Here is a 139,634-nt window from a genome sequence, read left to right on the forward strand (position 1 = left end):
CTGAGATGCCACATGTATCACGGGGAGACTGGCATGCTGCTGCCTAGCTCCCACCGAGTGAGCACTGACCCAGCAGCATCTGTCTGCTACTTACAAGCATAGGAGAGGGCAGAGAGTTCTGCATCCCATTACCAAAGGCAGCTTCTCGTTTCCTGTGCATGAACCTGCGCCCTTTATCAAGCCTCGGTCAGGCTGGGAGCAGCACTGCAGTACAGCTGTCCATCTCTTCAGCTTGCCCAGTCAGCTTTTGGAGGAAGATTTCTGTACCCAGTCTGCCAGCTAGTGACTTTTTTGGTTTTAAACTTATGCAAAATTCTTTCAGTTTTTGTGGAGTTCAGTGAAGGAGAAAATCTCTGTTTCCTGTTTAAAAAATAATGATCCAAGGCCTCTTTTAAAGTGGTTTCAAATTCCACTTGGCTCGTTGTTATTGATGCTCTGGGTCCTTGCTGCATTTCCCACAGCTCAGGGGTGACGGTCGCTGCAGTCAGTTCCCCTTTCAGGTCTTTGCCCGGCTGTGTCAGAGCTGCACACACTTTGGGGAAGAACTGGTCATTGGAACTGGAAACAGGAGGATTTATTAAAAGCCTGTTTATCTAGCCTACGTTTTGACCGTCCCCTTAAAGTTGAGCTGCAGTACGAATGCCAGCAATCTGAAATGGGGGACTCAGGTCTCCCTCCACCCCACTCAGTGGGTGTTACATGGCTCCCGCTGGAGCGGGGAATCTGACCCGGTCTCCTCCTGCTGCCCCGCCCTCTCCTTGGGCCTGATCTCCCCAAAGATTTAACAAGCCCACTGAGCAGAGGGCTGAGCTGAGACAGGCAGCGTGGGCAGCTTCCAGCTCCCCTCTGGCTGGAACACTGCACAAGCTAATGGTGCATCTGGCCCCCTTTCTCAAGGGAGGCTTCTGTGGCTGGCTGCAGCAGCTGCCCCAGGAAAGCGCTGGATCTGTGCCCTTCCACAAAGAGCCTGCTGCGCTGGTGTTTCTGCTGCAGGGGAGGGAGGAGATGACAGGCCCATGATTTGCTTCTGCTCCCTGACACCCAACAGGACAGCATGGGCCACCCATCCCCCAGTGTTCTCAGGCTCTTCACACACGCTTCTCTGTGCAGGGTGGCACATACGGAGCGGTGTGTGACAGCCGACAGTCATTAACAGGCAGAGGGTTAGATGCGGACTCATTGGGGGGCGGGGGTTACATTCAGAAAAATACTCTGGCTGCTACTCCTCCAGCTGTGCCAGCCAACACTACAGGTCAGGCATATCCTGTCCTTGCAGCCCACGGTCCCTTCTGGGCTTCACGCAGTGCCTAGAAGCAGTGGGTTCCCCTCTGAGCAGGCGCTTCACACAAGGAGCTGGCTGCAAAAGCAAAACCAGCCAAAACACTGCACAGTCTTTCCAGCCAGCTCCGCTGGGCAGCTGCCTGCATTGTGCTGTAAGTAAATAGGAGGTGCATTGCTCAGGCCCAGTATAGCATCCTGCCGGCTGCCTCAAGGGAGAGGGGTCCTTGTGCTGTGGGGTTCACTTCTTGGATCATTTCTACCATGCTGCATTGTGGAAAAAATACACTTGCTATCCACCCTCCTCCAAAGCATCTCTCCTCCAGCTGCCCACAGGCAGCAGGGTGCTGAGCGCTAGCTCCAAACAGGGCAGGGACCAACCACTTCACATTTCTAGGAATGAGGCTCCTGAAGTGCTCTAACAAGCTCATCTCCAGGAAGACGGGCACCCCTGTTTTAGAAGTGGGCAAGCAGCACAGAACTTTCCCAGGGCCCACAGCTAATCCCGGCTCTGCTCACAAGACCTTGCTGCCGAACTCCAGCCCCGCCGCTTTAACCACTAGCCTCTACTTCTGCCCCAGGCAAAACTCTCACAAAGCGACACCTTTGCTCATTAAAGGTTTATTTTTATTTCTGGTTTAAAATCAAAATTAGCCATTCTCTGTAATTACATTATATATAGATTTATAGAGACTTTATAGAAAAGATTTTTTTGCTTTTGCTTTTCTGCAAAACTCAGTAAATAAAAAATAAAATAAACCAAAAAGGTGACAGGTTCTGTCCATCTGTCCCCTCTGTGTTGCTCCTCTCCCCCACCCTGCTTTAAAAATGATGACTAACATCAGGGGAAGGCTCAGCTGTGGGTCCCTGCGGGCAAGGCAGGGGAGGGGGAGGCCCTTGGAGCTGAAAAGAAGATACGCCAGCAGAATATATTAATATCTATGTCTCCTTTTATTTGAGTCCCGGGGACTCCAGGCGCTGAAGGAGGACGGTGCCCACAGCAAAGGGAGCTCCCGGAAAGGAACAACATCGTCTCAAAGTGCATGTCCATCTGGGGAAGTCGGAGCAGCCTGCGAGCTACTGGAAGGAGTCCCAATGCAGACTTCACGGGCCCACCCAGGCTCCAGCAGGGGCGCACAAGCTCTGGCCCCACCTAGCAAGTTGAAATAGAAAAGCAAGTTGGAGGGGAGGGGAGTGTCCGAAGCCCCACGTCTCCACGGTGGTGGGCCCAGCAGCCCCTCTGGCACAGTGCCGGGGGGAGGGAAAGCTGTGCCCCGTAAGGCAGTGAGTGGGGTGTGTCGGGCTGGCAGGGAGGTACTAATACTGCTGCATGGTCCCAAGGGATGGGAGCTGGGCCCAGGCTGAGAGCCTCCAGCAGCTCCCTGGTGCCTTCACCCCAAAGGGATCACAGGTGTCTCAGAAGGCTGTGCTGGCCATGCTGCCTGGCGCGAAGATCCTCGGGAAGCTGGTCAGAGTCTCCTCCAGCCGCCGGTGAGCTGATTTACCATCTTCCCCTGCAAACACACGCCACGGTCAGTCACCCAGCCACGCAGCAGGCCCCCTTCCCAGGCCCCCTCCACTCAGGCCTTGGCCCAGCTGAGCAGGGGCCCAGGAAGGCAGTCAGGAGAGCAGGGTTCTTGGCTCCCCCCTGCTCAGCCTGCAGCTTACTGAGAGCTTGGGGCTGATGCACACGGCTGGCTTCTACAGGACTCTTCTGCTCAATGTCCATTGTAATAATAGAGAATCCCGGGGAGGGGGCAGATGGAACCCAGGGCACTCAGCTCCGGCACCACTGCCCTCAAACAGTTCTACCAAGGGGAAGGCCCTCAGCTGGCAGAGCCCGTGCAGGCTGCAGCCACTAGGGGGCAGCACGCACGCACGCACACACCAGCAGGGCTGAGGTTTGTACACTACATGCCGACACATTCGGGGAGTGCCACAGAACTGGGGTTCCACACACAGCAAAGACACAGGCTAAAAGGACATGGCCGACAGGGTCCAAAACAAGAGACACTCGTGAGCCAAGCAGCAGGAATGGGGGAGCGGGAACGAATCTGGCCAACACGTCCCGACCTGTGCAGCTGCTGTCACGACCCGGAAGCCTAGTTAGCCAATCAGATGGTTCTCTCAGTGCCATCTAATAAATGATAATAAATAACAGTGACACTTAGCGCTTCGCGTTCTCAGGGCACCTGCTGACATTAGCTAGGGGCTGCTGCTGCTCTCGCCCCGGCCAGGCCCACGGGTGGCACCGGCAGCAGGCGAGGTGGGAGCCTGGCGGTATGGCAAGCCTGAGCTCATGGAGCGGGGCATGGACCCAAGGCCTAGGACATATCCAGCTGGTCCACTGTGCCCTCACCTGCAGCCAGGGTCTAGCATGGACAGGACCGGGGAGCCTCGCTCTAGGATCAGCTCTGGCACCGGGATGGTACCCCCATGTGCCAAGGGGGTGCGAGCAGGGTCTGGCTTTGGTGCCACCCAGAGGAGCCGCTCCAGGCCCAGGTGTGCAGCGGGGCACTCACCGCATAGCATCAGGCTCTGCTTGGCTGCCTCCCGCACGTCCTCCTTGTCCGTTTGGCACAGATACACCAGCTGCTCGATGCTTTCTTTGGCCTGCCGGGAGAGGCCGACACGGCGCTGAGCATGCGCCTGCGATGGCAACGCTGTGCCCATCCTTGCCCTGCCTGCACTCCCAGCACCGGGGGAGGGCAGCATGGGCAGGCCAGGGGCCAGGAAGACAGGTGGAGGGTGGGAACAAGGTCTCTGTGGTCCTGCCTTGGTTCTGGCAGAGCGAGGGACCCAGGGACCAGTCCCAGAGCTCCACGCTCGCCCCCTGCAAGCAGTCGGCCAAGACAGGCCCCCCCATGGGCTGCTCTGGGCCAGCTGTGTCCCTGCCCCCACCCTCCCCGCTGCCCAAGTGGTGGGTGGAGCTGCCTCCTGACTCCTCCCCTGTGCGGACGCATCTCATGGCTTCTCCGGGCTGGGGACAGGCCACCTCCTTCCTGCTGCCTGTGTCTATCCCAGTCTCGCTAGGGCTCCACCACCTCCCTCCCTGTTCCCCTCCCCTCCACAGCCACCCGCACAGGGTGAGCTCCGCCATTGCCCTGGCTCTCCGGACTCCAGCACATGCAGGATGCTGCTGCCATTGTGCCTAGGAGGGGAGGCCACTGAGGTCCCACCGGCAGCAGGGTACAGGGAGGATCTGGGCAATTTCCCCTCCGCTGCACTAGCCCGGGCCCCACGTCATCCCCCATGGACACAATGTCCCAGCGGTGAGAGGGGCAAGGCCTTGGCAGCTGCTCTCTGCCATCGACCCCCATGCAGACGAGATGTGGGGGCTGCACTTACCTTGAGACACCCCAGGGCTGCGCAGCTGGCGATTCGCATCTGCGCCTCTTCATCTTCCAGCTGCTCCAAGTACCACACGAGGGCCTGGGGGACACAGAGATCAGCACCGCAGGGCGTGGGCAGAGCCTCTGAGATAAGCTGGTACCCCCCTGGCCCCCCCGTGCCCCATTCCCAGCCTGGCAGGGGGGCAGGGCCCTGCACTCACCCGTTCCCGGAAGCGAGGGCTCTCGGCGAGGCTGCGCAGCTGGGCGGACACGGCGCTGACGACTTTGCTGTTCCCCTCGATGAGCAGCGAGCTCATGGCCTTCAGCCCGTCCTTCTTGAGCCGGCTCTCGGGCACTCGCTTCAGCGCCTTCAGCACCACATCCTGGTCGTCCGAGTTCAGGCTCTGGGCCAGCAGCACTGCAGAGAGGGGGGGTGAGAACAGCCGCAGCACAGCTGGGGAGCCCCACTTGTGCCCTGGGGGGCCGGCCTGGCTCCCACAAAGACCAGAGGGATGGGAAGGTGGGCGCCCCGCACCGGTGGCAGAGCTGGGCCTGGCAGGGAAGAGCGAGGGGCCGGATCCCAGCCGCGCTGCATGATCCGCAGGCAGAGGGAGAATGAGCCGGGGGAGGCCTGAGCACACAGGCAGGGGCCGGCAGCCCTGAGCACACAAGCAGGGGCCGGCAGCCCTGGGCCAGTTGGCAGGAGCAGCTCCGCCCAGCCCCACGGCACCTTGGGCCATCGTGGCGCACAGCCTGGCTCAGTCTTGGCCTGCCAGCGAGCTGGCACAGGCAGGTGCCAGAGACAGTCTGGTGCTGTCTGCTGCACTGGCACAGTGGGTGCTGGGCCATCTAACGACTCAGAGCAGGGGAACTGCGCCAGCGCCCCGCCTGTGCCAACGGCGGTACCACCCACCCCTCGAACACAGAACCTGCACCAGCGCCCCGCCTGTGCCAACGACGGTACCACCCACCCCTCGAACACAGAACCTGCACCAGCGCCCCGCCTGTGCCAGCGCTGGTACCACCCACCCCTCAAACACAGAACCCACACCAGCGCCCCGCCTGTGCCAGCACCGGTACCACCCACCCCTCCAGCACAGAACCCGCACCAACGTCCCACCTGTGCCAGCACTGGTACCACCCACCCCTCCAGCACAGGAACTGCACCAGCGCCCAGCCTGTGCCAGCACCGGTACCACCCGCCCCTCCAGCACAGGACCCGTGCCAGCGCTCTGCCTGTGCCAGCACTGGTACCACCCCCCCCTCGAACACAGAACCCGCACCAGCGCCCCGCCTGTGCCAGCACCAGTACCACCCACCCCTCCAGCACAGAACCTGCACCAACGTCCCACCTGTGCCAGCGCTGGTACCACCCACCCCTCCAGCACAGAACCTGCACCAACACTCCACCTGTGCCAGCGCCGGTACCACCCACCCCTCCAGCACAGGAACTGCACCAGCGCCCTGACTGTGCCAGCACCGGTACCACCCACCCCTCGAGCATGGGAACCGCACCAGCGCCCCGCCTGTACCAGCACCGGTACCACCCACCCCTCGAACACAGAACCCGCACTAGCGCCCTGCCTGTGCCAGCACCGGTACCACCCACCCCTCGAACACAGAACCCGCACCAGCGCCCTGCCTGTACCAGCACCGGTACCACCCACCCCTCGAGCATGGGAACCACACCAGCGCCCTGCCTGTACCAGCACTGGTACCACCCACCCCTCGAGCATGGGAACCACACCAGCGCCCCGCCTGTGCCAGCGCTGGAGCTATGAGGGGACTGCAGGCTCTTACCTTCTTCAGCCAGCTCCATGATGTAAGCATCCAGTGTAGACACATGGAGTGACTCGAAGTGGCTCCAGTACTGGAAGATGGTGAGCTGCTCACCCTGGCTGCTCCCGGGGCGCTTGGGCAGCCGCCGGTCCAGCACGTCCTCCACGAGCTTCACGCACACTGCAGGGAGAGGGCACCGGGTCAGCACCCCTCGGCCACCCGGGCACCTCGCTGGCACAAAGCCCCAAGGCCGGCTGGGCTGGCACCAAGACAGCCCCCTCCTGCAGGTTGGTACTTTGCCACCACTGGCATTTCCGGAGGGGCGGGACAGGCTAGCCAAAGCAGAGGACTGGGAGGCAGGACTCCTGGCTTCTTTTCTCGGCTCTCAGAGTCGCTCTGGGCCTGGGCGGGGGAGCCAGAGATGGCCAATCGGAGCTGAGCCATTGCCCAGGGCTCTCAGCCCATCCAGGCAGAGCGGGGTGTCCCGAGACTGCACTCACCTGAGTCTGCCAGGCCCGGCTGCCGCTCAGCCACGGGCGCTGCATACTGGGCACTGAGGGTGCGCAGGAACCGCTCCACAGGGCAGGTGTACACATTGGGCTGCTCCACGCAGCGGTCCCAGAGGGCCAGCACCCCCTCCTTCCGGGTGGAGAACTGCACCACTGTGGGCAGAGACACGGTCAGGGCCACCCGCGCCCAGCACGGGGGACCGCGACAGGGAGCCCAGCACAGACCCCAGCCCATGCCCTGGCAGGCAGTGCCCCGGGGTGCCCGTTGGTGGGCCTGGGATGGGCACTGTGCCAGGGCCTTTACCTTCCGCTGCAGCGTTGGCCGCCCCCGATTTCTCCTCCGTCAGCTGGCAGACAATCTCCAGAACCTGCGCTTCCCTCATCAGCTTGTCCAGGGCGTACATCTCCCGGCACCGCAGCGGCCCAAATGTGCCCAGTTTCTGCAAGTCACAGACATGTCAGCGCTTGGGGGCGGGATCAGTGCCTGGGGGTGCCTGCACACTCCCAGCGCGCCCGTTGGGGAGCATGGCACGCCGGGAGCTGCCTTCAGAGCTGGGGGCAGCAGCTCTCACGGTTCATGCCAGGCCGCAGCGTCCCTCGGTGTTGGCCAAGGGGGAGTCTGTGCTTGGGCTGGCTGAGCGCCAGTGCCACCCCACCAGGCATGCCAAAGGTTGCCAGCCTGGCGCCCTGGCACCCCCCGATTCTGCAGGAGCCCTCAGCAAGGCCACAGCCCCGCGTGCCAGCAGATGCCCCCTGCCACACGGCTTCCTGTCCCACACACTCACCAGCAGCAGGTGGTTGCAGTTACTGAGGTGCAGCACCACGGCCCTGTCCAGGAACTCATTGCCAGTGCTCATGGGGTCAGAGCTGCCCTCGGAGCCGCTGCACGTGCCGGTGTCCTCGGCCGTCACCTCGCAGCCTCCCAATGCCCCACCCGCAGCACGGGCCCCGCCAGCCCTCCTGCAGGAACGGGGGGGACACGTAAACACACACCCACAAAGCAAGGGGACCCCCCCCACCTCAGCCACAGGCGCTAACTGTCCGGCCCCGAGGAACAGCCTCCAGCTCGCAGGGCTGGGGCTTAAATCCTTCCAGTTCTGCTGCAGGTGAACTTGCAACAAAGGAATTTAAAAAGAGCCACGGTTTACGTAGGACCTACCCTATTGAGCACCCTGCTGCTGCCGAGCCCGCAGACAACACGCACGCTCATCCCCACCCCCAACGGCCCCAGCACTCAGTGACACGCAGGCACAGCCGTGGGGCAGCAGGCCCCTCTGTGCATGGAGAGGCAGGTGGGGCGCTCCAGGGACTGGGGTCACACCTGGGAAGTGGTCGTGGGAGCCCCTGGCCATGCGGGTGGAAAGCTCTCACCCTGCTCGAGTGGGTTCTGCCCCCAGGCTCCTGGGGCAGCTCCCAGGGCAGCTGAGGCCCCCCAGCGCACCCAGCCCCCAGTGACTGAGCCCTTTGGTCCCCTGGGGTGGGCAGTGCCAGCCACATTACAGAGAGGCCACTCAGTGAGTCAACAGCAAAGCCAGGAACAGAACCCAGGAGTCCTGGGCCTCTGCTCCAACCCCCAGCACCCACTGTCGCCCTGCGAGCCCAGACCCCAGGAGTCCTGGGCCTCTGCTCCAACCCCAGCACCCACTGCCGCCCTGCGAGCCCAGACCCCAGGAGTCCTGGGCCTCTCCTCTAACCCCAGCACCCGCTGCCGCCCTGCGAGCCCAGACCCCAGGAGTCCTGGGCCTCTCCTCTAACCCCAGCACCCGCTGCCGCCCTGCGAGCCCAGAACCCAGGAGTCCTGGGCCTCTGCTCCAACCCCCAGCACCCACTGCCGCCCTGCGAGCCCAGACCCCAGGAGTCCTGGGCCTCTGCTCCAACCCCAGCACCCACTGCCGCCCTGCGAGCCCAGAACCCAGGAGTCCTGGGCCTCTGCTGTAACCCCCAGCACCCACTGCTGCCCTGCGAGCCCAGACCCCAGGAGTCCTGGGCCTCTGCTCCAACCCCAGCACCCACTGCCGCCCTGCGAGCCCAGACCCCAGGAGTCCTGGGCCTCTGCTCCACCCCCAGCACCCACTGCCGCCCTGCGAGCCCAGACCCCAGGAGTCCTGGGCCTCTGCTCCAACCCCCAGCACCCACTGCCGCCCTGCGAGCCCAGACCCCAGGAGTCCTGGGCCTCTGCTCCAACCCCCAGCACCCACTGCCGCCCTGCGAGCCCAGACCCCAGGAGCCCTGGGCCTCTGCTCCAACCCCCAGCACCCACTGCCGCCCTGCGAGCCCAGACCCAGGAGTCCTGGGCCTCTGCTCCAACCCCCAGCACCCACTGCCGCCCTGCGAGCCCAGACCCAGGAGTCCTGGGCCTCTGCTCCAACCCCCAGCACCCACTGCCGCCCTGCGAGCCCAGACCCCAGGAAACCTGGGCCTCTGCTCTAACCCCTGACAGCTGCTGCCACCCTGTGGCAGGAGTCCTGGGCTTCACACCCTCCTCTAACAGTCCCCCGGGCCTCCAAGGAGCGTGTTGTGCAGCAGCACCCAGAGTGGGAGAGAGCCTGGGGCCAGGGGCCGTTGCTAGTCTAACCTCTAGATCCCCGTGGTTCAGAGTGGACAAGGAGTTGGATGGGTTTGAGACCCATTTCTGCTTTCCTCAAGGAGTCAGCCCCCCGCGTCTCGGGGTGTGGGGGAGCAGGGGACAGCAGCTGGGCCACAGGCTCCCCTCTGCACCCCAGCTCTGGAAAGCCGGGGGGGGGGGGGGGGAGGCAGTGAATACGGACCGCACTCTAGGACCCTGACCACTAGGTGGTGCTGCTGCAGCACAGCCTGCCCAAACTCGCTCGCTGGGGACTAGGGGGCCCGCCCTGGCTCTGCAGCGCCCCTGGTGGCAAAGCCGAGGCTGTGCGCGCCACCCCGGCTCCCAGCACCCCCGCAGTACCGGGGTCCCGCTGGCGGAGGAGGCTGCCGCTGAGAGCCAGGCCTGGCCACCAGGGGGCGATAGCCAGCAGGCGCTGGGCTTCCCGGGCACATCGACGGGGACGGCAGCAAAGCCCCGTGTACCGATGGGGGCAACGGGGATCGAACCTGGCGCCTCGGTCTGACTCCCTGAGCTCAGCGACCAGCTCTGCACGTGGCCCACCCCTACCGGGGGGGCCTGGGTCACCCCCATGCAGGGAACTGGCCAGGCCAGGCACCCTGGGTCAGCGCCTGGGACCAGAACCCACCCACAGGGACGTTCTGCTGCCCTGCCCCAGGCCTCCTGAACGGGGGGCGGCCCGGGCCAGTGCCCCAGGGAGAGACCCCCACCCGGCTCACCGCTCGCTCCGGCTGGCCTCCTCCTCCGAGCCCTCCGAGTCGTCCATGTCCGAGGTGTTGAGGAAGCTGAAGCTCTCCAGGGCGTGCTCCACCGTCAGGCTCATGCTGGAGGCGCGGCTCAGGAAGACGCCCTGCTTGTGCTGTGGGGAAGGCAGTACGGAGTGGGGGCTGGGCAGACTGTGTCCCCTGCTGCTGCCCTGCACTTGTGCCAGCCGGGACCCATGCCGTGGCACTGGGCCACACTGCGGCAGCTGGTTCTAGGCACCACAGTCCCTGCCACACTGCATCTGCTGCCCATCCTCCCACGGTCTGCCCAGGGATCCGGCCACGCTCCCTAGCCCTGCTCCCCAAACCCCGCTCGCCACGACGAAACCCCTTCCACCCCCCATCCGACCGGACGCCAGGGGCCCATCAACCAGTGTCCCCAGCCCAAGCACATTCGCTGCCCCATGTGGAAAGGGGAGGAGCTGGGCCCCGACCCGCATGGCTGGCGCCATCCTCGAGGCCCCACCGCTGCCCCCTTACCATGAGGATCTCCTCCAGGCGTTTCAGCTCCCGCTCCAGCGGCTGCAGCTCGGGGAACTGCCCCCGATAGTCGTCCAGGGCCGAGCCCAGCGAGCCAATGGCCTCCTCCAGGCCGCAGTCCACAGGCTTGGGCCTTGGCACCTCTGCTGGGCTGGGGGGCAAGGGCTGGGCTGGGGCCAGCCTCCCCGGCTCCTCTGAGACTGGATGCAGCACCACTGGCCGGCCCAGGGAGACCTCATGCTCCTGCGGCCCCAGAGCTTGGCACACAGTGGCCTCAGCCCGCCCCACCACAGGCTCACAGGCCTCAGCCTGAGGCCCAGCCCCACAGGCCTCAGCCTCCGGGCCCCGGTCCGGCCCTGTCCAGGGCACCAGCGGGTTCGAGGCCTCGGGGAGGGCGTCCGTTTCCAGGGGAGGCAGCTCCCCGGTGCTGGGGTCCTGGGGAACTGGTGAAGGCTCCCTGTGGGCGCTGGGGCCCTCCCTGCAATCCACTGCCGCATCCAGGCTGCTCTCGCTGATGTGGCTCAGAGTCCGGGAGTAGGGCACGTGCCCATTGGCCACCACCTCCTTCCTCGCGCTGCCTGGCTCCTCCTGCCGGCTGGGTGGCTCGGCTGCGGCGCCCGCCTCCTCTTGCTGGGAGAAGGCGATCTCGATGGCGGGGGCGGAGGCCTGCACCTCGGGCTGTACGATGGGCTTGTGGGAGGCGTGGCGGGCGCTGCCCGACAGCTGGGGGCTGGAGGAATCGTCTGATGACTCCGAGGAGATAGACCAGGCCGTGCCGTTCTCCAGCTCCTCCTGCCGCCGCAGCATGTTCTAGAGAGAGACAGCACATCAGCACAGCCCCTCGCCACCGGCCCCGCCGCGCCCCGCTGCCAGCGATCACCCCCACAGCCGCCAGCCACAGCCACCCTGCCAACTCCCCACCCAGCCCTGGCCACGCCCTCCCCTCGCAGCCAGCAGCCACGCCCACCCACCCTGCCAACTCCCTACCCAGCTCCGGCCACGCCCTCCCCACGCAGCCAGCAGCCACACTCACCCACCCTGCCAACTCCCCACCCAGCCCTGGCCACGCCCTCCCCACGCAGCCACCAGCCACACCTACCCAGCCACCAGCCACGCCCACCCACCCTGCCAACTCCCCACCCAGACCTGGCCACGCCCTCCCCTCACAGCCAACAGCCACGTCCACCCACCCTGCCAACTCCCCACCCAGCCCTGGCCACGCCCTCCCCACGCAGCCAGCAGCCACGCCCACCCACCCTGCCAACTCCCCACCCAGCCCTGGCCACGCCCTCCCCTCGCAGCCAGCAGCCACGCCCACCCAGTCCCTGGCCACTCCCCACCCAGCCAGCAGCCACGCCCACCCACCCTGCCAACTCCCCACCCAGCCCCTGGCCACACCCTCCCCACTCACCCAGCAGCCACGCCCACCCACCCTGACAACTCCCCACCCAGCCCCTGGCCACACCCTCCCCTCGCAGCCAGCAGCCACGCCCACCCACCCTGCCAACTCCCCACCCAGCCCTGGCCACACCCTCCCCACGCAGCCAGCAGCCACGCCCACCCTGCCAACTCCTCACCCAGCCCTGGCCACGCCCTCCCCACGCAGCCAGCAGCCACGCCCACCCACCCTGCCAACTCCCCACCCAGCCCTGGCCACGCCCTCCCCACGCAGCCAGCAGCCACGCCCACCCACCCTGCCAACTCCCCACCCAGCCCCTGGCCACGCCCTCCCCACGCAGCCCTGGCCACTCCCACCCAGCCCCTGGCCACGCCCTCCCCACGCAGCCGGCAGCCACACTCACCCAGCCCCTGGCCATGCCCCCCATGCAACCACCAGCCACCAGGGGCGGCTCTAGGCACCAGCAAACCAAGCTGTTGCCTAGGGCGGCCAAATCTAGGGGGCGGCAGGCTGGGCCGGTGGACCTGCCGCAGTCATGCCTGCGGGAGGTCCAGAGCCGCGGACGAGCGGACCTGCCGCAGGCATGACTGCGGAGGGGGCGCTCGTCCCGCGGCTCGGCTGGACCTCCCGCAGGCATGACTGCGGCAGCTCAAGCGGAGCTGCCGGACCCGCGAACCGTCCGCAGCCGTGCCCGCGGGAGGTCCGCTCGTCCCGGGGCTCCGGTGGACCTGCCGCGGGAGCTCAACCGGAGCCGCGGGAAGAGGGGACCCGCCGCGGGACCGAGGAAGGGCGGCGCAGCACACCGCGCTGCTTGGGGCAGCCTATTTTCTAGAGCCGCCCCTGCCAGCCACACCTACCCAGCCACCAGCCACACCCACCCACCCTGCCAACTCCTCCCCCGCAACCCCTGGCCATGCCTCCCCATGCAGCCACCAGCCACACACATCCACCCTGCCAACTCCCTCCCAGCCCTGACCACAGCCACAAGCCACGCCTGCCCCCCCAGCCATGCCATCTTCCCGCCTAGCCCCTGGCCACAGTCTCCCACCATGTCCACCCCCCTCAGCCATGCCAGCTCCCCACCCAGCCTCTGATCCCAAACCCCCCCCCACACACACACACACCACAACCCGCCACCACCAATCACCCCCACAGCCACCTACATTTGCTCGCCAGGGGTTAGGGTGACCAGATGTCCCGATTTTATAGGGACAGTCCTGATATTTGGGGCTTTTTCTTACATAGGCTCCTATTACCCCCCACCCCCGTCCTGATTTTTCACATTTGCTGTCTGGTCGCCCTACCAGGGGTTCACACCAGCCGGCATGGAGCTTTCTCCAGCCCCCCACGCTGCCAGGGTCTCACTGGGGTCCCAGCAGCCTCCTGCTCCCCCCTCAGCAGCTCCCCTACCCCACCGGTGCCCCGGACCCCGTCCAGCCCCAAGCTGCTGAGTCCCAGGGTCTCCCAGCTGCCTGGGGGCAGGGCAGAGTCACTGTGAGGACACCAGCCCAGCCCAACTCCATGTCACCCCCAGCATCCCAGCCAGCTCCCCCCTGGGCAGGGCTGTGGGACCAAACCAAACCCTCCCCGGTGGGGCCACTGGCAGGGGCCCGTCCGCAGACCATTGCTCCAGCCTCCAGGCCAGGGTCCCCGTCATGTCGGCTGGGCCCCGACAGACTGCCTGGGAGGAAGGGGCCGGCCGGGGGCGTAGCCTCCACCTGGCACTGGCCAGCAGAGCCCCACGCCGCGAGCCAGGCTGGTCATCGCAGTGTGTACTCCGGTGCCCAGCCTGCGCCAGCCCCATCCCCCCTCCCCGGAGCAGGACACGAGAGCCTTGTGCAGACCGACACCCCCCACGCACCGTGCGAGTGCCCACATTCCCCCTGCACAGGGCCCAGCTTCAGCCCCCACAGAGGGCGAGGGGGGTGTTGGGAAGGGGACGTCCCATCAAAGCAGGGCTGGGTCCATCTCCAGGGTATTCCCTGCACCATCCCCTGCCCGGGAGTCCAACCCTGCTGTAACTGATCCACCCCACTGAGAGCCGGGAATAGAACCCAGGAGTCCTGGCTGCCAGCCCCTGCTCTGTGCCCTTCCTCCAGCCCCTAACCCCCCCGCAGCGGGCAGCCCCAGAGCCACCCCAGGCGTGAGCAACGGGTCCCCTAACCCCCTCCCCCTGCAGCAGGCAGCCCCAGAGCCACCCCAGGCGTGAGCAACGGGTCCCCTAACCCACCCCCCTCCGCAGCCCCAGAGCCACCCCAGGCGTGAGCAACGGGTCCCCTAACCCCCCCCCCTCCACAGCCCCAGAGCCACCCCATGCGTGAGCAACGGGTCCCCTAACCCCCCCGCAGCGGGCAGCCCCAGAGCCACCCCAGGCGTGAGCAACGGGTCCCCTAACCCCCCCCCCCCCACACACACACACGCAGCCCCAGAGCCACCCCAGGCGTGAGCAACGGGTCCCATCGGCGGGGCTAGCATGAGCAATACGAGATGGGCAAGGAGGCGCGTCTCACTGTGGGCACGGACTGGGCTGGAAAGGGCAAGGGGCAGGCTCTATAGCTATGGCAAGCAGCTACTGCACCACCTTTGGCACGGGGCAGCCTCAGGCGAAGGCTTGTCCGTGCAGGGAGAGGCTGGCAGGGGCCTGACCAGGCCTCTGGGGAATGGGGCGTCCCCTCACACTCGGATCCCAACCCAGCCAGGCCGGGGCTGCCCGGCCTGGCGCCTACGGGCCGCTGCCAGCTCCCTCCCGTCCCAGCCCTCCAGCTCAGAGGCAGCAGACGCCCCAGCTGCTCCGGCCAGGGAGCAGTTCGGGGGCTGGGAATTCCTGTCCGACAGGTTCCCAAGGCCAGGACCTACGGATGTGCTAGCGAGCAGGAGGCAGCCGGGACTAGTGCTATCTGGGGTGACTAGACCACCCAGGCTACGCTACAGGCTGGCCCCAGCCAGCGAACTTACACGGCCCCGCTGCGGGCATCTCCCGAGCTGGACCGAGGAGCCCTGGCTGCAGGAGCAGCTCCGAGACAGTTTCTCAAGTAGCGTCTCGCGGACGATGTCCAGCAAGGCCCCCCCGGGTTTCTTGGAGGCCGCCCACTCTGGGCTCTTGGGCAGAGAGAAGAGGGAGCCGTCAGCAGGGAGCTCAGGGGGCATCCAGCCGGCTGCTGGGGCTGCCTGGCTACTCCATCTGCCATCCTCAGGGTGCAGCGGCTCTGGCACGGGGGGGCCTAGCAGGACGTCTGCAAATCAATGAAGCAGCAGCCCAGAAGGCCACGTCCCTGTGGAGCTGACCTGGGCATGGGCCACAGGCGACCCACGCAGAGCACTGGGGAGCCCTGCGCTCCCACGCGGACACCCCACGGTGCTGGGAGCACGCAGGCCCAGCGGGACCCTCAGAGAAGGCAGGGCCCCTCCCAGAGCGCGCTCGGCCCCCAGCTCCCGTGCAGGCGCACTCACATAGAAGGCCTGCTCCCGCAGGGAGGGCGTGTCGGGCGGGCTCTGGTTGTAGGTGGAGAATCGCTTGTTGACAGTGGATGCTTTGTTGACCGTGCTGGCAGCTGAGGGCTGATCGTCCTTGTCGAAGGGGCTGGGGGCGAGAGCACAGAGGTGAGAGTTGCTGGGAGCTCTGGCACTGCAGGCGGGAGGCCGCTGGGCGCAGGACTGGAGCTGGGCTCCCAATCCTCCTGCCACGCGCAGCGCCGGTGCCATGGGCAGCACAGGGGAGAGCGCTGAGCTCTGACCTGGCGCGGGCACTGAGCGGAGGAAAGCGACAGCAAGCAGGGAAGGGGGGCGGGTGGGAAGCCCAAGAGAGGGCACGGGGGGAGGGAGGCTGGGCAGGCTGCCCGCACCCGGCAGCATTAGCCACGATGCTGGGGAGCACAGGAGGGGATCAGCGCAGCTGATGGAACCACGGCCTGCCAGAGGGGCCATGGGCCAACCGCCCGCCCGATCTGGATCCAGGACCCCACCCTTGGGCAGTGCCATCGGGAAAGCGAGCACCACAGCCCAGCCCCCAGCATCCTTCGGAGCCACCCAGCGCCGGGCCGACAGGGCCCCCCGGACCACTCACTTCCAGTTCACCTCCAGGCTGAGCTTGATGGTGCCCAGGTCGTTGATGTCGACAGCTACCACCTGCGGCAGCGCCGCAAACAGGTCCTTGGTTTCGCACGAGACGTTGCCCACCACCACGTGGTTGGCCAGGCTCTTGAGCTCCGTCACCTGGCGGGGAGAGGGAGGGGCTGAGGCCAGCGCCCGGGAGCGGGGGCACGTCGGGCAGCCGCCTGCGAGCTGGGGTGCAGGGCCCAGACCTGCTGGGTTTACCCCACGGTTACGGCCAGTCACTGGAAGTTCCAGACTCTGCCCTTCGCCCCATCCCTGACCCCCTGGGGGGGGCTGACCCCACTCTCTCTGGGGCGGGCCCAATGGGAAAGGGCACAGCCCCGAGTGAGAGCCCAGACCCTGGTGTGCAGTGGGGCCCCCCAACCACTCTGCTGGGGGTCTCAGCATGAGCAGCCGCATCCCTCCACACAGCACAGCACGTCAGGGGACTCGAACCTGCCACCTCCGGCCCGGCAGAGCCCCGTGCACTGCCCATGGCAAGGCCAGTGTCACAAGCCAGCAGCTCGCCAGCTCTGCCGCCAGCCGGGCGCTGCACGGCAGGATCCCAGGCCAGGAGCCAGCAGGTACCGGGAGCATTGGGTGCTGCTGGCAGCTGTTCTGCCCATGCCCCGAGGGCCCCCATGCCGGCTGCAGAGCCCCGGGCCCCGGCACAGGGCGGGGGGGGAGGTGCCTGTTTGCGGGGATGGTGCGGGCTGCTCAGCCATCCCTGGGGTTAACCCCTCACTGCCCGATGCAGGCGTAGCACTGGGAAAGGGAGTGAGTGGTCGCGACCTTCCCCCACAAGCTGCGCCAGCCAGAGCCAGCAGCACGGCAGCAGCTGGCTCGGAGCCCGGCGAGGGCGGCTCCCTCTGGCACCAGGATGGACGGAGCTGGGGCCGCGGTGGCAGCACGTGCCTGGGTGCAGGGTCGAGTGCTTCCTGCCTGTGGAGCGGATCAGGACGGGGCTGCTTCCCACCCAGCTCCTGGCCCTGCTGTGCTCAGGGAGGGTCGGCACAGGGCCCCAGGCCTGGCCACTCCCCGGGGGCAGCCAGGATCCCCTGTACCTTGATGGAGAGGAACTCTGTGATGAGGGGCAAGAAGACCATCTCCTCGCTGTCCCACACCTGCTTCCCGTTCCCCTCGATGCGCCCCTTCAGCTTCCAGCGCTGGCGCCCGTACTTCATGAAGATCTGAGGGCGAGAGGAGCCAGGCGGGGCTCAGCCGGGACACACCTGGCTCTCGGCCCAGGCCAGCCACACCGAGCCAGTCCCCCAGCCCATCCCCACGCATCTCCCTGCAGCAGGGCAGAGCTCGGCGGCATGTTCACTCTGTCCCCTAGGGAGAGGGGAGCTGCCTGGGGTTCCCCTCTGCCCCCTGGGAGAATTTCAGTGGCTGGTTCTGCCAGTGACCCCATCCCACCCCCTGCTCGCTGACGCCTGCAGGTGCTTTCCCCACATACCTCATACTGGTCCCCAGCACAGAGCCTGGCAAACCCGGCCAGTCCTGCAAGAGAAGCGGGAGGGGAAGCTCAGAACCAGCCGACTCCCCTGGCCCCGGCCCCCGCGGCTGGCACGGGAGCAAGGCCCTGCCCTGAAGAGAAGCCCCTCCACTAAGCCACGTGGCTAGAGGGGGATCAAGGGCCTGGGTGCTGAGTCCCATGTGCAGGGCAGGAGGCGAGTGGGGCAGCCAGCCACCAGTGGAGGGCCAGTGCCGTGCCCTGGGGAGGTGGCTGGCGGCACAGGAAGCCCTGGGGGAGTGGGGGGGGAGCCGGGGGCTAGGAGGGAGTGCAAGGGGAGCGGGGTGTGTGGGGGGAGTGGGCGGCTGGCGGGGAGCAGGGGTGTGGAAGGGAGCAGGGGGCTAAGGGAGAGTGGGGAGGGAGCGGGGCATGGGGAGAGCAGGGGGGAGGGAGCAGGGTGTGGGAGGGGGAGCGGCATTGGGGGAGCAGGGTGCGGGGCGTGGGGTGTGGGAGGCAGAGCAGGGTGGGGGTAGAGGGGAGTGCGGTTGGGGGAGCGGCATTGGGGGGATCAAGGTGGGGGAGCGGGAAGGGAGAGCGGGGTGGGGGGGATCAGGATGTTGGAGGGGGAGTGTGGTTGGAGGAGTGGGGTGTGGGAGGGGGAGCAGGGAGGGGGAGCGGGGTTGGGGGGGGATCAGAGTGTGGGAGGGGGAGCAGGGAGGGGGAACGGGGTTGGGGGGAGCTGTGTTGGGGGGCAGGATGTGGAAGGGGGAGTGAGAAGGGGGCAGGGTGTGAGGGGCAGTGGCGTTGGGGGGAGCGAGAAGGAGAGCGGGAAGGGGGAGCAGGACAAGGGGAGGGGGAGCGGGGTGTGAAGGGGGAGCAGGGTGAACATAAGAACGGCCATACTGGGTCAGACCAAAGGTCCATCTAGCCCAGTATCTGTCTACCGACAGTGGCCAATGCCAGGTGCCCCAGAGGGAGTGAACCTAACAGGTAATGATCAAGTGATCTCTCTCCTGCCATCCATCTCCACCCTCTGACAAACAGAGGCTAGGGACACCATTCCTTACCCATTCTGGCTAATAGCCATTAATGGACTTAACCTCCATGAATTTATCCAGTCCCCTTTTAAACATTGTTATAGTCCTAGCCTTCACAACCTCCTCAGGCAAGGAGTTCCACAAGTTGACTGTGCGCTGCGTGAAGAAGAACTTCCTTGTATTTGTTTTAAACCTGCTGCCTATTAATTTCATTTGGTGGCTCCTAGTTCTTGTATTATGGGAAGAAGTAAATAACTTTTCCTTATCTACTTTTTAACTTATGTACTTTCTCCACATCACTCATGATTTTAGTGTAGGAGGGGGAGCAGGATGTGGGGGGGAGCAGGGAACAGGGAGCAGGAAGGGGGATGTGGGGGGGGAGCAGGGTGTGGGGGGCACCGGGGGGGCAGGTACCTTTCATCTTGACGTGGAACTCCCCCAGCTGGCTCTCCAGCTCGCTCTCCAGCAGACACATGTTCTGGGGACAGGAGGGACGAGAGCGCCCGTTAGCCACAGGCTCCAGCCCCTCCCCACTCGGCCCCCCCGCGCCCCGCCCGGCCCCCCCTACCTCGGTGTACTCTTTGTAGCCCTTGCTGGCCTCGGCCAGGCTGTCCCGTGCCTCGCGGCTGCCCGGGGAGGCGGCGGTGTAGGCCTTGACCATGTTGTGGGCCCCATCGCGGAGCCGCCGCTGGATGCAGTACGACTCGTAGAGCTCGTCGATCTGCAACGAGAGCCGCAGCGCCATGGTGAGGGGCTGGGCGCAGCGCTCGGGGGGCCCTGCAGCGCTCCCCTCATTTCCACCTCAGCGCCTCCAGATGCCGGGGCAGCAGTGGGGGGGCCCGGGGCAGCAGTGGGGGGGGGGCCCGGGGCAGCAGTGTGTGTGTGTGGAGGGGGGAACTGTGCCTCTCAGGGTAATCCCAGCTTGGAGAAGCACTGAAGTATGTAGAGGGAGAAACACGCCCCCCACATGCCTATAAGAGCCACATGACGTGAGGGGCGCCCCCACCCCCCAGGCAGGTCGCCCTTACCTTGCTGGCATGGAACTCCAGCCTGCGCAGGAACCGCTCGATCGACTTGACTTGCTGGAACCGAGCAGGAGGAGAGCGGGTCAGATGCAGTCAGCAAGGGGCAGCTCCAGGGACACACAGCATGGGGGCTTCTCCGCTGCTGCGTCCGGGGGCACGGGGTAGGGCAGGACGGGAAAGCCGAGCTGCCTCCCCGCTGGGGCTGGGGCTGGGGTCCCCAGCGCTCAGCCCCAGGCTGCCCCATCTGTAACCGAGAGCGCCTTTCTCCCACCTGTGCATCAGGCCTTGGCCGCAAGCCAGCCACTAACTCCCTACAAAACCAGCTGGCTCGGCAGCCACCCGGCGACTCGTGACCCGGCTAGCTCTCCAGCCACCCACGGAGACGTGGGCAGACAGGCCCTGAGCGAGCAGGGCACAAACCCAAGAGCCCCCCTCGGCCCCCCCACCGGCACAGTGGGGCACTCGCCTGTCCGAGGCCCTTTAGCCCAGAGTGTCTGTCCATGTGCTCCCCCAAAGCCCCCACCCCAGCGGGCTGGTCCAGGGCAGAGCCCAGTCAGTCGCACGTTGGATGCTGGCGTCCGGATTTCCCAACGCGGCCCTTGGGGCCCTGTGGGCTCCGTACAGAAGAGGCTCCGACTGCAGCACAGACTCTGTGCGGTGGAGCAGGATATAAGGGGGTTAGCGGAGCCTGCCCCACGTTCCCCTGCACCGCAGGCACCGTCCCGCTGGGAGGCCTGCGTGGGAAGGGGAGCTGACCAGGGTGAATGGGTGAGGAGACCCAGGGCTCTGTGAGTGCCCAGTTCGGAGGGGAGGGAGAGGGCCCAAACGCAGCGTCAGGAGCTCAGCGAGGGGCCTGCCCCACTATTCCCCCGGTGGCTCTGTTCAGCACCAGCCCTTACCTTGTCGAGATCATAGAGAAAGCCCTAGAGAGGGGAGGAAAGGAGAGGGTGAGAGCTCGGAGAGGGGCACCGCATGCCCTGCACTGGGATCACGCATGGCACTGCCATCGGACATGCTAGCACCTGGTAGCTTGTCAGCGCAAACATGCAACACCCCAGCAGCGTGCATGTAACATGCAGCATGGGAGGCCCTGGGGTGGGGAGCCCCGTGCTAAGCAGCTCGCTGCCTGTGCGCCAGAACCTCAGCTGGGTTCCCACTGCCGCGCGCGGGCCACGGGGAGGGGCTGCCACAGGGCTCTGCGGCTCACACCCACGCACAAGCACGCTGGACTGTGGGGGAGGCACCGGGGGCCCACCCTGGGGATACCAGCCAGCGCCAGACTCGCCGCTCTCCAGCTCCCTTGTGGAGACACCCTGCCCAGGGACCCAGGACTGGCGGGCAGAGCGCACGGGGAGGAGCCGGAGCAGTGCCCAGGCAGAGCGGTGCCCACAGAGCCGAGCGCGACCCACACTCACCAGGCGGGAATTCCTCTTGGACTCGCGGATCTGGGTGCTGAGCTTCTCCAGTTCCAGCTGGTGCACCTCCAGGTAGGCTCTGCGGGCAAGAGCACCCCCGCATTAGCCCCCAGGCTGGGTGCAGAGACAGGCTGGGGAGCCCAGCCCCAATCAGTACAGAGACAGTGGCTGGCTGCGCCCGGCGCCCGCCCCCACAGCGAAACCGCACACCCAGCGCCCACCTCCCCAGCTCTCCCCCACACCCAGCACCCGCCTCTCCCCCCCAGCTCTCCCTCACACCCGGCGCCCGCCTCTCCCCCCAGCTCTCCCCCACACCCGGCGCCCGCCTCTCCCCCCCAGCTCTCCCTCACACCCGGCGCCCGCCTCTCCCCCCAGCTCTCCCTCACACCCGGCGCCCGCCTCTCCCCCCAGCTCTCCCTCACACCCGGCGCCCGCCTCTCCCCCCAGCTCTCCCCCACACCCGGCGCCCGCCTCTCCCCCCAGCTCTCCCCCACACCCAGCACCCGCCTCTCCCCCCCAGCTCTCCCTCACACCCAGCGCCCACCTCCCCAGCTCTCCCCCACACCCAGCACCCGCCTCTCCCCCCCAGCTCTCCCTCACACCCAGCGCCCACCTCCCCAGCTCTCCCCCACACCCAGCACCCGCCTCTCCCCCCCAGCTCTCCCCCACACCCAGCGCCCACCTCCCCAGCTCTCCCCCACACCCAGCACCCGCCTCTCCCCCTCAGCTCAACCCCACACCCAGCGCCCACCTCCCCAGCTCTCCCTCACTCCCGGCGCCCGCCCCCCTCAGCTCAACCCCACACCCAGCACTCGCCCCCCCAGCTCTCCCCCACACCCAGCACCCGCCTCTCCCCCTCAGCTCTCCCCCACACCCTGCCCCCCCCAGCTCAACCCCACACCCGGCGCCCACCTCCCCAGCTCTCCCCCACACCCGGCGCCCGCCTCTCCCCCCAGCTCTCCACAACACCCAGCACCCGACTCTCCCCCCCAGCTCTCCCTCACACCCAGCGCCCACCTCCCCAGCTCTCCCCCACACCCAGCACCCGCCTCTCCCCCCCAGCTCTCCCTCACACCCAGCGCCCACCTCCCCAGCTCTCCCCCACACCCAGCACCCGCCTCTCCCCCCCAGCTCTCCCCCACACCCAGCGCCCACCTCCCCAGCTCTCCCCCACACCCAGCACCCGCCTCTCCCCCGCAGCTCAACCCCACACCCAGCGCCCACCTCCCCAGCTCTCCCTCACACCCGGCGCCCGCCCCCCTCAGCTCAACCCCACACCCAGCACTCGCCCCCCCAGCTCTCCCCCACACCCAGCACCGCCTCTCCCCCTCAGCTCTCCCCCACACCCTGCCCCCCCCAGCTCAACCCCACACCCGGCGCCCACCTCCCCAGCTCTCCCTCACACCCGGCGCCCACCTCCCCAGCTCTCCCTCACACCCGGCGCCCACCTCCCCAGCTCAACCCCACACCCGGCGCCCACCTCCCCAGCTCTCCCTCACACCTGGCGCCCGCCCCCCTCAGTTCAACCCCACACCCGGCGCCCACCTCCCCAGCTCTCCCCCACACCCGGCGCCCACCTCCCCAGCTCTCCCCCACACCCGGCGCCCACCTCCCCAGCTCTCCCCCACACCCAGCACTCGCCCCCCCAGCTCTCCCCCACACCCAGCACCCGCCTCTCCCCCTCAGCTCTCCCCCACACCCTGCCCCCAACTCACATCCACGTACTGTGCCCAGCCCCTGCTCCCTCAGCCTTCCCCACACCCAGCCCCCGCCCCCACCGAGCACCCCCCCAGCTCATTCTCCCCCACTGGCCACCCCCTCCCACCCCCAGCTCTCACAGACAGTCACTCAGCAGGGAGGAAACAGGCCTCCGAGCGAGGAATCACAGTGCTTTACAATAAGGGCTGGTCGCAAACCACAGCCGTGTGCGCCCTGCCCGGCCCGGCCCGCAGACACCACCAAGCTCCTCGCAGCTGTCTGAGGGGGGGATTGACACAGGGCTGGGCTGGTGCCGGGGCTCGGACTGCCCTGGAGCAGCCACTTGGGCACAGCTCGGCTCTCCCGGGGCCACCGCCTGGCGTGGGGCGGGTAACGCCCAGCCACAGAGAATCGGTCTCATCTGCAGCCCAATGGCACAGCCGCCCAGTCCCCGTGCAGAGCCAGGCACCCCCTGCTCGGCGCCGTCCAGCTGCATGGCTGGCTGCTCCCCTTCCTGTGCAGCCGGGCTGGGCGCCGCGGGGCTGGGCGCCGCGGGGCAGGTCACTTACGTCAGCCCCTTCTTGAGCGCTTCGTACACCTCGTCCAGCCGGTCGGGCTGCGGCACCTTGGGTGGGGGGGACTTGTGGGACATGGAGAACATCCTCCTGACCCGAGAGCCAGTCTTCCTGGACACCGTTGGGGTGCTGAAGGGAGGCAGGTTCCTGAGGGGAGGAAGCACAAGGAGGCCAGGTGAGCTTCCTGCCGGCACGGCCACCTGGTCCCTGCTGCCCCGTGCCAGGAGCCGAGTGCCTGGGGACAAGGCCTCAGTGCAGGGGGAAGCGCCAGGAGCAATGGCAGCCATCGCCCTCTCCCACCTGCCATGGCTCAGTGGGAACCAGCCACCTTGGGCGAGTGCCAGGGTGCGGAGAGCTGCCGGTGGCTAGCCCTGCTCACAGCCGGGCAGTAGCAATGCCAGCAGCGGTGGGCGTCCCGTCTCCTTGACCACTCGCCCAGTCTAGCCAGGGCCATGCAGGGCTGGTGTAGGAAGGTTGAGAGGGCCCACATTCCCGCCCCCGTAGTCAAGAAGCCCAGTCCCAGCCTGGCCTGGACCACAATTCACAGGGCCAGAACCGCAGCCAAAGCCACCGGGCCCATGTCTAATCATCGCCATGTCTGCAGCGGTGAGCCTGCCGGTAACACCAGGTCGATCCGGCCTCTGACACAGGTCCCGGCCATGGAAACGCGCCGCTCTAGGCATGTTAATAACTCATGAAGAAACCCACCCCGCACCAGATCAAACCTCTCAGCGCTGGAGAGAGGAGCCTTGCGGTGCGACCTGATGGGCAACGCACCCTGGGCTCTGAGCGACCAGGGAGCGGGAGCCCATGGCCTGGGCACTCGATTGCCAAGGAAGAACCGGGAGGGGGGGCAGGTTCTCCAGCAACCAGCACCACAACCATCAAAGCCGACTCTGACAAGAGAGCTAGGGAGGCCCAGAGGGAGGCCCAGAGGCAGGAACTGGCTGTAATGGAGTCGAAGAGACAAAACCCTCTACCTGCTGGCTCCACTTCCCCAAAAATCCAGAAATGGGAGCAACTAGGGAGAGCTCAGTGGAGGGGGAGGGATAGCTCAGTGCTTTGAGCATGGGCCTGTGTCACCGAGTCCCCGGGCGCTGCTCTGGAACAGCTCCCCACAAAGCCAGTCAGGACTCTGGGGAGCCTCCTCTCCCTTGGAGCAGACTGTTTTCAGGGCAAGAAGCTCACACGGCTTCACCTCCTGGGTCTCTCCTTGGAGCATTCAGCATCCTCTGCCCCTCCGTGCGCTTCCCCCAGCGAGTCCGCCCAGGCGGGGTCCTGGGGGGGCCACAGGGTCCTGCACCCCCACTTCGCAGTCAGACGTGACTCTCAGCCAGCCAGTATCACAGAGGTTTATTCAATTACATGAACACGGTCTAAAACAGAGCTTGTAAGTACCGCGAACCGGACCCCTCCGCCAGGTCCATTCTGGGGGGCAGTGAGCCAGACCCCCACGTCTGCACTTCACTCCTCGTCCCCAGCCAGCCCCAGACTGAAAACCCCCCCCAGCCCCTCCTCCTCTGCTCAGCCCCTTTCCCGAGCCAGGAGGTCACCTGACCTCTTTGTCTCCAACACCTTCAGTTGGCACCTTTGCAGAGGAGGGGCCCAGCCATCAGTTGCTAGGAGACCGAGTGCCAGGCATTTAGGTGCACTGGCCCTTTGCTCTGTAGCAATCACACACCCTGATCCACCACCTAGATACTTAAGAACTGCATAGGGGACACTGGCACCAACACGGTATTCAGAGAAAACATTAAGAACATTCCCACTTCGTCACAGCCTGCTAAACCCAGAGTTGTGAGTTCAATCCTTGAGGGGGCCACTTAGGGGATCTGGGGCAAAAATCAGTACTTGGTCCTGCTAGTGAAGGCAGGAGGCTGGACTCAATGACCTTTCAAGGTCCCTTCCAGTTCTACGAGATAGGTATAGCTCCAATTATTATTTTTTATTATTATGGTATGATGAATCCAGCGATATTACCAAATATTTCATCACCTTCGAGAGACCGTGCACCCTCTGTGCCATCCCTGAAGATCACAAGATGACCACATTGATAGCAAAATTGATTGGCAGAGCTCTGGACATATTCAATAAGATACCTATTGAGATGCTTCAAACTATGGTAAATTTAAGGAACTGGTTTTGAAACAGTTTCAGGTTACACCTGAAACCTACAGGGTTAAAATCAGGAGTCTTAAGAGGGGTTCTGGATTGAGTAATGTGGCTTATGTAAATGAAATGAGAGATTTGGTAGATAAGTGGGTGAGGAGCAAAGGCATTACAAGCTTGGAAGAAATGTGTGATTTGGTTACTCAGGAACAATTCCTGAATATGTGCAGTGATGATGTAAAACAGTATTTGTGAGACAAAAAGGTGGATGCAGTGGGTGGATTAGCTGGGTTTGCAGACTCTTATGAGCAAGCACAAGCTGCAGCTAAACATAAACCACTGGCAGAGGGGTCCAGGGTTGGGGCAAAGCAGAATCCCCTGGGAAAAAGGAGGCTGGACGTTCACCTCCCCATTCTCCTGTTACTCTCCCCAAATCTCCTGCAGAAGCAGAGGAGCCCAGGAGGTGCTATCACTGTAAGTCCACTGAGCACCTGAGGAGTAAGTGTCCCTTGCTGAGTGGGAGCAGGCAGCAACTAACACATGAAGCTGCTGCTTCTCAGAGCCAGGCTGCGGCCTCTTTCCACATAGGATTTGTAAAACTTGCTTCTACCCAAGCAAGCAGTGAGCAGATGCAAGCCCTTGAAGTGAATGGGAAAGTGCTTCTTGGGTTAAGAGATATGGGAGCTGGAATTTCCCTGGAGGGACCTGATCCAGGAGAAGGATTTGTTGCCAGGGGAAATGGCAGAATGGTCAGGGGTTACAAGGTTCTTGCACCTTTAGCTAAAGTACACCTTTACACATTTGCAGCCTGAACTGACTGTTGCAACGGCGACACACAATTTTGAACCATTTCTACTGGGGACTGATTTCTTTAATGTGGCAGAATCTGGCCCAGGGTTGGTTAGCAGTGAGACGGAATCTTGTGCTGAAGCCCCGGAGGTGGGGGTGAAGTCACAGGGGTTGCTGGGGGAATAGGAGAGTGTCTCTTAGATTCCTCTGTGGCAGTAAAGGATGCAGCTTTGGGGGCAGGGATGGTCATAGCCAGTTCCCGTAGCCCCGGGACTCAAGGCAAGTTCCAGAGGGAGGGGCTGGAGGGGAATGTACCACCTTGTAGCAGGGGCAGGGCCTGCCCTGGGGTGCACAGAGACATGTCCCCCGAAGGTGGACGTTGGGATCCTGGTGACCGCTGGGGTGGGAACAGACCCCAAGGACTCTGTAGCTGGAAGCAAGCCCCACCTGAGTGAAAGGGGGAACTTTGCTGGCCAGTGAAGGTCTGTCATAGCTGGTAGCTGTGAGCCCGCAGCTGGACCAGGGTCACCTTCCCTTTCGGGGGACACAGGAGTGTCTGACCCAGAGGGGAGCCCAGACGGAAGGTGAGGGGGGACCGGAGAGGGGTAGGGAGGATCTTTCCCAGGAGGAGGGTGAAAAGTCTGCATTTAAAATGCCAGACCCCCCTCCTGTGGATCCGGTTTTGAGGGAAAACGGGGGGTCAGATCACCTGGAGGGGAGCACCCTCCCAGCTGACCTGCTGGGAACAGAAAGTGGGGTGTCCAAAGGGGTTTTACCAGTCCAAGGCAACTCATTGAAAGATGTTCCTGCTACTCTTGTAAGAGAGAGAACTGCCTCTTCAAGGCAGGAGGAAAAAATTCTCTGCATGGGTGAAACTTCACTAGGGAGTGGTCCAGCCCAAAGAAACCCCAGAGGGAGGGGCCGAGGGCAGGCATGGGGGCAGTGCACCCTTTCCTTGCCAGAGCCTCAGACACATGCCTGAATTAAAAACCTTCTCCAAAGGGGCAGAAGCCTCTGCATCAGCGTGCCTACCAGGGGGCACAAAGAAATGGGAAAATGCAGTAGACGCTAAACAAGCTAAATCCTGTGAACAAAGCCTGTCCACCGTAGATTTGCTGTTAATCTTGCGTCTTTTACTACTTCATCTATGGGTCAAGACAAAGGCGATAATACTAGTGGTTAACCCTTTAAAGATGTGGGACATACCGGATTGGTGGAAGAAACTGTTGTATGTGCTAGGGATGGTGACAAGACACTCCCCCAAGCATGTTACCCTTCAGCTTATACCTGTAAACAGGCTGGAAGCTTGGCACAGCAGCAAACGCAAAACAGGCCCATGCTGCTGTGTCGAAGGGGAAACTGAGGCACACCGCCTCATGGCATTGGTGGCTAAATGCCAAGACACCTACACTTTGACAGTTATTGCTGTCTGCATTCTGTTAGCATTACTACACCCCAACCTGTTTTCAGGCACCCGGGGACCAGGAACCTCAAAACTTGCTAGCTCACAAGACAGGGTGCTGGAGTCCTAAGCTGGCAGGGAAAGCAGGGGCAGAAGTAGTCTTGGCACATTGCGTGGCAGTTCCCAAGGGAGTCTCTGATCCAACCCATCAGAAGCGGGTCCAGTCCAAGGCCTAGAGCTCCGGGCCAAGGACCATGAGCAAGGACTCCACTCTTCTGGCACAACCGAACGCTCCCCGTCCGGGTAACGCTCGCCAGTCCCAGACCGGGGACCGTCCGCTCGAGGGCCAGGCGCACCGCTCCGACCCGCCTTCTCTCGCACCCCTGAGCGGCAAGGAAACTGCAAAAGCCAACCACTCCAGGGCATGCACAATGCTCCCCTGGGGAGGTGAGAGAGAATGAACCAGCCAGGACAGAGGAGAGTCACACTCCCTAATGCCCTGTTGCCTCCATCTCCCGAGGCCAAGCCACACGGGTGGGCCCAGGACATGTGAGAGAGCTGTACAAGAGGAGCCGTTCCTGAACGTGGGGGAGCCATGGCTCACAGCATCTCTCCAGAGCCTTCTCTGCACTAGGGGCTTTTGCAAAATGGCTCCTGCCATCACTGCCCCTGGTGCCACTCCACAGGCAGGGCCCGGTGGGGTTCAGCAGGTGAAATGCTGATGGTCCCTGGAGCCCCGTCTCCGGGAGCAGCCAGGAGGGAAACATCTTGTAAAAACCCCCATGTAGACACAGCCAAACAGAATTCCCTATCAATGCCCAGGGCACAGCTTGCCACGTTATTCCTGAATGGCTGGGCCTAGCAAACGGCGCGGGCACAAGCAGCGCTTTCAAGTCCCCCAGCTGGCAGGGCTGTCGTGGCAGCAGGGGCAGTGCCAGCTTCTCTCCTGTGTGCTTGGAGGCCATCGCTGCGGGCGGGTCTGCCCGCCTCTGCCTGGTGCTATCTGAGGCAAACAGCTCCAGGGAATACGACGAGGAAGACCATGCTGTCTGACCCTCAGCAATTCCCACTGCTGCTTTCACTGAGACCAGGGCAGCGGCCCCACACAGCACACGCCACAGCTAGGTCAAACCCACACCCCCAGGCCATTCCAACACGTAGCCTCCTTCTCCTTCAAGGAGGTGGCCCCTGCCGCAATGTCTCCCCTCAGCCCTGGCCGCAGGGCAGCTGGCAGCTCTCCACGGTCTGCTGGTGGCTCTCCGGGGTTTGTTGGCCAGGAGAGGCGAGGTCCTGCAGGACCACACTGGCCACTGGCCGTGCAGGGCAGCCCATTAGGGATGAGAGGTGCTGGAGAAGAAAAGCAGAGTCCACCCCCTGGAGGGCAGGAGAAGCCCAGGCCAGGGTTACAGAGCTCAGGCTTAGCCCAAAGGCCAGTCTCCTGTACTGGTGTCCGTTTCCCCAGCCCTCCCCACGGCTCTGTCTGCAGTGCATGGGGCGCAGGCCTCCCTGAAACGCTGGAGGCTTTGGGGTGAGCCAGCCGCAGGAGCAGAGCAAGGCTATGGTGAAGAGAGATCCTGGTCCAGTGAAGTGTCCCTCAGCAACAGAGAACCAGGACGAGGGAGAATGGGGTTCCCAAACTGCTGCCTGGGGCCCTGCAGTGCTGGCTCCTCCTCGTCTCCACCAGCCCAAGGATACTACAGCCAACCCCTCGCTCCCGTGGCACCTCCACCAGCCGGGACTGGCCTGTCACCACCCCTAGGAGTCCCCAGATCAGACCAGGGCGGGGACAGGAACATTTCCCCAATCCTCTCTCCGCGGGGCTGCCCCAAGGGCAGCTCCCCGCTGGCCCTAGCCGGGAGGGAAGCCAGCCTTGGCACTGGGCACTTTCCTCAGTCTGGAGCAGCCTGGGCTCGGCCCCGACCCCCGAACGCCTTTGGGTTTGCGGTGTCATCTCCACCTGGGGGGTCCTGACTGGGAGCACGTCGCACTCGCTGTGCCCAGGGGTGAGCGATGCCTGAGGGACAGAAGGGAGCCATGGCCATTGCTCAGACCGTGCTGCTCTGGGACAGCTCTGCCCTTCCACCATGGGAAGTGGAGACACAGACCCCTGGGCAACCTGTCCTGCCAGGGAGCAGGAGCCGTGTGTACAAAAGCCACCGTCTCCTAGAAACCTGGAGCATGACCCTGGGGCATCCTCCTCTCGGGAAAGCCCCTGGCCATGCCCACAGCCCCACCAGAGCTGGACACCCCCGTTTCTGAAACATCGCCCCATGCTGGCTCCCTGCCCGCAGCCTGGCTCGTCCTGCTTGGGCTGGGGATCTCCAAATGCAACCCCTGGGGACGTCCCTGCCTAATGGGGCACGGGGCCCTCCCTACAGGCCTGGAGAATGGGCACCAGGACTCCTGGGTTCCATGCCAAGCTCTGCGCCACAGGGATGATTCCCTCCTCCCTGCGAGGCTGAGCCGTGGGCCTCTGGGGGCACTGGGAGAGCCAGTGAGTGCTCACACTGCGATGGGTCAGGCGAAGGCATTCAGCCCCATGGCCTGCACTGCTCCCTGCCCCGCCCCCACAACAAGGGACTGCCCCCCGAGTCACTGTGCAAGCGACAGGCCAGAACCCAGCCTCCTCCACGGCCACAAGGCCAAGCAATCCCTGGCACAAGCCTCCCGGACCCGGCCAGGCAGTGGGCAGCAGCACTCTGCCAGGAAGAGGATCCTCCTGCCCGGGCACAGGGCACTGCAGGGCACCTCTGAGCTATGGCACAACAAAGGCCACAGAGGGGTTGTGCCCAAGGGGCATGGCACATGCCTTAGCCACGCTGGGAGCCGCCAGAGCACCACTGCACTGCCTGAAGCCTGTCCTGTAGCTGAGCCGTTTCCAAAGCCACTGGTGGGCTCTCCTGGCATGGTGTGTCGGGTTCCCACTGCCGCCGCCTGGGAGGGCCCTGCCTCCCCTCCCACAGGCCAGCACCCCACTGCGGTCGCTGCCTCGGCCCCACAGCCTCCCGCTGGACCTGTGCAGTGAGGACTTACTGTCCTGTTAACCACACTGCCTCCCTCTGGCCAGTAACCTGCCCTGCACACGCCTCCCCTCCCCCCATGTACTGCCCAGCCACCTAGTGCAGCCGTGGCCTCTGGTGGTGCTGGGCCCGAGGGCAGCTCCTCCAGCAGCAGGGGCCCCAGGCTGGCTCCAGGCTCCAGCTGCCTTTACTGGTGCCCAGGTGCTTTGCGGCCAGGGGGAGTAGCTGGAGCAATGCCGCAGCCAGCAGCGCATCGGGGCCTGCAGCACTCTGGGTAGGAATGGCTCAGCCCAGCCATGACATGACTTGCCAACAGGCTGCATCTCAGGGGAGTGGCAGGTGGCTCCGTGCCTCTCCACGCTGCAAGGGCCTTGGGACAGGCAGCTCCAGGAGCACTGAGCCCTGCAGCCCTCTGGATCCATGGACAACGCCCCAGGGCCGCTTCCCAGTCTCAGCAGCGCGGGGAGCAAAGCCAGCGTCTGGTGAGCTCCCCAAGCTGGAGCCAAGCAGAACATCCCACATTCCTATGAGCCCCCCTCAGGCTCCAGGACCCCACAGCACTGCCAAGCGAGGGACCCCGAGCACCCCTCCACTGCAGTCACCTCTGGGGAGCAGCCGCTTGGCCCACAGCAGCTGGCACAACGGGGAGGGGGAGGATCGCTGTAGGGAAGGGCTGCGGGCAGATGGGGACTCGGAGCCGAACATCTGAGCTGGGGGAGCAGAGCTCGGTCTGAAGAGCTGCTGGATGACCCCATCACCCCCCATCACACTGTAAGCCACTCCCCGGGCTGCAGGGACGCTGCACCCATCTCGCACAGCAGCGGTGGGTGGATCAGGTCCCAAGCCAGAGCATTGCCCGGCTGCTTGGCAACCACCCGATTCTCCCACAGGATGCGCCGGCCGGGCCCTGCCCAGTCAGGCTCCAGGAAGGTCCCCGCCACAGACTCTATGAAGGGAGCCGACGGGGACCAGGAGTCAGCGAAGCGTCGACGGAGCAGGGGCCTGGGAGTCTGGATTCTCTGCCCCTTTCTTGCATCTGTCTGATGCCGTGAGCCCGCTGTGCGAGGTGCCGCGGAGATCCCTGCTGCGCGGGTTCGTGTCAGGGGAGGGGCACCCCGGCACACGCTCGGGCTGCCCGATGCCCTGCCCCCGCCAGCAGGAGCCAGCCCCCGGGCCCTACCTGAAGGCCTTGTCCTGGGTCGAGTTCACGCCGGCGAAGGACTGGCTCCTATTGATCCTGGCCGCAAGGGCGCGCCGCTGGGGACGCACAGAGAGCGACATGGTGGAGTGCGACCTGGAGGGCCTCCCTGCGGGGGAAGGAAACGACATGGTGAGGACGGGGGACAGCTGGGTGTGCTGGGCTGGCACAGGGAGAGTCAGGCTCCTGGGGCGATGGCAGGGAGAGGGGCCACCTCGACTCAAGCTCCAGCATGGAGTCCCGCTCTCCCAACGCCGCTGGCTGGTCCCTGCAGCTCCACGCCCGGTCCTTCCCTGGCACTGCTGCCATGCCAGGCTGGGTGAGAGCCAGGCCTTCCAGAGCGGCATCACATGGCAGGTAGCAGGGCTCCAGCGCCGTCACCCCGAGCAATGGGGCCAGGTGCCGGCCTGAGAACAGGGCCCAGAGCTCCAGCAGGCCGCCTGGGAGCAGAGTGTGTGTGGCACACGGCTCTGGGACCCAGCTCAGCTCCTGGCTGCCCTGGTGCTGCCCCCTGCCCTATCCGCTGAGCCATGGGCCAAGCAACTCCCTGCATCCCGGCCAGCCGCACTCCCTCTGGAGCCAGCCAGGCACCAGCCGAACAGAGCACGTGGCAGGGCAGGAGGCAGGGCCCAAGATGTCAGTGCCGGGAAGGACAGGCATCGGGGGGAGCTGAGCCAAAGGCCCAAGACAGCAGGAAACACTCATTGTCCCAGGCGCACCAAGCCTTCCCGGAGCCCAGCTTCCCGGCCCGAGGCCAGCCCAGCCCAGGAGCCCTGCCCAGCACAGGCCTCAGCCGACCGGCAGGGGCTGCACGCAACCCCCCCCCCCCCCATCATTCCCTGAGACACTGCTCCCGTGCCCCAAAGATCCCTCCCCCAGGGAATCACAGCCCGCCCCTTGGCAAAGCACGCCACACCCTGCAGGGGGCACTGCGTGGCCCCACAGCTCCCACACGCCCTGCAGCTGGGGGCACATGGCATCGTAACCATGGAGAGCCCCATGCCCTCGAGCCTGGGGTGGAAGCTGGCTGCCCCCGCTTGGGCGGGTGGATGCATCACCCCAGGGGCCTGCGCTCAGCCAGGTCTCTGCGGATGCAGCAGGCACCAGGGCAGCGCTGGGCAGACACGGGAGCATTTCGAGGGCGCTCCGCTGGGAGATCGCAGAGCCCAGGCCATCCCGGCGCCAGGTCGGGGCAGCATTGCCAGCTCCCAGCCCCCGCAATCCACTAAGGCCCCCGCCTGCTGCACTAGCCGCCAGGAAGGAAGCCCCAGGACAGCAGAGCCTGCTGGAAAGTCCCCGACCCACCCTGCAGCCGGAGAGCCCCCAGGAGCCGCTCTGGGGAAGGAAAGGGAGTGAGGCAGCTGGCTTCCCGGCCCGAAGGCCGGGCCTGCCTGGGGAACACCGCATAGGGAGGGCCCAGCGTTCTCTGCACGGCTGATCCACCAGGACTGCCCCGCAAGTCCTGCTAGGGTGCTGCATATTCCACAGATAGCCAGTTCCTGGGAAGAGGTATGGACCAGTGGCTGGGAGCCAGGACCTCTTAGGCCTTGAGCCCATCCCTGACCGCACTGTGACTCAGTTTCCCCCTGGGTAAAGAGGGGGAGAGGATATTGACAAAGGACATGTGCTCTGCACTGCTACTGCCCCCCTTCCTGCTCCCCACACTGCTCAGAGCCCCCTCTTGCCCACTGCCTCTCACTCCAGCTACCCCTCCCCGCACCGGGGCAGCCCCACAACTCACAGGCGCATGCACCCTCCTACAGCAGCCTCCCCAGTGCTGCAAAGATGGAGCCACAAGGGCCCATGCCCCTGTCTGGCTCTTAAGTCCCAGGGAACAAGCCCAACCCCCGCCTAGCTCTGCGACGTGGCACCAGCCAGCGGCTCTCCGCCATCCCCTGACAGGGAAGGGAAGGGAACATGTGCCCCCAATCCCTTTGGTGCCCCCCTGCTGCCCCAGGCTGGCCATGGAGCCATATCTACTCCCCATGCAATGATCCATGCCCAGCACCTCACAAGGCGTGTGGGGGGGGATGGTGCCAAATCCAGCCACAGCCCGGTAACCCCCGAGGGGCTGGAGGACGCCCCGAGCCTTAGGTCTGTGTGATCCCCTAAAGAACGGCCACACTGGGTCAGACCAATGGTCTGTCTAGCCCAGGGGTCGGCAGCCTTTCAGCAGTGCTGTGCCGAGTCTTCATTTAGTCACTCTGATTTCAGGTTTCGCGTGCCAGTCACACGTTTTAACATTTTTAGAAGCTCTCTTTCTATAAGTCTATAATATATAACTAAACTAGTGTTGTATGTAAAGTAAATAAGATTTTTTAAATGTTTAAGAAGCTTAATTTAAAATTAAATTAAAATGCAGAGCCTCCCGGACCGGTGGCCAGGACCCGGGCAGTGTGAGTGCCACTGAAAATCAGCCCACGTGCCGCCTTCGGCACACGTGCCATTGCCTACCCCTGATCTAGCCCAATATCCTGTCTTCTGACAGTGGCCAATGCCAGGTGTTTCACTGGGAATGAACAGAACAGGGAATCATCAAGTGACCCATCCCGTCACCCATTCCCAGACGCTGGCAGTCAGAGGCTAGAGACACCCAGAGCACGGGATTGCATCCCTGGCCATTTTGGCTAATAGCCATTGATGGAACTCAGCGTGGCCCAGGCCACCCACTAAGCATCAGGCCAAGGCAGATGTGGCCAGCCCGCAGATTGCAGGAGGGCTGGCCGGCCACACGGCCGTATTCGCAGCAGACACACCGCCACACTGAAGGAGCGGCCCTCTGGGGAGCCATCTGCCTTCCCTGGGGTCTGCGGAGACATGGGCTGGCCACTGGGAGCGGATGCCAGAGGGAAGCTGAAAATACCAGGCCACAGCAGAAGACCCTGGCACAACCTCCTCCTGCCCATCAGCGTGGCTACGCAGGGGCAATGCGCAGAGAGCGCAGTCCACACCCCGGAGAACTGCTCAGGGCCTTGAGTAACTTGGGCACAGCCCCTCCGCCACACCGATGTGCCCGCACTGCCCAGGCGGTCACCGTACCCAGACCCCGTCATGGCTCCAGGAGCTGCCATGGTCCAAGGCACAGTGCGTAGAGTCACACAGACATAGGCCTGGAAGCACCTCGACAGGCCACCTAGGCCAGGCCCCTGCACTGAGGCAGGACCACATGTTACCTAGACCAGCCCTGAGAGGGGTTTGTCCAAACTGTCCTTAAAAACTTCCAGTGATGGGCATTCCACAGCCTCCCTCGGAAATTCCCCCTGTGCTTAACCACCGACAGGTGGGACATTCCTCCTGATGTCCAAGCTAAACCGCCCGCTGCAATTCGAGCCCATTGCTTCTTGTCCTGTCGCCAGTGGCTAAGGAGAACTTATCACCTTCCTCTTTATAACAACCTTGTACCCACATCCCTCTTCAGTCTTCTCTTCTCCAGACTCAACAAACCCAATTGCTTCAATCTCCCCTCACAGGTCATGTTCTCTAGACCTTTGATCAATTTTGTTGCTTTTCTCTGGACTTTCTCCAGTTTGTGCATGTCCTTCCGAGGTGTGGTGCCCAGAACTGGACACAGGGCTCCAGCTGAAGCCTTCTCAGTGTGAGTGGAGTGGAAGAATTACTCCTCGTGCCTTGCTGTACAGCACTCAGAGGGCTAGTCTGCACTACAGCTGGTAGTGAAGACACTCTATGACGACGGGAGAGCTCCACCTCCCGAGCAGTGGTAGCTGTGTTGGTGGGAGCGCTTCTCACCCTGATACAGCGCTGTGCACATGGGCGCTTAGGTAGGCGTAACTTACATCACTTGGGGGGTGGCTTTTTCACAAAGGGGTCTGCACCTCCATTCAACATTTTGTAGGGGTTCGCAAATGAAAAAAGGAGGAAAACTACTGCTCTAGTTCAACCCAGCGAGTGACCCCGTGCCCCATACTGCAGAGGAAGACGAAGAAAACCCCAGGGTCTCTGCCAATCTGATCCGGGGAAAATTCCTTCCCTCCCCCAAATACAGCGATCAGTTAGATGCCGAGCACGTGGGTGAGACCCATCAGGCAGATACCCGGGAAAGAATTCCCTGTAGTAACTCAGAGCCCTCCCCAGCTAGAGTCCCATCACCGGCCATTGGAGATATCGGCTGACAGCAGTTGCGGCTGGGGATCTATCCCAGAATGACATTTGGTTTTTTTGCAATAGTACGTTGGTGATTCCTGTTCAGTTTGTGAACCAGCATAACCCCAGCTCCCTCGCTGCAGTGCTCCTCCTAGGCAGTCATTTCCTACTCTGTATGTGTGCAACCGCTTGGTCCTTCCTCAGTGGAGCACTTTGCATTTGTCCTGTTGATGTCAGACCATTTCTCCAGTTTGTCCAGCTCATTCTGAATTTAATCCTGCCCTCCAAAGGCACCCCCTCCTGCCCGCAGGCGTTATGAGTGTGCTTTCGATGCCCTAATCCAAATCATCTGTGAAGCTACTGAACCGAACCGGAGCCAGGACTCCCACTGGCAGCCACTACCCTGCTGAGGAGTGACTGCGAGAGTCTCCCGTCTGTTACAGCAGCTCAGAGTCTCCTTAGCGAGTCCAAGCAGGAGCCCGCATCTCACAGGCCCCTCAAGCCCACGTTGCAGGAGGCCAGGGGCTGGCTCACCAGCCACGCTCCAGCAGGGTCCCACACGCAGCCCTGCTGCCTCCAGCAGGAGCCCCTGGGCTGCCCTGGGGTTTGGCGGAGGTGGACACTCTGCTCGCCATGTCAGTGCCCAGGAGAGGGGACACTCACTCCTGCCAGAGAACAAGGCCCCGGCTCACCCCATGGCATGGTAGTGCCCAGGTCGTGGTGTCTGCTGGGCAGCCCAGCTCCCCCAAGGCTGTGGGGGAAGGCGCAGGGGACGGCAGCTCACACTCACCTCACCAGATGGCAAAGCAAGGAGCCCCGGAGGGAGCCACAAGGAGGAAGAAAGTCCCAAAGGGCAGCGTGGCTGTGGCCAGAGCCTGGCAGAGCTGGGTCTTGCCATGAGATTCCTGTTCGCTCTGGAAGCTGCTGGCACCGACGGCCCCTTTCACCCCCGAACGACTCCATGCAGGTGGGTGTCCAACCCCACCCCGAACGGCCACACAAAGGGCCGGAGGGGGCACAGCTCCCTCTCCCGGGCGCCCGCCTGCTCACAGAGCTGTGCAGGGAAGGCCAAGGCTCCAGCAGCAGAGGGGCTGAACAGATGGGGCAGGGATAACGCGCTGAGGGGGCGGCGCTCAGGGCCCAGCACAGGACTCCTCGGCTCCCTAACTGGCTTATGCAGCATTTCCTCCTCTCGCCCGGGGGGCAGCCAAGCAGCTGGGCGTGTGGGCACTGTGCCAACTGGGAGGAAGGCATGGGGGGGGTCAGCTACCCATGACACTGCCCCCCGCGCAGCAGCAGGTGCGATATGGCAGTGCCAACCCTCCAGCCACTGACGGGGCCAGCCACTGGGGCCTGCCTGGCATGGGGGCGGGTCCTCGGCACACTGCTGCCAGCGGGGTGCTCTCCCTGGGCTCAGCCTCTCTGACAGCGATACCTGAGCAACAACATCCCAGCGGGGCTGCCTGAACAGGGAGCTGGATTCAGCCCCATCCCTGCCCTGGGATGCCAGCACCACTGTGCTGCGCTGGGCACCCCACTCTGGCTGCAGCGCCCTGTATCCCCCTCAACTGCTCACACAGAACCAGCCCCGCCCCAGCTGCTGGCTCGGCCCGGCGCTCTCCGGGCTAGCCTGCCTGACCCCGCTGCATGGTCGTTTCCCCCGGCCCGGTCCTTAGGGACCCTGGCTGCCTGCCATCGTGGGAGCATCGCCACGCAGCGCTGAAGGGTTAACTGCCAGTGCTCCCACCGGTGAGCAGAGCCAGGCAGGACGGGTCCCCAGTGCCCAGCCCAGGCAGGCTGCTCACACAGCCGAGCTGCCGGGCCCATTCTCCAGCGCAGCGCCAGCCCCCTCCAGTCTCTAGGGCAATGCTGGCCCAATTAAGCTCATTAAGGAGGAGCTGTAATCCCAAGCAGGCTGGCTCACCTGCAGGGCCCCAGATTACCCTCTGGGGGCCGTTTAATCGGCTCACGGCAGAGCGAGCCAGGCTGCTGCCGCCCGCGGTTATTTATGTCCCAAGCTGCAGGGACGGGGGTCTGGGCACGGGGCGGGTCTGGCTCCAGACCCACCTCCTCCACTGGGGGCCATGACAGCAGCATGGCTCCCACCGACAGGGCTGCTGGCAGCCCATTACGCCCACAGCACAGCCAGCTGCACAGTTCTGGGCTGGGGCGGCATGAACCCGCCACCTGCTCCCGCAGAGCACAACGGGGCACAGCCAGTCCCCCCTCTTCTGCACTGCCCAGAGCAATGCCCCCCCGCAGCCATTCCTCTACCCCAGGAGGCTCTGTCTGGCACCTGGAGCCAGTGGACAGAGCCATTCCAGTTCTGCCTGCCCAACGAGGCAGCCACATGCCAGCACTGCAGCAAGGGGCTCTGGGCTGCCCAGGGAGCCAGCAGCCCTTCCCACCGTGCGCTCCTTCCCCAGGCCAGGGCCGGAGCGGGAAGGAAGGCAAGGCCCAAGCCTAGCTACTGGATGCTATGAACAGTGGCGTGAGCCCCAGCCAGGTGCCCACTGCTGGCACATGCCCAGGGCTCTGCCCTGCTGCTGCTAGAGCCCTCTGGGAGCTCTGCCATGCTGCTGCTGCCCCCCCGCAGCCCCTTCACATGGCAGATCCTGCCACTCTCGTATCAGCCCGGACCTCCAGCACCAGGAGAGGGGGGTCCCCTCCCTTCAGCATGCACCCCCAGCTCAGCCAGGGCACCGCAGGCTTGGGCCCCCTCTGCCAGCTGCCTGGGCAATGTCACTAGGATGCCCACAAAAGTCACTCCAGAGGGGACTGCTGCTTATCACGGCAATCAGTGGGCTCCATTCTCTGCCCCCAGCCGCCTGCTGTACCACTTACTGCCCCTTCCCCTCCACTGGCAGTGGCTGCCTCTGCTCCAGGTCTGCCCAGCACCGAGCACAGTGGGGCTGGGGCAGCTAGACGCTCACAATGCAACCAGGAAATCCCCATCATGCAACCCCTGCTGACCCTCTCCTCTCAGCTCTGCCTCACACGCACTGCACCTCCACCCTGCTCCATCCCCTGGCCCTGCCAGCTGGGCCATGTGCTTTCACTCCAGCTGCCCGGACATACCTCTCATGCCCAACGATTATCCAACTGAGCTGAATGCCAGCTCGGTGGGGGTGGGAATAACCCCCAGGATGGGTGATCTCACCTGCTCCCACCGTCCCCCAACCCCTCCATCTAGACCTGGCCCTGGTCCCCGACTTGCCAGAGCTCCAGGCTTGGCAGCCCAAGTGACGTGCCATATGCACACCCTGGCTCCAGCAGGGTGCCGTGTGCACCGGGCCCATGTAAACATGCCCAAGAACGGATCGCTGGCTGCGCTATGTCTGGCTGGGGCTGGAGCGGCCCCTGGAGCACTTGGCACCGAGCAAAGCATGGGCCAGGCATGTTTCTGGAAGGTATCGAGGCCAAAGCTCAGATCAAAGCACCTCCATATCAACACTGCTCACCCTCCCATCTGCCCCTGAGCCAGCGCAGGAGGGACCCAGCACCGGCACAGCCGCTGAGACAGCGCGGAGCCAGTCGGCTCCACTCTCCCCCGGCCGCCCCTGCCACAGGGCACAGCTCACAGCCAGCCAGCACAGGGCTCCCACCAAGCTCTGCCAAGGAGGCAGCGATCCAAGCCACGAGCAGGTGCAGACTGCAGCCAAAGCCTGAGTCAAGAGAACCCAGCAGCCAGCCAAGCCAGCAGCCAGCCAAGCCAGCAGCCAGCCAAGCCAGCAGGCCGCTCAGGGCCTGATGGGCGTCAGCCTGTCCCCATTTGCCACCAGTCAGTGGGACAAACGGGTACAGCTCAAAGCACCTGGAACTCTGACCCTGCTTTCCATGCCTCCTCCCCATGGCAGACACACTCTGCCCTGCTTGGTGCACGCGTGGGGCCAGGTCTAACAGGGAGGGCTGCGGCCCAGACAGGATTCTTCTCCTCCCCCGAGCCTCGGGTCCCCCCAGCTCCGACACGGCTCCCTCTCTCAGCCGCCCACTCCCACCGCACCCTCTGGGGCTGGCGCGCCCCCAAGAATACCGGGCACCGAGTGCCACGCTCCGAGCCGAGAGCGTCCTCAGCTGCCTGGCGGCTCAGCCTCCAAGACAGACCCGTTCCCCTGCCGGGGAGAAGGGCTTCGAACCCCCAGGGGTGGGTAGCACACTTCCCAGGGAGGCCAAGGGGGTGCTGGGAGTTACACGGACACATGCAGGGCTGATGTGGGACTGCATGGACAGGGGCCCTGGCGTGACCGGAAATGCCCCACAAGCAATGGGGGCTTGGAGGGGGCACATTCACAGGGTCACCCAGCCCCATGCTCCTACCTTCCCACGCAGCGCAGCACCCAGGCCGCTCAGCACAGCAGGGCTAAGGGATCCTTTGGTGCCATGTAACACCTGCAGCCAGTGCACCCCGGGCAGGGACTGCACCCCGAGGTCAGGCATTCCCCGTGGGGAGCCCCTCAGAGCGAGCCATGCTGGGGCTGCAATACAGAGGGGAGGCAGGCCGTGAGCCCTGAGTCGCACACACACAGGTGCGCCCAGCCAGGGGATCCCCCTGGCCCTCGGCTCCTCCAGGGCTGGTCGGACACCCCCAGTGTTTGCACATTCCTGACATTGCAGAGAGAGGCAGTGACTGGTACTGCCGGGGGAGGGGCGGACTGGCAGCCCCCGAGGGCCTCACTCAGCTCTTCCCAGGGGCAGGAGGGGGCTGGCAGTCAGACACCCCTGCCCTGCCCCGGGGCACAGATGCACACGCAGGAGAGAGGGCACCACTGGCACCCAGTCACCAGCTCTCCCCCTAGCATTCAGAGCACAGACCCCAGCACCCACCAGCCCAGAGCGCCATTCTGCCCTGCATATGCCCAGCACAGGACTCTTCAGACACCACCTTCCCCAAGCCCCAGCGCCCTGATCGCACTCCCGCCGGCGGCTGCCCTCCCTGTGCCCTGCTCTGGGCGTCCCTCTCCGCCGTGCCCGGGCGCCACAGTGGAGGCGATGGTGCCCAGTCGCAAGCCGTGTTTGCGCTGTTCTCCAAGCCCACTGGCACCGAGGGAAGCAGAGACGCCCGGGGGCCAGAGGCAGGGAGGTGCCGGCACTCCGGAGCCCTTCAGTTCTACACCACCCAGACGTGGCAGTGACAGCTAAAGCCTTATATGGCACCTGGGGCACAGGGTGGGCACTCGTGTCTCAGTCATAAGGGCCGTCTTGGGCAGAGAGCAGGGCAGCGACAGGAAGGTGGTAACCAGGATGCATGGCACAGGCCAGCCTGGCCCCTCACCCTGGGGCCCCAGTGCTCCAAAAAGCTTCACACCCTACGGGGGTAAGTGTCCCTCCTGGGAGCTACAGTCAGTTACTGGGGAGGCGGGGGTGCCTAGTGGGCACAGCACTGGACTGGACTTGGAAGACCTGGGCTCTAGCTCTTGCTCTGCAATGGACTGCGGGGCAAGTCACTTCACTGCTCAGTGCCTCAGTTTCCCCATCTGTGAAGTGGGGATAATGGTCCCACCCTCCACTGTTGAGTGCCTGGAGATCAGCAGCTGGAACATGCTGTGTCCCAGTGGGGGCTGTTATTACTGAGCCTCGGGTTTCTAATGATCAGACACTCTGGTGTCCAAGCCGGATTCCTGCCGGCACTGCAGATAGGCTGCAGTTTGATGGGCACACCCCAGCTTAGGCCATACCCAGCATTGTCAGTGCTAACAAACCCTTGTCCTTTCTCTCATGCCCGCCAAGCCCTGATTAGCCTGCAACGCACCTCACAGGCACATGCTGGCGATGGGGATCAATATGAAAATTGAAAGGTGGATAAGGAACTGGTTAAAGGGGAGACTACAATGAGTCGTACTGAAGGGTGAACTGTCAGGCTGGAAGGAGGTTACTAGTGGAGTTCCTCAGGGATCAGTTTTGGGACCAATCTTATTTAACCTTTTCATTACTGACCTTGGCACAAAAAGCGGGAATGTGCTAATAAAGTTTGCAGATGACACAAAGCTGGGAGGTATTGCTAACACAGAGAAGGACCAGGATATCATACAGGAAGATCTGGATGACCTTGTAAAGTGGAGTAATAGTAATAGGATGAAATTTAATAGTGAAAAGTTCAAGGTCATGCATTTAGGGATTAACAACAAGAATTTTAGTTATAAATTGGGGACGCATCAGTTGGAAGTAACGGAGGAGGAAAAGGACCTCGGTGTATTGGTTGATCACAGGATGACTATGAGCCACCAATGTGATATGGCCATTAAAAAAGCTAATGCGGTTTTAGGATGCATCAGGCGAGGTATTTCCAGCAAAGATAAGGAGGTGTTAGTACCGTTATACAAGGCACTGGTGAGATCTCATCTGGAATACTGTGTGCAGTTCTGGTCTCCCATGTTCAAGAAGGATGAATTCAAACTGGAACGGGTACAGAGACGGGCTACTAGGATGATCCAAGGAATGGAAAACCTGTCTTATGAAAGGAGACTCAAAGAGCTTGGCTTGTTTAGCCTAACCAAAAGAAGGTTGAGGAGGGATATGCTTGCTCTTTATAAATATATCAGAGGGATTAATATTAGGGAGGGAGAAGAATTATTTAAGCTTAGTACCAATGTGGACACAAGAACAAATGGATATAAACTGGACACTAGGAAGTTTAGACTTGAAATTAGACGAAGGTTTCTAACCATTAGAGGAGTGAAGTTCTGGAACAGCCTTCCAAGGGGAGTAGTGGGGGCAAAAGACACATCTGGCTTCAAGACTAAGCTTGGTAAGTTTATGGAGGGGATGGTATGATGGGATAGCCTAATTTTGGCAATTGTTCTTTGATTATCAGCAGGTAAGTATGCCCAGTGGTCTGTGATGGGATGTTAGATGGGTTGGGATCTGAGTTACTACAGAGAATTCTTTCCTGGGTGCTGGCGGGTGAGTCTTGCCCACATGCTCAGGGTTTAGCTGATTGCCATATTTGGGGTCGGGAAGGAATTTTCCTCCAGGGCAGATTGGCAGAGGCCCTGGAGGTTTTTCGCCTTCCTCTGCAGCATGGGGCACGGGTCACTGGCTGGAGGATTCTCTGCAGCTTGAGGTCTTCAAACCGCAATTTGGGGACTTCAATAACTCAGACATAGGTTAGGGGTTTGTTACAGGAATGGGTGGGTGAGATTCTGTGGCCTGCATTGTGCAGGAGGTCAGACTAGACGATCATAATGGTCCCTTCTGACCTTAAAGTCTATGAGTCAAGATAGGGAAACCGAGGAACAGCTTTTCTGAACACACCACTGATTTGGGTGCCCACCACGAGACATCTTCGGCCTAAATCGTGGGAGCTGCGAGAGCTCAGCACGGCTTAGCAGCGGCTGCCCTGAGCCAGGCGCTCTCACAGGGGCATCAGAATCAGTGACCACGTCTGACAAACTGCGTGGGACTCCTCCCAGGGCAGGGTGTGAGGAACAGAACCCAGGAGTCCCACGTCAGTCCTCCCTCCACGCCAGTCAACGCTCCCCAGATCGGGAGCCAATAGGGCAGAGGTGGCAGATGTTACCAGCTGTTTGCACGGCCCAAAGGGAGGAACTGAACAATTCCCCAATTATTTCTTCCAGTGACCTGCCTGGAACAAATGCTCCTCGTTTACAACCTCCCCGAGCTCCATGAGCTCTCCCCCAGCACGGGGGCATGGTTAAAAGCCAGTTTTCTCCCCCTACAGTGTCAAGAGGAGACACCGTTCTGATGCCTGGTGCGTCATGGAGATGACTGGGTCAGGAAGAATGCTGAATCCAATGTACTTCCCAGCTCTCAGGGCGGGTAGCAAAACCAGCTGGGTCAGTCCCAGCTGGTTTCTGTTTCCGACTCCCAGGCACTAACCCAGGCCTGCTGCAGTCGGATTTATCAACAGCGCCAGGAAAGGGCCTGAAGTTTGTAATCCCTTCTTGACATGAAGGATTTTTCCACTCCCATGAGGATGTTCTGACAGGTTGGGGGGTGGGGAGCCTCAGATCAGTCCCCGCCCCCCCCCGCCCAACTTCCCCTCTGCACACATGCCGCCTGCCTCTTCAGTTTCTGCTTTGCTGCCCACCCTCTAGCTGAGTGTGACGGGAGCTCCCTACACGGTGACACACAAGTGAGATGGCACCATGCTCCCGTGGCTGGAAGTGAAACTGCACACTTGGCCTGGCTCCGCACTGTCCTGTGCAGAGTAAACACACAGAGCTGGCAGGGAAAGGGGCGTCTCCTTTCTGATCTCGCTAGTTTCAGCCATTCTAGAGGGGCCCAAGGCACAGCACCTCAGGGGCAGATGTGTGTCCTGCAGGCAGTGCCCTTGCAGCCCCCGCTGGAGCTCATTGCCCCATCCCCCCCGGCCTGCTTAAAGAGACACTTTTGCTTGCATCACTCCTCCCAGGGGAAAGAGCTGGAGGAAGCGTCCTTAAATCTGGGCCCTAAGCCTCTTGCCCGTCTCAGCCTTCGCATCTTTGTTTGTGCAGCTGCCCGGAGGTCAGTGCAGCCCAGGATCTAAGCAATATACACACCCCAAGCCCCGCCAGCCTCTGACGCAGCCCTGGGGACAGAATATCCAGCGAGGCCAGCTGCCACGAGCACACAACATGGTTTGCTGGAGTCGCTCAGGAAGCGGAGCTGCCCCCCCTTCGGTCCTGATAACCAGGATCCAGGAACTACTGCCTGGTCACAGAGGGCAGGGGAGCGACAGATCCCATCCTGGCTTCCTTGAGGGGAGCAACCCCCCCACTTCCCCTCCCCAATCCACAAGATGGGGGCAGAGGAGAAAGTTCTGCTGAGTCAAAGAAGAGTCACAACTGCCTAATAAAATCCAGGCCATTATCAAGGATCTCAGAGGCCCCAGACACTCCCTCCCAGAGATGGGAGATGCTGGGGCTGTGGGCACTCAGGAGTGTCTCCCACGAGGAGAGGGCCCCCGAAGAACCCAGGGCTTCCTTTGCCAGCGGCTCAGGTGTGTGGCAGACGTTGGGGGAGGCTGAGACGCAGCACCCCACGGCACTGTCTAGCAGGAACCCTCTGCCTCCCCCACGACCAAACTTCACCCTATGCCCCCCTTCCCCACTGAAAGTCTCTGCCACGACATGGGAAGACACACTCGCAGCCACTGGCGCCTGCGACCCCAGCTGGGCTCTGGGCGTGAGGTCACAAGCTCACAGCCACGGCATCAGCGGCCCACGCTCATGAGCTCACAGTTCACCGCCCTGGCAGCGATGAGGGCCCGGAAGGGACTGCACCCAAGCAAGACGCCCACTGCCGCGACCCGCTCGGACAGGGGGTCGACAGGAGCGGGTGCAGCAGGCAGTGCCCGAGGTCCCCACCCTCCTGGCGGTGTGGGCTCGTGGCCGGTCACTCAGGGCACCGACGGGGAGGTGGCAGGAAGGGGAAGGAGCGCCGAAACTGAAGAATTGGCGGAAGTGCTTGTTTACCCCTCCAAGCAGCTGCGCAAAGGGGCACGCCAGGCCAAGGGCTGGGCCGCACACTGCACCACGCCCAGAGCAGTGCGCACAGGCTGGCAGCAGCCTCCCGCTCCTGGCACTCTGCTCTCTGAGCCCAGCAGCGGCTGGGCACTGGCACTTGAGTTAACCAACAGAGACCGGGCCCCGCTAGCTGGGCGCCCCACATCCCAAGCCCCCTCCCCCTACAGCCCCAGCCCCCAGCACCCACCCTGCTCCGAAACCAGCCTGGCACCCCGTGCTGTGACCCCCGACTGGGACCCCGACCCCCACGGAGGAGGGCCTAGAGCCTGGCACACCGGGAGGGCCGAGGTGGCAGCAGTGGGGGACGGGATCTAGAACCCACACGGCTGCACATGAGGGGAGCTGTGGGGAAGAACAAGGTGGCAGCCACGGGGGAGGGGTGGTTTCCAGATTGCCAAGGAAACGGTCTCTGTTGCTCAGCACTGGCCCATGCCCACAGTTGCCATGGTGATACTGTCTGTGTTTGCATCCGCTCAGCGAATGGGTTTCCCCCGTGAAAGGCAGCGCCAGCTGCACACACACACACTGGGGACCGCGCACCGGCCCTTGGGGGTGGTTCTAGGCCCTGGCTATGCCGCCTCTAACCTCCACCCACCCCTGCCCTGGAGCAGCCAGCCTGCCTCGCCCGTGGGGCACTGCTGAGAGCCAGGGATTCCCCTCTGCCGGGACATGCACAGCAACCCCCCACAGCCCGCAATGGAGAGAGACAGACAACCACATGTGCCTCCCCAATAGAGACAGACACCCGCAGCCCCCACCCCCCCCGGCCAATGGAGACAGACACCCGCAGGCCCCTGCCCCCCTGCCAATGGAGACAGACACCCGCAGGCCCCCCCCATGGGAGACCGACACCCGCAGGCCCCCGCTCCCCAGCCAATAGAGACAGACACCTGCAGGCCCCCCCCATGGGAGACCGACACCCGCAGGCCCCTGCCCCCCAGCCAATGGAGACAGACACCCGCAGGCCCCCCCACCAATGGAGACAGACACCCGCAGGCCCCCCCAGCCAATGGAGACAGACACCCGCAGGCCCCCCCAGCCAATGGAGACAGACACCCGCAGGCCCCCCCGCCAATGGAGACAGATACCCGCAGGCCCCCCTGCCAATGGAGACAGACAAACAGACACGTGCGCCCATCACTTCCGTAAGACAGACATACACACTCCCAGCTGCAGGGAGAAGATGTTTTCCAAGAGGTGACTGCAAGGACCCCTGAGCAGCCCTGGGATCTGGGCCTGAGCCCTGCAGGCAGGCAGAGCTGCCAGCTCCCTGGGTCACAGAGCTGTCATGGAGCTGGCGTGAATCCAGCCTGGCTCATCCCCTCCCTGAGCATTGCTGAGACCATGCTGCCCGTCCGGAAGAGCCTGCCCTAGGAAATCTCCAGCTAAGCCTGCTCTCGGCGCGAGGGCAGGGCCCATGGAACGCTACCCCCACCCCACCCGGGGCACCAGCCCCGAGCGCCATCACCCAGCCCCTGCCCCTCCCTGGGCCCGGCAGCCACGGCACAGGGGGGACCCAGTCCTGTGCTGTACCCAGACCATCCTTCCCCAGGCTGAGCAGAGAGAGCTCAGAGAACTTCCCTGTCCCCACAGCTTACCCCGGCAGGGCGGGCTGGGAGAGGCACTGCCACCTCCTCGATGGAGCCCTTAGCATCCCCCCCACCCCTCGCCAGTCCCCCATCTCAGCCCACCCCACCTGGCTGGGACCTGGCAGTGGGCTGCCACTTGCTGTCTATGCCATGAAGCTGACACTCAGCACCGCTTCTGCTCTCTGTACCCGCAGCTAGGGGCCCTGCTGCTCCCCAGCCCCCCAAATGCACCTCTCCAGGCTGTGCAGGGGTCCCAGCGCCGTGAGACCAGCGCGGGGTCTCCTGGCTGAGGTACCCCAGAGTACAAAGGGCTATCGGTGGGCAGTGCGAGAGACCTACCCCAGCCAGCAGCAGCGCCAGCCAAACTCGTGGCACCACTGCGGCTCCTAGCCTGCCCCCCACTGCCTATTTCAGGGCTCTCGCTATCCATAACGAGTGGTTTACTTGGCAAAGTGATGGCGGGGGGAGGGGCGACCACCACAGTATTGACTCACCAAGGTGAGAGACCACAACTCTGCAGTTACAGAAACAACGCTATGCCACAGAGCCGACGGGCGCTACGCCACGGAGCCGCCGGGCGCTACGCCACGGAGCCGCCGGGCGCCCAGCCCGCCGGGCGCTACACCACAGAGCCGCCGGGCGCTACGCCACAGAGCCGCCGGGGGCCCAGCCCGCCGGGCGCCACGCCACGGAGCCGCCGGGCGCCACGCCACGGAGCCGCCGGGCGCCCAGCCCGCCGGGCGCCACGCCACGGAGCCGCCGGGCGCCCAGCCCACCGGGCGCCACGCCACGGAGCCGCCGGGCGCCACGCCACGGAGCCGCCGGGCACCCAGCCCGCCGGGCGCTACTCCACGGAGCCGCCGGGCGCTACGCCACGGAGCCGCCGGGCGCCCAGCCCGCCGGGCGCTACGCCACCGAGCCGCCGGGCGCCACGCCACGGAGCCGCCGGGCGCCCAGCCCGTCGGGCGCCACGCCACGGAGCCGCCGGGCGCCACGCCACGGAGCCGCCGGGCGCCCTGCCCGCCGGGCGCCACGCCACGGAGCCGCCGGGCGCCACGCCATGGAGCCGCTGGGCGCTACGCCACGGAGCCGCCGGGAGCCCAGCCCGCCGGGCGCTACGCCACAGAGCCGCCGGGCGCCCAGCCCGCCAGGCGCTACGCCACAGAGCCGCCGGGGACCCAGCCCGCCGGGCGCTACGCCACGGAGCCGCCGGGCGCTACGCCACAGAGCCGCCAAGAGCCCAGCCCGCTGGGCGCTACGCCACGGAGCCGCCGGGAGCCCAGCCCGCCGGGCGCTACGCCACGGAGCCGCCGGGAGCCCAGCCCGCCGGGCGCTACCCCACGGAGCCGCTGGGCGCTACACCACGGAGCCACCGGGAGCCCAGCCCGCCGGGCGCTACCCCACGGAGCCGCCGGGGACCCAGCCCGCCGGGCGCTACGCCACGGAGCCGCCGGGAGCCCAGCCTGCCGGGCACCCAGCCTGCCGGGCGCTACGCCACGGAGCCGCCGGGAGCCCAGCTCGCAGGGCGCTACGCCATGGAGCTGCCAAGAGCCCAGCTCGCAGGGCGCTACACCCACAGCCGCCGGGAGCTCAGCCTGCAGTGCACTACACCATGGAGCCGCTGGGAGCCCAGCTGCCGGGCGCTACACTCTCAGCTGGCAGGAGACTGACACACTGGCAGCGAGCTGGCGCATCTCCCAGGCCCAGTAGCGGGACCCGGTCCAGAGCCTTACGTCACAGTATCCCAGCCGCAGTGGGGACCATGCAGCATCACTCCAGCGTCACGCACAGCCCCCTCCTGCAGCCAGCACCTGGCTGTCCAGCACACACTCAGCACCCCAGCCCAGCCATCCTGCCCCAGTCCCGTGAGGCTCTAAGCACCTTGCAAACAACAAACGGGGCCTCCCTGCCCCCACAAACCGAAGTATGATTATGCCTAGGTTACAGTGGGGAAACTGAGTCACAGACCAGGCAGCAACTCGCCAAGGCCACAGAGAAGGAGCAGACCCCAGCTCTCTTAATCTAGAGACAGGACCGTCGTCCTTCTGTGGCTTGTCCATATCTCTAGGGAAACCTCAAGCCCTACACACACGCTCTGGACCTACAGCGCAGGAGCAGGGGGTCAGGTCAGGTAGCACAGGGGCCACTCCTCCTCTTGCCTTGCTCGCTCCTGTGTCCGGATTGGGTCACTAGAAAGCATGGGAGGAGGAAGCCCCCGGCCCGGGCTGGGCACCCCGCTGCAGGGAAGCCAGGCACAGTGGGTTCGCAGGGCGGAGGGGGCTCTAAGTGGGCATGGTACCTTTGTATCTGCCGTTCATCCTGGGGCAACAGTGCCAGGGAGCAGCGGCTGCCGGTCCCCTCTCTCACCGGAGGTTAAGCCATCTGGGGCTGCCTGCTGCAGCCAGCTCTGCTCCGCACTCCCCAGCCGGCTCCTCCCACGCTTCCCCTGCTCGAGGCCTGACATCACCACATGGTTCCTGCTGCTCCCAAAGCGGTGAGTCAAACCCACGCCTCCGAAGGGAGGGGAGCGCCCCGCCAGTGCCGACCACACCGCCGCCATGGCCAGGGGGCTGAGACAGGCACCGACCCTGCCCCCCAGCCCTCCGCTGCTTGCTCCAGCCTCCTCCAGAGTGTACCCTTCAACCTGCCCACAGGATGTTGGGGCTCCGGGCAGAGCGCACACATCTAGGCACGGGCTCCCTGAGCTGGATGGTTTCCCTTCCCCTTGTGCACGGCGCCGCCGTTTGGCGCCAAGCATGAGTGGGAAACAGGAGTGAAACCAGTCAAGCTCCCGGTGCAGGGCTACCTCAGGGGATGGCCGCTTCCCCATTCCCCAGCACCCCTGAATTCCTGCCGTGGCAGCCAGGGCTGGAGTCTCTGTGAAAGTTACCATGGCTCTGCCCATCTCTGGTGAACGCCTCCCCTCCAAGGATCTCAAAGCACTTCCCCCATCGCTGAGCCTCACAGCCTGGCCGGGGCTCGGGGGGGAAGTGGAGCACTAGTCTGGTTGTATTGGCCTGGAAAGCAAGGCATGGGCACAAGGGACTTGTCCGAGATCAGACGGGGAGCCAGTGCCAGAGCTCCGGCGGGTGACTCCCAGGCTCCGGCACCGATCAACAGACACAAACACTCCACCCGTGGCACGCGCCGCGGGGTCGTGTGCAATGGCAGCTGGGAAAGCCCCACTTTTGGGCCCCTGTGCCAGAACCTCCCCTGCCCGGAGGTGTAGAGAACAGTGGAACACCTGGGGCCCGTGCTCCATCCTACGGCATCCGCTGCAGCTTGCAGCTGGATATCTGGGTCCCACACACAATGGGCTGCACAGGCTGGGTCACCTGAGAAATACTACCAACCCCAGCAGTGAGCTACAGCTCCCCCGGGGGGCAGGGCAAGCCCCTCCTGCCAGGCCAGCCCTGTGAGGGGAGGTCCGGCCCACAGCATGCAGCTGTGTCGACTCCAGCAGCGCCCATGGCAGGGCTCCATGGGCCAGCACCTGGCACCCTGGGGGATGAGGCCCATAGACACAGGCTCCTCAGCCAGCACAATTACAGCCGCCCCTGGGGCTGAGAGCACACAGAGCGGGGGAGCAGGGCTTCTCAGCACCGTCTGTCCTGCAGCCAGCCAGGAGGGGCCGGACGGGCCCCCAGGGCAAAGGAAAGCAGAGCTCCTGGATGCGCCAAAGGGACGCGGCCCCTGTAAGTGCTGAGTGAGTTTGACGGGAGCGGCACAGAGCTGGGGGCGGGGGGATGCTTCTTTGCCAGCCTTCCACAATCACGAGAAACAGCCTCCCTCTGCTCTGCAGCCAGAGGGGCCTACAGGGAAGGAAGGGGTTAATGGGTAAACCAGTCCCCAAAGGGTTAATGCACCTAGCACTGCAGGGCTAACTTGGCGAATCCCCCCTGCAGGTGCAGGGAAGATGAGACGGGCCCTAGCCGGGGAACACCCAGCTCAGAGACTGTCTCCTCTCCTGTGCTGGTCCCCGCAGCACCCAGAGACGGTAACATGGGTCCCCCACCCAGGCCTGGGCTGCCGCCTTGCTCCCGCTCTTTACAATGGAGAGGGGCCTGGCCAGAGTCTTCCCTTTGTCCCTGCTGGTTTTTCACCATCTCCAGCCTATGTCTTGCCTTTCTCTGGGCTCGTCACAAGGGCACCGAGCGCCTCACCCGCTAATGAAGCGGCCTGCACGACCCCCCGTGCAGTGCCCCAGTATCTAACCGCGCGCCGGCGTACCCGTGGGAGAAAGGAGGGCTTGATTACAGAGCCAGCGCCCCTGCCCCTTTAACCCAACAGCAGTGAGGAGCATTCCCCGCTGTGGCTGCAGGAGTGCGGACTGGGAGCTCTCACATGCTGCCTGAAAGGGCCAGGGGACTGGATCTTTACACAGGTTCCTTCTCCCACCTGCTCCTTAGGCCCCAGAGGTAGACAGGTGCTAACAGAAACACTACAGCGTTAACAACAGTCAGACTGAGACGTGGCCAAATGCTCACTCAGCTTCCCATCTGATCTCTCAGGATCACGGGACAGTCTCGGGGCCACCTGCCCTACATCGCTACGGCAACGCACGCAGAACACACAGGCCATCGTTGAAACAAGGGAAGGGCACAGTCCAGCTCTCCCCCAGGCCGGACACGCGACAAAATGATGGCCCTCCACATCTCCACCCCCACAGCGAGTCTGCAAGGGGAGCCGGCAAGGGGGCAGCTGCTTCCTTGTCTGCATTTCACGAACATCCTCTCCAGCGCCAGGGAACGTTGCTGGGCTCTGTGCAACTTAAACGGGACCCTTTCCTCGAGGGAAACCGAGGCGCGGAAGTGAACTGGGTCTTTGGGAGTGCTCCTCATGGCACCAGGGCGGGAGATGAGGGGAGGGGCAGCGACTGAGCCCACTTAACCAGCTTGTTGGGGAGACAATGAATGTCTCCAAAGTAAGCAGTCTGTGACTCAGGTACTGAGGAGAGACCGGGGTTCTGGTTTTTCTGAGCAGAACCACCTTATAACTGAACTCAGAAGGATGCAGGGGAGAGCAGGCAAACATCTCTAGATATTTTGGATATGACTTGTAGTCTCTTAGTGGACTTGACATCTGATTCCACGTGGAAGCAGAGGTTGGTAATGGACAGACAAAAGAACCTTGAGTCTAACATGCTAGTGAAAATGGACGGTATCTCTTTAAGACAGAGTCCAGCCTTCGAACGGGTAGGGGCTGAGGATCCGAAAACTGGCTAGTGTCTGTGTTGATGCAAATTACCTGACTGATTGGGGGGAGAAAGACTTGCCTGTAGCTGTTAGCAAAAAGGACACACCCAGCCAGCCAATGGATTCTGTTACACCAAAGAGTTCTCATTTTCACCCTACTGGACAGGGAGGAAGGGAAGGATTAAACCTTGCAAATAAAAGCCACAGGTTAACCCTAAAACACCAAAACCCCAAGGAAGTGGTTAAACTGAAAGCCTGTGTTACGGAAGACCCTGAGGTCAAGAAAAAGCTACAAAGATTCAAAAGGGATATGGAACAAGCTGACCTAAAGAATGATTTGTCTAAACCAAAGGTTGGCATGACAACAACGATTGTAAATGTACACTTGTGAAAGTACTGATGTTATTGCTAATGACTGTAACTAACTTGTTGCTGATACCAAAAACTGTAAAAATGTACAGCATGCACGGTTTGGTTTGGTTTGTTTTTTAAAACCCTTGAACATGTTGGGGGTGATACATAAGAACTCATTATGTTGTAAAAGCCTTCGTGGTTATACTGTTTCATTACATGACAACACACACTATGTTAAAAGGCCTGGTGATACTGATATTTCACATAGTGCCTGTATCTGATCTTGAAACTGTACGCAGCAGAAAAACCACTACAAGTTTGAACTGCTGTGCACAAAGGGAAACTGAGGTACAACACCTCACCGCCTTCATGGCTGAATGCCAGAGTAAGTGCTCTCTGCAGAACATTCATGGCTATGTTAAGTTAACACATAGACCAAACCCTGGAATCACTAAAGTGTTTCACAAAGTACAGACTAAGTTTTTGGCTGGGGCCAAAGCAGGCATCAATAATTCAGCATTACAAAGAATTCAGTGTAAACACAGCTCATAGCAATAATGGAAGGTACTTAAGGTGTATCCAGGAGCTCCACTTTTGCCCTTCCACACCAGTCTCACGTTGGGGGTGTGACACACAGCTAGAAAAATTTAAACATCCTGCAAAATGAATAACCCACAGAACACATGTGAGGAGATAATGTTTGTGTTTTTGTGTATTTATATATGTATGAGTAGGGTGGACAATGTAATCAACAGTCTCTCTCTATGCTGTATTCTGATAATTCAGAAAACATCCTATCATGTAAATGAATTGCAAACACAGGATCTCTCCATATAGCAAATGGCCTTATGTTAATCTGTAAGTGAGGGACCTCCTTCAAAGTCATCCCAATGACCTTTTGTTCCCTAAGGAATTGCAACTTGTCAAAAGTCATGAAATTGGATAAAAGATCCTTGGGTCCTGATTCTGTCGTCTCAGATCTGCTTAGACTTCATCAGGGAAAGTTTAAGTTGCAAGACTGAGGTCCCAGTTCTGCTGGTACGTCCTGAATATGAGATTTGGACATTCAACTATGATCTATGACAGCCCACAGGATTGCCACCCCCATGGCACCGTGGGCCCCACACTGCTCCTGGAAGCGACCAGCACCACTTCCGGGGGAGGGGGAGGGGGGGCCGCAGGGGAGTTCCACAAGCTGCCCTCGCTTGCGGGCACCACCCCTCACAGCTCCCATTGGCCAGGAACGGGGAACCGTGGCCAATGGGAGCTTCGGGGGAGATACCCACAGGCGAGGGCAGCGTGTGGAGCCCTCTGTCCGTCCCCACTCCCCCAGGGGCTGCAGGGAAGTGGTGCCGGCCGCTTCCAGGAGTGGCACGGCGCAGGGTCAGGGCAGGCAGGGAGCCTGTCTTAGCCCCGCTGCCACCCCAGAGCCACTCCAGGTAAGTGGTGCCGGGCCGGAGCCTGCACCCCAACCCCCTGCCCTGAGCCCCCTCCCGCACCCCAACCCCCTGCCCTGAGCCCCCTCCCACACCCCGCTCCCTCCTGCACCGAGCCCCCTCCCGCATCCCTCCTGCGCCCCAACCCCCCGCCCTGAGCCCCCTCATACAGCCCACACCCCTGCACCCCAACCCCCTGCCCTGAGCCCCTTCCTGCACACCGCATGCCCTCCCACACCCCGCATGCCCTCCTGCACCCCAACCCCCTGCAATCCCTCCTGCACCCCAACCCCCTGCCCTGAGCCCCTTCCTGCACACCGCATGCCCTCCCACACCCCGCAATCCCTCCTGCACCTTAACCCCCTGCCCCAGCTCTCCATTCATGGCCCTGCTTGCAAATTCCCCACCCAGATGTGGCCCTCGGGCCAAAAAGTTTGCTCACCCCTGGTCTGTGAACTGAATTCTGAAGGAACTCTGCAACTACAAAACTCCCCATCTCTGCTGTGAATCTGAACCTCAATTAACTGAACTCATGTCTGTCTGTATATTGATCTTTTAGCCAGACTCTCTCTCTCGATTTTTTAATAAATTTTAGTTTAGTTCACAAGAATTGGCTGTAGTGTGTATTTGGGTAAGATCTGAAACGTTCGCTAACCTGGGAGGTGATGTGTCCAATCATTCGGGATCGGTAGAACTTTTTCTTTTATATGATGAAACAAGATTTACAAAAATTGTCGTCATATTTGATGTGGGTACCTGGATGGAGGCCAGAGGCTGCATCACTTTAAGGGAACTGTGTTGTTTGGATTTCTGAGTAACCAGTGAGGTAATAAAGAAGCTGTTCTATGCTGGTTTGGTGAATCCAAGTATTGGAATATCCAGCAGCTTTCGAGGGTTTGGCTGCCCCATTCTTTGCAGTTCACCCTAATTGAGTGACCACAGCTGGCCCCCACTAGGACCTCGGTAACAGCCCCACTCTAGGGTTGCCAACTTTCTACTCACACTAAACTGAACAACTTTGCCACACCCTCTACCCCTCCTCTGAGGCCCCACCTCTGCCCCACCCCTTCTCAGATGCTCCACCCCCCGTTCACGCCATCCCCCCTCCCTCTGTCACTCACCCTCCCTCACTTTCCCCTTTTTCACCAGGCTGGGGCAGGGGGTTGGGTTGGGGGTGAGGGCTCTGGGGTGGGGCTGGAGATGAGGGGTTTCGGATGCAGAAGGGGGCTCCGGGATGGGGTGGAGGGGTAATTGAGTGGGAGGGGGATCAGGGCTGGGGCAGGGGTTTGGGGTACAGGAGGGGATGAGGGGTGCAGGCTCCGGGCAGCACTTACCTAAGGCATCTCCCAGAAGCAGCAGCATGTCCCTGCCCCCAGCTCCTATGGGGAGGTGCAGCCAGGCAATTCTGCATGCTGCCCGGTCCGCAGGCTCCGCCCCTGCAGCTCCCATTGGCTGTGGTTCCTAACCAATGGGAGCTGCTGAGCTAGCACTTGGGGCGGGGGCAGCATGTGGAGCCCCCTGGCTGCCCCTACACATAGGAGCTGGAGGGAGGACATGCCGCTGGGAGCCACACAGAGCCATGGCAGGCAGGGAGCCTTCCTTAGCCCCACTGCACCGGCGCCAACTGAACTTTTAACGGCCCGGTCAGTGGTGCTGACTGGAGCTGCCAAGGTCCCTTTTTAACCGGGTGTTCTGGTAGAAAACCAGACACCTGGCAACCCTACTTCACTCCCCGAACAGTGCCCCCAGAGAGGCCTCTGGCTGAGGGCAGGAAGGGGTCTAAGTGGTGGGGAGTTTCTCCTTGAACAAATCCAAGGTAACAGAGGTGTCCCTAAGCAGCGGCACTCTAACAAGAGCCCATCAGCAGCCTACCAGGACCCTGAAAGCTGCATCACTACAGCAAGGCACAGCCAACCTCCTGCTCCCATTTTTAAGAGGGAGGTGCGGCCCATGGGGACTACAGGTCCCAGCATGCACTGCAGCAAGGGCTCCAGCTCGAGGAGCACTGTACTATGGGACTTGTAGTCCGTGTCAGCTGCCCCACCATAACAAAGGGTGCGGTTGAGCCAGCTGCCTCTGCTCCCATGCCCATGTAGGGAGCATGATGATGGGGCACATCCCCCATGTCTCAGCCTCCCTCAGCTCTGCCCCCACAGCTCCAGAGGGGAAGGCCCCAAGAGGAAGAGCCCAGCCCCCAGCCAGGAAGAAAAGGAAAAGCCGCCTCCCTCCCGGCTCCTTTCCTGTTTGCTGCTGTTTTTAGAGCCGGGGGAGGGGGGGGCAGGAGGCACAATGCATAAGGGGAACCTCTCCCACGAGGCTGGGGAGAGCGGGCCCCCACCCCTCCTTGGCAGGGCCCGAAGGCTAAGTGTTGTGGGCAGGAGCCCAGCAGCAGAGCCGTGCGGGAGGATCAGGCTGTCAGCACCACACGCACCGTTGCCCAGGCAGCCCCTGCCCCATTTCACTGCTGGCACAGGCATGTCCCAACGCCTTTCAAGCCAGCCGAGGTCTCCCAGCCCTTCCCAGAAGATGAAACTGGGGCTGCACCCCTGCGCTCTCCCCGAACCAGAAACCCGGCATCCCATGGACAAGGCACAGTCATGCCCGTGACCCTAGCTCTGCTCAGGAGAGGGGCTCCACCGCCCACAAGCGCCTCAGCCACGGCCTCCCAGCGGCAGCACTACAGCTCTGCACACAGCCGGCAGCTCCCAAACCCGGCAGGATGCCCAACAGGCCCAGGCCCAGCTAGGCAGGGTCCGAGGAGCACCCTCTCCCCCGCCCGGCAGCAGCCCCGCAATCACCAAAGCCACTGACTCTGGGGAGTCGCAATTAGAGCAAATGGGCCAGCAGCACAGCATGCAGCCCAGTTAATTAGCCGGTGGGACGCCCAGCCTAGCAAAAGCCCAGGCAGCCTAACTGGCTTCCTGGCGGAGTGAGACTGAGCCCGGAGACAGCTGGCCAATGGCGCCACCTTCAGGGAACAAGGACGTTAGACTTGGAAACGGTCTAGTAACCCCCCAACTTCCTCAGGGCAGGGCCAGCAGCATCATGGACCCACACGCCCACTCCCCAGGGCCTGCAACGGCTCCGGGGCATCTACAGCAGGAAAAGTTCCATCAGCCCATGGGAGCAGGAGCCTCTGACCTAGTGCTTCCCGCCAACCGTTCCCTCCAGCCAGGCCGTCTCCGGCCTCCCGGCACCGCGGCCAGGCTGGCTCCACCCACTCCCCTCCGACGCCCCTGCCGACACCCAGTCCCCTCCCCCGCAGGGCTCAGTCGCCCCCGCCGACACCCAGTCCCCTCCCCCGCAGGGCTGAGTCGCCCCCGCCAAAACGCAGTCCCCTCCCCCGCAGGGCTCAGTCGCCCCCGCCGAAACCCAGTCCCCTCTGGCGCCCCCTGCCGACACCCAGTCCCCTCCGGAGCCCCCCGCAGGGCTCAGTCCCCTCTGGCGCCCCCTGCAGGGGTTAATCACAACGCTGACGGCTTTCCCTACACCTAGGCTGAGCCAACACTGAACAGGCGGGATCCCCCACAGCCTGGGGGCCATCGTTTTCATCCTGCCTCCCAAAACATGGGCCAGAAGGGGGAGGGCTCTATGACAAAGCTCCCTGAGATTCACCTCCACTTCGATTGCCTAATAACAATCCCTAGCGCTGAGCTAGACCTTTCCACCATTTCACAGGGAGGGAAATTGAGGCACATAGCAGGGAAGTGACTTGCCCAAGGTCGCCCAGCCAGCCACTGGACCCGGGTTTGCCAGAGCTGACACTCTCACCCTTCCTGCCTACATGCCCAATGCGAACGCTGCGCCCAGTACAGGCCTGCTCAGCCTGGACCTGCCAGAGCAGCACCATTCAGGATCCAGCTGTGCCCTGCCTGAGGAGAGCCAGTGGAGAGGTGCCACCCACCCACAGGGGCTATTGAGTTCACAGCCCCTTTGAAGTGGAGCTAATAGCAGCAGAGCCGGGCCCCGGCTGCGTATCACTAAGGAGGTTTCCAGGGCACTCAGCCTCCGGGGAGAGGCACCCACGTCAGGCTGAGGACAGATGGAAGGGAGGTGTTTCTAAAGGACCATTCTGCCAGTCCCTGCTTGTATTAACCGTGGCTCTGGCCCAGGCTGGCAATCCAGGTGCTTGAAAAGGAAGGTGCAGACAGTCCCAGGGAGCCCCTAGCTCAGCCACTGCAGTTAGAGGTGGGCTGGGGCTGGAGGTGGGAGAGGGAAGAGCCCTTCACAAACTATTGGGGGTTCTAAATATTTACTGTAACGAGCTGTTCTTGTTCCCAGTCTCAATGTCTAATCCCTCCTGACTCCTGCTAAGCTCTGGGCCACAATATCATGTGGCAGTGAGTTCCACAGGCCAATTGCACACTGCATGAAACAGCATTTCCTCTCATCAGTTTTACAGCTGCTGCCTGTCAGGGTCACTGACCGGCCCCTGCTTGGCATCTACATTCCCAGGGGCCATCTCCTCTCTCAGGGAACCTTCACAGGAGCATGGCTCTGCAGGCTGGTGAGCAATGCCTCTCAGGAGATCCATGCCACGTGTACAGGCAGCGCTCCAAGAGACAGCACACGTGGGAGCTTAACGTCTAGCACAGAGGGCGCAGCGGTGCACAGAGCACCTTCGGGTTCCTCTGGGTCTCTCACTGGATAGCAAGAGCCTCCACTAGTGCACGACTGTGGGAGCAGGTTTATTTATGGGGCTGGAAATACCTAGGTCATTCGGGCCACGTGTGGGAGGAGCAGCATGGCTGGGAGTTAAAGGTAACCTGGGCGGGGGGGAGGGGGGATCCTGGGCATCAGCCCCTTTTACGTCTTTCCAAGAGAGAACAGCTGGGAAAGGGCTGGGGGCAAAACAACAGGGTTATTGCTCGTTTCCTGCTTTAGAATTAAGAACATAAGCGCTGCCAGACTGGGTGAGACCAAAGGCCCATCCAGCCCAGTGTCCTGTCTGCCGGCAGTGGCCAGTGCCAGGTGCCCCACAGGGAATGAACAGGACTGGTGATCATCAAGTGATCCATCCCTGTCGCCCATTCCCAGCTTCTGGCAAACAGAGGCGAGAGACACCATCCCTGCCCAGCCTGGCTAATAGCCATAGATGGACCTGTCCTCCAGGAACTTACCTAGTTCTTCTTTGAACCCTGGTATAGTTTTGGCCTTCCCAACTCCCCTGGCAAGTCCCACAGGCTGACTGTGAAGAAATACTTTCTTCTGTTTTAAATCTGCGGCCTGTTAATTTCCTGGGGTGACCCCTCCTTCTTGTGTTATGGGAAGGAGTAAATAACACTTTCTTATTTACATTCTTCATACCAGTCATGATTGTATAAACCTCTTGCATATCCCCTCTTAGTCGTCTCTTTTCCAAGCTGAAAAGTCCCAGTCTTATTCATCTCTCCTCTTATGGAAGCTGTTCCACACCCCTAATCATTTTTGTTGCCCTTCTCTGTACCTTTTCCAATTCCAATATAGCTTTTTTGAGATGGGGTGACCTCTGGTCTGCACGCAGTATTCAAGATGTGGGGGTACCATGGATTTATGTAGAGGCAATTGAGGTGACTGGAGGAGGCAATTGGAAGACTCTAGGGTGACTGGAGAAGGGGGGACATGACGTCACCCAGACACAGCCAAGCCACCGCTGTTATACCCTTCACACAGCAGCCGCTGAGTGCGACTCCCTCTTATAAATTAAAAACACTTTTGATATATTTAACACCATTATAAATGCTGGACACAAAGCGGGGTTTGGGGTGGAGCCTGACAGCTCGCGACCTCCCCCATGTAATAACCTCGCAGCCCCCGAGGGGTCCCGACCCCCAGTTTGGGAACCCCTGAGCTATAGGAACATAAGACAAAGCAGGATTTAGCCCCTGGGCTCCTGAACCCCGCTGCCCGCCACAGAGCCTGAGCAGACGCTGAGGCAGGGACAAGGGGCACCAAGGGCTGCCCCTGCTGGAGGTCAGCCCCTCGCCTGACTCTGCTCCCTTCACCAAAAAGCAAGGTCTTGTTCTCCTCGGATGGGATCCACAAACCCAGATCAGACAGTACCGGTCCTAGGACTCTCTGCAGAATCCTATCCCAGCCCTCGAGAACACTCCCCCGCACCGGAAACCCCCTCACTCCGCCTCCTGCGCCACAAAGCCGCCCTCGCCCCGCCCTGCGCCACAGAGCCCCCCCCTCGCCCCGCCCCCTGCGCCACAGAGCCCCCCCCTCGCCCCACCCTACGCCAGAGCCCCCCCACACTCCGCCTCCTGCGCCACAGAGCCGCCCTCGCCCCGCCCTGCGCCAGAGCCCCCCCTCGGCCCGCCTCCTGCGCCACAGAGCTGCCCTCGCCCCACCCTGTGCCAGAGCCCTCCCCACTCCGCCTCCTGCGCCTCAGAGCCGCCCTCGCCCCGCCCCTGCGCCAGAGCCCCCCCTCGCCCCGCCTCTTGTGCCAGAGCCCCCCCCGCTCCGCCTCCTGCGCCACAGAGCCCCCCTCGCCCCACCCCTGCGCCAGAGCCCCCCCTCGCCCCGCCTCCTGCGCCACAGAGCCCCCCCTTCGCCCCGCCTCCTGCGCCAGAGCTCCCCCCACTCCGCCTCCTGCGCCACAGAGCTGCCCTCGCCCCACCCCTGTGCCAGAGCCCTCCCCACTCCGCCTCCTGCGCCAGAGATCCCCCTCACTCCACCTCCTGCGCCACAGAGCCCCCCCTTCGCCAGAGCCCCCCCTCGCCCCACCCCTGCGCCAGAGCCTCCCCACTCCGCCTCCTGCACCAGAGATCCCCCTCGCCCCGCCCCTGTGCCAGAGCCCCCCCCACTCCGCCTCCTGCGCCACAGAGCCGCCCTCGCCCCACCTCTGTGCCAGAGCCCCCCCCACTCCGCCTCCTGCGCCACAGAGCCGCCCTCGCCCCACCTCTGCGCCAGAGCCCCCCCACTCCGCCTCCTGCGCCACAGAGCCGCCCTCGCCCCACCCCTGTGCCAGAGATCCCCCCACCCCGCCCCTGTGCCAGAGCCCCCCCCACTCTGCCTCTTGCACCAGAGCCCCCCTCACTCCGCCTCCTGCGCCACAGAGCCCCCCCTTCGCCCCATCCTGCTCCCTATACCAGAGACCCCCTCTTCCTCCCTCTGCGCCAGAGCCCCCTCACCCCGCCCCTGCACCAGAGCCCCCCCTTCGCCCCACCCTGCTCCCTACACCAGAGACCCCCTCACTCTCCCTGCGCCAGAGCCTCCCCTTCGCCCCACCCTGCGCCAGAGCCCCCTCGCCCCGCCCCTGTGGCAGAGATCCCCCTCACCCCACCTCCTGCACCACAGAGTCCCCCCTGCTCCCTACACTAGAGCCCCCCCTCACTCTCCCCCTGCACCAGAGCTCCCCTTTGCCTCACCCAGCCCCCTGCGCCACAGAGCCCCCTCGCCCTGCCCGATGCACTGGCCCTGAGAGCTGGGGCCAGCACAGGGCAGCGCCTGCTCCCTGGAGCGCGTGCTCCATCTCTTGCCCCCAGGCAGGGAGGACGGGACTTCATCCAGGCTCTTTGGTGCACAGCTCGTGATCCACCCTGCAGGCATGTGGGCAGTGCGCTCGCCCCGGGCACTGGCAGCCATCTCCTGGGCAGTGCAGAGCACCCGGCCTGACAGCTCCCTGGCCCTTGCCTTCCTTCACGCTGGCTGCTGATCCCATGGCACCTGGCCCTAGACGTGCCCCCGGCTGGAGCTCCTGCCCCACACTCAGGCTGGGGTAAACATGCTGCACACGGACCCACGCTTTCCCCAGACACCAAGCACTCTGGAACTGCTGGGCCAGCTCACTTTCTGGCCAGCCAGCGCACATCTGGGCTCCCTCTCCAAGGGGAGCCAGAGGCCCCAGCCAGGCAGGACAGAGCATGCAGGTAATTGAGTTACATGAATATCCGCCCCTGGTGCCTCCTGTGCAGAGCAGGGCGCGAGCCCAGCCCCATGGGGGAAGAGGAGCAAGGGACAGTGGGAGGGCTGCCCAATGGAGGAAGGCGGGGGGGGGGAACACAGGTGGGCTGGTGGAGGAGGGGGGAGGGGGCAGGGACACAGGTGGGGCTGGCGGGGGAGGGGGCAGGGACACAGGTGGGGCTGGCGGGGGAGGGGGCAGGGACACAGGTGGGGCTGGCGGGGGAGGGGGCAGGGACACAGGTGGGGCTGGTGGGAAGGATCGGAGCCGCTGGCCAGGACTGCAGCCAGGTGCAAGGCAAACAGCTGCTGAGGTTCCTACAGGGCTCTCCCAGGACCCTGCTAGAGGGATCCAGCCTCGGGCTGGCAGGCCTGGCCCTCCCTCAGTGAGCGCTGCCTGAGCCCCCACAAGATGGAGACCAAAGCCAGCAGCAGGTGGCTGGCTCAGGTGCCCCCCATGGGGAGCTGCTCAGGTGCAGAGTTGTCCGCCTGGAAGTGTCCCGTGCTGCTGGCAGCCCCCACAGCTGCCAGAGCCACCCGCCAAGAAACGGCCCCGATGCAGAGGGCAGGTGCCATGGACCACGCCGATGGGCTGGCTCCAACGGGGCTGGTGCAGGGAGCCAGTGGCCACCCCACGGCAATCAAGGGGTTAAACTAAGTGCAGCCCAGACGATGGGGCTGGGGGCTCTCTGCCTCCTCCCCGCTCAGCTCAGCCCCAGCCTTTCAGGGCACAGTTCCCAGAGTCCCCCTCGACGGCCTGGATCCACTCACCCGGCACAGGGACTATCCCAGCAGCTGAGGGGACCACAGGCAGCCATGCTGGTGAGCCCCACACCAAGGGGGCCAGCCCAAGGCTCTGCCACCAGCACCCGCCCGCCTTCAGCTGCACGACCGGGCCTGCCTGCCAGTCACCCGGCACAGCCACCCTGGACGTCCCCCTCTCCCATCTGTCGAAAGGCCCCACCTGTGTGCCCTGCAGAGGCTCGCCCGCCCCATGGCCCTGCCAGCTCCCTGTCAGCCTGTGGGCCTCGGCTGCTGGCTCTCCCCAGGGTCCGGGAGATCAGGCACCCAGTAGGTGGAACGCTCCGCTGCCATGGGGGAACCAGCCGGCCCTTGGCCTGCTGCAAGGGGCACAGCACCTGGGCTCAGACGGGGGCCTGCCTGTGCCCACCCCCAACAGGCAGGAGAGAGGCAGGACCTGCAGCTGGGCATCGGGCAGGGGAGCCAGGCAGGGAGGTCACACCCACATCCTCCCCTTGCCCCAGAGTGAGCCCAGCCAGCTGTGCCTCACCTGAGAGATCTGCTGCCCCTCCTGTCACCCAGGGAGCAGAGAGCAGCCACTCAGGACGCTGACCCCAGATGCCTCAGGAACAATCAACACGAGACCAGTCACCTCCAGAGACTGGGCTCAAGGACGAACAGCTCCTCTCGCTCGGAGGTCAGTGCCCTCCCGTGGGAAAGCAGGGTGCCAGAGCGGGCACTGTGCAGGAGCAGGCAATACTGGACCTAGCACAGAGTTCGGGGGAGGGTGGGGGTGGGCCCAGGCAGGCAGCCCCACAAAGCCACCAGGAGACAGTCCAACCCCAGGGTTTCCCGGAAGGGTGGGGGCTCACCAACCCAGAACGGAGGGGAAGGTCTGAATTGGAATGGGCAAGTACCAGCTGATGCACCTGCCACCAGCAGGGCACAGGGTGGCAGCTGCTCCCCCCTGCCCCGCCCCACGCTTCCTCCCCCACCCCCACCCCTGCTGGGCCTGAGGAGGAGACCCCATCAGCCAGAGGGGACCGGAGCAGCCTAGCAAGGCCGCTGCCTTCCCAAGAGCCACCGTGCAGAGCTAGAGGGGCCATGGCGAGTCCTGCCGTGCCGAGAAAGGAGTGGCTGCTAGGCAGACAACCCCTGATCCCTTACTGCATACCCTGCCATGATCTCTACCCAGGCCACCTCCCCTGGGCGTGCCACAGTCCTGCCTCTGCACCCAGCCACGGGCTGCCCCTTCCAGGCCTTGCCCAACACCGGGTGCTGCCACTGTCGAGTGAGCACTGCTCCCCAGAGTCGCCCTGGCACAACCCCCACCAGCTCCCGCGCCCCTCGGCCTGCCATCGCTAACACGGCACGGGTCCCGCGCCCCTCGGCCAGCCATCGCTAACACAGCACGGGTCCCGCGCCCCTCGGCCAGCCATCGCTAACACGGCACGGGTCCCGCGCCCCTCGGCCAGCCATCGCTAACACAGCACGGTTCCGGAGAGATTTAACACGGCCCCATGCAGCCAGCCTCCGCCCGGGGAGGCTCACGGGCACGAGGAGAGCCTGAGCGGGACAGAGACAGCGAGGCAGCTGCGTCCTTGCCCCAGAGATCCTGCGTCCTTGCCCCAGAGATCCAGCCCCTAGGACCTCACCCCACACGCTACTTGGGCTATGCTGCGCAACGGCCCCTCACTTCTGCAACTGCCACCTCAACCTCACCCACCCTCAGAGGGGTCGATCACACAGCTTCCCTACCCAGACCCAGTCATTTGGGTCTCTGCATCTGGGCCCAAGGGGTTCTAGAGGGTAACCATGGCAGCCCTCGATGTTAATATGGGGTACAGCCCATGGAGACTACAGATCCCAGCATGCAATGCTCCACCTCAATGTGACCCGCCTCAACAGAAAGCATTGCATGCTGGGATCCGTAGTCTCCATGCCCTCCCCACACCCCCCACACCCCCTTACTGGGCCAAAATGCAGCCAGCACCCCCCGAGCCTGGTCTCGGAGTGTCACCGTCTGTGCTGAATTGCCAAGTCCAAGGAGAGGCCTGGAAGAAGATCTGGGTTTGAACCATCAGAGCTCAGGTAGGGAGGGGTTTGTAGAGCCTTCTCCCTGCGCCCTGTAGAAACCCAGGGAATAGGTACTTCATTTGCCTGTGCCACTTAGGAGCTCTGTAGCCCGGATCCCACCAGAGCCGGAACCAAGGAGCACAGCCAGCCATTAATCTAGCACTGGAATGCTGCTAGATGGAAGGAGCCCTGCACTTTTGCTCGCTGAGCAGGCCGAAAACCCCGGGCTGCTGCCATTCTTCCCAAGCTCTGAAGCCAGGTGGCCCACTCCACACACACAGAGCAATCCCTCTGAAAGATCAGCAAGGAGTGTGCTTGTGCACGTGCACAAGTGCAGACACACACGGGTCCCGGTGACACCTTAACCAGAAACAGATGACAGCAAAGTGGTGTCTGCAGCAGGAGCACAGGTGGCCTGGCTAGCCGATCGAATCACTTTGGTCTCACAGCTTCGCACAAGTACTCCAGACATGGCTGTCAAGATGCGTGTGTACAGACTTGCGTGGCGTGCTCTGCGGCTGGCTGGAGCAACGTGCAGAGTGTTGCGTACACTAGCCCTGAGGCTTAACGCAATGTAAGGCTTTCTGATGAGACGCAGCCCTGGCCTGTGCTGAGCTGTGTAGGTTTTATGCCAATCCCTTGCCACCACTTTCAAGGATTTGCTCTGACAGGTGAAACCAGCTGTGCCCAGAGGGCTCACTCTGCCAGGCAGACCCTCCCTACTCAGCACTGCCCATCCATCCCGAGCACGACGCCAAGGAAGGGAGAGCAAAGGGAATTCGGCATGAACATCAAGGTCTCCCCTCCCTGCTTCCACTGACATCAATGGCAAGACTCCTGCTGAGGCAGCAGGATCAGATCACAATGGGGTTTGGGACCTGGGGCCTTCCCTCGGGGAGCGCCCCACCGACAGAGAGCTGAGTGCAGCAGGGGATGCACCACGCGTCATGCAAGAGCCACAACAATGCCACGGCAAGCCACGCACTTCTCACCCCTCACTCCAGTTCCCAGAGCCCCACACGAGCAAAGGCCGCCAGCCGAGCAGGCCGGATGGAACGAAGCTGGTTTCACAGGGCTCTCATTCTGGATTCTGAAGGCTGCTGGCAGGCTCACAGATCCGAGATTTCCCCTTCCGATCCCCAAAATGCTCCCACAAAAATGAACTAAATATCACAGTCCTGCCCCAGCCCAGACAGCGGCAGATTGATAGATAACCCCCTGGGCGGGTCTCCCAGCACTTCTTCCTGCCCCTTCCTAGATTTCAGCCAGTCTGAGCACCTGTGTCCTCCAGCCACTGAACCCCACCCAGACACCCCGCATGGAGCTCAGTGATGTTTGACAACGTTTCTGTCCTTGGGAGACTAGAGCGTTGTGTGCCACAGGCAGAGAGCAGCAGGGACTGATGAGGTGAGATGTGCCAGGTGATCCCTGGAAAAAAAACGTGCCCCATGCTGCAGAGGAAGGTGACCCCCCCCCGGCCCCCCAGGGTCCCAGCCAATCTAACCTGGGGGAAAACTCCTTCCCAAACCTGGTGATCAGTTAGATCCTGAGCATGGGAGCAAGCCCCGAACATCTAGACAGAGGAGTCTGGACCACCCACAACACTGTCCTGTCTCCAGCTGTGGCCAATCTCGGATGCTTGAGAGGAAGGCGGAAAATCCCCCCAAAACATCTGACCAATTGTGCATCTGTGATTCCTTCCTGACCCAATCACGAATTGTGATTCCTTCCTGACCCCTGCAGGCACCTGTCTGAAGCCTGAGACTTGATTACAGTTATTGTCTTAATGCAGAGCTGCAAGCATCACGAGCACGCTGAGGACAATGCAGGTGCCTTGTTCTCCCCAGGGCCCATAACAGAAGGGGATTCCACGACCAGCCGCCCCGTCCCCTGCACACCTAGATGATGGAACCCATCCCAAAAGCTGGATTACAGCATGTCTGACAGAAAGCTACATAATCTCCAAGCTATGATGAGTCCACCAGCTCCCTGGTTAACTGTTCCAGTGTCTAATTCCCCTCACTGCTAGGCTCTCACCCCATCTCCATCCACTCTCACCACCTGTCACTCCACACAGCTCTGGCCTCTCATGATCGGGGCTCCACCAGGCACCGTGGACTTTCTACTCTGGCTTTTCCTCTCACCTGAGTCCCTGGTTCTCTTTCGGAAGGTTCCATTTCTAGTTCCCTCCCCAGGGACGAAGATTCACCGCTGCTCTCCAGGAGCCATGGGAGCCCGTCCCTGCAGTTAGATTTTGTGGTCAAAGCCTCAGGAATCTGCTAATCAGCATTTTCCAGGCAGCCCTGAGCCCTTCCTTTGAGAGTCAGAGATTTTTAAGTCACCCAGGAGACAAATGCTGGCAGATTTCTCTATTAAATCCTCTCAGATGGTTTAAAAGCCACAGCAGAAGGACACCCTTCTCTGTTAGGCTGTCTATGTTTCTAGAATAATTCCCCTAAAAGCCCCATTAAATGGAACGCAGCCCGATCAGTTTCACCCGCACTCAACAGGGCAGGACTATTCCATGGGGCTGCATTGCTTTATCGCTTTTGGCTCAGGCGCGTCGGCCACCACTTGCCCTCTGCCAATCCTCGTGCTAGGAGGCAGGGCTGATCTGACTGCCCGTTGTGGGGACAGTTAACCCCGGGGAAAGGTGCTCACACTGGGGCACTGTTCCTGTAGGACAGGGGGATAAGCAGTCTTGGCACAGGGCGCCTTGAGACCCCTGTAGACCACAATAGGGGCTGCGCAATGTAGCTATTTCAGTGTTAAAAAATCACCCCCAAGAAAAGCAGTGGAGAGCAGCCCTTAGAGCCAGGCCCCAGGGAGTCAGTGGGGACACAGGGGTTCTCCCACCGGGTTTGCGAGGTCAGATCCCCGTGGAGCAGGGAGAAGGCGGGTGCATGCAGGACTCAGCACTGAGCCCTTGGGGGCAGGCCAAGCCAGGAGGGGCTCCGAGGCACAAACGGGATCAGCCCTAGCAACCCCCTTCCCCCGCTTGCATCTCCCTCAGCAAGACAGAAATAGAGCGGATGTTAACGGAGTCCCTATAAATAGCCCCGAGGGAGAGGCCAAGGAGGAAGGGGACAGTGAGAAGACCTGGCCGGGTGCCACTATGGGTCCTGCGCCACCAGAGCTTCTCTCTGTTCCCGGGCCAAGAGGGGACCATGGAGACCCAGGGATGCAGCCCCTGCATCCTGGGACTTCTCACGGGCAGGCAGATCTGCCCCCCAGCACCAGCCACCCCCTCTCCAGGGTGCTAGTGGGGAGAGGCCCCTAAGGCAGGAGTCGGTGCTCTGCTGGAGGAGCGGCGCTAGCTCAGACACTCCTGCGCCCCCTCGGCACTCCTCACCCTTCCTCAGCACTTGATGGGCCTGTAACCTGGCTCCTCTGTCCCTGAGCAGGCGCTGGCGGCTCCGCAGCACCAGGGCATTCCCGCCGCTAGCGCAGCCCGTGCCAGGACGGTCGCCCACGCAGGCTCATCCACATGGGGTTTGGGTCAAACCCTAGTGAGGGTAGCCAACCCCCCCGCCCCCCAGCGCTTGCCCCTGCGAGGGTGCTAGCCAATACTAGGTTGTGGTAGAAGCACTAATCCAGGCTTGCTCTGCCCCACACCCCTAAGGCGTGTGGGGCCTGGTATAACTTTTGCTCCCAGCTCTAGTGGTCAGCACATATCGTCACCTCAATCTGCGACAGCTCTGAGCACCCCATCAGTCACCCGACACGGGGGGGGGGTTAATTGGGTGTTATCTTTGCAATTCGGTTGTCACAATGCCCCCCCTCCAAGGGCACAAGCCAAATAACACTAGAGAGGGGCCGGCGGGGGGGGGACGGGGACGGCCTTTGTCAGACAGCAGCTAGCTAGGGGCCAGCATGACAGACGGGGCTTCCAAGCCGGGTCGGGGCAGAGCCCAGTGTCCCCGTCCACCCCCAACTCCTTTCCGACTGGCCTCTGGCTAGCGGGTGGCTGGTAACATTTCCCAGGCCTGGCCCAGCCGCCTGCCCATTCTCCCGGCACCATCCGGCTCACGGCAAGGCTCTGGGGTACACCGGGTCTAGCGTCCCGTCAGGACTGACTGGGAAGCAGGCATTAATTCCCCCCGTTTTCTTGGCAGGCAGCGGCCGGGCAGGAATACATGGGAGTAGCCAAGGCAGCAACAAAGCAAGGTTTGTCCTTCCAATTCCTTTAAGCATTCCTCAGCCGGCACAATAGCAGAGAGAGGAGAAAGCGCTAACCCAGCAGGACAAACAGCCATTGACCGACCGGCAGTGGGTGGCCTCCCCGAGTGCCCCACAGCCTGCCTACGTCAGGGGCCCCAGCCTCCAGCCCCAGGGGCTCCCGCGGATCCCTGCGCTGAGGCACTGGGAACCGGATGCAGCCGCAGGGGCAGGGCGGGGCGTTGCAAATGACATCGCCCTCCAGCAATGCCGGAGCTAGCAGCTGGCCCTGGACTGAACCGCCTCCAGCAGCCCAGCGCCTCTGGGGGCCACACACCAAGCCCCGGGAGGGGGGTAGCTTGGGGAGATTCCTCTGTGGAATGACTTGGCTTCCAATAAGTCCTTTCCAGTTCTCCCCGAGCCATATCCTTCCCCGACAGGAACAAGCAGGGTTTTGTCTGCTATCAGCCTCCGTCCACGAGGCCAGTGGGCGCTTCGCCACCAAGTCAGTGGGCGCGTGGTCAGCCCCAGCCGTCGGGGGCTTGCAAAGATCCATGTGACCGAGCGCCCGCAGGTCGGTGTCTGCATGAAACAGGCCGTGGGCAGCACCAGGGGATTGAACCCAGTCCCTAGAGGACACGGCAGCTGTCCAGTCAGCCCAGCTCTGCTCTGCAGAGACCAAGGCCTGACTAGCTCGGAGAGGGGCCCTACAGGGCCCATTGGCCTAGCAGCAGGGAGAGGGGCTGCCTGTCCCAGTCCCCGGGGACATCAGTCCAAAGCCCTGGATTATGACTATTGTAAATACCCAAGCACAAGGCTGAACTTGAGAACAATAGGGCTCAGGAGCAAGCCCTGGCCCAGAGAGCAGGTGCGGCCAGGTATGACACTGGCAAAGCACGGCTGGTCCATGGCACGCACAGCGGCCGGCCCCCGACTGCAGGGAGCTGCCCTGAGGCGCCGCGTGCCCTGCCGTCAGAGCCAGCACTCAGACCAGTGTCACCGCGCTAACCAGAGACCACCCCACAGGCAGCACCACCCAGAGCCCGCAGAGACCAGCCCCGGTTTGCTGGCCCAGCTCTGGGCTGCGTCCCCAACTCGGCACAACATCTCCCCCACAGGGCAAATACCAGGGGTGGGGGGCCCAGTCCCAAACTAGCCAGCAGCCCCCACCCGCCCCCCTTCCGGCACTGCCCCGCCGCACACTGGCACTCACATGTCCGGTGCCCAGGCCGAGCGCGCGCGCACAGAGCGCGGGGCCGGCCACTCGCCTTCCCTTTGTTCCACTCCCATGGACAGAAGGAAAACACTGAAGTCTTAAAGGCACCCGGGAGCCCACCCCCTTCGCCTTCTCCATGGAAACTGGCTCCAGCCATGTGATTCAGACAGGAAACTACAGGGATATCAGCTGCAAAGCGCTGGGAACTCCTCCCCCGGCCCAGCCGCCCGGCGCTGCCAGGCCGGCACTGAGAGGGGGCAAGGCAGGAACCTGGCGAGAGTCTGGGCTTAGCCACCAGCTCCCCGGTGAAGTGCCACTCAGAGCCTGCTGGGGGGGGGCCGCATTCGGGGGGGGCTGTAACGCGGCGACTGGTACCGCAGCACTCACTGAGCCCTGGGGAGACATGCCAGGATCAGGCCCATGTCCTCCACAGCTGGGGGGGAGCCCCCAAGAGGGGGCACTACTGGCAAGGGCCCTCCATGGACCCATACAGCCGAGGGGCCCTGGGCAGAGCCTCCACTCACACTGGGTCACAAGGGAAAGGGCCCAAGGAGCTCTCAGGGGTGGGAGCTGCCAGTCAGGACTCAGCCTGGGTGGGCCCCCAGGACCGGAATAGCAGGGCCCAGTGGGATGCTTTCCTGAAGTTCCCACTTGCCCAGTTCCACCCCACCGAGCCCAGCTCTGCCCCTGTGGTCAGCGGAGGCAGGGCCTCTCTTGTGCCAGTTGGCATGAGCAGCCAACAGGAGTGGCAGATGGGGGGTAAGGGTGCCAGCCATTCCCCACTCGCCCACGCTCCACACAACTCAGGCTTTCGCAGGTGAAAGTAGCATGGACTAGTGCACAGGACCCCTGGGTCCCATTCCCAGCTCTGCGACTGACTGCCTGTCCCCTGCCCTCTCCGTGCCTATGTGTAAAGCAGGGCTGACCACACTAGCTCCCTATCCTGGACTATTCCACCCACCCCCAACACACCCATCCAGGGGTCACCCAACGTAATTAAGAGGCAGCAGGTCTAGAACCAACAAGTGGAAGTTCTTCACACAGCGCAGTCTACCTGTGGAACTCACTGCCAGGGCATGTTGTGAAAGCCAAAAGCATAACTGCATTCAAAAAACAACAAGATACGTTCATGGAGGACAGGTCCATCAATGGCTATAAGCCAGGATAGGCAGGGATGCAGCCCTGTGTTCTGGGTGGCTCTAGCCTATGACAGCCAGAAGCCGGGAATGGGCGACAGGGGCTGGATCGCTTGATGATTCCCTGTTCTGTTCATTCCCTCTGGGCACCTGGCATTGGCCACTGTTGGAAGACAGGATACTGGGCTGGATGGATCACTGGTCTGACCCTGTATGGCTGTTCTTATGTTCTTATCCACCCTATGAGATAGCGCCAACCCGTGGCTGACCCCGGGTCGCGACCCACTGGGGCAACGCCATCAAGACCACGGGAGAAGGGTGAATGAGCCAGGACAAAGGGCAGCTTTGCTCTGGATGGAGCTGGCGGCGTTTTGGTTGCGTCTCACACCTCGGCAGATGGTCCCATGATCAGGTGAGTCCCAGCAGCAGGGATTACCGCTGAATCCAGGCCCTACCCCACCCACTCTCCCCGAGGCCAATGCCACTGCACTCTGAGCTCGGAGGGAACGTGTCTCTCACACGCACGCTGCAAACTGACAAACCCAATGTGGAAATCAGAGTCCGGGTAGCATGAGGTGCAGGCCCGAGGGCACAGATGGGGCTGCACTGGCCGCTCCCCAGGAGCCCGTGAGGGAGCAGATTGCACGTGAGGGAGCAGATTGCAGCCATCCTCATCTCTAACGTGGGCATGTCGGCCATGAAATGACCCACCCCAGCCTGAGTCGCCTCTCGCTGGGCCTTTACCCTGGGCAGCTACATCTGTCCCCTAGTGGGCAGTGAACCCCCTTCGCGGTCAGCAGTGAGAACACCTTGACACGAACACTCAGCTCGGCCAGACAGATTCCCGTCCAAAGGTCTCAAAGCACCTTGCTGCAGCGGGCGAGTGAAATTACCCCCATTTCACTGATAAGGAAACTGAGGCCCGGGGAGGGGAAGCGACACACCCAAGCCCACCCAGTGAGCCAGCGGCCAGGGCAGGAACAGAACCCAGAAGTCCGGACTCCCAGTCGTGCTCTAATCACTAGACCTTGCTGCCTCCCCTGCTGATTTGAAGAGCTTCATTCTGGAGGGTGGAAGCCGGAAGCTTGAGCTCAAAGTTGCCTCCCCCTAAAGACAGCGCCTCCTAGAGGGGAGTCAGCTCCAGGCAATGCAGCCAGAATCAGCGAGGGCGTGTGCAGGAGGGGCTGAGCCCAAGCCAAGACACACTAGCTACAATTGCGTAACAGTTCCGGGGTCTCCCCAACTTCCAGGATGCCGTGCAGCCTGTGCAGGTGCAATGCTCCACACAGAGGGCGTCTGCCGCCAGGCCTGGTCTGAGGGCGAGAATTCCCACCTTCCAAGAGCCTGCGCGTCCTGCCCCCTGCTGCACTCGAGGATGGAGATCCAGCTGCATCCCTGTGCATACGCAGCCAGCTGTGTACAGGCTCCGTGTGAGGTGCTGCATGGGCAGCTGCACCTTTCTCCAGCACAGACCAGGCAGGTGGCTCCTCTCCAGGAAACCAGTGAAGAGTTTGGCTCATTCTTGCCCCCACCCACAAACCCTCTTGTACAAAGGCTGCAGAGCGGCCCCACACTCGCCACATGATGCCAGCCGCGCCCCGGGAGAGAACTGGAGTCAGAGGAGCTCCCAGGGCAGCGTCAGGCAGGAGGCTCAGCATGACGGGAGCACACTTGGGCTGTTGCCCTCACAGTTTGCAGCTGTAGGTAGGTTTCTTACCCAGGGGTGCTGTGCGCAGCTCCGCTCAGCGCCTGCGTCATGAGCTACAGGTCACTGCCCAGCGGGCTTCAAAGAGCAAATGACTCTCGTGCTGTCAGAGTAGCCCCAGGCTGGGGCAGTCACGACACGTCACGCTGCAGCACCCAGCGCTCACAGCCTGACACAGCCCCATCCCACCCTGCTGTCAGGAACAATCCTGGGGGACAGGCTGGCTGATCTAACAGGGCTCTGTCCGCTCCAGCCCCAAGGACTCAACCGCTCTAGAGTTCAGCAGGGAATTGCCACGGCCAGCTTTTGAACAGGCAAGAACTGGCTATGCCAGGTACTGACCCAAGCTCCTGCTCCATGTTCTGGGGAGACCTGTGCTTGGGCCCCAGTTCCCATGCCTGTCACAGGCCGGCAGAGCTGTGGATGCACTGGGGTGAGGGTAGCACATCTCCAACCATCACTGAAGAAGCAGAGCTCACTGGCATGGCTGCACCGACCCCTCCCAGCTCAGAGGTCTGCAAAGTTCCCCCACCCTCGCACCTGGCCTAGATTTTGCGGGATTGCCCTAGTTTGAAATGGGCCGAGCCGCTCCCAGGCCCCTGTGGACCGTCCCATCGTTCGGAGGAGAGGCAGGATGGTCTGATGCAAGAACACTAATCACACTTTATGTTCAGGGTTTGCAGAATTGCAATGAAGTAAGCAAGGCAACGAAGCAGAACAGCAAACAATGCCGTGTGTTGAAGCACTGCTCCTGCAAGTCTTACAGGGCATCCCACTGCTCACTGGAGCAGTGTCCCCAAACACAAGCCACTGACGCACCCAGGCAAAGGGACTGCTCTGAGGTCACACAGGGAGTCTGTGACAAAGCCAAGATGAGAACCTGCAAGTCCCAGCTCCTAGCCCCTCTACACAATGCATCACACAGCCTCCCGAACACGCAGAATAAGTCATTCTGGCCTAGAAGATGCAGCTGGATCACAAAGAACCTCAGCAGCGTAGAGAAGGAAGAGAACAGGCCACCTTAGCATGATCACTAGGGAATTAAACTGAAACAGACACACCAAAGCTGAAGCACACAGAGATGCCACAAAACACACCCAAACAACCCCCATCCTCTCACTGTTCTCCCCAGCATTCCCTCCAGCTCCCCCCAGTTACATCTGAGCAGGAGGCTCCATCTGGCAGTCCCATGTCTCTCTTTACTCCCCCGGTCAGGGAGGTTCTGGGCAGAAGAAGGGCAGGAAGGACAGTGAGGGCGCAAGTCAGGCCGTTACGCTACCCAGTCTTCCCTCGCCTGTAGGTCTGCAAGGCACCTGGAGCAGTTACCGTGCCACTCTTCCACCAGCTGTACGCTCTGGGGGCTGTCACTGAACATACTGACGGGGGAGGCTCCAGTGGATGCACCTTGTTCTGTCTGATGGTAGCTGGATCCCGTGGCACCAAACCTACTGCCGGACCCGGGGACTTGCATCCTGCACCCTTCAGCACCGTACTAAGCCCTCACGAGTCAGCAGCCCCCCAGGAATGCAATCAGCTAGACAGCCAGACCTTGGATTTCCAGGGCAGAACAACCCTCCGTCTGGCCCAAGCTAAACGTACCTCTCTGGATGGTACATAAGAACATAAGAACAACATAAGAACATAAGAACGGCCGTACCGGGTCAGACCAAAGGTCCATCTAGCCCAGTATCTGTCTACCGACAGTGGCCAATGCCAGGTGCCCCTGAGGGAGTGAACCTAACAGGCAATGATCAAGTGATCTCTCTCCTGCCATCCATCTCCACCCTCTGACAAACAGAGGCTAGGGACACCATTCTTACCCATCCTGGCTAATAGCCATTTATGGACTTAGCCACCATGAATTTATCCAGTCCCCTTTTAAAACATTGTTATAGTCCTAGCCTTCACAACCTCCTCAGGTAAGGAGTTCCACAAATTGACTGTGCGCTGCGTGAAGAAGAACTTCCTTTTATTTGTTTTAAACCTGCTGCCTATTAATTTCATTTGGTGACCCCTAGTTCTTGTATTATGGGAATAAGTAAATAACTTTTCCTTATCCACTTTCTCAACATCCCTCATGATTTTATATACCTCTATCATGTCCCCCCTTAGTCTTCTCTTTTCCAAACTGAAGAGGCCTAGCCTCTTTAATCTTTCCTGGCTCCCCTTCGGCGGGGCTCAGATACCCTGCTGGCTTCCCCTCCTCGATTGGGCGGGGGGGGGATAAGGGGCAGTCTCTTCCCCCAACACCCCCAGTCATGGTACCCCAGGCCGGGGGGGAGTGTAGTGGCACTCTGCCCACAAAATGAACCCACTGACTAGCAAAAAAACCAGGAGTACTTGTGGCACCTTAAAGACTAACAAATTTATTTTAGCATGAGCTTTCATGAGCTGCAGCTCACTTCCACTGACTAGCGACACTGCTCTCAATATGGTGCAGGTATTCACAATATAATCACATGCCCTCTCCAGCTCTGCTGTGCTCCTTGGACCTGGCTCCCCTTCGGCAGGACTCAGATACCCTGCTGGCTTCCCCTCCTCGATTGGGCGGGGGGGGGATAAGGGGCAGTCTCTTCCCCCAACACCCCCAGTCATGGCACCAAGCTGAATGGTCTCTCAGAGTGCAGATCTTGGTAACGGCACACCTTTTCTTTTCTCACGTGCCGTGATGAGAAGCAACATACTTAACACTACACAGCATCACTGTAGCTGTGTCGGTCATTAGTAACAAGGAGGGTCATTACCTCACCCACCCTGTCTATTGAATACTTAACAGCGGCATTTCAAGTATCACTGAGCATCTCAGAGCTATGGTTTCAGGCTCTCTGCAAGCTCAGGTAGACATCACTCCATCAGCTGCACATCTGCAAGGTTTTCTTCACAAACCCAACAGCAGGAGACAAAGGACAGCTGAAGCTCTGGAGCACACAGTGGCAGCTCGGGACATGTCCACCCACCACTCCTGGATTCAGCCCTGCTCCCAGACTGGGGAATGATCTGAAGAAGGTTAGGCAGGGAAGACATGCCAGATTCAGTCTGTGGCATGCTGAATGCTCTGACCCCATATTTAACACTCACGTAGCCGGCTAAGCAGCTAGCACACGGAGCAGGCTGGGTAGTGGCCGGGTAGGCCTACCCTTCCAGCAGACACTGCGCACCCAGCTAGCGAGGGTGCAGAGAGCAGTGCAGACAGCGAGGCACAGCTCAGGGAGTATGTACCCTGTACAGCTCGCTACGTGCCCAGTCTGCACCTCCCACGCCTACACTTAGCATCACATCCTGCTGCCACGCGTAGCTACGAACTGCCACGAGCGTGAACACAGCCTGCGGCACGCAGCTACACACAGCCTACAGCCACCGCAAGCGAAGACAAGGTCTTTGGCAGCCTCCCCATGTCTAGCTTTGGGAGTCCCCAGGACAGCATCTTCAGCACAGGCTCAGCAGCGTGTACCACCATTGCAGCGGGATGGGCTGCTCTCCTGGGAGAACTCCCAGCTGGCAACTTCACAACGAATGGGCCACAGGTGAGAAACAAGGCCCTGAGGCCAAAGGGCTAGGTGGAGGGGAAATGGCCCCTCTGACAGTGGTTCCACGAGAACCCCTCTCATCTCCCCCGCAGCAGCGGGGCCCACTGGAGCTAGCAATGGTGGCATGTTACGAGAAGCCATATGGGACTAAATGGCTCCGGCTCCCAGGAGCAGAGCTCCTCTCTCTATAGGCCATTTTGCCCCCAGCTCTGCCGTAACAGGCTCTATCAGCCAGGACTGTTCCAACGCCAACAGTTCTCCACCGGGAAGTGCTGCTTCAATGCACCGGAGCTGCTCTGCAGGAAGGTGTCTCCGGGGTCGACATACAGGTGGAAAGGTGCCTGGTTGTCCTCCCTCCTGCCTGCTGGCTCTTCACCGGAGCTCCCAGTTCCCAAGCTCCTAGCGGGCCCAGCAGAGCTGGCTCTCCAGCCAGGACAAAATCAGCTCCTCACAGCTCAACGCTCCCACCAGGAGGAACATTTTGGTGCCTTGGAAACAGCCTCCCAGGTCTGGGAAACCTTCGGAGGTTTGTGATTTTCACCCCGATTCAGGACAACCCTCCCCTAAAAAACCTCAACATCTTCTGCAGACCTGGGAGCCCACTTGCCACCAGCACTAAGCTTGGACAGTGTGGAGGCAGTTCCCCACCCGCCACTCCCCTGGGGAGGCAACCCCCCACTCCAGCCCCTCTCCATGCCCAGGGAGCTCACCACACAGGGGCATGCACTTTCGCTAGGTAAACATTAACTCTGCAAAGGCCCCTGCTCCAAGATCCCTGGAGCCCTCTCCACTCAAGATCCCCACACCAAATGAAGGGAGGTTTGGTTCGGTTCGCCTGCCAGCATCTCCACAGCAAATCCTTGGCGTGCTCACTCGAGGGGAGCATTTCCCATTTAGCTTGAGGGCTCGCACCCGATGGCACTAAGGGGTTGACGCTGACAGGCCAGAACACGACATGCTGTGTCCATGCCAGGATCTAAGCCCTGCGTGGCGCTGCCCAGCAGACCCTGCTGTGGGGCAGAGAGAGTCACAGATCCTGTTAGGAAGCGAACACAATGAAATTCAATGCACCCCTCTTCCTCAGAGCCGCACCATGTGCCCCCTACTGGTGCAGAGACACAGGGCCCACACCTTCGTAACGGGACTTTGTCTGGCTTTAGGAGGGTGCCTAGACGTGAGCAGAGGTGCGGCTGCTCCGCCAGCCCTGAATCTGGCCCCTAATGAGGCCCTAGCCCAGGGGCTGCGCCTGCAGGATCTCCGCTGCCACTTAAGAGCAAGGGTCACCCGCAGCCCAACTTCGTGCGGCGAAGTGAGCGCAGCAGAGGCAGAGCCCTCGACCCAAGCGCCACCCGCGTCTTCCTGGAGAGGCTCAGTGACTGCCCGTCAGTCACAGCACACGAAAGCTGCCAGCCATCAGCTGAGTCTGCTCTGCCAGGAGAGAAGGCAAAGGCCGCGCGTGGCCCCCAGGCCACCCCTCAGACAGCCACTGATGGCTGTACGTGGCCACACCAAGCCTGTCTCTGGGGCGCCCCGTCCCGGCAGGGTGGCCAAGGCTAGAACCATTGTGCTCATTCCTTCCGCTCTCTTTGGAGAGACGCATGCGGCCCTGGCTCAGGGCCTCTCCCTCCACGTCACCCCTTGGAAGAGCCGCGCTCCCAGCCAGCAGCTGCAGCAGAACAGCAAGTGCAGGCGGCCAGGCCAGGCCGCAGAGCTCCTGGCCCAGGCCTCTGCCACGCTGCCCCCAGGCCAGCCCGGGGCGGAGGGGCCAGGCAAGGTCCACAAGCTGCCCTTCAGGGAGAGCTGGGAGGGCAGCGACCACACGGGGGGGCCTCCAGCTCCCAGAGCCCCTGGGAGTCCTGCACTAAGCCTCCCCCCCCATCCCACACCGACCTACCCCCGACAAGGAGCAAGTACTGAATGAGTCTCCCCCCTCGCCCCCCCCAGCTCTGCTCCTCCCCTCCCCCTGCTCACAGCTGCTTTTCATTTACATGGCGACTCAGCAAGGCTAAGACTCATCCCTGGTCAGCCTGCCAAAGGCACCGCTGTCCCCACGCGGCCTGTAGTGCCTCTCCTGCAGGCAGCTCTGCCAGCTTCACAGCAGAGCCAGGAGAGCGAATCCCGCTCGGCAGGTCCGCGCTCAGCCTGGTTCAAACCCTCTGGTGCGGTTTCAATGCAGGTTGGCAGCTCGCGCCTGCAGCAGGAGCACAGAAAAGGGCCAAGAGAGCGTTTTGCTGCCACAGAGCAGCTTTCCCTGCCTGGGAACTCAGCACGGAGGGACCCTACCCCCAGCTCCGCTGCTGGGGCCTCTGCTGAGCCCTTCACCAGGGCAAAGGGCAGGATGGGCCCTGCGCTCATCACCTGCAAGGGGCACGCAGGGCTGCCAGCACGCACAGGGCCGTGCGGACAAAGCAACAGGCAGGATCCCGCCCTACGGAGCTGAACCTGGACAGACAACAGTGCAAACAATAGGAGACCTGGGTAGGAAAAGGAGCTGGAGGGCAGGACAGACTCAGCAACTGCTAGTTCATTCCACATGGCCCAACAGCCACCGGCGGGCCTGGCCCTGGTCACTATCCAAGGGGGTGAGATTCCAGGCTGTAACCGTCAGCCGTCCAGAACGACTCCGATCTCAGCGAAGCCTGGGCACGTTCCCAGCAGAGCCCCAGCACCACCAGCTGCCACTGCCGCACCCTCAGCCTGGGGCCGTGGGCAGCTGAGCTGTCCCCAGCATTCAGCCCCAGCACCACCCTGCTCCATGCTCTGCGGGTCCATCAGGGACCGGGGCTGGCTGCCCCGTGAGTCTGGGCGAACTGCAGACGACGCGTCACTGGCAGAGGTTTCTAACCCACGCCCGCCGCCTCCACTTGCCGGTGCTTCCTGACAGTCCCAAGGAGAGACTCAGACGCTGCCCCGCACACTTGTAAGAAAGACAACGCCCACGCACTACTCAATTCACATTACTGGCCTGAAACCACCAAAGCAGTGTAAACCCAGCCTTGCTCATCGGGCCCCAGTGTGCCAGGTAGTTGTATGCATCACTCGGGCTGCAACACCTAGGGGAGAGCCCTGGTTTTCATGGGCTAAATCCAGCCATCAGTGAGAGTGATGGTGCAAGGGCTGGGCCAGCAGAACTCGAGCCAGCAGACCCTAGGTTTGCTAACCTAGGGCTCCAGCATCCACACTGCAATGTGCGTCCGAGTCCAGCCCCCATCTCCCAGAGGTCCTAGCGCCGCCCGGGTCCTTTGCTCACGGTGCAGTGTGGGGAAACGCGACTGTCCAGGGGTCACAGAGAGTTGGCCCGTGGGATTTTGGGAGACTATTGGCAGATTCCCAGCGCACGAGTCCAGCGGGGCTGTGTCCACACTGCAGAGCAACAGGGCTTGAACTCTGGGTCCCAGCTTGCCAGAGGCTCCGACCCTCCACCCTGTGGGGCGCTAGGGCCCTGGGTCAGCACGACGACGTGTGTAGACAGAGCTGGAGTTCAAACCTGGCCTTACCCTTCAGTGCAGAGACACCTAGGGCCCAGCCACACTAGGAAACTGGCCTGGGGCTGATCAGGATGGTTGCCAACAGGCCCTTCCAAGGTGCTGTTAAAAACCATTCAACTACCTGGTGTGGGCAGGACAAACCCATGCTCGGCACTGGTCCCAGAGCCGGGCCCGTCTCGGCAAGTCCCCGGCCCACATTCTGCCCCACCCCAGCCCTTTGCAACACCGCTTCAGGGGGCTGCTGCCAACAACCACCGACAGCAACGCGCCAGGTTCTAGCAGAGGCAGGGCCTAGGAGAGAGGGTGAGACAAGCCCAGCAGACCCAGGTTCCCAGCCACCTCGCTCCATAAGCCCAGAAACAACTCCCAGGCTGAGCTCTGCTCCTCTGGCCCGCCAGGCCCTGGGGCAAATCCACGTGCAGCAGCTTCCAAGCCTGCACCAAGGGGGCAGAACCACCGAAGCCAGAGCTCTGGCCTCAGTCACGCACTGCGAGACAGTCAGACACTGGACTTCCACCCTCGCCTGGCAGGGACGAGCCCCAGGGCGGCCCGGCCTCCGCTCCCACTTCTCCTTTCTGTGTTTACAACTCAATAGGGAACAGGCCTGTTAGCACCCAAGGCAGCTTAGAGCAGCCCCAGACTTTTACAGCTGCCAAAGAACACACCCAGCGAACAGAACACACCCAGGTGACTGCTCGGCAAGGGGAATCCGGGGTAGGCAGGGGCTGAACTGGACGGAGCCAGAAGACTGAAAACACAGGAAGGTTGGATTCAGGCTACAGAGCGGGCTGTGTACTGTGGTAGCGCCCAGGAGCCCAGTCATAGAATCATAGAATCTCAGGGTTGGAAGGGACCTCAGGAGGTATCTAGTCCAACCCCCTGCTCAAAGCAGGACCAAACCCAACTAAATCATCCCAGCCAGGGCTTTGTCAAGCCTGACCTTAAAAACCTCTAAGGAAGGAGATTCCACCACCTCCCTAGGGAACCCATTCCAGTGCTTCACCACCCGACTAGTGAAAAAGTTTTTCCTAATGTCCAACCTAAACCTCCCCCTCTGCAACTTGAGACCATTACTCCTTGTTCTGTCATCTTCTACCACTGAGAACAGTCTAGATCCATCCTCTTTGGAACCCCCTTTCAGGTAGTTGAAAGCAGCTATCAAATCCCCCCTCACTCTTCTCTTCTGCAGACTAAATCTCAGTTCCCTCAGCCTCTCCTCATAAGTCATGTGCTCCAGCCCCCTAATCATTTTTGTTACCCTCCGCTGGACTCTCTCCAATTTATCCACATCCTTCTTGTAGTGTGGGGCCCAAAACTGGACACAGTACTCCAGATGAGGCCTCACCAGTGCTGAATAGAGGGGAATGATCACATCCCTCAATCTGCTGGAAATGCCCCTACTTATACAACCCAAAATGCCATTAGCCTTCTTGGCAACAAGGGCACACTGTTGACTCATATTCAGCTTCTCGTCCACCATAACCCCTAGGTCCTTTTCTGCAGAACTGCTGCCCAGCCATTCGGTCCCTAGTCTATAGCAGTGCATGGGATTCTTCCCTCCTAAGTGCAGGACTCTGCACTTGTCCTTGTTGAACCTCATCAGATTTCTTTTGGCCCAATCCTCTAATTTGTCTAGGTCCCTCTGTATCCTATCCCTACCCTCCAGCGTATCAACCACTCCTCCCAGTTTAGTGTCATCTGCAAACTTGCTAAGGGTGCAGTCCACACCATCCTCCAGATCGTTAATGAAGATATTGAACAAAACCGGCCCCAGCACCGACCCTTGGGGCACTCCACTTGATACCGGCTGCCAACTAGACATGGAACCATTGATCACTACCCGTTGAGCCCGACCATCTAGCCAGTTTTCTATCCACCTTACCGTCCATTCATCCAGCCCATACTTCTTTAACTTGCTGGCAAGAATACTGTGGGAGACTGTATCAAAAGCTTTGCTAAAGTCCAGAAATAGCACATCCACTGCTTTCCCCTCATCCACAGAGCCGGTTATCTCATCATAGAAGGCAATTAGGTTAGTCAGGCATGACTTGCCCTTGGTGAATCCATGCTGACTGTTCCTGATCACTTTCCCCTCCTTTAAGTGGTTCAGAATTGATTCCTTGAGGACCTGTTCCATGATTTTTCCAGGGACTGAGGTAAGTCCCGGACCCCATTGTGGTAGGCCAGGGGTGGGCAAACTACAGCCCACGGGCCATGTCCGGCCCATCAGACCTTTTAATCCGGCCCTTGAGCTCCAGCCGGGGAGTGGGGTCGGGGGCTTGCCGTGGCTCCATGCGGCTCCTGGAAGCAGAGGCATGTCCCCCCTCTGGCTCCTCACGCTGCCCCTGCCCCAAGCGCCGGCTCTGCAGCTCCCATTTGCCCAGGAACTGCAGCCAATGGGAGCTGCAGGGGCAGCGCCTGCAGACAGGGCAGCGTGCAGAGCCGCCTGGCCAGCGCCGCACCTCCACTGCTTCCGGAAACTGCTTGAGGTAAGCGCCGCCCGGAGCCTTCACCCCTCACCGCCTTCTGCGCCCCAAACCCCTGCCCCAGCTCTGGTCCCCCTCCCACTCTCAGTCCCAGCCCAGAGCCTGTACCCCCTCCCACACCCCCACCCTCTGTCGCAGCCTGGAGCACCCTCCCAAACGCCAAACTCCTCTGCTCCAGCCCCAGGCTGCAGCCCCCTCCTGCACCCCAAACCCCTCAGCCCTGACCCCACCCCAGAGCCCTCACCCCCTCCTGCATCCCAACCCTGTACCCCAGCCCTGAGCCCTCACCCACTCCCCAATTCCGTGAGCGTTCATGGCCCGCCATACTATTTCCATACCCAAATGTTTGCCCACCCGTGCCAGGTGCTGCATAGACCCAGAACAAAGCTGTCCCTGCCCCCACTGTGAGAGATGGGCCATTTGGGGGGCGGAAGGAGTGCAGTGGTACCCTGGGGGTTATTCACTCTGCCCTTTCTCCAGCCGTCTTCCTCCTCTCCCATCACAGAAAGCACGTCTCAGGCCGTGAGGGCCAGGAATTCGGGCATTTTCCAGCCAGCGCTGCAGCTGTCCGCATGCAAGTCCCCCAGGGCAGCCGAGCTCTCCGTATCAGACCCACTCCCCTCCCAGCACAGGAGGAAATGCCTCACCTGAACCCGAAGCAATCACTCCAAAAGTATTCATGACTAACAAGATTCCTGCAGCCCTAAGGCACTGCCAGACACCGAGCTGGGGAGCAGAGTTCATCAGCGAGAGGGTGACCAGTGGACTGCGTGGCCCAGGGCGAGTCACAGCCTTTGAAGGCAAGGCCGTCTTCAGCTGCCCCTCGCTCCCCCACTCCCAAACCTATTTAACGCTGCAGCTGTGGGGGTGCCGCTGCATGCGCAGCTTGCGGGCCCATGCCTATGCTCCCCCAACAAGACAGGTAAGTGGAGCCGGGCAGCTGGCATCAGGCTGCTGCACTGGGTGGACTGAAAACAACCAGGCTTAACACTGCGAGAATCCCCTTACCTTGGCCTCACTGCTCCCAGACGCTGGCTACAGTCAGACAGCTCAGCCCACAATGGCTCCTGAGGACCATTGACAAGACAGGGCTAACCGCGCCGAACCTGAGCAACGCGGCGGTTCAGTAGGCCGTACCATCCTTTGTGGGCTAAACCCTTATCCCAGCACCCGGCCCCCAAAGCTGGACCGGCCCCATAGCAGACGCAAGGAAGCGTAGTCCTGTGAGCCCTTTACGAGAGGAGGGCAAGCACAGGATGATCCGAGTAGCCACAAACCCTCCACTCTACGTCCTGCAAGCGCTGCCATGCAGGGATCCCCTGGGGAGCTGAGCTGAGCTGTGTGCCCATCTCTCACACTGGGGGCATGCACCCCACACGTTCATCACTCCCCACTGGCAAGCAGATCCGTTTTGTACCCCGTGTGACCCATACTACTGTGCCATGGAGTAAGCACTGCTCAGCTTGCTGGGCACCAGAGCCTGTTTTCCCCAAGCCCAGGAGCGTGTGTGAAAGTGCTCTTTGCAGCAGTATTTAGAATTCAAGCAGCAAAAATGCTCTTAAGTGGATTAGGAAAATGCAAAAGGACAAACACGCAAGCAAGCTGCAGAGCGACAGGAAGCAGCTCTAATCACCTCCTGTCCCTTCTGGATGGCAGGGGCCCAAAGCAGGATCACCCAGCAGCCACAGAGACCCCAGAAGGAAGTCACGTGCCTGGGGACATGTCATGGAATGACAGTTTGTGAAAGCTCCCAATGAGGCTGGGCAGAGGGTGAACCCAGCTACCCCAGAGCATGCTGAAGCCTGGGGCTCAGGGGGCTCTGTCCTCAGGCCCCCCGGGAAGGCCCCTCTCCAGGACCAGCAGCGACAGGCACCCGATCCAGGGAGACAGGCGCGCCAGCTGCTCCACCAGAAGCCGAGTATTCCATGGGCGAAGGAGAATTCGCCCCCCCCAGCTCTGGCATGCTGCAGTTGCCTGGATGGGTTAGGTTACACTCTGTTCCACACTCTCCTCATCGCTGGGCTCCTCTGCGTGGCTGAGAGAAACATGGATCAGGCTGAGCCAAGGTCTGACAATGGCCTCCCAGCCTGGAGCTGGCGAATCAGCCTCCCAACCCGGGGGAAAAGAGAAGGGTTAGGAAGGGAGACACACACCCTGCATTGGCCTGAGACAATACCCTGCAGGGACTGTTCTTGCCCTGCCTCCCAGGGAACCGCCAGCCACACTCAACGGGCCTGAGGACATGGCCAGCTAAGCCAGCCCTCAGAGGCGGCACTGGCTTCTCCAGGAGGGCTTGGAGAAGGCCAGGCAAAGCGGTCACCTGTGACGCTTCAAAGCAAACCAGCCCCAGCAACCTGACGCCCAGCACTCCGGCCCCCCGGGAGGAGAGATTCCTGCACCCGTCAGCTCCCCACGCCTGGGCCTGCCTTGGCATGGGGCGAGATGAGCTCTCTGACTGCTGCGATTCTGGGACTGGTTACAGGGCAGGCAGCCGCTTCCAACACAGGCTGAGGAAGCAGAGTCGATGAGGCAGGCCCTAAATGGCAAATGGGTGAAAACTCTTCGGGCTTTCGAGCTTTAATAGCCAGAGCCCCTACGTTGGCGCCCTCTGCAAGTGCCCTCCCGCGGGGCAATGAGAAGTAACGCCTGCCAAGCACCTACTTGCCAGAGGACACAAAAGCAAAAGACCTTCAAAGCGATCACTGATCGGTTCAGAGGCTGCCCAGAAACACGCAGCCCGCAGCACCAAATTCCCCTCATAACTTACAAAGCTTCTATTTATACAACCAAGAGGAAGGAAGGAAAAGAGAAGCCAATGCGATATCTGTCTGGCCTGGGCAAGTGCCATCTAGTTTAAGGAAGAGTCACCCATTGGTCTCCAAACCTAGCCCCGAATGGGAGGTGAGGGCCCAGATCCTGCGCCCACCTGCACCACGATACAGCTGGAACCCTTAACTGAGGAACACACTTAAAGTGAGCTGCAAAGGAAACCCCTCCACACACACACTTTGATTCTTGTCTGGCAGGTTCTCACGTCTTGATTTTTGTCCTTATAACTATCAGAGTGTCAAGACTGGTCTTTCCTTTTTCACTGGAAAACTCCAATGTGGGCTGGGAGTTCAGGTAACTCTTTAGCAAAGGGGCTGGGACGCTGCCTGCTTAGCAAGGGGAGCTTGGGTCACAGGCTTTCAAGGAGTCGGAGTAAATATCACTTTCCATCTCACTTCACTGGGTTCTGCTTCCACCGAAACCCTGATGTCCTAAACCACCCAGCTCTCCAGTCAGCCACAGAGTCTTCCCTGATATATAGAGCTAGAGATCACGCCCCCCCCCCCTCCATTTGGAAAGCACCAAAGCTCCCGTGGAGCTCTCTGCAGTCATCAGAAAATGGGGGAAAGCAGCACAGGCCTAATTGCTTTCTCGCTGCAGGTCACCTTCCAAGAGGGTTCTCACAGTAGCTGCTTTCGGCTCTCAGGGGCCATGAAAATGCTCTTGGTAATTTAAAAACGAGGCTCCCCTCCCTTGATCTTGCCGGCACACACAGGCTCAGAGAACTGGGGGTCACAGCCCTGCTTTTCCAAAAACACCCCATCGCTGCAATACTTTTACCGTCAAACCAAACCCAGATATCTGCTGCACACTTTCCTCCCTGGCTGGCCTCTGCTGTGCCTGCCTTAGCTACCAGCACACGAGCAAACAGGCCCAGGATCAAAAGCAAGCCACGGCCTGGGGGGGGGGCGGCAAGGACCCTAAACCTTTCATCTGTAAATTACACCCTAGGAAGCTGCGGAAACTCGTCCAGCACCAGCCCCTGAAACCCACCCTGGTTATTACCCAAATAATGCAACTAGCTGGACACCGAGTCCGGCAGGCAGCGAGGAAAGCAAAGGCAGCTGCCCCCGCAGCTGGCACCTGGTCACCCCTTCCCAAGGGCGGTTACAATTACCCGGCAATGACATGGAAAATGACAATTGCCCCGTGTCCCCCGGGCCCGTGCGCCCCCTCCATGCAGGGTGCGGGGGGTCCCCCGTGCGCCCCGCTCCATGCAGGGGTGCGGGGGTCCCCCGTGCGCCCCACTCCATGCAGGGTGCGGGGGTCCCCCGTGCGCCCCGCTCCATGCAGGGTGCGGGGGCCGCGCAGCGGCCGGGAGAGCAGTGCCCAGCCAGCCCGGCCGGGCGCCCCCAGCCAGCCCGACCGCTCCCTCTCCAAGCCCGGCCCGGATCCCCCGCCCGGCCCGGCACTTACATGGCTGCAGCAGCCGCTCGCTCCGCGCCGCGCCGCGCCGCCTGCCCCCCACGCAGCGCAGCTGCGGCCAGGACCCAGCAGCGCGGCCCGCAGCCACCGCCTCCTCCAGCCCCTGGGCGGGGCCCGCGGCAGCGAGTCCCGCCCCCGGCCCGGCCCGGCCCCTCACTGCCCGGGGGATCTGATCTCCCTTCCCATCCCCTGGGCGAAACTGGGGCGCCGCGAGCACGGGGGCCTGGGACGTGGCGTGTTCTGGGGCAGGGCTCAGCCCCCGACGCCTGCACAGGATCCGTGGGGCTGCGGCGCGTCCGTGGGGCAGGGGTCACTCAGACCCTGATGTCCGTACAGGCTCCGTGTCCGGCCGCCGCGGGCAGGGCTCAGCTCCCCGCTGCCTGCACAAGACCCTTGGGGACACAGCGCCCACGGGTTCGGGTTACCATCTGCCCCATTACTGTGGTTAATGTGGCCTGGGCCCAGGGGCCCGGTGGGTTGACTTGCCCTCCCTTATCACTGCATAACACCCAGTGTGCAGAGCCTGGGGGCAGGCGCACCAGTGCTAACACCCCCCGACCCCCAGCGCAGGCCGGGCCACTGGAGGGGGGGTGCGGAACGGAGCGAGGTGGACGCCCTCGCTCTGTCTAAGGGGGATCGGGGATCTGATCTGAATACAGCTGGTGGCGCTAATGAGACCCACAGTGCAGCCAGTCCCACCCCAGCCAGGCCTGCAACCCGTGACTGGCGAGGCCAGAGCCAAGAGCGAGTTACGGGGGATAAATATACCTCCTCTCTGCTCCAGCCGCTATTCATAGAACCGGTCCGGCCTCTAAGGGTTCGCTTTGTTGTTACTCCATCTACTGCTGTCTGATTTCCAGGTTCCATCAGCCCGAGCAGCCCGAAAGGCCAGTGCCCATCGGCAGGAGGAATCGTGTGTATATTTCATTTTGATTGACAGGAGATGTCAAACTATCACGAGGACGGAGAGACCCGTGTGTGCAGCTCTACAGATCCGACCCATCAGCTCAGGGCTCTGTTCTCCGGGCCAAGTACCCGCACGCAGTGGGCAGCGCAGGCAAGAGAAGATGCCCCTGCCTTGCCAGGAAGACTGGTTGCATGGCAGAGCTAATGCAGCCCAGACAGAAGAGGTGGGCAGGGCCAGGGATGAGCAGCTGGGCACACTGGAGAGAAATCAGTGCTCCCGCGCCCCGTCCAGTGGAAGCCACGCCCTCTATGAATGGCTCCCTGTGTCAGGCCCTGGGCTTAACTTCCCTGGACAGGACACCCAGGTAGCCCTGTGTCAGTGGGTTCCAGCCCAAGGCCCGTCAGAAATTCACCCCGGCTCAGGGACGGAGAGCGGCGCCCTCTACAGACAGAGAGGAGCAGTGGAGGAGGAGTAGCGATGGACGGGGCTGCTGGTTTGTGAAGCAGAATGGAAACTGGGACTCGCTTGGGGCAAGTCTACATTACAAAATTAAATCAACGGAAGTTAGGTCGACATAGAGTGACCGCAGGCATTACTGCAGTAGTTCATATCCACACGACGCCCCAGCTGTGGGGGGTGCATGTCCTCACCAGGACTGCTTCCACCAACGGAACTGGGTAGGCACTGACAGCAGGAGCCCCCCGCCCTGGGGCTGACAGTCCGAGCTGTCACCCATGCGTGGGACTCACAGCTCTGGCTCTCAGTCCTGAGGTCACGGGGCTCCAGCTGTGAGCCCCGCGTAGGGCTGACAGCCAACAGGCGCTGTAAGTAACTCGGTGTCTGCACAGACACTGCGCTGCCTTAAGTGCACCGACCTGAGCACTACGCCTCTCACGGAGGTGGAGTCGTGAGCTCGGTGGAGTGGGTGACTTACATGGGTGGGAGCAACGTTGTCGTGTAGACACTGACAGAGTTCCCTTACACCGACCTAACTCTGTAGTGTAGACCAGGCCTCAGTCTCCCCCGCCCAGAAATCCTACCCCCGAAATGCCATCAGGTGTAAGCGCAATGAGCCACTCCCCACCCCTTCCTTCGCTGCCGACTGTCAGGAACTGAACAAACCCAAAGCCCTGGATTTGTAGCAACATCCCTACAATGGAACTCGTTGGGTCGCTGTGACTGCCGCTTGCCTGCGGTGATTTTTGCTGATCAGAACAGGAGCTAGATACAGTAACAACCAAGTGCATGTTCTGCGGCCAACACGAGGGCTCCTGAGTGGGAAGGGACAAGTACTGGGAGGGAGGCTTCAGTGCAGCGTTGCTTCCAGTACCAGCATCCAGCCTGACAGCACCTTGCATCCCTAAGCACTTTGCAAGCTGTCTGCATACATCAGCCCTGAAATGCAGCCACCTCTGGGGCAGAAAGACACTGCACCCAACACAGCAGGGGGAAAGGAAGAGGAACTTTCCCAGGGGCCCTGAGGCAAACCCCTATTGGGACTGAAAGTGCTGGGAGGTTTGTAATGGCTGTGCCAAGCAGATGTTAATCTTGCTGTTTAAAGGGTCTTTTACAGCCTCAACTCAGCGGCCTCCCTTGGGCCTGGATGGTGCTGCCCCACTGATCTCCCTCCCAGTCCTTCCTGCCTCCAGGGCTGCTGTGCTGGCTACTGCCTCCTCTCTTGCATGCAATGTAGCCGCAGTGGTTGAAGAGCTCTGTGGGGCTCGAAGCCTGTCTCTCTCTCCAACAGAAGTTAGTCCAATAAACGACACTACCTCACCTGCTGGGTCTTCTTCTCTTGGTCGCCATGCTGCGGTGCAGCGCACCGTACGGGGCCCTGGGTTAGACCCTTAGGGCTGCCGCTGGCTCCACTGCACAAGGAGAGAGGCAGCGCATGGGGCCCTGGGCCTCACAGCAGAAGGGAGATGTTGGGAAATGCGCTGGGTAGAGGATGATTAGCGCCCTGGCCCATTCTCAGGAAACGGACAAAATGATGAGAGACAGAGCCCCAGCCACCCTCCACCCACGCTCTGTGCCACGCGCTGCCCCACCAGCTCCCAGACAAGCCCATTCTCGGGTTCAAGGATTGTCCCAAAGGTGACAGGTGGCTGTGTAGGGCCCAGATCCGCAAAGACATGTAGGCACCTGACTCCCCCTGACATCAATAGAACTGTGAGGATCTGGGACGAAGCTCAGCAGCTTCCAAGCAGAAGGGCGTTACAGTCAGTCGGATTCACACTCACTCCCCGTCCGGGAAAGAACCACACTGGCCCCAGCGGGATCACAGAAGCAACCTCTGTGCCATCATGATGCTCCAAGGGGGAACCAAAAGCCAGCCAGCATCTGTGCCACCCGCAGTGCCAGCACACTGGCCAGGGTCTCTCTAATGCACTGGATACGGCTCCTTCAGAGCTAAGGACGGGGCACAGGTATTCACCTGGAGCACATTGCTGTGCCTCATTTCCAGGGCTCCCACTCCCGAAGACTGGTCCTCAGAGTGCAGTGATCACCAATCCCTCTAGCTTCCTGTCCCACACCCCCTCTCCAGACATAGCCCCCTCTCCCTGGCACAATCCCCTTGGCACTGATTCAGAGCCCGGGTGCAACCCCTGTCGGATTGTTTCCATGGGAACTCCCAGGGGCCAGTGGGACCTGCAGGCCATGGACAGAACAGGGGCTTTGCTTGCCCAGAGCCAGATCCTGCGTCCAAAGGAGAAGCTGTCAGTGCCAGGGGCACTTCTGCACGAAGTGCTGTGACGAAGTGGGACTGTTCTTAATGTTTCCTCTGAATACTGTGTGGGTGCCTCAGTTTCCCCTATGCATTTCTTAAGTCTCCAGTGTGCATAAATGGCCAACACTCTGTATCCTGGAAACAAATGGTTGGGGCCCTTCCCCCCTACAAGGGAATAGCTAAAGGTGAACAACGAGATCAGGTGACCTCCTGGCCTGGGAAAGAGACAAAGGCCAGAAAGGAGGGGCTGGAGGGGGTTTTAGGTGGGAGCTGGCTGGGGACAGGAAGTGAGGACAGAGGGGGTTGTATGGCTCTCTGGGCCCCAGAATGGACCCTGCTGAGAGATCCCGTTCTCTGTACCTACAAGCTCTGTTTTGGACTGTGTTCCTGTCATCGAATAAACCTCTGTGTTACTGGCTGGCTGAGAGTCACGTCTGACTGCGAAATGCGGGTGCAGGACCCTGTGGCTTCCCCAGGACCCCCTGGGGCGGACTCGCTGTGGGAAGCGCACGGAGGGGCAGAGGATGCTGAATGCTCCAAGGTCAGACCCAGGAGGTGAAGCCGTGTGAGCTTCCTGCCCTGCAGACAGTCTGCTCCGAGGGAGAGGAGGCTCCCCAGAGTCCTGCCTGGCTTTGCGGGGAGCAGTTCCAGAGCAGCGCCCGGGGACTCCGCGACAAGCGCCCCCGGGAGTGCTCCGGACCGAGTCATTGGGTGGCAAGCCCGTTACTCTCTGGCATAGCAGCATGGCCAAGGCCTCTCCTATGGATTTCTGGCTAGCGCCTCATTAGGAGAATGCTTGAGCTAGCAGGCACTGAAGGGGTTACACTTTGCCCCAGGAGGCAGGATTGGTTGATGCATCAGAGGCCAGGCAGGAGTCCCAGAGCCTCCCACTCCCAAGAGGGTTAACACCCACAGGGGAAAGGGCTGGTCCGGGCCGGCCGCAGGGACAATCGGCGCCTCAGGCAGAAGCCAATGTCCAAATGGCTGTGGATGAGGAAGAGCAGGTGGTTCTTGGCCCATGTGGGGAACGCCATGGCCCCTGCCCAGCGCTATAAACCTCTCCTGGCTGCCCTGGCTCCAATCATGCCTGTCCATGGGGCTTCGGGGATCGCCCCTCCCTCCCCCCGCTCCCCGCACCCAGCTGCCCCGTTACACTCCTGACCCTGGCATTCGAACACACGATGCAATAATACAGAACGTGCAGGATCAATTATTTCCTGTCACATTGGACCTTTGGGCATTGCTTATCCAGCATTTCCACTCCTAGCTCTGCCACTGCCATGTAACATTTCCACCCTGGCATTTGCCGACCCCACCCTGCCTGCTGGCCAGGGTCGGCCGGCTGCCCCCAGACTGCACATGGGAAGGGCAGGTGATAAAACAAGGACAGGAGAACTCCAGGTGGAAGGAAACAGGGCTCCCTGCTATTACTCACTGGGCCCAGGGCAGCTGCAGCCATGGCCTCATTCCCTGCCAAGGTCCCGGTCTGTGACGAACTGGGAATGTTCTTAATGTTTTCTCTGAATACCGTGTTGGTGCCTCAGTGTCCCCTCTGCAGTTCTTAAGTATCTAGGTGGTGGATCAGGGTGTGTGATTGCTACAGAGCAAAGGGTCAGTGCACCTAAATGCCTGGCACTGTCTCCTAGCAACTGATGGCCTGGGCCCCTCCTCTGCGAAGGTGCCAGCTGAAGGTGTTGGAGACAAAGGGATCAGGTGACCTCCTGGCCCGGGAAAGGAGCTGAGCAGAGAGGAGGGGCTGGAGCAGGTTTGGGAGTCTGGAGCTGGCTGGGGACGAGGAGTGAATTGCAGACGTGGGGGCAGGGCCGGCTTTAGGCCAATTCCACCTAGTCCCCCGAATTGGGCCCCGTGCCCAGTGTGAATCTCTTCCCTGGCTAGAGGCGCCTTTTTAATTTTTACTCACCTGGCGGCACTCTGGGTCTTCAGCAGCACTTCGGCGGTGGGTCCTTCACTTGCTCTGGGTCTTCAGTGGCACTTTGGCGGCAGGTCCTTCAGTGCCTCCGAAGACCTGGCGCGAGTGAAGGACCCGCCACTGAAGTGCTGCCGAAGACTCGGAGTACCGCCCGGTGAGTACAAGCCCCACGTGGTTTTTTTTACTTTTTTCTTTTTTTTTTCTTTTTTTTTTTTATCATCCCTGCTGGGGCCCCATTGAAACTGTTCGAATTGGGCCCCGCACTTCCTAAAGCCGGCCCTGCGTGGGGGTCTGGCTCACTGCCCCCAGAATGGACCCAGCGGAGGGGTCCGGTTCGCGGTACCTACAAGCTCTGTTTTAGACCATGTTCCTGTCATCGAATAAACCTCTGTGTTACTGTCTGGCTGAGTCACGTCTGACTGCGAAGTGGGGGTGCAGGACCCTGTGGCCCCCCCAGAACCCCCTGGGGCGGACTCGCTGTGGGAAGCACACGGAGGGGCAGAGGATGCTGAATGCTCCAAGGAGAGACCCAGGAGGTGAAGACATCTGAGCTTCTTGCCCTGAACAAGTCTGCTCCGAGGGAGAGGAGGCTCCCCAAAGTCCTGCCTGGCTTGGTGGGGAGCAGTTCCAGAGCATCACCCGGGGACTCCGTGACACCTGGTGGCAGCGGTGGGATGTATTGCACCCCGTGAATGGCACTTCTTGCAGTAAGTGACTGGGGAGCAGTAAAACAAAGGGGGGATAATGAGGACCAGGCGTGCTGAAGGCTCAGAGAGGGACGGTTTCAGGGGGCGGTTAACCTCTGGGAGTGTGTGACCAGCGAGAAGGACTGTTGGAGTAACGGGCTCCCCCTGAGGACGGCAGGGAGCAGTCTCAGGGGCGGAGGTGCTGGCCGCTCGACCCTGGGAGAGAGAAGGATTTTTGCAGTAGCAGGGTTCCCCTGGGGATTGCAGGAGCAGTCCCAGGGGCGGAGGAGGCTGCAGCTCGACCCTGGCAAAGAGGTGGTGACACGAGAAGGGCTGGCACACCAGGGGTTCTTCCTGGAAACCACGGGGGAGCCAAGAGCACGCAGGCCTGTGAGTCCAGAGCCGCTTGGGAATGGTGAAGTGGTGGCCTGTCACCATCTCCTTGAGAAGGACATTGTGATCCTGTGCACACAGAGAGGGTTACGCATGGGGAAGCTCGCCCAGGCCCTGTTAATCGTGCAGCTGGAGGAGGAAGACCGCTCTGAGGAGCAGATTCCTGACCCAGATGGGGCTACAAGAGGATCTGGGAGCAGCTGGAGCAGCAGCCAGGCATCCCCGAGAGTCTGGTCCCCTACCAGACGAGGGTCTTCACGATCGGGTTCCCCATCAGGGGATTGGAGACGGATGGGACTGGAGCAGAGCCCGAGAGAGCGAGAGGACCATGAGAGAGAGCAAGAGCCCGAGGAAAAGCTGCAGGAGAAGCAGCAGCAGCCTGGACTGGCGATGGTGGAGTGGAGAGACATAGGGGGGTTCCCAGGAGTCAGTGGGGAAACACGCCTGGGGTGGCGAGACCCTGGGACAGAGAGAACTGTGGTGGTGCAGCCGCAGATGCTGAGGGGCTGTGGGACCTGGGTGAAGGTCCCCGGGGTGAAGCCCCTCGCCCTGCCTATGGCCCGGATCCCTGTGCAGACCCAGGAGGGGTCAGGCTGGCTGGTCATTGGGGTTCTCCAGGATATCGGCTGGGAGGCCCAGTTGGGGGTGACTGTGTCTCTTTGGGACAGGATCCAGGCCCTGCTCCGGTAACAGCCGAGGGTTTGAATTCAAATCCAGGGAACCAATTGGCTGGGATGGAAATGGTCAGTGAAAATGCAAATGACCTGGCTGGCAGGGGGGAGGAGCTGCTGGGCTCAGGATACCTGCCTGCCTGTAACCAGCTGGGAGGGAGAGATGCTCCCCGCCCCCCTGCACACTGGAGAGGGGGCTCACGCTGGCTCTGATGCTGTGACCAGAGCAGAGAGCTCACTGCCTGCCCCCACGGGGACAGCCAGGGCAGCGCTGAGCACGGGGGGAGCTGAGACCCCAGCTGAGTGGGGGGACACCCAGGCAGGGCAGGTCGGCTGCCAGCCAGGTTTGCCTGGTCCAGATGTGCTGCTGGGAAGTGATCCCACAGCAGGGAGGGAGCTACCAGGGACAGGGCTCAGGGGGGCTGTGACCCCAGGCCCAGCCAGCGAGAGGGAGCAGGTTCCATTCCCTGCCCCAGCAGCTGAATCCCAGACCGAGCTGCAGAGGGATCCCTCCTTGGAGAAGCTGAGGGAACTTGCTGGCCCCAGCGCTGCAAACCCCCTTGGGGAAGGCTGCAGGGACAGAGTCCTGTGGGAGAAGGGATTCCTGTACCGGGAATGGGCTCCCCAAGGGGAAGTAGAACTGGGGGGAATCAGGAGGCAGCTGGTGGTGCCCCAGGAATCCACAGGGTTCTTCCCTCTCGAGCTGCTGGATGGGAGGAAAGTGAGGGGACCCCTGGACCTGGAAGGGGAGGATTGGGAGGAGAAGGGGGAAGACCCCCTGGGGAATCTCTTCCCTGAGGTGGGAGCCAATCTCCCCATCAGGTGTTCCCCGTTCAGAGTCACTGGGAAAGCAGCCCAGAACCTGGAGAGAGAGGTCAAGGACCTGCTGGCTTTAGATGTGATCCAGCCATTCAACAGCCCACGGGCCTCACCCGCGGGGCTGGTCCCTAAGGGAGACAGGATGATCTGGTTCTGTGGGAACCATCGGAAGCTTAAAGCCATCATGGTGTCCGATGCCCACCCCATGCCTAGGCCTGGGGAGATTCTAGACAAGCTGAGGGGGATGGAGAACTTGGCCCTGGCATATGATGACATGTGCATCTTTAGCCAGACCTGGGAGGAACAGGTGTCCCAGGTCAAGAGGGGGCTGGGCTGCCTCAAGGAGGTGGGGCTGATGGTAAAAGCTGGAAAGTGCAAGGTGGGGAGCGGCTGCCCAAGCCCAGAGCTGGCCAAGGCCAAGATGGGGGCTCTTAACCAAGAGAGCCCGAATCGCAGCCCAGGGTGCTGGGAGAAGACCCCATCCCAGTCTGAACCCAGGGGCATTGGGTTGGCAAAAGGGTTCGGGCTGCATAAACCTTCCCACATGTGGCCTGCGAGTGCCATCAAGCCCACCCGACCTAAGGGAGGGCGTGAGACTGGACTGTCCTGGTGTAACTCACAACAAGGAATGGGAGAGATGCTGGGGCATCCATGGGAACATTGGTGGGTTCGAACTTCCCCAGGTCACTGGCTGAAGTGACCTCGCTCAGTTCGGTCTCGAAAGGGGGAGAGATGTGACGAACTGGGAATGTTCTTAATGTTTTCTCTGAATACTGTGTTGGTGTCTCAGTGTCCCCTCTGCAGTTCTTAATATCTAGGTGGTGCAATAAGGGTGTGTGATTGCTACAGAGCAAAGGGTCAGTGCACCTAAATGCCTGACACTCTGTCTCCTAGCAACTGATGGCCTGGGCCCTTCTCTGCAAAGGTGCCAACTGAAGGTGTTGGAGACAAAGGGATCAGGTGACCTCCTGGCCCGGGAAAGGAGCTGAGCAGAGAGTAGGGGCTGGGGGGGGTTGGAGTCTGGAGTTAGCTGGGGAGGAGGAGTGAAGTGCAGACGTGGGGGTCTGGCTCACTGCCCCCCAGAATGGACCCGGCGGAGGGGTCCGGTTCGCGGTACCTACAAGCTCTGTTTTAGACCATATTCCTGTCATCGAATAAACCTCTGTGTTACTGGCTGGCTGAGAGTCACGTCTGACTGCGAAGTGGGGGTGCAGGACCCTGTGGCCCCCCCAGGACCCCGCTGGGGCGGGCTCGCTGTGGGAAGTGCACGGAGGGGCAGAGGATGCTGAATGCTCCAAAGAGAGACCCAGGAGGTGAAGACGTGTGAGCTTCTTGCCCTGAAAACAGTCTGCTCCACGGGAGAGGAGGCTCCCCAGAGTCCTGACTGGCTTTGTGGGGAGCAGTTCCAGAGCATCGCCTGGGGACTCCGTGACACGGTCTGACTCTGGCTCACAGACTGGGGTCCTGCCTTGATCCCTCTTCAGAGAGACTCTGTGCCTGAACTCACTAGGGTCCATGGTCATGAGCCCCCGGGGGCCCCTAAACCCCCAGGAGCCCAGCCGTGTGGCAGCCCCCTTCCGTGCAGCATCCTCCTTGCGCCACCACCCAGCCAAGCCGCGCCACGCGCCTACAAGCAGGAACTGACTGAGCCTTGGCAGACAGGCCACTTGACGGCGAGGCCAACTCAGGCAGGAGGTGAAGTGATGGGCTTGAGGCCACGTGGTCAGAAGTCAGGACCCCCACTGCACTGGCCCCAGTGTTAATCCCACAGTCTGACTCTCCAGTGACTTTCAGGCGTGCAGCAGTGCCCGGCAGGGTGTGCACCCACTCGCACGCCTCCAGCACGAGCGTGCAGTCTGTCGGGCTCCGCCCCAGCCCTACTCCCCAGCACGTGCTGCCGCTCTCAGGAGCCCAGGCTGTGTGTGCGCACGGATAATTATCATTCCCTCCTGCTGGGGCGTGCGGCCGGCGGGGTGAGTCACTGCCTTTGCGCTACAGCCCGTGTCTAGGGGCAGGCACAGGCAGCCACACAAGTCAGGCAGCTTCTTCCTGCTGTGGGGCAATCGTCATAGTTACAGATGCAAAGCGACAACCCGATCTCGTTCCTTTTTCACCTCTCCCAGAAACGTTGGCAGAAGCACACAGGGGTGGGGGTCAGAGCTGGAGCTGCCCTTCCCCAGTCAGGAAGCTTTCTCTGCCTCCAATCCCTTTTGACAGGGCTCTGACCAAAGGGAAGCAAGAATCCAGATACTCCAGCTCTGCAGGCAGGGCACCTGGGGCTCCTCCTGCCCTAGAATAGCATATTCCTCTTTGATCAGAGGGAGCAGGCCCTGACCTAGGAAGCTGCAGCCCAGTTCATCTCAAGCAGCGGTGGCCAACCTGAGCCTGAGGAGGCAGAATTTACCCATGTACATTGCCAAAGAGCCACAGTAATACGTCAGCAGCCCCCCATCAGCTCCCTCCGCCTCCCCCACTCCCAGCGCCTCCCCGCACCTCCCAATCAGCTGTTTCGTGGTGTGCAGGAGGCTGGGGGGGGGGAGGAGCGAGGGCACGGCAGGCTCAGGGGAGGGGGCAGGAAGGGGTGGAGTGGGGGCAGGGCCTGTGGCAGAGCCAGGGGTTGAGCAGTGAGCACCCCCGGCACATTGGAAAGTTGGTGCCTGTAGCTCCAGCCCTGGAGTCGGTGCCTGTACAAGGAGCCGCATATTAACTTCTGAAAAGCCGCGTGTGGCTCCGGAGCCATAGGTTGGCCACCCTGCTGTAAGGTTCTAAAGTCCCCAAGATTGCAGAGGGCTGCAGGGCTCTCCGGCAGACTGTAAATTGAAGGCTAGCACGGAGATTCCCCCTCAGATTAATGGAAGACACTCCAGCCACACGGAATGCATCAAATAGGTCTCCTGGATTTGATTGGCAGGGATGAAAGTCCAAGCCAGCAAAGAACATTCCCGCAAGCCACATGTAAAGGAGAAGTGGCTGAGATACCAGCTGGCTGCCAGAATCCAGTCCTGCTGGCACAGAAATCTGGTGCCAGGCTTTCACAGCTGCTATGTATGAGCTAACGAAACCAGCGCTAGCAGTAAATCAGACCCCATCGGCGTGTCAGGTCACCTGGGTTCTTGTTCCCACCTGGAACGGCTTCCGAGGACAGTCCCTGGGAGATACCTGGGGAGAGCTGTAATGGGGGGAATCCTCCCTCTGGGAGGCTGGGTATCAAAGTGGAGATATCTGGAGGCCCCTCAGCATCTTGGCACTGTCTTCTAAGCAGTTCCCAGGCCTGGGCACCTCTCTCCAGCGTGCCTTGACAGTGGCAGCTCTGCTCTGGGTCCCCGTGTACAGTGCGTCTTTGCTACTGGTTCTGCATTACTCATAGCGCCTCCCCCAGCCGTGCGGAGTGGGTGCAGCGCTCCCTCTCTGACTGCCTCAGAAGGGCTCAGCAGTTTGTTACCTTGAAACGTTCCCTGGCTGGATTCTATGGAGCTCAAAGTCCCCGGCCTGTTCTCCTGAGGGAATAAAGGAGACAGTGACCCATACTGCGATCCAGAAGCAGCAGCCGGGTCACTCTGCTCGCTCCCTCCAACCCTATCTTTTCATTGTTTGTTTCTGCCCCATCTGAGTCCAGGACTGAGGCCTGGAGAGACTCTGCTGATCCAGGTCCTCTGCCAAGAAAGATGTTTGATTTAGGCCTTCTGATGGGGGAACAGAAAACAAAGAGAAACTGCTTGGCGCACCCCCAGGAGGACACAGGCCTGTCAGCTGGGAGCGCGTCTGCTGAGAGCCAGCACAACAGCTCACTGACATATCGCAGGCCTTGGGACCGATTAGTGTCCAGGGTGGTATGCAGCACTGACGAAGCTGGCTAAGCTTTAAAGGGTAACATTATACTGCAATAATAAACAGGAGCGGTCACATTCCTCCCCAGTGTCACTCCACTGACGCCCACAGAGCGACACCAGAAAGAAATTTGGCCCCAGGAGCTCGAGCTCGAGGGCCAGGCTCCAGTCTCTGAGCAGTGGGGTAAAACCGGGAGTGTCTCCACTGCAGTCAGTGGTGTGGAATCTGGCTGAGGGTCCCACATCTTAGCACTCAGATTAGTGCAGTCATTGCTGTGCACGTGTGAGGGACACAGCCTGCTCTGTTTGCTTGTGCAAGCTCCTATTCCATCCCCGTTTCAAAAATCAATTTCATATCCAGTCCTCAAATAAAGGACATATCAGATATTAAACTGCTAAGAACAGATAGAACTTAGATAATATTTTTACTTCAAGGTCCCAGAGACACAGACAAGGTTTTCATCTCGAGGGCAAAAGACCAAAAACATCAAGACACTTGGTCACAGCCTTGGATAGGCCAAGAGACTACTGACGCTTGATCTGAGCTCAGAGAGAGCCCAGAGCCGGGTGCTGTTGTGACCAGTGCAGCGCAGTGCAGACAGGTCCCAACGTGCCTTCAGCCTGCCCAGTGCATCTGCACGAAGGCTCTTGCAATGGAGGAGTGCATTTGGTTTTGGAAAGTAAAAACTGCTACCTAAAAATAAAAGTATAGGACATGCCCTTATTGCTGGGACACAGGGAAATCCGGTTGCACTGTGACTCCGAGCAGGGATGGCTGCCGACGGAAGGGGACGTACACACCCAATGGCTTCAAATAGCTGGACATGAGAAGCCAAGATCTTCATGGAGCCGAGCATCTCCACTGGTAACGGACAGCAGCTCAACTCAGCTGCATAGCTCTCCACACCGACTGGCCTAGGCCGGCCTGTCGGTGTGGCAGATCCATTGGCCGATAAAGGGGGCTGCACGGTGGCACTGTAAAATAAAGCCCAAGGGTGAAACACCAGAAGAAGGTGTGAGGACTCTTATTTTACCAGCCTGGGCACAGGGTGAGAAGGCAGAAACCTGTGTGGACCCTGTGACAGAAGGCTTGAACTTTGTAAAAGGGGGGGGTGGCGGCTTGTCCTTTGTCTGCCTGTGGTTGTTCTCCAGGAGAGGCAGACAGGGAGCAACTATGCTATAAGGAGCTTGGGGCTAGGTATGAAAAATCATCGGTATCAGGGGCAGCTCCAGGCCCCAGCACGCCAAGCACGTGCTTGGGGCAGCATGCCGCGGGGGGCGCTCTGCCGGTCGCCGGGAGGGCGGCAGGCGGCTCTGGTGGACCTCCTGTAGGCGTGCCTGTGAGAGGTCCACCAAAGCCGCGGGACCAGCGGACCCTCTGCAGGCACGCCTGCGGGAGGTCCACCGGAGCCGCCTGCCACGCGACCGGCAGAGCGCCCCCCGCGGCATGCCGCCCTGCTTGGGGCGGCGAAATGTCTAGAGCCGCCCCTGATCGGTATCATACCTAGAAACTCCTCATTTGAAATCCCAGATATGTAAGTAGATCAGAAAATGTCTAGAAAGACGCAATTAGGTTTCTCTCTTTTATTTCTTTATGGCTTGTGGACTCCTCTGGGCTAACCCAGATGCTTCTGTTTTGCTTGTAACCTTTAAGCTGGACCTAAAGAAAGTTATTCTTCATGTTTAATCTTTGTAAGTGGTTTTTTTTTAGTTTAGCAATAGCCTAAGTTTTTTCAAATGCATTTTCTTTCTTTTTGTTTTTAATAAATTTTACCTTTTTTAAGAACGGGGTTGGATTTTTGTGTCCTAAGAGGTTTGTGCATGTTCTTTAATTAGCTGGGGGCAACAGCTGATTTCCTTTGTTTCTTTCTCAGCTCTTCCCTGGGGGGGTGGTGAACGGGCTTGAGGGTAGCCCACAGGGAGGAATTCCCAAGTGCTCCTTCCTGGGTTCTCAAAGGGGCTTTGCTCGTGGGTGGGGGCAGTATCTACGCATTCAAGGTCAGAGAGAAGCTGTAACCTTGGGAGCTTAATACCAGCCTGGAATGGCCAGTATTTTAGGGCCCAACCTTCTGCACTCAGAGTGCCAGAGTGGGGAATCAGCCTTGACACAGCCCCACTCCGGTTTGGCCCGGCCGCCCCTCCACCTCCATCTATAGCAGGGTGGATGGGCCAAACCAGGGTGGAGCTGCACCCTGTTGTAGCCCCTTGCAATGCTGGGAGGAGGTGTGCATTCAGCATGGCAGCCCGTCCAAGCCCCTTGCAGCTTGGGGGGGGTAGGCTGGCTCCTCTCTTGCTGTGCAGGCCTAGCGAGCCCGGTCAGCCAGCCTGCGGGGAGCTGGCCCGCCAGCGCTCAGGGCTGCCTTGGCACAGCATTAGCTATGGGAAGGCTCCCTCCCCCATGGGGGGCACTAGTGACATCCCTAGCGCAGGCCTCACAGCGCCTGGGGGGCGACATGAGCATGGGGCCAGCCGTGGCATTGAGCTCGGGCTGAGTCTGGCCTGGCCCCATGGCACAGAGCAGACCCCTCTCCTCCAGGACTGGTCCCCCCTGCTCCCCACTTTGGCTCTCCTGCCCTTTCCCCCAAGGTCGCTTGCTGTCTCCCTCCTGCCCGGGTCCCTCCATGGAGCTCACTTTATCAGTGACCCTTCCCCACATGGTTCTCTGCTGGTAGAGCTCCCTGTCCTCATTACGCAGCCTTACCAGAGCACAGGGGTTATCACAGCACCACCTACTGGTCTGGCTTCAGGCGAGATGCTGCCTCAGTTTCCCCTCACTGGGGGGCCAATCGCATGCCTGCTTCTCTACCACATGAGGTGCTAGCCTGTCTCCCAGCCCAGGAAGGACTCTCAATCACACTGAAGCCTCCAGGGCACCATGTTATTAATTCAAACAAAACTCACACCCAGTACAGGCTGCTGGGACCTGGGTTTTTCACTGCCTCCCTCCCCGGGCCCCAGCACTGTTTACCCAGGCTCAGCCTCCCTTCCGCAGCCCCCTTTCACCAGCGCTGGCTCAGCTCTTTATATCCAACACCTGACCCCTGCCCAGCTGGCTCGGATCAATGTCCAGGCACATCCGGCCCCAGGCCTTCAAAGAGCCGGGCCGTCTATTAAGCATGTGACGGCAGCTCTCAGCACGCGAGAGAGACTCTGGGCTCTGCAAGGTGCAGGGAACAGCTCGGGGCAGACACTGCTGGACACAGCTGCACACACACCCTCCCCCCCCCGAGTACTCCAGCCATGGAGGCGCTCTGCTCTAGCAGGGCGTGTGGGTCAGGTCCACACTCTGCTGCCCTGAGCGTAGCGGCCACGGTCACAATACTCCACCGGGACGGCTTCCCTGACGCATTCTCTAACATCCGGGCGGGGGCCCACCCAGGCCCACCTGTGGCTACAGGCCGGGTCATGAGTTCTCTGCCTGATGCTCTGAGTGTGGTTGGCGGATTGCTGAGAGCCGCGCTGGCCGGCTGTCTGGGAGCACCAAGCGTTCCACTCATGGGGAGAAGTCACCCAGAAGTGACTCTGAATTCCCGGATCCGCTCTCTCTGGCCCCCTTTCTGCCTGTTCTCTCTGGGGCGGGGGCTCCGGAGCGCACGCTGTGACCCTCACAAGTACAGAAAGGCAGAGATTGAAAACAAAACCCTGCCTCCCCCTTACTCCGAGTCAGAATTAAACACCCTCCCCCTTGCAGAGAACTTTTGCCACTGGTTTGGAGCCAGCTGGGAAGGCCATGGACCTGGGTCACTCCCCCGTCCCTCCCAGGGGCAGTCTCAGGTGCTTTGGAAAGCTTTGCCCTGGGGATGCAGGAGCCAAGGGACTGAGTCACCTGTCATCTTTCCCAAGGCTCCGAGTGCCTAGGTCGGACTTGGGCGCCTGCATCACTCGGGTGCTCCCCCCGTTTGCGCAGAGGACTCGCTTTCCCTCGGGGTGTGTACAGCACCACGTTCAGTCCCCGCGTGACACTCACAGAAACAGCCACCTCCCCCACCGCACTGTCCAGCGGCCTCCTCTCTCCAGCCGCACCACGGGGCTGAGATCTGTCCATCCCCTGGGGGAAAGCCGGCCCTCGGGCGCTGTGTTTTCACCCGCCAGCGCCAGGCAGCAAGCGACCGGAGCATTTCTGTGCTGCGATGACAGGCAGAAGATGTGGGCCTCGAGCAGGGCCTCAAGCTGCAGCCCCCAGGCTATGGACACAACCAGTCCTCTCTTTCCAAACCCAAACCTATTCTAATGCCTGAATATAAATCAGCAGGCAGCCACCTCCGAACGGTCTGTGCAGTACTGGTCACCCCATCACGGCCAGGCCGTTGCAGAACTGCAGGCAGGTCAGAGAAGGGTAACAGGAGTGATCAAGAGCCCAGCAAAGCTCTCCCGTGAAGACAGATTGAAGAGGTTACCTAAGGATTTGTCGACACTACCTCGCTTTTAGGACACGGTCATGCCGCCAAAGCCGTGCTGCTAAAAGGCGCGCAGTGTAGCTGCCGTTTGTCGGCAGGAGAGAGCTCCCATGAGCGGCAGAGAGCTCCTGCCCACAAAGCTGTTCACACCGGTGCTTTTCGTCGATAAAACTTTTGTCATTCAGGGGTGTGTGTTTTTTTAACACCCCTGAATGACAAGTTTTGCTGACGAAGTTCCAGTGTAGACAAAGCCTTAGAAATGACAAGCGGGGCCACAACAGAAGTCCAAAAAATGCTGACTGGAGTAGAGGAGGTAGATGAGGAGCAGCTGTTCTCCCAGGCTCAGAACACGGGGCAGTCAATGAACTTGAAAGGTAGGAAATTCAAACATCGATAAAAGGAAATCTCCCTGCCCCCAACACATAATTAGCCAGTGGAACTCACTGCCACATGAAGTCATTGCAGCCAGGAACTGATCTGATACAGCTAATACAACTAGCCAGGGTGATCATACGTAATGATGACAGAGGATACTGACCCTCCTGCTTCATGGCTTGAGCCGATCTCTGTCCACTAGAGACCAGGAGGGGTCCATGTGTGATGTGGATTATCCAGCACCTGCTACCGTGGGGTTCTTACACCTTCCCCTGCCGCAGCTGGTGCCAGTCACAGCTGGAGATAGGATACTGGGCTGCACCCAGGGTCTGACTCAGTCTGGCAGCTCCTATGTGCCTCATGCTCAGTGTATTCGCCCTGCCTGTCCCCTTGGCCAGGTCTCCTGTGACAGGCTCCAGCTGGGACACTGTCTGTGCCCCCTGAGGGAACTCTCCTGCCATTCCTCTTGCCCCACCTTGAGCCCCACAGGGGCACTTGTGGGCCCCCAGGAAAGCCTGGTGCTCCTCTTAGCGCAGCTGGAGCCTGGACCGTAACCAGCCGGAGCCAGAAACTCAGCAGGCAGGGTGCCAGCAACGGCTGCCAAGTCCATTGGTACAGAGCAATGTGGCACGGTGACATCACAACCCCCAGCTGGGGCCGAGAGGCCCGAGCCCCCTCCCCCAAACCTAGGAAGTGTGGGGGAAAGCTGACAGCTCCAGCTGTCTCCGAGCCGCAGGCTCCACTCCCCCATGGCTTTCGACACCCCACCTGGGGTCTCTTGAGTGATCCCTGCCACCCATGCAGCAAAGACACCTGCCTACCCAGAGATTGCAGGGGAGCCAGAGAGACGGGTGGGTTCTGCCCTGGTGCGTGCTTCGCCAGGCACGGTGCAAAGACTGTTGGCAGGGCCTGGGGCAGTCAGCCCGCGAGAGATCCCAGCCCAGAGATCCTGGGGGGCAGGATACCATCAGGCTCGGGATGAGGGAGACCAGCTGTGGCCGGCACCGTCCCTGCAGAACCAGCAGCTGCACCCCTGCCATCTGGCTGGGAAGGAGAAGAACCCGCAGAGGTTGGTGTATGTCTGCGAGGGGTCAGTGCGGGAGAAGATACGTGGCAGTGAAACCCAGCGTGCCCAGCTGGACCCAGAGACGAGGCCTGGCCTGGAATGGAGCCAGTGGGAATGGTTGGGCCTGAGAGAAGCGCCCAGACACGCTGGGAAAGGACCGTCCTTGCCCCTGCATTGCTCCCGCTGTGGGTTATCACGCACACCGGGGGTGGCGGGGGGCAGGAGACAGTCCCACAATCTCCTGGTGGGGTTAATAAATGACAAACAGCTGCGATAAGCGTGGTCCAGGCATGGGCGCCCCCCGCAGGTTCTGGGTGGCCCTACGCCCGTCAGGAGACAGTGTCTAGATGGGGCTAAGCCAGGGCTAGGAGCAGCCGATTGGGTCCTGACAACTCGCTGACACATCTCTGCAGCCTATCAATGGGACTGCCACAGGCGGCGCAGGCAGGGAGGCAAACAGGCAGGGAGGCGCTCACCGTAAAGCAGGTGCTACCGTACCACACTCAGGCAATTGGAGACACACACGCACGGCAGTGCCCAGCACGTCTCTAGCTCTGCCTGCAGGGGGGCTCCACAGCCCCCTTCCCGTCCACATCCTCAGACCCATGCAGATGCGGGAAGTCACACAGTGAGTCACGGGACTCTGGGACTGTCACGGAGTCCCCGGGCGCTGCTCTGGAACGGCTCCCCACCAAGCCAGGCAGGACTCTGGGGAGCCTCCTCTCCCTCGGAGCAGACTGTCTGCAGGGCAGGCAGCTCACACGGCTTCACCTCCTGGGTCTCTCCTTGGAGCATTCAGCATCCTCTGCCCCTCCGTGCGCTTCCCACAGCGAGTCCGCCCAGGCGGGGTCCAGGGGAAGCCAGAGGGTCCTGCCCCCCCACTTTGCAGTCAGACGTGACTCTCAACCAGCCAGTAACACAGAGGTTTATTCGATGACAGGACACGGGTTTAAAACAGAGCTTGTAGGTACAGAGAAGGTACAGCCGGGTCCATTCTGGGGTCCCGCAAGCCAGACCCCCACGTCTGCACTCACTCCCCATCCCCAGCCAGCCCCAAACTGAAACCCCCTCCAGCCCCTGCTCCTCTGCTCAGTTCCTTTCCTGGGCCAGGAGGTCACCTGACCTCTTTGTTCTCCCCCACCTTTAGCATCCCCTTGCAGGGGGGGAAGGGCCTGGCCATTAGTTGCCAGGAGACAGAGTGTCGGCAGAGACAGAAGCACCCACACAGTATTAGGGGAAACATTCAGAACAGTCCCACTTTGTCACAGGGACCGACCCCAGCTCTCTGCAGTGCCTTCTCTGGCTGCCCGCAAGGCTGCCTGCTCTTCCAGCGGTAACAGACCTCCCTCGAGGGCAGCTTCTTGCTCAGACAAAAGGTGATGGGCGACACCTGCAGATGGGCACCCTCTTTGGTACCTGTCACTCTCAGCAGCCTCTAACAGCTGTGACTGTCCTCTGGAAGGTGCTGCCATCTGCTGTCACCCAACAGTAACACTGGTACGGAGCTGGCTCGATAGCATTACAAGGGCAAAACAGAGGGGCTGGAAGTGGCGCAAGGAAGGGGTCAGGACACTCAGGAGCAAAGTCCACAGCCTGACTTTGGCGGCCGCAGTGGAGTCGCTGCAGGATCTCTGGCCACATGGCCAAGGCAGCAGCGTGGGATGTTTGCAGACCCAGGGCAGGCCTGGCACAGGTCAGGGCTGAGATCTATTGGCAAAGCTGCTCAGGGAGCAGGAGGACTTGTGAGTCGAGACATAGGCATCTGTGCGTGTGTGGACACATCCACCCCTCCAGGACTAAAAGAAAAAGGGGGCTACGGGGCAGGATTGAGGGCCACCAACAGAGCTGAGTGGGGAACCAGGACTGGGATAGCAGCGACACCATCAACAAAAATCATTCTTGGACATGCATTTAAATAAACAACAACAAAAACTGACTATTGTTCCCCAAGAGCTCTGGTTGTTAGAACTGAACGGGGCTGGCATGGTGGGAGGCTCTTTACTCAGTTTGTTCCCTTTGCATTTAGCAGCACTTTGCATCATCACTTGCAGCCTTTCCTCCTTCTCCACACCAGAAGGGCCGAGAAACATCTTGTTAAAAAGGGGTGGTGTTGTAACACCCCTCCCACCCCCAAGCTTGGCAGGAGAATGGGGGGTTGGTGTTGTCCCTGTTTTGTTATGTTCACAGCACACACAGTAACATTCATGCTCTTGCTGGAAGGTTGCAACATAAACACAACTTCACTTCTTCGAATCCAGAGCCCTAGCACAAAAACCCCAAAACAGAGAGAGAAAACAGGCTGCTCCCAAGGCACTGAGGCACACTCACCTCACTCGAGGCTGGAGGACACAGAGTGGCTGCTGCTCCCAGATGCTCCCCACAGTGCCCCTGTTTGCAAGAAGGAGTCAGAACATCCCACCACCACCCATAGGCAGCGTCTACAACTGGAGCTAGGGGTGTAATTCCCAGCTCACACAGTCATACTTGTACAACCGCTCATCAGGCTAGCGAGCTAAAATTAGTATCATGAGCAGTGGAATGGCTAGCCACCCGAGTACAAACTCACCTGGAGCCCATGGGTTCGTGGTCAGGGTGCCCAGCCATGCCGCTGCCCAGCCATGCCGCTGCCCGTGCTACCATGGCTACACTACTGATTTTAGCACACAAGCTCGCTGAGAGCTCCCACAAGTATGTCTATGCACACTAGGAATTGCCCAGCCTGAAAGCAATAGCTTGCAATTCTAGCACAGTCCTCAGCACAGCACCCTGCCACAAAAGATATGGCTTGGAAGAGACCTCAGGAGGTCATTTAGTCCCACCCCCTGCTCAAAGCAGGACCAACCCCAACTAACTCATCCCAGCCAGGGCTTTGTCAAGCCGGGCCTTAAAAACCTCTAAGGAAGGAGATTCCACCACCTCCCCAGGTAACCCATTCCAGTGCTTCACCACCCTCCTAGTGAAAAAGGTTTTCTAATATCCAACCTAGACCTCCCCCACTGCAACTTGAGACCATTGCTCCTTGTTCTGTCATCTTCTACCACTGAGAACAGTCTAGATCCATCCTCTTTGGAACCCCCCTTCAGATAGATGAAGGCTGCTATCAAATCCCCCCTCACTCTTCTCTTCTGCAGACTAAATAAGCCCAGTTCCCTCAGCCTCTCCTCATAAGCCATGTGCCCCGGCCCCCTAAATCATCTTCCAGTTCTTTATGGAAAGGGCCAAGGTTTCCATGCAGACAGGGTTTCTTTCCTAAGGGCAGTGGCACCTGCTGTGCAAAGGTTTCAGGACTGGGCAGAGCACTCAAGGCAGTTTGGGTGGGAGTGTCCCGGAGCTGGGTTGGCTTGTGCGGTTTCACATCACTGCAGCCATCTGAGGCGAAATTTACCACCAAGTTTTATGTTTAGGGTGATTAAAGCAGGAGGGCAAATTTTCAAGCACTGTTTACATCTGGATCCCCTGGTACCAGCTCTGGGTTCCTCACTGGCTGAACCAAAGCCACGTGGAGCAAGGTGCAAAGACCAAGGGTCCCGCACTGTCTCCGCACACCGAGACGCTTGCTTTGCTGCATTGACTTCCCAGCTTGGCCTGTCTCTTTCCACGCGCTGGGGGTGTGGCCCAGAAGAGGGAGCCCTCGCCCCCCTGCCCCTCAGTAGCGCCCCAATGCCTGACCCTGCTCTGCTGGTGCTGCGATGTGAATAAGAGGTGTCTGGGCGTAGACAAGGGGCCGGCTCCTCGGCTGGCAACGCCCGGCCAGACTCCATGGAAGACATTGCTGCTCCGATCGCAGCTAGAGCTGGCCCCAAATGCAGCAGCCTATTTCAAAGGCCGCGAGAGGGCTGCAGGACAGGATGGCTCTGGCCCATCTGCACCAGCCTCCATCCCAGCGCTGCCTGCGGTGGAGAAGCTGCAGCTCGGAGCAGGCTTGCGGCACTGTGCTAGGGACGTGAGCTCTGCCCACACTACCAGCTTAGCCCTGGTGCAGCTGTCGGCATTGGGGACGGATTGTGCCGGTGCGGAACCCCCGGCTGGCACTGGTATTCCTCGCACCCTAGTACCAGCCTTATCAGCCCCCTCCGAACGCCGTTCCCCACCGGCCTCAGCCTGGGGCCACGCCTGGCCCCTGACAAGAACAGTCAGGACCAAGGGTCAGAGCAAGGTTAAGGCTGTGGGCTGTGTGCTCAGCAGGTCACTGCTCAGACCTGCTGCTGGGCGGCAGGATGGCACTATTTGTTACCCGGTGACTCTCCAAGAATGGGTGTGAGACCTGCTGGTCTGTGCAGTGCAAACTGCCCTTGTTCATCTCGAAGGCAGTTCACTCTGGAGCCTAATCAGAGAATCTCAGGGCTGGAAGGGACCTCAGCTAGTCCAACCCCCTGCTCAAAGCAGGACCAATCCCCAGACAGATTTTTACCCCAGATCCCTAAGTGGCCCCCTCAAGGATTGAACTCACAACCCTGGGTTTAGCAGGCCAACGCTCAAACCACTGAGCTATCCCTCCCCTCCCAATGACAGCCAACTCTTAAGTTCACTGGTTACCATTTTAGAAAGAACACGCAGCTGCTCTGGGGCAGTGGGAGCCATCAGAATGGGGGGCACACCAGATACCATGGAGAGGGGAGACCCAAGTCGAGGTCTCTGGGTTACCCAGGGAAGGCCACAAACACAGACCCTCTTCTTCTGCAGCCCTCTGAGACAGGGGCTGGCCCCCGTGGTGGAGAGAGCAGGGAGCCCCGGAGGGCACAATGGTGTGGAGAGTTTGCAGAGAGGAACCCAGCATGGTGGCTGGGGTGCCCTTGGGGTGGCCACAAGCCCTGGAGTGACTCACTAGACTGGCCTTTGCTGAACGCTCACACGACATGCAGACGAAGCTACTCAGGATGTGAACCGAAGCCACAGGCGCCTTCCCGAGGAGCATTTCGAGTCTCGGCCAACACTAACACAGCCAAGGAAGCACCAGCCTAGAGGCTCTGGCAGCAGGAAGAAAACTGTCCTGGCATAGGGGAGGGAGCTCCTCATGGCTTGGCAAAGTAGCAGCCCAGAGCCGGGCGGGTTTTCAGCCATTGGCTGGCCAAGCCTGGGCAGAGCCCCCTCTCGCTGCCCCACTGCCTGGGGTGCGGGCCCCATAGCATGCCTAGGCGGCTCCTCAAACCAGACCCATGTCCCATTGGCGTCCCTCGGCTGACAAGGCAGCCGGCGTGAGTGGGGAGAACGACCCTTCCTCCTGGGAAGGGTCATGACCTCCCCAGCAGGTGGGGCAGCACATTTGCCTTGGCGTAAGTGCAACCTCGGAGCTCCACACTGGGCCAGGCCACAGCTGCAGGGGTGGGACGGTTTGAACCCAGGACTTCGGGGAGCAGTGAATTGTGAGGACAGGACCAGCAGGGAGATCCTGCTCAAGCGCAAGCTGCCCTCCGGGTGATGGAAAGACGCCTCCAGCCCAAGTGTCCTTGGCTTTGCTGTGCCAGGCTTCGCCCCAGCAGCCGGGAACGGCCGGGAGCTGGTAGCAGCAGGACAGCAGGGCTCAGGCTGGGGAAACAGCCCCCTACCCCTTCCCTGACACCACAACCAGCTAGGAGATCCTACAGCTGCTCCCCCGCCCCGGCAGGACCCTCACCCATCCAGCACCGACCGGGCACTGGAGGGGGGACGTTCCCTCACTCCCCCAAGCAGATGGGTGAAGGTACACGCCAGCCGCACTCAGACACCGGGTACCGTGCCCGCAGATCAGTCCCGCAGCTGCCCCCCTCAGCCCTGCATTCCCAGCGGAGCCTCGCCAGTCCCCACCTCTCGCCTTGTGTGCCGGGCCCTTCCTCGCAGCTTCCTTCCCTCCTTCACCATCCACCCCACAGATCCTGCCACAGCCAGCTCCCCTCCGCCAGCCCTTTAGCCCTTCCCACCTCTCGGAAGGAGGGGCAGGAATCCATACGCTCCTCCCCTCCCCAAGATCCCGCCTGAGCACCTACCCAGGCCCCTCTCTCCAATGCCCATCGGAGGACTGAGGGCACCTCCAGCACTTGAGCAACTCCACTGAACCCTCTCCCCCGACCCCGGCTGCCCCTGAAGGCTCAACAGGCGACACTGACCCACGTGGGTGTGAGCAGCTGGTGCGTGGCCAAGGTGCTGAGGTGCTGTTCTTCTAACGTACCTGTTTATCCAGAAGCTGCGTCCCTGGCCTCAGTTAAGCAGAATCGGATGCTGACGAAAGGCAGCTCGGAGGGGCCCGGCACGAGTTCTTGCTCTTAAGGCTCCAGCATGGACGAGAGGGTGTGTACGCCAGCAGGGACAGGAAAGTTTGGAATTGTACAGGCGCTGCTAAGGGAAACCAGTCCAGCTTGTCACTGTTTCGCTTTTCTCTGGCGGGCGAAGGCACCTAAAGGGACTCTTCCAAAATGCAATTTTTCTTGTTTGTGGTTTATCCAAGAAGCATAAGGAAGGTGAAATCTCTCCTGGCGTTGCTGGAGGTTTCCTCCGAGGGCCCAGTTATTTGGGAACTTTCTGAGCCCTGAACAGAAGAGGCCAGAGTGTTGCAATTCCCCTCCAAGGAGAGCTTTTCTCTCAGCTCTTTATTAGACATGAGAGTTAAATCGATGTAAACAAAGCAATCCAGGTGTTTGAAATCCTCTGGCTAAGAAACACTTCCCCACGCAGTTAGGTGTCACCTCTGGGGGTCTGGGATGACCTAATCGTCCCAGGGCTCCAGGCCTCCAGAGGGTCCTCCAGGATCAGCAGAGAAGACGAGACCCGAATGTCTAATGCAACAAAGAAGCAGGAGAAAAGAAGCATATGAACCCTTCCCAGCCGCCTGCGCGCACCCCGCTGGAAAAGGCAAGAGCCCCATTGTTTTCCTTTGCAGGTTGCTTTCCGGGCTGAGGGCTGCACGTTGCCTTTAAGAGGTGGGGCGGAGGGTTTGGCCCACCCAACTGACAAGAAGCCCGTTCCCCACATGGCCCTGACGCTCCTTGCTCCCTGTCCCCGACCCCTCAGAACTAGGGCGACCAGACAGCAACTGTGAAAAATCAGGACAGGGGGTGGGGGGTAATAGGAGCCTATATAAGAAAAAGCCCCAAATATCAGGACTGTCCCTATAAAATCAGGACATCTGGTCACCTTCCTCAGACCAGCTCTGCAGCAGCTGGCGTGGGGGGTGCCCTGGGGAGGCGATGCCCAGGTGGCCTCTGCTCAGGGCGTGGGCTCAGAGCCAGGCCACTTCTCTCGTGTGCCGACTTAACTCCCTCGAGTGCAGGCCCCTGCCTGTATTGCACCATCCCCTTCCTGGGACCCGCCAGCGCCCATGGGAGCCCCACGTGGGCAGCCAGGGAGAGGCCAGCAGCAGCCTCTGCAGCGGGCAGTGGGGGGTTAAACTCCGGCCGAGCGGGGAATTCTTCAGTTGCCAAGTGACTTCCTCTCGCTAACAATAACAGCCCAATGCACACAGGCCCCATAGTGACCGCATGACCCTGGCCCGTCCAGCTGCCACAGAGGCAGGACGAAGCCTCCTCCGGCACGTTATCTGCGGTCCCCACTCTGCCTCCTGCATCCTCACAGGCGGGGGCCGCTACCGAAGTGAAGATGTGTCTCCTCCTGAGCAACAGGGGCCTGGCGCTGCCATGGCACCCGGAGGGAGCCCCCGGTGCAGCAGGAGGCCAGCTGGCCCTGTCCTGCTCCTCCGCCCTCCCCAGCGCCCCCCGGAGGCCGAGCAGCCCTGCAGGGGGACAAGGCGGCGCCTTCCTGGGAGAGCCCTTAGCGGGAGCCTGGGAAGCCCTTCTGCTGGGGGAGCCCCCAGACCAGGGGAGATGGCGGGCGCAGGCGGCAGGCTGAAGCCGCCGTGGCCTGGCTGCAGAGGGTCGTGCCCCAGGGAAAAGCTCGGCTGGTTTCCAAGCGACAAGGGGACTCCCAAATCAGGAGTCACACCCCTCCGCAGCCACTTCGAATGGCACCTGCCACGGCTTTGCCCTGGGCGTGAGGGCGTCTCGGTGCCTTCAAGTCACTGGGACCACGGACGGACTCACCAATCCCAGGGGCTGGACATGCCACTTCTTCCACAACTCAGGCAGCTCCGACCCCCTCTGAGCAGCTGCCTTTGCTCCCTGCCGCTCCTTCCCCAGCCAGCCCGCAGCCCGCAGCCTCCTGCTTTACCAGGAGCCGCCGGAGCCACCCGCTCCCGGCCAAGCTGGGCTGGTTTGAAGAGCTGCCTTAAGCTGGGGACACTTAGGTCCTGCCTCCCATTAACTGCTCCACCTCCCACAGAGCAGCTTCAGCAGCCCCACGTTAAAGGGCCAGCACCTTCCTTTCTCCCTCCCCCCCACCTTCACGCTCCCGGTCCTTTTGCTGGGTGCCAGGGCCTGGCGAGCAGGAGCTGCTGGTCCCTGCAAGGCTCTGCAAACCCCCCACAGCTGTAGGGTCGCCCCTCCGACCTCCTGGAGAACATGAGCAAAGCAGACTCACCCAGCCACCCCAGACAATGCCCATGAGTTAACAGAGGGGCTTTAAAAGGAGGCAGTAAAGTGCAGTTCTACCTTGAGAAGTGACTCTGGAAATGGCTCCTGTCTCATCTCACCAGCTCCCCGCGTCTCACAGTCAGAGCCATCCACCCGACTAAGAGACATGTCTGCTACTTGGTACTTCTGTGGGCCCTGTGGGGCCGGCCTGGCCATGGGGGAGGGAGCCAGAGTCTGTTCCTATGGGCCCTGTGGGGCCGGCCTGGCCATGGGGGAGAGCCTGTCCCCGTGGGCCCTGCAAGGCCAGCCTGGCCATGTGGGAGGGAGCCAGAGCTTGTCCCTGTGGGCCCTGCAAGGCTGGCCTGGCCATGGGGGAGGGAGCTGGAGTCTGTTCCTGTGGGACCGGCCCAGCCACAGGGGAGGGAGCCGGAGTCTGTTCCCATGGGCCCTGTTAGAAGCAAATCCACCAACTGCATGGCCCAGTGGTCTGATCAGAGATGACTGGTCCCGTGGATGGTGACCTGATCCCGCACTGATTCTGTATCACTGTCCCTGGAACTCCCCAAAGTGTCTGTATTTCACACAGTGCCTGTGTGACCTGTGCATCACAACAGTATGTCAGTCTATGATTCCCTGTTCCCGGGCCACTCATAGCATCCAGCACGCCTGGGCTAGGACAAGGGGTCATGGTTAAACAGCGTTAGCTCACCCATTTTAACAAACATGTTCATATTGGCCATGAGGACAGTCCGAGCTGGCCCTGAATCCACTCCAGCAGCACTGGTTCGGTAGGATGGCTGTCCAGGTACAGACATATGACTAGGTTGGAAGAACAAATTGCAAAGTGCATTTCTCGAGGACTAGGCAGCCGGTGATCACATGGGCACCAAAGGTTTCGGTGGTGCAGTAAGACTGGCAATGGCAGACACAGGCTGCTCGTCCAGCTAGCCCATCTCAGGGACCCAGCTGCAGATCAGTCCGGCTGGTGGTCCATTGGCAAGGAGGCCCTGTCCCTTTGGGAGCTGCCGTGATGAGGGTGAACATAGACAGGGTTTAACACCGTTCACACCCTGTTCCTTGTCACTCCCTCCTAACATGCTTTAGTGACAATAATGATTTGTAGAACCTCCCCAATGCACAGATGGGAAACCTGAGGCCACGACCAGGGAAAAGATCTGCCAAGCTCCCACATGGCAGAGCCTGGAGTAGAATCCAGGTCTCCTGACTCCTAGTCTTCCCCCCCTGGTGACCAACCCCCTCCAACCATCTTTCTTGCTATGCTGGAGCTTTTCAGCCTCGACTCTCTCTTTCTCAGAACACGTCCCACGGTTCAGGATCAGGTCACTATTCTCCCCCCCACCCATTGTGTATCCTCCGAGTGTTTAGTCAGGGCTGTGTACCAGGCAGACATCTTCAGCAAGCCCTATGCACAATGACTCCCAGGCCTTCTTCTGAGCTCCCTGTCATTTCAGAGCCCAGTAGTGTGTGGGAAAAGGTCAGAGTATTTCCATGTGTTTTCTCTTGTTATATTCTGAGCCTCTTCAAGATCTCAGCTAGAACAGCAGGACTGCCATAAACATACCGGCCTCTCTTTCATCTCTGCTCCACGGGACATGGAATTGCCATCCACAACGGCAAACATTTTAATTTTCTGGGGAGTTGTCCTCAGTCCAGATGTGCACATTATGGGCTGGACAACCCTCTGATCTGAACCGCACCCACCTTTGCACTTCGGATTAGAAATGCCCCAGGAAGGCCCTGCCTGTAGCTGATAGAGTTGGGACCAGCAGCTGCCATGTTCCTAAGATTTCAAAGCATGTCTTCCGTGCCCTGAGCTGGCTGCTGTCCTGTGTCTCAAGGAGCTGTTGGGTGGGGGGCTCGTGGGCGGGCATGGGGATGGAAAGGAAACCTTTCATATGTTTTGAGGCATTCTCAGAAGGAGCTAAACTTCCCGGTGGCTTTCCAGGCTGACCTCACTCTGGGAGGTTTGCCCCTCACTGGAGCACTTGCCCAGGCTCCTCTCAGAACAAATCTGGGCCAGGCTGTTTTAACTCCGGAGGAGCAGGGATATCTCAAGTAGTCTGGCTACTGCCTATCCACAGTGAGCAAATCCCTCCCCGACACACCGCTCTGGTGCAAATGCCTTCAACCAGGCAAAACTACCCACTCTGACCCGCCCTGGGGCTGCAGGCATGGCGCAGCGACCCATGGAGAGCTTTCCATTCACAGGAAAGAGAACATTGCTCTCCAAACCACCTGCACAGTGGCTCAGTCTGCGAGACCACAGCTGCTCCCATGATGTGGGGAGAGCCGAGCAGGAGAAGGTCGCTGTAGGCTACTTCCTCGGAATCTATTCCCATTCATGACAGAGCATCCCCATCCCCTAGCAAACGTCCTGCTTGCGCTTTCCTTGGGCACTGAAGGAATGGAGCCCGGTGCTGTGCCTTTAATCTTGTTCTCACACAGGGCGTTGCTTTGAAACCAACATTTTCAAAGTGGCCATGATTCTGTGTGAAACGTTCTGGGCCCGATTGCCAGAGGGGGCTGATCGCCCACAAGCCAACGGGCACGGCCAGGCGCCCGGCTTCTCGGATAATCCGGTTGCCTATTTAGATGCCTGAATGCGAGTGTACAGTTAGGCAGCCACTTCTGCAAACGTTACCTCTCGTAGTCAGAGACAGGAGAAAAGCTCAGCAGCTCATTGCTCTTCGGCAGGTAGAATGTGCCCTCTGCTCTGCTCCTGCTCCTGGCCGCACTGCCGTCAGGCAAGACACTGATCTGTGCACTGATAACCAGAGCACGACGGATCGGGAGTTAGTGGGAGACAGTTCCCATGGGACCCACCCCCACCAGGCCATTGTACAGAGGAGACGGAGAGTACATGCTGCAGGAATTTCCCCAAAACCCTCACCCCCAATTTTGTGAACTAGGTACATGCAGTGTTGCCAATTTAGTGATTTTCTGTCTTGTTATCTATCCCCTTTCCTAATGGTTCTTAACATTCTGTTTGCTTTTTGACAGCTGTTGCGCACTGAGTGGATGTTTTCAGAGAACTACACAATGACTCCAACATCTCTTTCTTGAGTGGTAACAGCTAATTTAGATCCCATCATTTTCTATGTATAGTTGAGATTATGTTTTCCAACATGCATTACTTTGCATTTATCAACATTGAATTTCATCTGCCATTTTGTTGCTCAGTCACCCAGTTTGGTGAGAAACCTTTGTAAGCCTTCACAGTCAGCTTTGGACTTAACTATCTTGAATTGTTTTGTATCATCTGCACCTCACTGTTTACCCATTTTTCTAGATCATTTATGAATATATTGAACTGTAAGGGTCCCAGTACCGGCCCCTCAGGGACACCACTATTTATCTCTCTCCAACTGAAAACTGATAATTTATTCCTACCCTTTCTTTTCCCATCTTTTAACCAGTTACTGATCCATGAGAGGACCTATCCTCAGAGAGCTAGAAAGGACCCTGAAAGGTCAGGGTCCATCCCCCTCCCTTCACTAGCAGGACCAGGTACTGATTTTGCCCCAGATACCTAAGTGGCCCCCTCAAGGATTGAACTCACAACCCTGGGTTTTGCAGGCCAATGCTGAAACCACTGAGCTATCCCTCCTCCCATTCCCTCTTATCCCATGATGGCTTACTTTTCAAAAGTCAATTTAAATATTTTTTTTAATTATATTTGTTTTAGAAATCTAAAACTGTTATGTGTTTTGGTGTATTTTGCATTATCCTTATGTTAAATTTGCATTATCCTAACAAAACATTTAATTTATTCATATCTCTTTTATATGTTGCAGGTCAAAGTGACAATTTTTCCACTCAAAGGCCTCAAAAACCAACCAAGGTGAAGAACACACCAAGAACCAAGAATATATCAACGTGACATCTGAAGGGTCAAGTGGTGTATCTACATCTGACCATCTCAAAGCACAAACACAGCTATCTACTGAAGAAACAGAGTCTCCAAACCCTAAAGGCAGTTCCCGATGTTTGTCGGTCAAAATGTTCCCTTTTATTGAAGTTACTGAGATGGCTACTGGTGCACCTCTTTCAAAAAAGCTTACAAAGAAGGAAAGCTTCCCAATGCTATAACTGGTAAAAGTGGAGGAGCTTGGTTTGCCAGACCGATTAGGAAAGCCAGTGCTGGCAAACTAAGTGAAAAGGCTGCAAAACACGATGTCTCTGGACTGCACCAACATGCAGAAAGCCTTAAGTGCCCACTTTCAAAGCCAATTTTAGAAGTACTCAATGAGGCTGTTAAGAATGCTGGAGATACAACACAGTTCATGTGAACAAACATGGCTGTGGCATCGTACTTTCTATTTAAGCAAGAGATACTGCACACTATAAACTTGAGGCCAATGTTAAGTGCATTCTCACTTGTTCATCCTGAAGTTGAACACTGCTGGACCGGCAAATGCTCGCTATCTTTCTGCAAGAAACTCAGCTGACTGGTTAGAAGCATGTGGTGCAACAGTGAAAGACTCAACAGTTGAAAAAGTGAAGAACTTTCTCACCACATTCAAAAAATTTGCATACATGGCTGATGAATGCACCGATACAAATGAGCATCAAATATTAAGACATTGTGTATGTTATCTTGATGTCCATGGTAGGCCAGCAGATGCATTTCTAGATGTTCAAGTTATAGAAGACACATTGGCTGCATCTGTGACAACCCACATTTTAGAAGAGTTAAATACTTGTCAATTGGACCCCAAACAGATGGCTGCTTGTACATTTGATGGAGTTGCAAACTTCTCTGGAAGACATGGTGAAGTACAAGCTTTGCTCAGAGAAAAGTGTAAACCTAATCTCTCCTATACACACTACAGAGGCCATCTACTCCAGCTAGCGTTAGTACAAGCTGCAGAATCTTCAAAAAGCATTTTAAAAAGCTATAAATGTAATGTCTTCATTATATTCTTTTTTCAGCAAGTCCAAAAAGACTGAATATCTTGGAAAATATAAAGGATACATTGGGACTGAAGTTCATATTAGTCCAACCTGGGAAAACCTGCTGGCTTTCTCATGAGCAATCCTTGGCTGTTGTCTTAAAATTACTCCAGCCGTTATTACTGGCTTTGGAAAGTATCTGCCAAGATGGGATGGATCTAAGTAGTGAGGCTGGTGGATGACTTTTGCTACTACATTCAGAGAAAACTATTGCCATTCTCTCTCTCGTAAGTCTACTGTTGAAACCACTTGGGTCATTACACAATGCCATCCAGGCATCTGCTACAACAGCAGTAGATCTTTGTCCTGCAATAGAAGCTACATTTGGATCAATCAGAGAGCTGTCCATTGAAAATGTACTGGAAGAAGCAAAGACTTCAGTCCAGAAGTTGACTAATGAAGGCACTTCTATTGATTCCTTAAGTGAAGAGGACAAGAAGTGTTTGTTAAGACAGCTAAAAAAGTACCCAGACTTGATTCTTACAAATCTACAACAGCAAGTTCTAGATTCTACTCAACCTCTAACTAGCTTTTACAGATCCCTGTCAAAACACCGACGGTTGAGTGGAGAGCAGCACTACCAGCAATGGGGCCGCCGTGTGATCAGGACAGAACAGACAATTTGAACACAGAGTGGAATATCATACAACGAATGAATGAAGATTTGACTTCAACTTCTTTTTTATCATCACTAGTGGCTCAACCTGATCTTTGTGCTACGTTTCCTGGGATGAAAGAAGTAGGAATTAATCTCTTTCAGCTCCCAGTTACAACAGCTACAGTCGAGCGTTCTTCTTCCTCATTGAATAGGATTTTGTGTTTTGAAAGAAGTCGCCTTCTGCCTGATCACGTGAATGAACTAATGAGCATATCAACTGAAGGAATGGAAGTACCGGACATACGAGAAGACACCAAAGATGAACATACTGCATTCAAGAAGTTCATTAACAGAGTTGTGCAAAATTATAATAAGAGACCAAAATGGCTGCAGACGTAGTGCTCCATGGAAGGCTTGAGTCGCCAACTTTAATTTGTGTGATGATTTTATAACGCGTTAAATCTCCTAAAATGGTCATGAAACATTTTTCAGTTTTTACTATGGTGCCATACAGCGCCCGCCCCCCTTCACGGTCTCAATCCTCGTCAGCCCAGACCACCACCCTATACATTCGAACACCCCCCATAATTTAAATTCCTGGGGAAAACATTGCTATGCTGTGAACCAACCCAGAGCCCAGCCAGGGCGGAGGAGATAAGACAAACACACACATTGGAAGGATGCAAGTAAGTAACCAGCACAGGAAACAGCAGGCCGAGGAGGAAAGAAAGAGATAATCAGAACAAACTCCCGGAAGATGAGTAAGGGGAAAAGCAGATACCGTGGCCAAGTGCTAGCCTGTGGGGGATGCGGCTCTTCTGGCTGGCCCCTGACTATGGAAAGGGGCTGTCTGGGGAACGTGTTGGAGAGCCAGGGACATTCAGCCTCCCCTGCTATGGAAGGCGGGCGCACCATCATCAGTACAGGGAGACAGAACGAACCCTTTCAGAAGGCTCCCTCCACGCAGCAAAAACTATAGCCCCGTGTCTTGTTCCTGCCAAAGCCCCCTCCCAAGCAAACAGTGCCCTGGCTTTCCAGATCCCACCAGTGATCACCCCAGGGCGGTTCAGCCTCTGCAACTGGGCCTGGCTGTGCAGCAGGATCACTGGTGCATTTGCAGCGGGGTCGTGTACTGTGATCACGCCCCCGAGGGATACTCAGGAGTGGGGCCTAGCCCTGGAGACGGCTGAGCCGTCAGACCTTACACTGTGGGCATTTCTGTGCACAGAAAACCGCTAAGAGAGTCTACACAGCCAACCAAATCCTGTAGCAGCAAGTGTCAGAACCCGGGTCTAAGGTGCTAAAAATACCGGTGCAGCTGTTGCTGCTGCGGCTGGAGCCTGGGCGCTGAAATCCACCCCGCTCCCTAGCTGCCAGCGCCCGAGTGGGAATGGATACGGAGCAGAGCCATTAGCACCATTGCGCAAGCCCCAGGCTCTGTGACTCGCTGCCACGGGGTTTTGCAGTGCGTTTGCCTGGCTCCTTCCGAGCCCTGTGCAGTGGGACTCCTGGAAACTAAGGCACTGGACTTTGCAGGCAGAGATGTACAAGAACTGCTCCCAGAGACCCCAAAACATGCCTCAAGGAGCGTGTCTGTAGCATGCAGGGAATTCCAGATCCCCTGCAGTGGGCTGGAAGAGATTTCAGCTCCCATGGGATGACCTGAGTAACTGACAGTTTTGCCACGTGTGATTAATGCAGCCAGCACCGCACTGATACAGGTGGAAGCCTCTGTGTCACCCCACGTTGTGATGTATCCTCCTAACATGTATACACAGAGCTCTAGCTCCGCCCCCTCACCATCTACCCCCATACAGAGCTCTAGCTCCGCCCCCTCACCATCTACCCCCATACAGAGCTCTAGCTCCGCCCCACCCACCATCTACCCCCATACAGAGCTCTAGCTCCGCCCCCTCACCATCTACCCCCATACAGAGCTCTAGCTCCGCCCCCTCACCATCTACCCCCATACAGAGCTCTAGCTCCGCCCCACCCACCATCTACCCCCATACAGAGCTCTAGCTCCGCCCCCTCACCATCTACCCCCATACGGAGCTCTAGCTCCGCCCCCTCACCATCTACCCCCATACGGAGCTCTAGCTCCGCCCCCTCACCATCTACCCCCACACGGAGCTCTAGCTCCGCCCCACCCACCATCTACCCCCATACAGAGCTCTAGCTCCGCCCCACCCACCATCTACCCCCACACAGAGCTCTAGCTCCGCCCCACCCACCATCTACCCCCATACAGAGCTCTAGCTCCGCCCCCTCACCATCTACTCCCATACAGAGCTCTAGCTCCGCCCCACTCACCATCTACCCCCATACAGAGCTCTAGCTCCGCCCCAACCACCATCTACCCCCCATACAGAGCTCTAGCTCCGCCCCCTCACCATCTACCCGCACACAGAGCTCTAGCTCCGCCCCACTTACCATCTACCCCCACACAGAGCTCTAGCTCTGCCCCACCCACCATCTACCCCCATACAGAGCTCTAGCTCCGCCCCACCCACCATCTAGCCCCATACAGAGCTCTAGCCCCGCCCCACTCACCATCTACCCCCATACAGAGCTCTAGCTCCGCCCCACCAACCATCTACCCCCACACAGAGCTCTAGCTCCGCCCCACCCACCATCTACCCCCATACAGGGCTCTAGCTCCGCCCCACCCACCATCTACCCCCATACAGAGCTCTACCTCTGCCCCACTCACCATCTACCCCCACACAGAGCTCTAGCTCTGCCCCACCCACCATCTACCCCCACACAGAGCTCTAGCTCCGCCCCACTCACCATCTACCCCCTATAGAGCTCTAGCTCCGCCCCTCACCATCTACCCCCATACAGAGCTCTAGCTCCGCCCCACTCACCATCTACCCCCACACAGAGCTCTAGCTCCGCCCCACCCACCATCTACCCCCATACAGAGCTCTAGCTCCGCCCCCTCACCATCTACCCCCATACAGAGCTCTAGCTCCGCCCCACCCACCATCTACCCCCATACAGAGCTCTAGCTCCGCCCCACCCACCATCTACCCCCACACAGAGCTCTAGCTCCGCCCCACCCACCATCTACCCCCATACAGAGCTCTAGCTCCGCCCCACCCACCATCTACCCCCATACAGAGCTCTAGCTCCGCCCCCTCACCATCTACCCCCATACAGAGCTCTAGCTCCGCCCCACCCACCATCTACCCCATGCAGAGCTCTAGCTCCGCCCCACTCACCATCTACCCCCATACAGAGCTCTAGCTCCGCCCCCTCAGCGTCTACCCCCATACAGAGCTCTAGCTCCGCCCCACTCACCACCTACCCCCATACAGAGCTCTAGCTCCGCCCCACCCACCATCTACCCCCATACAGAGCTCTAGCTCCGCCCCACCCACCATCTACCCCCATACAGAGCTCTAGCTCCGCCCCACCCACCATCTACCCCCATACAGAGCTCTAGCTCCGCCCCACCCACCATCTACCCCAATACAGAGCTCTAGCTCCGCCTCACCAACCATCTACCCCCACAGAGCTCTAGCTCCGCCCCACCCATCTACCCCCCTACAGAGCTCTAGCTCCGCCCCCTCACCATCTACCCCCAGACAGAGCTCTAGCTCCGCCCCACCAACCATCTACCCCCACAGAGCTCTAGCTCTGCCCCACCCATCTACCCCCATCCAGAGCTCTAGCTCCGCCCCCTCACCATCTACCCCCACACAGAGCTCTAGCTCCGCCCCACCCACCATCTACCCCCACACAGAGCTCTAGCTCCGCCCCACTCACCATCTACCCCCATACAGAGCTCTAGCTCTGCCCCCTCACCATCTACCCCCATACAGAGCTCTAGCTCCGCCCCACCCACCATCTACCCCATACAGAGCTCTAGCTCCGCCCCCTCACCATCTACCCCCATACAGAGCTCTAGCTCCGCCCCACTCACCATCTACCCCCATACAGAGCTCTAGCTCCGCCCCTCACCATCTACCCCCATACAGAGCTCTAGCTCCGCCCCACTCACCATCTACCCCCATACAGAGCTCTAGCTCCGCCCCACCCACCATCTACCCCCACACAGAGCTCTAGCTCCGCCCCACTCACCATCTACCCCCACACAGAGCTCTAGCTCCGCCCCACTCACCATCTACCCCCATACAGAGCTCTAGCTCCGCCCCACTCACCATCTACCCCCATACAGAGCTCTAGCTCCGCCCCACTCACCATCTACCCCCATACAGAGCTCTAGCTCCGCCCCCACATCACACACATACAGAATAGCACTTGCTCCATCCCTAATCACCATGTACCTCTAGAGCCGGCTAGTGCTATCTCAGTGTATGTGTGTAGGGGATACATAGTGTGTAAGGGTGGAGCTAGTATTATCTATGGTAATTAGCTCACCAAGGGGGTCCACCCGGCCTCGGGGATGCCCATGTGAGCTGCACGGCGCCATGTCCCCTGGGTGGACTGCAGCCAGCTCCCCGGCAGCGGGCAGAACAGCCTCCGAGAAAGAGAAAAAGCAAATGTGCGCAAAGGCCAAAGGGGCCGGGCCGGGCCAGGCAGCTCATGGGCTTTGTGACCTTGGAATAGTGCTGAGCAAAGGAAACCAGCGCGTCCCGAGTCCCTGGCTCAGCCCCGTTTGTTTTGACAGATGCTAAGGGCAAGAGGAAAAAGCGGAGCCCTTTGCTGCACGTACTGGATGCAGCTGTGCGGCCGAGGGTCCCTCTCCGCCTTGTTTATCCCCCGCTTCCCAGTGACCTCTGCTGGCAGCGTCTTGTGCTGCCTCGTGAGCGGCTCCAAGAGCCTGGTCAAGCTGGGAATGAGGCACCTCTCACTGAGAGCAACTGCGGTGAATAGGAGAGAACCAAGTCCCACTCAGCAGTCCCAGGCCCATCTGTCAATATCGGGCAGCCGTGTCAGTCTGTAGCCACAAAAACAAAGAGGAGTCCGGTGGCGCCTTACAGACTAACAGATTTATTTGGGCATAAGCTTTCGTGGGTCAAAAACCCACTTCTTCAGATGCATGGAGTGAAAATTACAGCTGCAGGCATTATGTACTGACACATGAGGAGAAGGGAGTTACCTCACAAGTGGAGAACCAGTGTTGGCAGGGCCAATTCGATCAGGGTGGATGCAGAGCCGGGGCTGGGAGCTCCAGCCGGCAAGTGCAAGCAGGAGGCAGCCCTGGCTGAGTAGAGGCTGGCCTGGGCAATGACCCGGCACCTCCCCCTCACCTGCGGTTACCGAACTTTGGAAAAAGTTCCCCTTTGCTAGCGGACTTGTAAACCGGGCACCTGGCCACCTCCCCATTTCACAGAAGGGGAAACTGGGCACAGAGCGGGGAAAGCAACTTGCCCAGGTCACAGCCAAGCTCCCTGAGTCCCAGTGCAGTGCTCTGTCTGCTAGGCTGCCCTGCAGCACTCCCTTGTGGGCTATAAAGGAGACATGCAGCCTTCTCTAAGCCAGACACTAGCAGCAGACGAGCGAGCCGAGTGCTCGGGGCTTGACCAAGGCCTGCCTGTTTAGTCTAACTGAGGAAAGTTATTCCTGGTTTGCCACTAGCTCCTTGTCCCTTTTAATTCAGCCATTGCAGGGTTAAATCCTCTCACAGCGGGGGCAGGAAGCAAGAAGGTTGCTCAGCTCCAGCCTCCCCTCCTGTGGAAACTCAGCATCAGTTCCCCGTGGCTGGCCAAAACCCGAGAAGGCCGTTTCCTTTCCAGGGGTGTTAGCAGGCAGCAGCTGGCCATGCCAGGCACTTCAGAGCAATGACGGATGAACCCCGCCCCCTGCCGGCTCAGTGCTCAGGACACTGCTGCACGCAGGCCTCGCACTTCCCTGGCACAAGCTGTTCCCCATCCACCCCATTTTTTCAACAGCAGCTGGACTGGCCCTGCCCCGTGTGCAGGGCCCGGGGGCGGCTGGGGCACGATTCGGTCCTGCCCTCGCCTCAGGCACCTCCTGCGGCAGAGCAGGGGCGGAGAAGAGGCCTTAGCCGGGGATTTTCAAAGGTGCTTTGGGGAATTGTGTGCGCCACCCTCACTAGATTTTTGCAGGACTGGGGCCAGCTGGGGCAGCAAGGTTTCCAGTCCGAGCTCCGTGCCTGCCATAACCTGGCTCTCACTTGCCTCTGTCACAAAATCCCCGGCCAGCTGGGCCAGCGATTCAGGCCGTCCCATGTTCCCAGCCATCTCCCTGGAACGTCCACTGAGGTCTCCCGTGCTTCACCTGGCATTTGTCATAACCCCAATGCACAGAATCCGTCTGCTGCAACCAATTCAAGCTTGGAAAACGACACTTTTTGCAGGGCCAGCTGGGGCTCCAGATGCATTTTTCACACTTAGCGGCACGCTGCCCCTCTCAGAGCCAGCCCACGGGAGCCTGCCCCTTCTCCGTCCCAGAGAGGTCAGAGGCCCAAACTCTAGTTCCACATGGCAGCAGGTGCCTGTGTGGAAAAAGCAGGCAGCAGGTGCCTGTGTGGAAAAAGCTACAGCTCTGGGTGGGATGGCAGGGGCATGGTTACTTTGGGAGTCTCATGTTAGCCCCTCTAAGGACCCTATATCCACAGCAGTTCCTCCATGGAATCCCTTGCAAAGAGGCCAGGCGGCAGGCAGGGCTGGTGGGGAGATGGGAGTGCTGGGATGGGGATGCAGCAATGTAACCTATGGAGCAGCACCCAGAGGTTGTCTAACTCCCACCAGGGCCTCTCCAGCCCCAGAGCAGCCCAGGATCAGGGGGCGCACAGGTGGCCCCCCACCACTGCCATTGTACCGTGAGTTGTAGGCTGCCCCTCGGGCTCTGAGCCCGGCCAATCCTAGCCACGTGTCAGCTCTAGCTCAGGGTAGCCCAGCCGCATCAGAGGACAGGCTCTTTGGGTCCACGTCAGAGGGGGAGAGAAACGGCAAGTTTTAACCCTAGATGGTTGTGGCAGAGAAATGCGCCTCCACCTCTGCCAGCCCCCAGCCAGCACTCTCCACCCACCAGGTTCCTGAGCAGCTGCATACCTGTCCAGTCACGCATGTGTGCAGCTCCTGTTTGGCCAAGTGGTAAGTGCACACGCAGACAGGCACAGGTGATGTGAATCGGGCTCTGGAGTCCTGGAGAGGGCAGGCAGAGAGGGGCCAGGGCGCCGCGTGGTACCAGCAGGCCAGGGCAGACACCCCATCTGCAGGGGAGCCTGGGGCTTGCTGGGAAAAGAGAGAGGACTGGCACTGTCTGTGTCTCAGGGTATTTATTAGTGACTCAGCTACAGGAAGCTCATGGCCCCATCTACGGATCACACTGACTGTGTGGAACCCACCGGTGCCTTTACAAACAAGGGATTTCTACTCAGTGACCTCAGCTCTGCAAACACTTACACAGATTCAATGGAGCATGTGCAGCTGGGCACCGCCTGAGGTCATGGCCTCCCCTCTTGGGCCGCAGGGCTTCTGGCACCCGGCACCTCTGCTCTCAGCCCACATACCGTGCTGCTCTCTCACCAGGGAATAGTCTTCCCTGCCCAGCTCCAGAGGCTCCCGCTGTGTTTCTCGGAGAGGGCAGGAAGCATGGCGAGAATCCCCCGCACGCTTTCATCCACGGGCAGGTCAGCCTGCAACAGTGCAGGAATTCAGAAGTCAACAGGCTGACCGGGGGCTGGAACAAAGTGTACAGTGGGGGGGAGGGTGCTGAGAGCCACTGAACCAAACTGTAACCCCTGGATATGATGGAAACCACTTCAAGCCAGGGGGTGTGGCAGCCCCCCAGCATCCAAAGTTCCAGCACCTATGGAAGCTGGGCTTGGTTCTCTGGGGCCAACCCACCCCATAGTCAGGCCTGGGCACGCTTTCTGCACCTGCATATGCCCACACTCGCAGATGTGGGAGTTTATCTGTACGTGCTCCTACAGCCCAGCTGCAGACCCACGAGCGTGTGCACAGGGCAGGTGTGCACACAGGTGACTGGTCAGTTACACGTATAGGCACCACACACAGAGCGGCTGTGCGGGCAGATCAGGCACATGTGGTTCTGGCTTCCAGCTCTGGGCCATGGCGGGTAGTGTGTACTGGATAAGCTGGAAGGCCGGACACAAGGTTGGAGGTCGTGACCTACACAGGCTGACTTCAAAGGCCCAGGCATCACCAGAGGCAGGGATCGGTTCACGTACTCCTGCAGATAGCTGCTCTACGCTGGGAGGTTCCCCAACCCCAGCCCCTCCCCCGTGCCGCAATCACTGCTCCCAGGGACCGAGCACCCACCTCTTGGGTGCCCATGTCTGTCTGCACCCAGCCGGGGTGAACTGCAGCGCACAGAATCCCGTCCTCTGCGTAGCTCAGTGCCTGGCACCGGGTCAGCATGTTGAGAGCAGCCTGCAGGGGAAGGGCTCGTGAGCCGAGGGCATTACCATGCGCTCGCACTGGCTGTGTTCCTCCACACCCAGGAGCAGCTGCACCATCTCAGGAGAGAGCATAGCGTGTGTGGCTCCTCTGTGACAGGTAGTAGCGACACTAAGGCCAAATCGGCTGCTTAGTGCTGCGGTGAGGCCGTACCCAGAGCTCTGAGCGTGTTAAAGGCACAGCACGTAAAAAACGAGAGCCCCACAGCTACATCCTGCACGGTCCCGCCCACCGGTACAGCCTACCTGGAATAGCAGGGTACATGAGCAGCGGATACCATTGCCCCGGGACCCAGGCTCAGGGCCGTACCTTGCTGCAGCGGTAGGAGATAACTGGCTTGAAGAACGTCTCAGGGACTCTCTCGATGGATCCCAGAACAGAAGAGATGTTGATAATGGCCGCCTTGCTGCAGCTCAGCCCTTTCTGGCTACTTCCCTGGGCAGCCTTCTTCAGCAAGGGCAGGAACGCCTGGCGGGAAGACGGTCCCATGGGGTCTGTGCGGAGCTTGCACCCCTTTGCTCTGGGAGCTAGCTCCATCCAACACAGGCCCAGGTAGCCTGGGGGAAGCACAGACCAGGAACTTGTGGGCTCTTCCTCCCCGCGAGAGCACTCCCAAGCCCCGCGCTAGGTGACGCATGAAGGGGGAGCACAGGACCAAACGCAGAGTTCTGGGCTCTATCCTTGGCTTTGCCACTGACTTACGTGACCCTGGGCACATCCAATATGCCTTCTTGTGCCTCAGTTTCCCATCGGGAACACAGGCACCTGTATAAAGTACTTTTGACAACCAGGGCCGAATTAACCTTTCGTGGGCCCCCATGTAGTTGTTATGGGCTCCTTCCGAGTGTGGGCCTGGTGTGACGACTCCATAGTATACCCGGTACTGCTGGGATGGGGATGAAAACTTTTATTTAAACAAAATAAGATATTTAAAGCCACAGTTGATTGAGACCTGCACTCAGCCCATAGAGAACAAACTCGGCTAGCATCAATATACCCAGAATACTCTTGAATTTGGTATATTTGTGTGGGAGGAGGGGTTGTTAGTTTTGTCTTTTTTGTTTAAACACTCAGGGCCTGCTTGGGGCCCTGAACACAAATGCTTAACGAGCACATTTATGAACCATACTAAGCCTGGCTGCAGCAATCAGTGGAGTTGCACCTGCATCTCCCCACCACCATCTCCTCCACCCAACGTTATGTTTCCTAAATACATTTTTTGAAAGCTGGATTTTCCACTTTGGTGCAATGATGTTTACAAAACTTTTTTTAAAAGTTAGTTTTTAGCCTATTTCTCCCTTTGTGATGAGGAGCGGTGGTGAGGGACGTGAGCCAGTGAGGTGACTGGGCTGGAGTGTGGCGAGGGGAATTGCTGGTGCCGATCTCCTGCTGGGAGACAGGGCCACTGAGCGAGAGAGCGAGACCCCCCGACATTCCCGGCAAAGCCACCGCAACCCGGCCTCACGCCGAGCCCCTGTCCCCCCCTGGGATCCCCCCACCCCCCTTCCACCCGGACACTCGCTCCCCTCCCTCCGCCAGCTCCGCGCAGTGCGGGGGCAGTGTCCGGCCATTCCCCCGGCAGGCGGCACGGGCCAGGCCCCGGCGGGCGCGTGGCTGGCAGTGGGGGCACCCCCAGCAGGCGCGGGGCATTGTGGGACTTGTAGTGCAGCCGGCGGAGCCGTCCAAGGGCCCTGGCGTGCGAACTACAACTCCCAGCACGCCCCGCAACACGCGGCCGGGGCCGGAGAGCGCCTGCGCGGTGTCGTCACGGGCCCAGCGCCCACTACAGAGCGAGGGGCCCGAACGGGGCGATTCGCTCCGCGCGCGGCTGGCCCGGCCCCTCCCACGCCCCGGCGCGGCGCTGGGTCCCGAGCACAGATCCGGGGCGATGTCACTCCGCGGCCCGCTGCTCGCTGGGGCGGCCGGGCCTGTCTCCGGGGCCTCCCGCCGCTCCGAGGGCGGAGCTCGGCCCGCGCCCCCGCTCCGGCAAACAGCGCGGAGCTCCCTCAGCGGACGCTACGAGGGCCGTAATCACACGAATAGCTGTGCAGCCTAAAAAGAAAACGGGGACTGTAGCCGGTTGCTACGCCAGCACGCCCCCTGGTGGCCCGATGGAAAGCTGCAGCCACTTCGCCTCAGTTTCCCTCTTGTGTTCTTTGGCCTATTCCCGCCATATACGTGACCTGATCCTCTGGCCCAGCCACATTCAAATGTCTGACCCCTTCTGGGGCCACTGAGTCCTTTAACAAGTGCAACAGAAATCCAGAGACAATTTAATCTTCTGTCCAAATGGGGCTCAGCTGGCATCTGAGCCTTGGCTAGAATGCAGCAACCACCCCTCTTTCCTCAGGCACCTGGGCCTCACTCCCCCTACAGTCTAGGGCTGGCAACATTCTCTGCCTTCCCAGAGCTCAGGCAGGTGTCATCCCTCAGCAGCTCCTGATTCTCCCTCCAATTCCAGGATCCCCTCAGGAGCCGACTCTCTGCATCTCTGCCTTCGTGGAGAGCATGAGCACCCAGCTCTCCCCCTGCACCAGGGGCCCGCCCTCTGCTCTGTTAATGCCCCCTGAGCACAGGCTGGCCCCAGGTGCATTCAGGGAGGTGACCACCCCTCTCTGGCTTCTCTAACCCTGGTGGTGCTGGTGCAGGGGGTATGCCCCATCCCACGGACACAGCTGATATCTCCAGCTGGAAGCTCAGGTCAGCCCTCCCCTTCTTCCAAACGTCTCCCTCCTTACATCCGCTCCCTGGAAGTTACCTGGCCCACCAACATTGGCCCAACCACGTTAGTCTTGTAGGCATCCAGCATCTCTTCAGAATCCACCTTTGCCAGAGACACTTCAGAGAAAATGCCAGCATTATTTATGACCAGGTTCAGGCCCGAGCTGTCCAGCTGCTCCTCAACCCTCCGGGCTGATTCCTCAATGCTCGCTGGATTCACGGCATCTGTGAAGAGGGTGGAGGGGCTGTGAGGTTAGGGGTACAGAGTGCCCTTTGTTGAGTTACAGGCGCTGAGATCTCTGGGGGTGCAGGCTAGCCCTCCAGTGCAGTGAGCCCACTCGGTGAGCCGCACTCCAGAGTGTTCACCTTGCTACCTCACCGTAGGCACTTCAGTCCCCAAGCAACAGCTGCTCAGACAAGCATCTCCGGAGAGACCTTGAGCGTCTGTCCATGCAGCTTGCAGCAGCGAGCCTGGATCGACTGGGGCTAGCTGGTCTTGTGCCAGCATTCCCAAACCAGCTGTGCAGACAGTGCTCTGAACTCGCGGCTAAGACGAGAGCTGAGGCTCTGACCCCGAGGAAGGGGGCTGGAAGCTTAGACACGGGCAGCATGGATTCCACATCACTTTGGGGTGGGGAGACCCTGTCCCTTCTCTCTGCAGTTACCCTTGTGCGTCCTGTGCTGGAGAAATAGCCATGGGGCAGTTCCAATCCATGCAGATCCCCAGAGGTGCCAGGACGGAGCGGGGGCGTTAGACAAACACAGCTAGTAAAGCACCAGAGCCCTTCGTTTCAGCATTTCTGCACTTAGCCTTTCTGGAAGCAAGATCTCTCCCTGCTGGGAAGGCTGTCAGGACGCCAGAGGAGGACCGCAGAAGGAGAGCATGAGGGGAAGGATGCCAAGAAACAAGTCTGGGTCCTACATAAACTCAGCCACCTGGCAGTGACCTTGGGCTGTACCTCACAGACACACTAACCTGGCCAGATGGCGCTCTGCTGCCGGGAGGAATAAATGCAGCGCATAGGCTGGTGCACCACAGCCTGTCTGGTGCCAATGAGCTAGGGTGACCAGACAGCAAGTGTGAAAAATTGGGATGGGGGTAATAGGAGCCTATATAAGAAAAAGACCCAAAAATCGGGACTGTCCCTATAACATTGGGACATCTGGTCACCCTACAATGAGCACTCTGAGGGCCATAAAACCAGCGCTGTGCAGGAGTCACTACCCCCGGATCTGGGACCCCCTGGATACCTCCTGGTGTAAATGCACGGTGCCTCAGGCCAGGTCTGCACTATAACCTCACAATCGGTGTGCTCACGCTGCTCAGCCACCGCCCTGCGCGACTCGGTCCTCCCAGCCTAGCCTCTGGGGTGGACAGCGCTATGTGGGCGGGAGGGTGTCTCCATGCACACAGCTCAAGCTGCTCGCAGAGGTGGCGTAACCACACTGACGGGAGACGCTCTGCCAGTGGTGCAGCAATGTCCTCACTGAAGCGTCACAGAGGCACAGCCATGGGTGGTGGGTGGAGCCCCCCTTCGGGGAGGCTAGTCTCCCTGGCTTCGCTCCTTCAGCCTGAGGCCCCCCTCCTGGAGAAGCCCTGAGCACCCCTCCTTCCAGGGCTGGAGAAACCCCAGCTGTGACATGCCTCCCCTCCTGAGACCCCGGGCCACCCCACAGGAAAAGCTTGTGTCTCTTCCCAAAGAACCTGAGCTTTTTATATGCCCCATGCAGATTCCGGGCCAGCTGACGAGATCCCAGACCCGAGTGGCAGATGGGTTTCAGGACGCTTGGCACAGCTGACTTTGCAGCAGTGCACAGAGAGCTGAGAAACAGAGGAGTAGCTTTGGGGGTTGGCAGCTGAACGTGGGAGCTGCTTTCGGGGAGTCTAGTGCACAGGCCCAGGAGGGGGACGGAGCGGAGGGGAACAGCCAGTCCCACAGCTGGAGCGCTCAGACTTGCAGAGAATCGTTCGGCGGCAGAGCACATACCTAGTTTCACCATCACCAGGTTCGGATGTTTGGAAACCAGATTCCGCAGCTCCTAAGAAAGAGAAACATGGAGAACAATGGAAAGCTGCAGCAGAAGGCAGAGGTAAGGGCCGGGCTACAGCCCCAAAGCCACATACGAACTGAGGGACAGAGTCTGTCTCCGTAGAGTAGGGCAGTACTGCCCAACTGCTCCCACTGATTTCAGGCTGACGAAAAGTGTATCATAGAATCATAGAATATCAGGGTTGGAAGAGAGCTCAGGAGGTCATCTAGTCCAACCCCCTGCTCAAAGCAGGACCAACCCCATCCCCAACTAAATCATCCCAGCCAGGGCTTTGTCAAGCCTGACCTTAAAAACCTCTAAGGAAGGAGATTCCACCACCTCCCTAGGGAACCCATTCCAGTGCTTCACCACCCTCCTAGTGAAATAGTGTTTCGTAATATCCAACCTAGACCTCCCGCACCGCACCGTAGCACGTCTGTGTCCAGGAGGGACTGTACTCGCACATGTGCACAAACACACTTACCCTGTTTGCTTCATTGTCCCACCAGCTTGGACAGGCTGGGCGAGAAAGGCAGAGAATCAGTCCCGGAGTTAGGGGTTGGGTCACAGGAGCAATATTTACAATAACATGCAAAACTGAGCCCGAGCAAACTCCCACTGAAGTCCATGGGAGTCTCTCTGTTGACTTTAATGGGAGTTGGCTCAGGCCCCTAGACTCCGGACAGATCTGGAGAACAGGCTGATTCCCACAGTCACCCCATATTCAGTTACACACAAAAAGCCCTACGCTGAAGGAGCATTATGGCTGCAGAGTCATGCACTCCAAAGTGAGGCCACGCTGGCATGTCGTGGACCATCCCCATTAGAAAATGGTGAGTGATGGATTTTTTACTTGCTAGGTGGGGGTGCGGTGGAGGAGAGGAGGGACTCAGCAGCCAGCAGGAGGTGGGTGGGGTCCTTGGGGAAGGGACAGAGCAGGGAGCGGAAGGGGTGGGGCCACCACAGCCCAGGTGTCCGGCAGCAGGTGCGCCAGGGAAGGCTCAGTCTTGCCTATTATACCTGCTTCCCATGCCCTGGTGCACATGTACGTAGGGTGCGTCAGGTTGCGGCTCCCCCCAGCTCCTGATCTATGCACCCCCCACCCGTGGCCCATGAAATCTCAGGACCGCCTTGTCAGCCTCCTTGAGGCACTGCGCAAGACGGCCATCCAGCGCCCCAGGGGAGGAAGCTGGATGGGGAGCGGGAGGCTTTGTGACTGTGGGGACCATTTCTAGTCCCTTGTGCTCCTGTCTCCGGGCAGAGTTCCTCTGGGCTGTGTCCACTAACTCCTTGGACACCTTTGAGGAGCAGTGGGTGCCAGCCGGCGTTCTCTGCTCAGTGTCCACCTCTGAATCCCTGATGCTTTACCTCTGACCTCACCACGCTGCTCTTTTTTCCTTTGTTGTCCCCAGAAATCAACTGTAGCCTAGGATGGGTGGTTCCTGGGGAACAAGCAGGGAGAACTAGAAGTCCTGGCACAGTCAAGGAATTATGATGTAATTGGAATAACAGAGACTTGGTGGGATGACTCACATGACTGGAGCACTGTCATGGATGGATATAAACTGTTCAGGAAGGACAGGCAGGGCAGAAAAGGTGGGGGAGTTGCGTTGTATGTAAGAGAGCAGAATGACTGCTCAGAGCTCCAGTATGAAACTGCAGAAAAACCTGAGTGTCTCTGGATTAAATTTAGAAGTATGAACAACAAGGGTGATGTCGTGGTGGGAGTCTGCTACAGACCACCGGACCAGGGGGATGAGGCGGACGAGGCTTTCTTCCAGCAACTAACAGAAGTTGCTAGATCACAGGCCCTGGTTCTCATGGGTGACTTTAATCACCCTGATATCTGCTGGGAGAGCAATACAGCAGTGCACAGACAATCCAGGAAGTTTCTGGAAAGTGTAGGGGACAATTTCCTGGTGCATGTGCTGGAGGAACCAACTAGGGGAAAAGCTCTTCTTGACCTGCTGCTCACAAACAGGGAAGAAATAGTAGAGGAAGCAATAGTGGATGGGAACCTGGGAGGCAGTGACCATGAGATGGTCGAGTTCAGGATCCTGACACAAGGAAGAAAGGAGAGCAGTAGAACAGAGACCCTGGACTTCAGAAAAGCAGACTTCGACTCCCTCAGGGAACTGATGGGCAAGGTCCCCTGGGAGAATAACATGACGGGGAAAGGAGTCGAGGGAAGCTGGCTGTATTTTATAGAATCCTTATTGAGGTTGCAGGAACAAACCATCCCGATGTGTAGGAAGAAAAGTAAATATGGCAGGCGACCAGCTTGGCTTAACAGTGAAATCCTTGCTCGTCTTAAACACAAAAAAACAGCTTACAAGAAGTGGAAGATTGGACAAATAACCAGGGAGGAGTATAAAAGTATTGCTCAGGCATGCAGGTGTGAAATCAGGAAGGCCAAATCACACTTAGAGTTGCAGCTAGCCAGAGATGTTAGGAGTAACAAGAAGGGTTTTTTCAGGTATGTTAGCAACAAGAAGAAAGTCAAGGAAAGTGTGGGCCCCTTACTGAATGAGGGAGGGAACCTAGTGACAGAGGATGTGGAGAAAGCTAGTGTACTCAATGGCTTTTTTTGCCTCTGTCTTCACAGACAAGGTCAGCTCCCAGACAGCTGCACTCTGCAGTGTGGTATGGGGAGGAGGTGACCAGCTCTCCGTGGAGAAAGAAGTAGTTCGTGACTATTTAGAAAAGCTGGACGAGCACAAGTCCATGGGGCCGGATGCGCTGCATCCGAGGGTGCTAAAGGAGTTGCCCGATGAGATTGCAGAGCCATTGGCCATTATCTTTGAAAAATCATGGCGATCGGGGGAGGTCCCGGATGACTGGAAAAAAGCTAATGTAGTGCCCATCTTTAAAAAAGGGAAGAAGGAAGATCCAAGGAACTACAGGCCAGTCAGTCTCACCTCAGTCCCTGGAAAAATCGTGGAACAGGTCCTCAAGGAATCAATTCTGAACCACTTAAAGGAGGGGAAAGTGATCAGGAACAGTCAGCATGGATTCACCAAGGGCAAGTCATGCCTGACTAACCTAATTGCCTTCTATGATGAGATAACTGGCTCTGTGGATGAGGGGAAAGCAGTGGATGTGCTATTTCTTGACTTTAGCAAAGCTTTTGATACAGTCTCCCACAGTATTCTTGCCAGCAAGTTAAAGAAGTATGGGCTGGATGAATGGACGGTAAGGTGGATAGAAAACTGGCTAGATGGTCAGGCTCAACGGGTAGTGATCAATGGTTCCATGTCTAGTTGGCAGCCGGTATCAAGTGGAGTGCCCCAAGGGTCGGTACTGGGGCCGGTTTTGTTCAATATCTTCATTAACGATCTGGAGGATGGTGTGGACTGCACACTCAGCAAGTTTGCAGATGACACTAAACTGGGAGGAGTGGTTGATACGCTGGAGGGTAGGGCTAGGATACAGAGGGACCTAGACAAATTAGAGGATTGGGCCAAAAGAAATATGATGAGGTTCAACAAGGACAAGTGCAGAGTCCTGCATTTAGGACGGAAGAATCCCATGCACTGCTACAGACTAGGGACCGAATGGCTGGGCAGCAGTTCTGCAGAAAAGGACCTAGGGGTTACGGTGGATGAAAAGCTGAATATGAGTCAACAGTGTGCCCTTGTTGCCAAGAAGGCTAATGGCATTTTGGGTTGTATAAGTAGGGGCATTTCCAGCAGATCAAGGGATGTGATCATTCCCCTCTATTCCCTTCATCTGGAGTACTGTGTCCAGTTTTGGGCTCCACACTACAAGAAGGATGTGGATAAATTGGAGAGAGTCCAGCGGAGGGCAACAAAACTGATTAGGGGGCTGGAGCACATGACTTATGAGGAGAGGCTGAGGGAACTGGGATTGTTTAGCCTGCAGAAGAGAAGAATGAGGGGGGATTTGATAGCTGCTTTCAACTGCCTGAAAGGGGGTTCCAAAGAGGATGGATCTAGACTGTTCTCAGTGGTAGCAGATGACAGAACAAGGAGTAATGGTCTCAAGTTGCAGAGGGGGAGGTTTAGGTTGGATATTAGGAAAAACTTTTTCACTAGTAGGGTGGTGAAGAACTGGAATGGGTTACCTAGGGAGGTGGTAGAATCTCCATCCTTAGAGGTTTTTAAGGTCAGGCTTGACAAAGCCCTGGCTGGGATGATTTAGTTGGGTTTGGTCCTGCTTTGAGCAGGGGGTTGGACTAGATACCTCCTGAGGTCCCTTCCAACCCTGAGATTCTATGATTCTATGATCCTCCCCCTTACTCGAAGGGGGAGGCCTAGCCCCGCCTGCCCCAGAGCAGGTCCCTCCTGAACACTGAGGGGTCCCGTGCAAAGAGGGAGTCTGCACTAATGTAAGTAAACACCGTACGTAATGCCCGTGCAAGGGGGGCAAGGGAAGGCTGCACGGGCACCATCATTCTGGTGCTTTCTAACTTGGGAGCACTTGACTTTCAACACAATTAGCCACAGCTGCTGCCCCCCAGAGCTCACTGGGCCAGCTTCTCTACGGCCTTGCACGGGTGGGTGTGCTCATTCACAGCTGTGCAAAGGCTCCCTAAGCAGCCCGGCTGCCTTTGACCCTCACTTTGCACAGCTGCAAAGGCCAGCCTGGCTCAGTGCATGATGTAGCTAGCGGCCAATGGCAAATCTCTTGCCTTCGGGGTGAGTTAGATGCAGGGTTTTTGCTCAGGCCGCTCTCAGTGGCCTCAGCTGGTCGGTAGCTCAGCACAGGCTGGCAGAGACTGAGTTTGTCCTGAGCATAGATTGGTGCATTGCTCTGTGCTGCCCCAGACACGGCTGCAAGGACAGTACCTACCAGAAAGCAGCCATTCATTCCAGGGACGTAGGCCAGCTAAGCAGCCCCTCTCCAGCTTGCCTTATGAACACGAGTGCAAGCCCGAGGCAGCTCTCACATGAGACTGGCTCTGGTTATCAAGCCCGAAGGCAGCTCTCACATGAGACTGGCTCTGGTTATTTAGCAGCAAGTGCACAGGGTTGGAGCAGTGCCAATAACAAAGCAAGATGGTATGGAATTCCTGACCTGTCCTCGTGCTCCCTCTGGGTCCCGGCAGGTGGCAAAGACCCACTGTGGCGGGTTTGATTTCCCCAGCAGCTGCTTCACCAGCTCCAGCCCGATTCCCCGATTGGATCCAGTCACCAGAACGCTGCGGACATTGAGCCCTGCCATGCTCCCTCAGCTGTCACTGGCCCTGTTCTGTAGGCGTGTGCTCAGGAAACCTCCCCTCGTTCCCTCCTACTCACTCGCCCGTGGTGCATTTCCCCTACTGGCTGCAGCTAATGCACTCACTCTTCCATGCTGATTTCCTCTGGATTTACCTGGTATCTTTCAGTCAGGCCAGAGCAGCACAGGAGGAAACACCTTGCTAGACGAAGGCATGTTTTCTCTGACAGACAAATCAACTCCTATTTCTCCTAGTTCAGTGGTTCACATACTTTAACAACCCGTGAACCCCTTTCACTAAAATGTCGTGTGTCATGAACCCCCTCCTCAAAATGAATATTTCCAGGGATTGTCTCCCTTCCTCGGCATTAATTATAAAAGCAGTGATCTTGGAAATATAAAATTTGTTTTTATGACATGCTTATTACACACTATTTATTAACTATTATTTATCATTACAGTATTTTATTACATTATGAAAACAGTCTTCCAGGATCTCACTTTTGTATCTTGTATCATTTTTGATTAAGCCTGTTATAAGACAAGGCCCCTACCTGAGGCGCCAGTAGAAAAAAGAGTTGCAGGGGTGAAGCCCCCCCATGCACCCCAGGGCCAGGGGAGGCACCTCCAGAAAATGGGGGAGCCCGCGGGGGCTGCCAGAAAAAAAGCAGAGGGACCCACGGGGGGCGCTGATGCGGGGGTGTCACATGACCCTCGTTTCCCCCCACACACACACACACTGTCGCCTCTGGCTCCTATGTTTCATCAAGGAATATCAGATGTAAAACAGCAGGAAGGTATTTAAGAAGCCATCTGAAAGAGTTCCTCCCTCACAAACATTCAGGTCTTGAGCAGTTCAGGCAAACAACGCACGTTACAACAAAGCTTAAACTTGTTCTTCATGATAATTTGAAAAACAAGACTAGCTGCCTATTTAATTTAAAAAACAGCAAAAAATATCCACCTCCCTTTCTATTACGTGTAAGGAGTCTTGAAGTTTCAATCTCCTCAGTGTGATAGAGACGCTTGCTTCGATCTGCTTAGCTCTTGGAAGTCCCCAAGGCTCCGGGCTGCTGGCCCCGTGCTGCCCGGGGTCCCTATGGACAGCTCTGTCCGCCATTAGGGATTTTTTTCCCAAGAACCCCCTGTAACATTTTGTGAACCCCCCGTTTGGGAATCAGTGTCCTAGAATGAAGCAGTCCAAGTGTCTTGCTTTCTAAACGGTAGGTAATGAGGGCACGTTTCATTTCTTCTGGCTGAAGAAATGAATTGCACCTGTAAAGGATGTTGTAATTTGAGGGAGCCAGGTTCCCTTCTTTTACACACACCCATTTCACAGATCCCTGGACTCCCTGCTCCCTTCCCCCAAACTTTTAATGTCATTTTTACCCATGGACACATGTATCTGCCAGTCACTGTTCGCCAGAACAATACCATCAACCCTGCCAGGTGTGTCTTTATCTGCTTGTCCTTCAGCCTCAACTGCAAATATTGTACTGCCATGCAAGTTAAAGGATTAATTGGGGTTCTCTTACCTAAATTGCTAAAGAACCAGTTAATCTGCTCTTCACACAGGTAGGAAGTAACTTAATAGCTGTAACTAGTGCAGATTCAGTATTACTGTCAAGAACAAAAGCAGGTGGGATTTTCTGAACAGGGAAATTATATTTTCAGGCACAGTGACTGAAAACACTCATGTCCCATTGGTGCAGACCTGGCTCCATTTACACATGTAATGGGTACTGCATAGACCAATTACAGAACATAAACCTACAGTACAGTAAGAAGGGGGGTTTCATTTGGGAGAAATTTTCCTGGGCAGGGAATAGTGCTCATATTTTGAAACAACAGGAAGTTGATTGGCTTTACACATTTTGTAAAACCCAAATAAGGAATTTAGACGTTCCTGGTTTTGGACAGAGAGAAAAGCAAACAATCACATTTCTTCTCTATTTAATATGGCCCTGATTCTGCAAATATTTGTGCACACGAGATATTTCATGTTAAGAGAAGATTTTTTAAAATGTAAGCGCCTGATCCTGGGACTATACCCACGAGGAGACCCCTGAGTCAAAGCAATTATTCCTAGGAATAAAGTTACCCCAGTGCATAAGTGTTTGCAGGATCAGTCTGTAACTGCCTTCATCTCTCATAGGCCTTGTATTATACTACAAGTAGATTAATATTAAAGAGAGCTTAGGTCTAAAAAATACCCCTCCCCCATTGTGTGTTTTTCTTTATTAAAAGTTAATCTGAAGACAATGTATTGACCAAGGGCAAGTCATGCCTGACCAACCTGATTGCTTTCTATGTTGAGATCACTGGCTCTGTGGATAGCGGTGGATGTGATATATATTGACTTTAGCAAAGCTTTTGTTATTGTCTCCCACAATATTCTTGCTGGCAAGTTAAAGAAGTAAGGGCTGGATGAATGGACTATAAGGTGGGTAGAAAGCTGGCTAGACTGTTGGCTCAGCAGGCAGTGATCAATGGCTCCATGTCTAGTTGGCAGCCGGTATCAAGTGGAGTGCCCCAAGGGCCGGTCCTGGGGCCAGTTTTGTTCAACATCTTTATTATTGATCTGGATGATGGGATTAATTGCACCCTCAGGAAATTTGCAGATTACACTAAGATGTGGGGGGGGAGGTAGATACACTGGAGGGTAGGGATAGGGTCCAGAGTGACCTAGACAAATTGGAGAATTGGGCCAAAAGAAATCGGATGAGGTTCAACAAGGACAAGTGCAGAGTCCTGCACTTAGGACGGAAGAATCCCATGCATGGC

General features: G+C 59.9%; 2 protein-coding genes and 1 non-coding gene across 12 annotated transcripts; all 3 read right to left on the reverse strand.

The window, feature by feature from the left end:
* Positions 1-1,881: 1,881 nt before the first annotated feature.
* RIPOR1 (RHO family interacting cell polarization regulator 1) lies at positions 1,882-112,705 on the reverse strand. Of its 8 annotated transcripts, none has more exons than XM_044986722.1 (23): positions 112,560-112,705; positions 110,696-111,299; positions 31,924-32,050; positions 23,418-23,570; positions 21,151-21,229; positions 20,635-20,658; positions 19,739-19,792; positions 19,279-19,431; positions 19,125-19,188; positions 17,677-17,720; positions 17,282-17,407; positions 16,189-16,337; positions 15,576-15,705; positions 10,727-11,536; positions 10,202-10,341; positions 7,684-7,858; positions 7,203-7,338; positions 6,890-7,051; positions 6,411-6,569; positions 4,832-5,028; positions 4,627-4,710; positions 3,801-3,891; positions 1,882-2,792 (listed from the first exon to the last, which is right to left on the reverse strand). In XM_044986722.1, the coding sequence occupies exons 3-23, from the start codon at positions 32,022-32,024 to the stop codon at positions 2,695-2,697; spliced, it is 3,129 nt and encodes a 1,042-aa protein (XP_044842657.1). In that variant the 5' UTR covers positions 32,025-32,050; positions 110,696-111,299; positions 112,560-112,705; the 3' UTR covers positions 1,882-2,694. The 8 variants fall into 8 exon arrangements, with proteins under 8 accessions (XP_044842657.1, XP_044842654.1, XP_044842658.1 ...); XM_044986719.1 differs by lacking the exons at positions 110,696-111,299; positions 112,560-112,705 and adding exons at positions 3,352-3,415; positions 70,153-70,312; XM_044986723.1 differs by lacking the exons at positions 110,696-111,299; positions 112,560-112,705 and adding exons at positions 52,371-52,448; positions 54,736-54,874.
* On the reverse strand, positions 98,969-99,151 carry LOC123349684. The gene has a single exon (XR_006573627.1). It is a non-coding gene; the product is annotated as a U2 spliceosomal RNA (small nuclear RNA).
* Positions 112,706-125,059: 12,354 nt separating the features above from the next.
* On the reverse strand, positions 125,060-136,877 carry LOC123349019 (C-factor-like). Of its 3 annotated transcripts, none has more exons than XM_044986754.1 (6): positions 136,485-136,532; positions 131,630-131,681; positions 129,679-129,866; positions 127,230-127,388; positions 126,783-126,893; positions 125,060-126,136 (listed from the first exon to the last, which is right to left on the reverse strand). In XM_044986754.1, the coding sequence occupies exons 1-6, from the start codon at positions 136,500-136,502 to the stop codon at positions 126,023-126,025; spliced, it is 642 nt and encodes a 213-aa protein (XP_044842689.1). In that variant the 5' UTR covers positions 136,503-136,532; the 3' UTR covers positions 125,060-126,022. The 3 variants fall into 3 exon arrangements, with proteins under 3 accessions (XP_044842689.1, XP_044842688.1, XP_044842690.1); XM_044986753.1 differs by lacking the exon at positions 136,485-136,532 and adding an exon at positions 136,710-136,877 and having other exon boundaries at positions 125,061-126,136; XM_044986755.1 differs by lacking the exon at positions 136,485-136,532 and adding an exon at positions 132,157-132,173 and having other exon boundaries at positions 125,062-126,136.
* Positions 136,878-139,634: the final 2,757 nt, after the last annotated feature.

This window comes from Mauremys mutica, chromosome 14 (genome assembly GCF_020497125.1).
Source record: "Mauremys mutica isolate MM-2020 ecotype Southern chromosome 14, ASM2049712v1, whole genome shotgun sequence".
Classification (NCBI taxonomy): domain Eukaryota; kingdom Metazoa; phylum Chordata; order Testudines; family Geoemydidae; genus Mauremys; species Mauremys mutica.

Bases quoted from the DNA above. Each gene is read 5' to 3' on its own strand.
- RIPOR1 (XM_044986718.1), bottom strand. From the start codon at position 70,312: ATGGCTGGAGCCAGTTTCCATGGAGAAGGCGAAGGGGGTGGGCTCCCG. The intron at 32,051-70,152 runs GTGAGTGCCAGT...CTTCCCCCGCAG, and splicing joins TCGGCCTGGGCACCGGACAT to GGAGGCCCTCCAGGTCGCAC. The intron at 19,793-20,634 runs GTAAGGGCTGGT...GCTCGGTTCCAG, and splicing joins TTCTCTATGATCTCGACAAG to CAAGTCAAGTCGATCGAGCG.
- LOC123349019 (XM_044986753.1), bottom strand. From the start codon at position 136,856: ATGGCAGGGCTCAATGTCCGCAGCGTTCTGGTGACTGGATCCAATCGG. The intron at 131,682-136,709 runs GTCAGGAATTCC...TCTCTTTCTTAG, and splicing joins CAGAGGGAGCACGAGGACAG to GAGCTGCGGAATCTGGTTTC. The intron at 129,867-131,629 runs GTATGTGCTCTG...CCCTCTTCACAG, and splicing joins CCTGGTGATGGTGAAACTAG to ATGCCGTGAATCCAGCGAGC.